At 36.7% G+C, this 144179-nt stretch overlaps 2 protein-coding genes across 2 annotated transcripts; one reads left to right on the forward strand and one right to left on the reverse strand.

Moving 5' to 3' along the window:
* Positions 1-477: 477 nt before the first annotated feature.
* Positions 478-58608, reverse strand: LOC129261138 (uncharacterized). Its single transcript, XM_054899191.2, has 45 exons — positions 58425-58608; positions 56188-56205; positions 55275-55380; positions 53909-54020; positions 53114-53250; positions 51961-52231; positions 51071-51440; positions 47155-47295; positions 44116-44279; positions 42833-42921; positions 41295-41525; positions 40296-40481; positions 39632-39781; positions 37664-37873; positions 36095-36363; positions 35203-35514; positions 34082-34259; positions 32457-32520; positions 28734-28806; positions 28094-28121; positions 27241-27296; positions 25705-25761; positions 24252-24329; positions 22599-22748; positions 21598-21688; positions 20130-20228; positions 19182-19366; positions 18478-18598; positions 18047-18156; positions 17287-17509; positions 16377-16579; positions 15732-15825; positions 14481-14608; positions 13637-13856; positions 13024-13170; positions 12318-12532; positions 11117-11309; positions 9707-9787; positions 9075-9127; positions 8223-8357; positions 5477-5613; positions 4669-4931; positions 3796-3873; positions 2635-2782; positions 478-2218 (listed from the first exon to the last, which is right to left on the reverse strand). The coding sequence occupies exons 1-45, from the start codon at positions 58589-58591 to the stop codon at positions 2085-2087; spliced, it is 6675 nt and encodes a 2224-aa protein (XP_054755166.2). The 5' UTR covers positions 58592-58608; the 3' UTR covers positions 478-2084.
* Positions 58609-89701: 31093 nt separating this feature from the next.
* On the forward strand, positions 89702-102224 carry LOC129260129 (uncharacterized). Its single transcript, XM_054898171.2, has 2 exons — positions 89702-91246; positions 98005-102224. The coding sequence occupies exons 1-2, from the start codon at positions 90245-90247 to the stop codon at positions 98083-98085; spliced, it is 1083 nt and encodes a 360-aa protein (XP_054754146.2). The 5' UTR covers positions 89702-90244; the 3' UTR covers positions 98086-102224.
* The last annotated feature ends 41955 nt before the right edge of the window (positions 102225-144179 follow it).

Consider the following 144179-nt stretch of genomic DNA (forward strand, 5'->3'; position numbering starts at 1 on the left):
GGCATGTGTTGGTCCTGAAAAGGTCCACCCAAACTTGACGTTTCAACAAGTGTGTTCTTGTTGTCTTCGACAATTATGATTGTTATACTGCTGCTCGACTTACTCTGTCAAAATTAAACATCAGTGATTTGAGTGTCACTTTCTTCAAGAAGACCTTATTATACACAGAACAATTTATTCCAGGGGCCCATGTGACAAAGAGTTGTGATTGATCCAATCTATGAAAAGCCAGAAACGGCAACATGTAAAATGCATGTTGCTTCAAAATGTTTTCTAGATATGAATGTATATTCATACATTCATCATTTTGGCAATTCATTATGCTCCTCTGTTTCCAAAAAGTCATTGCGCAATTTTCATGCGGGAAGAATTATGACATAGATGGATTTCCATATAGTTGAGGTTGATCGCATCAATTACAACTCTTTGTAAGACGGGACCCAGATCACAATATCAATATAAAGAGACACACAAGTGTAGTTTTTATAGTTTTAATTGTATCATAAATAAAATTGATAGTATACACTGTACAATATATTATTTTTTTAATGCATTTTGATATTGTATTGTGAAGTGAAATCAATGGAATGTATATTTGTGCTTTTTAAATATTGTGATGACATGCATTTCACTTTGTCAACTGCAATATGTGAAGAATTCAATAAATACCATTTATCTTTATACCTAATGGGGCATTGCAAGAAACTAGCGACAATTGCCTCTTGAAACAAGGAGTGTAATCTGTTTTGCTGGCGTTAAAATTGACACCAATTGTAAAATTGCAGCAGAATATTTGCAATTGATTGGAAATATTTTCTTGCAACACCTCCTTCATGCATCTATGACTTGCGACTCTCTTACCGCTGAACTAGTGAAACTCCTGGTAAAGGAAATTACATGTAATGACTCACGGGCATTACGACTTGGGTCCTGTAACACAAAGGTTAGCGATTAATCGTACGCTTGATTTTCACGATTGATTGTAAATTGTGTTCTCTGCAATCAATTGTAGAAATATGTCTTACGATCATTGTTAAGCTTTGTGTTACGGGCTCTAGCAGTCCTTATGACTAGCGGGTGTACCTGCACATGGCATGGCAGTGACATTGTTTCACTTGACATGTATTTTGATTTCCTCAGACTTCAATGTTTATCCACTTCTGATTCTAAGAGAGGATCTTAAACGGCAAGTCCACCCCTCCCCCTAAGAAAAAGCAAGAATCCATGGGGGGCAATGTCATTACAAGGTGGACAATATGCTTGTCCATGGATTTTCAAAAGGGAACCTAAATAAAAGTATTCTTGCTTTGATCTCCGAGTACCCTAAACACATTTTCCCCACCATAAATAATGTATAGAATATTCTTTTTCTATGATAGGGTGAATTTATATATTTTTCTGCTCTAGGAAAATGGTTTTAGTATGAAGAATAGGGACTATACTGCAGGTCTTGAATTTTGCACAGGATATGAAAATATTGAAAATCAGGAATTAGCCTTATAGTTTTTGGCAATTGCACTTATAATGGTATTACCCATTGACCTAAAGAATATAAAGGCAAAATGGTCTGGATATTCTGTATTGGTGTCATATGAATGTTGATGAGTTACTCATGCACATAAGTTCCTCCCATAATAATATCATTTTGTCTTTATTTGTCAGCCATTACAAGTAGTGGAGGGTCCATCACCCATTAGGAGGTCTAGGGTCCACCAGGCCAAGTGTTACGGACGTTTGTCAAAATATACATATAAACATTTTCTGTATAGCCTGATCTTGAATGTAAACTGAAATATACAATCTAGAAAACAAAGTACGGTAGTCATTTTTAGAAACCGGAAGCAAGGTTTATAAGGCTAAGCAGAAAACAATTTTGACGAAGATCAAATGAATGTAATCCTCAGCTTTGTGAACCCTATGCCTTTTGGAGAAACCCAATTTCCCAGCCATTTCAAAGGTGTATAGCTTTTGTCGAGGCACACAGTATTTGGGTGAGTGATTTTGGAGAAACCCAATTTCCCTGCCATTCCCAAAGTGTATAGTTTTTGTCGAGGCACGCAGTATTTGGTTGAGTTATATCACTATCATAAATGCTTCTTGCTCTGTATTTCGATAGCTCTCTTGTAATCATGAATCGCCTCTTTCCTCCTTCCAAGTCGACCTCTGACCTCGGCTCTTCGCTTGTGAACCAGCGGGTCATCAGGTTGTAGCTTCAGAGCTGAACAAAACAGAAAATTAGTTCAAAAGTTGTTTAAATTTTATTTCATTTCATTTCCAGGAAAACAATCCTGTTATAATGCCCATGTATATCTAGCTATGACACTCATTCTACCACAATATATTTCACTTTGTTTCTATCTAAGAAAAAAAGTATAAATTTCATTAATTAGATCTACTGAAATTCAATATAAACATTTTCTAAAATTAATGAAGAAAAATTTATGAATATAAGAAAAAGTCAAATTCAATTTATCTGTTTGGACATCTTATCTTTAAAATCTTCTCACCATTTTGTAAATTTTCCCTTATAAATTGGAATCGATACTTAAAATGCCTACAACATGTTCATTTATCGGGGGGGGGGGGGGGGGGGGGGGGGGTCTAGTGCTGTCAAACGACACACATAAATCATACCTTCACTGTAATCTTTCTCAGCCAGTTTATATCGTTTGAGTGAGGTGTACAGGTTACCTCTGTTGAAGTAGAGGTGAGCAGAGAGTGGACTGAGTTTGACAGCCTTGAAGAAATCTTCCAGAGCTCCTTTGCTATCTCTCATCAAAACCTACAAAGGCAAAGATAGTGTGATACATTCAGAGTGAGCATTTGGAAAAAATGTTAATTTTCATACTTTTGCAATATAATTTAGCAAACAGAAGTGAGTACACCCCATGCAGATATTTGAATATTTCATTCTAAACCTGTTTGAATTATATTATATTTTAATATCACCATTGATTTATTAACTTTTGCATGGGATGTACTCTTTTACATGTATGTTGGTTCCTGAGTATATCATATTCTAAACTTTGTAATCATGAACACGCAAGTATCTTGCCGTGACAAAATACAATTGTTGAATGTCAACTTGGCAAGATACATGTAATGTGTCCAGCCATGACGACAAGCAATATTTTGTAAGTCGACATGGCAAAATAATGGGAGCATTTCATGAAAGCACTTGGTGGAAGTTTTATCAGACAAGTCCCGTTTTATCTGACAGTTACTATAGTAACAGTACTTCTCAAACAATCATAATCAAGGAAAGTTGTCAGATCAGACAACTCGTCAGACAAAAGTGTTGATGAAACACTTCCAAATCTCCCCATGTTGACATTGTAAGGATTCATGTAATTAGTTGACTTGGCAAGATAACATGTCTCGTCATCTCATCAAGTCAGTGGCACTTTAAAGCTTCTAGAGATAACATCCAGGAGTGAGGGAGAAATGTTGGAAGTTGAAGAAAGGCTGGGAAAGAAAAAATAGGGAGTTTTTGCTCTGCTTTGCAGAGCGCTCTATAGAACACAGAAACGCCCTTTATGACGAAGGGCAACTAAGAAGTCTTTGTCAAAAACTGGTGAATCACTTTCCTCCTTGACTCTGGACAAACGGGATGCTTACAAATTTTCGCCAGCTCTGAAGCTTGGAACAAAATGCTGTTCCGGTTCACCAATTTTCGACAAACACCTCTCAGCTGTTTATTGTTTTTTCACCAGCATTTTCAATACATTTTCTAAGTTCATAAAAGTGATCTGCATGGGGGTGTGAAAACTTAGTAATATCATTGAATAGTGATACCTTAGTGATGGCTCTGTTCAGGAGAGCAGACTCGTCTGTTTCATTCAGTTCCAGGGTCTTGTCATAAAACTGTAATGCCTGTAAAAAAATAAATAAGGGTCAAATAATGATCAATTGAATATCACGCCAAATGACTGTACCAAAAGCCTACATCCCAGAAGAAAGTGGATTTAGAATATCAGAATTAGCATAAATACTTCAAATTGTCAACAACAAAAAAATCTTATGATATAGAATATGAATTTAGTACTGTTTTCTAGTGTTTAATTAAAATTGGTAATTTTTATTTAATCGTGAAAAGCTCCAGAAAATTGATTCCCCCCCCCACCATATTACGACCCTGTGACCTCTTGTCTAATTTCTTTTAAATTAAGGTACCAAAACCCCATTTGGAGTAAATAAAGACACATCTGCACGAATTGAAACCCCTGAGACCACATTAAACTATTTACTGAACTAAAGCAAAACATTATACATGTAAATACACCATTAAACTAGTAAAACCATTCTGTGTAACTGCTCTCATTTAAGAGTGTATCACAGCATAGGGTGGTTGCAAATTTTGTTGGGGGGGGGGGGGGTCAGGGACGCCCTCTTATGCCCGTTCAAGGTGTTAGGTAGCAAAGAGATACAAAATGTCATTGAATGACAAAGACTAAAAGATATACATGTAGATTCACTGGGCATTGTGGCATGCACCTGTAATCCAAGCTATGTGGGGGAAGTTACAAATTGATGTAGGGGTTTGAGGTTCTAGCCCTGGTCACGTTTTCGGATGGTGACGTTAAAGGTCGGTCCCAGACGTAAATAATCATATCTGATTGATACATGTATGACAAAAACTCAATTACACACACTCCAATGGCTCCTCACCTGCATAAACTGCCTGTTGCTGAAGTAGAGATTAGCTGCATTGAAGTATGCCAAGGCGTATCTCTTATCCTTCTTGATGGCTGCTCGGTAATCAGTCATCGCACTCTCGTAATCCTGCAGAAACTGGTTGACCACGCCCCTGTTGACGAAGAGTTCTGCAGACTTGCCGATGCGCAAGGCACTGTTCATGTCGAGGAGGGCAGCGTAGGGGTCATTCATCTGCAGGGATACGATGGCACGCCCCTCGAGGGCGGGGCGGTAGTCTGTGTATGGAGAAACGAGAGGGTTCAAGTTTTAAAGACTTATAAAGGGTTCCAAGATGATGATAGCATATGGTGGTGCGTGGCTGGGAAGAGGAATGTCAGCATTTGTTTATCTAATTGAATACATAAACAAGAGTAAAAGAGAGACATTCTATTCAGCTCGGCTATGTCACAATGATGACATGTATGTAGAGAATCCTTTTTACACCATTTCTTGTACCATCAAACTCATCTCATACCTATTTGCTATTCGGATATTTCCGCTTAACAGGGGGAAGATTTGAAAACTATCAAATATTCCTGTTTCAATAATTTCATGCAATGGGGTATACAGCATAAATTTTCTCAATAAACCTCTAGGTACATGTACTTCTTCCATAATTGTAGCATGCAAATTATTTTGCCATGACTACAAATAATTCTACATACATCTTCAGCAAGTCATTACCATTGTGATTTGTCAAACAAAATTGGATGTTGTATGGGACACACGTACAGAAAAATTCCTCCATCATTTCTGTAACTACAAGAGAAAGAGTACTCACTTGGATTTAGTTTGAGGCACGCAGTGAATAGGTTCCAGGCTACCTTGTAGAAGCCACTGATCTGCATGTTATATGCCAGGTTCACCCGGGCTACCAGACTACCAGGCTCGAGGTGGATAGCGCGCTCGTAATCTCGCCTGAAATGAAAAATAATAATGAAAATAATAACAATAATAATAATGATAATAATAAAAGGCATTTATATAGCGCCATCTATCTAGAAATATTATATTTCGAGGCGCGTTGTTATTATTATTACCCCGGCTTTAGCTCGAGCTGCCTTTCAGCACTCATGCATTCAAGGAATTAATCCTACCGGGTATCCATTCACCTCACCTGGATTGAGTGCAGCACAATGTGGACAAATTTCTTGCTGAAGGAAATTACGCCATGGCTGGGCTCAAAACAATAACAACAACAACAATAATATAGTGCGTTCATTTTGTGCACATATCGACCTTGTAAGGTTTTCAAGGCGCTTATTTATTACCCCCTGCTAGCCACCGATCGACAATAAAGGATACCGATATAAGATTTATAGAATCGTTGCATTGTCTGGCTCTGAAGGTGGAACTGGGAGGGGTTCAAATTGGTTGAAGGACAAAAAGTGCCCCCTCTCTTCCACTGCCTGTGCATCGTATTCCACTGTCTTTCAATCATCTGTTTGCAAATATGTTACAATACTCAAAACTTGATTCTTAATCATTTATGTCTTGCTACTGTCATTTCTTCTGTTTCATTTGTGTTGCCATGCATGCAATGCATTAGTTCATGACCTGGGCCCGTAACACAAAGCTTAGCAATGATCGTAGAACATTTTTCTACAATCGATTCCATTGACTACAATGTACAATCAATCGTGAAAATCAAGTGTACGAATAATTGGTAACCTGTGTGTTACGGGACCCTGGTGGGTGTTTCATGAAGATGTTCGGAAGTTACGATCCACTTCATGAATGACTGGTGACCCTTTCTTACGAACTGATACTAAACAAATGAAAGTCATTTGTATATTGTTTCAAAAAGAAAAGAAAAGAAAATGTGACTATAAGAAAATCTTTCTGAAATAGAACCCTGGATTGAATTTGATTGGAAAGTAAACTCTGTGAGAGGTCTTGGACTACGGAGCTATTAGACCAAATGTTTATCAGACAAAAAGCAATCAGGCAAAGAGATGGCAGGAGACTAATAAGAGAGACAAAATTAGATTCAAGAATGATCATCCAATATTCTGGATCATCCTGGTGGGTGTTTCATAAAGCTGTTCGTAAGTTAAGGGAGACTTTAAGAACGACTGGTGAACCTTTCTTACTCGCTAAACCATCGCCAATGAACATTTTGGCGTATACCATTTACCACGAAAAAAGGATCACCAGTCGTTCTTAAAGTCGCTCTTAACTTACGAACAACTTTATGAAACAGCCATCCGAAATGATTCATCAACGCTTCCTGCTTCACATGAAAAGATGTAATGCTCTAAAATCATCATGGCTCATGCAGTTCATAAAGTGAAGTAAAAACTGAGATAATTGGGGGTCAGGCAAACAAAAGAGTTTTTATTTTATGGCATCGCCACAGTGGCATTCTGCAACTATCCCACATATAAAGGACTGATAATCGCTAAGCTAGTTTTTCCAAAATCAAAATGAAATAGAAAAAAACGTTGGAGGTATGTATGCATTAAAGGGGTGGTCCAGGCCAGGTTTAATTTATATCCACTAGATAGACAAAAACCTTCTCTTTCCTATACTATATTTTTTTTAAGAAATAAGAGGCACAGTTATTTTTTATTGAATTTTCAATTTTGCCAAAATCATATTCTGGCACGAGTCTGTACGATCCCAGAATGCAATGCGCAGCTTTTTCTGTGACGTAGCATCTCCACTTTGGCTTCGCTGGCTGCTGCTACGAGCGCGAGCGAGTAGCTAGCTAGCTAGCTATCGCTCGCACGTATGCGTATAGATCATCAGCGCCGGCCGCATACGTACGGTATTAGCTACATGTAGTTTTCGACTTGCATTGATTGCGGCCACCGTCGACCCTGTAATTCACAATTTGTTTGTTTCTCGCCGTTTATTTCATAATTTGAACAATTAATATGTCGGGTCCTGCGGGATATGCATTCCAACCAAGGTGGAATGCGGAAGAGTTGGAGAACCGTCGAAGAATAGAAGAAGAAGAGGTGGAGGAAGATCCGATCGTACCGCAGCCAGCGGCCGATCGAGTGGGGAGAAATGATCTGGTGTCGGTGCGGGAACTGCCCGGTGATGCCGACGGCCAGAGAGAGCATTTGGTCCTCGCAAACGACTCTACTCGCGTTATATTTTATATGTTTTTATGTCAAACTTGTCAGTCCCAATATTGTGAAGCCACTGGGCACATCTCTCTCGATCTCGGATCGGATTTGGTATAGAAAACGCACTTTTATGGTTATTTTCTCCCGGCCGAACCGAGCAGCCGTATGCCTGACACATAGCTAGGCATATTGCAGCTGTGAGACGTCGTGCGCTGGATTGTTGCGAAACCAAAGTGGAGATGGTACGTCACAGTCACGTGACCGATCTCGCTACATGTGCGCGAAATTTAATTCTTTTTGCCCCAAATAACCGTTACAAGAAATGCTCTTAAAAATCTCCAAAGTCGAGTAAGGAGATAATACTTTTTGAAATGGCTCCTGTAATTATTTACTACGGGCTAAATATTTTTTGGAGCTGGCCTGGACCACCCCTTTAATAAGATTCCATACCTGGCCAGAAGGACCGTTTGAGGGTGACCATAGTCCATGAAGGCGTTTCCCCTTCCCAGGTAGGCATCAATGAAGTAGGGATTTACTTCCAACGCACTGGTGTAGATGGCTACTGCATCCTCCAATCGGTTCAACCTACATCACACAAAACAAAAACACAAAGCAATTATCAAAGGGGTACTCCAGGCTGAAATAAATTATATCATATTAAATAGAGTAAAATGCACCAAGCAAAACGCTGAAAACTTGTGTTACTGGGCCTATGTGTCAAAAGTTAAATTATTAATCCATTAGTGAAATGAATACATATATGTATAATTTCAGTTGCTTTACTGTTCCAACTAAATATTTATGGTGCTCTAATACAGCGCTTCTCAACCTTTTTTTGCTCGAGGACCACTTTGACTCTCAGATTTTTTCGAGGCCCACCTACCAAAATTTTAAGAAAATTTCAATTTTGATGAAAAAAAAATGTTTCGTAAAAATTTGAACACAAAGCTCTGAATCACATTTGAAACAAACAGTTTGAGAACTAATCTGCATTTGCAAATGTCCGGTAAATGGGCGACAATTGCATTACAACCATCAGCGTACATGTGCATGCTTTGCAACATGCATGATACCTAAGTGTGCTTTAGTTTTGTTTGACCCGCATAGACTGATCGGACATACCATGTTCGGACAGGTCTGTGAATTATACTATAGTTTTTCTCTTATTTTTTTCTCCCCCTGGAGCTTCTCGCGGCCCACCTAAGAGAGCTTCGAGGCCCACCAGTTTGAGAAGCGCTGCTCTAGTACATATGGAGTTCTGTTAATAATTTATGTCACTGAAATGACAATGAAATAACTTACTTGTGACAGCACAATCCTAATGTGTGTCTGATCTTTGGATCTCTTGGACTCACCTGTATATGTACACAAATGAGACAATATAAAAAAATCAATAATTATATTCAACACATTTTTTTGCAACTGTCTTTTTATCATAAACATGAAATCTGTTCATTTCAATCATTAAGACTACACTAATCATACATTTACAAACTTTGAATAGTGAAAAAACTGTTTGCATATGAAATGATGGCTTTATGCCATTAAAAAATAATATATGGATACACAATTACATTTGGATATGAAATACAAATAAAATATTAAAGCAATTTTTGTTCTGTGCAAGCAAGAAAATTTCATTCTATTTGGAAGCACCAGCGTAAATGTCCCAAAACTTGGTATCATAAGACCAACTTTACCCCAAATGAAATTGCCATTTAATGAAATTAATGAAGGATTTGAAAGCTCAATTTTACTTTTGTCTTGCTTTCATTTTTGTATGATTAAAAAAATACTAAATTAATGTACCATTTATCAAACAACAAATGATGTCTTTATGCATTTTATTTTTTCCATGCAAGGAAAAAAATTGTAATTTTTTTGGAAACAATTTTTCCATAATTAAAAAAATATATAATTAATGTATCATTTACCTCTACAGCCTGTGAGAAATCATCCCTTGCATTCTTGTAATCCTTCTGAGCAAAGTACATTAGCCCTCGGTTGATCAAAACCTAAATAAACGAGATAAGAGACAGATATGGTATCATTTCTAGCTTAAGAAACCAAAACAATTTAACTCAATCCAGTTTCTTTTAAACTATCATCTGAATCTGCCCCATAGGTAGAAATGCAGGGGACTGACAGCAATTAATCGTACGCTTGTTTTTTTTTTAAATCGATTGTACATAGTTACTGTCAATGCAATTAATGATAATTTTTGTTCTACTACTAGCAATTGCTAAGTATTGTAATACAAGGTTCTGGGGTTCCGTAACACAAACCTTAGAAATTGGCTATGCTGATTTTCATAATTGATTGTATATCGTATTCAATGCAAATAATCATAGAAATCTGTTATATACATGTAATCGATTGCTAAGCACTGTGTTACAGACTCATGTCTTGGAAGATTCCTCCTTTAGAAAAACCACATCAACCTCATTAGTGGAATTAATCTTTTATTAAACGAAGTCATACCATTATTTTTCCTTTCCTGTAAAGTCTCCTAAAAAACAATTATTTATCCTAAATTCTTGATTTTTATATTTTCATTGGACCCCAAAACACAACTTTGGATGAAGGTCGCAATAATGAACTCATATACAATGCAGACTAAGAAGGTTAAAAAAAACAGAGGCCTCAACCATAAATGTGCAATGTCAACTGGGTTTTGTTATTTATTATTATTATTTGTAAGGCATCATCTGTGCCTGGAAGGCGGACTGAAGCAAACTGAATCACTATGACCGGAGGTCTCTCCTCCCAATGTAAATGATTTGGGGAGTGCAGGTGGACCGCTACACCAGGGTTCCCCCCACTCTTATACAAATAGTGCAGTGGGTTCTTGTGCAAAGGTGGTGACTCTCCTCTACATGGGGCCTCCATTTAACGTCCTATCCGGGGGACGGAGGGTTGTCCACTTTAACATAGCCTGCATCTACATCTATGGAACAGGGGAGGGGCACGTATACACACAATGTAGGTTTCAGTCATCTGCCCAGGTGGACTTGAACACATTACAGGCAGATGATGCTTTACTGACTGAGCTAACTAAGCTCCTTATAATCAATGCACCTGTAATCCAAGCTACATGGGGAGGTTCAATTTCGGGTCCTGGGTTATGTCTTCATTCCCAGGTTGGTTCCAGACACAAATCATATTTGATTGATAAATGTCCATCAAAACTCCGTTTATACACACATACATAGTATTCAGACATCATGGAACACACACAATTCAATAACAATACCCAACATACATGTATATAGTTTTCATGCTCAAAAACCTCAATTTCAAGGAGAATTTGACACCTCTAAACAAATTAAAAGAAGCTTTGTTACCTTGAGTGAGTTCTCATCACCCAGCATGAGGACAATGCCGTAGTCCCTCTGAGCCTTCTGGTAATCTCCTATGGTGTGGTAGCAAACAGCCCTGTTGAAATAGGCCAAGGAACAGGTGGTATCCAGTTCTATGGCTTGACATAGATCCTTGACGGCCAGAGTGTGTGCCTTGATGTAGTACTTCAGGGCTCCTCTGCAGAAAAAAAGGGGTAACATAGATAAAAGTGTGATAAACATAGAGGAATCAATATCGAAATGACACAATGGGACAGCAGGAAGTAGGAGACAGCTCGGTAGAAGTAGGCTAAGGAACAGGTGATATCGAGCTCTAAGGCTTTGCATAGGTCCTTGATGGCAAGGGTGTGTGCCTTGACATAGTACTTCAGTGCTCCTCTGTAGAAAGAAATCAATATAAACATGGAAAATAACATAATACAAGAAATAGATGGCAGCCAGGTACAAGTACATGTAGGCTAAGGAACACATGGTATCTAGCTTGATGGTTTGACATACATGTAGATCCTTGACAGCTAGGGTGTGTGCCTTGATGTAGTACTTCAGGGCTCCTATGCAAACAGGAGGAAAAACATAGAGGATTCAATATCAATATTGTACAATTGCAGGACAAGAAGTAGGAGACAGCCCTGCTGAAATAGGTCAAGGAACAGGTAGTATCGAGCTCTATTGCTTGACATACGTCTTTGACAGCTAGGGTATTTGATGTAGTACAGTACTTCAGGGAACCAGAATCAATATCAACATGACAAAATCACATGATACAGGAAGTAGAAGACAGCCCATTGAAGTAGGCTAAGGAAGAGGTAGTATCGAGCTCTATGGTGTTACATACATGTACATGTGACAGGTAGGGTATTTCAGAGCTCCTCTGCATCTGATAACACAATGGAAAACAGATGGTCGTTTTGCGCCCCGCACAGACGAACATGTGGGACTGTAATGAGGATTAACGCAATAGGATGCAATGGATCGGAACTAAATTTTTTTACTTTATTTCGCACCATTCAGATAAACTTGTTTATTTTATTTATCATTCATTCTATCACTTGAAATTGATCAGATTTTATGAAACAGGGTCCTTACATGTACCTCTCAAGGTACAAGAACATGTAAGCTCTGAATCCGTTGGGCAAAGTTATCATTGATTATATCACATACAATTAATAACAAACATGGTCCCCACCTGTAGAGGTAGGCTCTGACACTGTTGGGTTGCAGACGGATCGCCTGGTTACAATTGTAGATTCCTTTGGAATAGCGCCCCCTCTGTCCATAGTAAGCCGCTCGACTCAGATAGGCCTGGAACAGCTTGGGGTCGAGGGCCAGGGCCCGGTTGAAGTCCAAGATCCCCTTGGCTTGGTGTAGTCTGGTCCGAGTAAGACCTCTCTGGTAGTAAGCCTAAATGAAAGGGATAAATGTAGGTCCCATACATTGATTCTTTGTACTGTGATATTTCAAACACCGTGTATAATGTAAGTGTGATAAGATGTATCAGAGAGAATCATAATTAATCATTATTTCTTGTTATACATTCAATTTTCAAAATGGCAGGGCAGCTAAAAGTAATAGGACAACTTAATTTGACATGTTATTTGAATACAAATTTTCATGTATTTATTCAAGTGAAAAACTTTTAACAAATCATGCTACAGAATCTTTACAAGGCAATATGCATACATAATAATCAATAATGCAAAAATACACATTTCTTTAATAGTACATGAACTGACTGCCCCCCAGAAATGTTGGGTGGTTTCATAAAGCAATCAGTGTCCTATTTGTCCAAATCGAAAAGAAAATGAAAGTATGAGCAAACAAATCAATAGTTGATCTAGCAAACAACAAATGAATGAACAGACAAACAAAATCTCAGCAAATGATATATCTACCTCAGGGTATTCTGGATTGATCTTGATTGCACTGTTGAATGCTTCATACGCCTTGAGGATGTTTGGAATCTCCATGTGGCACATGCCTATCAGGTAGTAGACCTCAGCTGCTTCTATGGGCCAGCTCTGTCTCTCCTGCCAAGGTTTCTGAAAGGCATAAGGTATTACTAACTTTAAAGAGACCTTTTTAAAATCACAAGGTTACTATGAGATAAATTATCATAACATTTGTCTTCAATAATGTAAAAAAAATCTAGCTTGCATGGTGTGAATTAGATTGCAAGCTTGATCGGGAAAAAACTAGTACCATCATCATTATCATCATCTTCATCATCATCACCATCACTATCACTATCACCATCATCATCATCATCATCACAATCATCTCATCACCATCATCATCATCATCATCATCATCATCAACATCATCACCATCACTATCACCATTATCATCATCATCATCACCATCATCTCATCATCATCATCATCATCATCATCATCATCAACATCATCACCATCATCTCATCATCATCATCATCATCATCATCATCATCACCATCACCACCACCACCACCATCCCCACCACCATCCTCCTCCTCATCATTGTACTTACCATCAACTCAAGGGCTTTCTCAAGGCTCTCAACGGCTGGTTGATATTTCTTGGCCTTGATTTCAGTCTTTCCCAACAGGATATATAGCGGTGCTGTGGGGTTGACCTTAGCTGAACTGGACAGAACATCAATCGCCTTGCCGTAGTTGTGCAAGAAGCTCTGGACAGCGGCCTGTTGGGTCGGTGAAGAGCCTAAACCATGAGCTAGTTCTGCAGCATGTCTGAAGGAAGACAATTGTGACGCATGTTATTATTGTCAAACCCGGTTTAGAAATCAACAACCCAAGAGGCAAGGATTAAATCAAGGACACAGAATAGCCTTGTGGTGCTCCAAATAATCATGCCCTTTGGCCTACAAACTTCCACTTATGGGCCATTCCATAAACTACATACTTTTGACTCCTTTTTATGGTTGGACGTCCAAAAATATTGATTGTCCCCTGCAATTACCCTTATGTTACTCTGTAGTATTTCTAAAAGTCCAAATAGGTCTGAGAATTACAATGAACCAATGGACCAGGATAGGAAAAATTTTATCATTTTCAGGGGATATCTTATTTTTTTAACAATGGGTGACTGTTGTATTTATGGGGCTATTTGTTTCATTTGAAGGCCTACTTTTGACTATGTGGTAAATACTATCATCATTTTGCCATATGTAGATTACTGATTTTCAAGTTTATTGAATGTTTTATGTGGCAGATCTTGGGGAAACTCTGGAAAAGATGGTCACCCTACAGCATTCCATTTTGGCAAATTTTAGAGACGATTTAGGTTGTGATGAGGGCAAAATCGCTTGTTACCCTCAAATATTTCCTACGGTGTAATGGATATGTCAAACTTACAAGACACAGAAGCTGGCGAGTTCCAAGTTCTTCATCCTGAGCAGTATCTGACCTCTAAGCATGTAGTAATGCTGTTGGTCTGGTCTGAGATGTATGGCACGGGTGAAGTCTTTCAAGGCATTCTTCAACTGAGGATAATAACAGAAAGGAATATCAAATAAAGAGAGGAAAACACCTAATATTAGAATTGTCAGTCATGAAAATTTTATTTTCAACAAGGTTTCAATGACAAACACCAACAGGTACATGTTCATGAAATGGCAATGAAGAATTTTCTTCAAACTTTTCATCCCTATTTTGCTGAGTAAAACAAAACATATTTTCACAAGTCAATAAGGAGGAGGCGTGTGTAGTGGTTCTGACTCTCCCCCAGTAACAGAGGGTCGTGTGTTCGAATCCCACCACGGTCTGGCTTCCTTTTGCAAGGCGTTAATCCACACTTTGCCACTCTCAACCCAGGTGCTAAATGGGTACCCGGTAGGATGTGAAAGTCATTGTAGCTTGTCCAGTACTGTGTGCGCCTCACTAGCGACTGACTGGAATACTCCCCAGGGAGTGGCAGATGAACACACATTGTGTGCAGGAATGACTGATTGAATCCAATGACCGTTGTAACAATATAACTGTACAGCGCTTAGATACGTCATTCCGATGTATTAAGCGCTATATAAAAGTGGATTATTATTATTAATAAAAGTGAAAATATCCTTGAACTGAAATAAATGTCAAACTCCAAATTTCTCTCCTTTCATTTTAAGTAAACAGAGGTTGAAGTGATATGCAGGATAAAATTAGTATTTATAAATACGCAATGTAGAATAACTATATCTGTTGTCTTCATTATACTGAATGATTCTTTCAAGGCAAAAACTGGAAGTTTGAAAATAAAATGCTTCGCTCATCGCTCAACATCCCAAGTCAAGCATTTCTGGGCCCTGTCTTACAAAGACTTGCAATTAATCCAATCAACCACAACTATGGAAAGCCAGCAACATCAACATCTAAAATGCATGTTTGTTTAAAATATTTTCTAGATGTGATGTATATTCATACATTCACTGTTTTCACTGGCAATTCAGTGTTTCTCTTTGTTTTCAAAGGACATTGTGCAAATTTCCTGTAGAAAAAATTATTACAATGATGGATTTCCATACAGAGTTGAGATTGATTGGATCAATTGTAACTCTTTGTAAGACGGGGCCCTGGAAAACATAAACATGGCACCTCCCATGGTACACAGCAATACCATACCTCATGTATCTTATGGTAAGCTTCCCCTCTGCATACAAACGCCCTCACATAGGTTGGGTCCACCTTGACTGCATTGGTGAATTTCTGAATGGCCCTAAAAAGAGTGAAAGAGAACAAAATTATTTTCTCATGTTTAAGGAACATCTAGCATACAATGACAAACTATATGAAGTATTGTTATCCAACTCTTGAGTAATATAAGTTTTTAATCAATTTGAATTACAGGTTCATGTATATATATCTGACAAGATGTAATGGCCCCGTCACATTTTTCTGTGCAAACCAGGGCCCCGTCTGACAAAGAGTAACGATTGATCTGATTGACCATAACTATGGAAGGCCAGCAAAGTCAACATATAAAATGCATGTTTGTTCAAAATATTTTCTGGTAATGAAGTAAATTCATACATTTATCATTCTCTTGAAGATTCAGTGTGATTCTTTTTGTTTACTAGGGACATTGTGCAAACTCTCTGAAGAAAAAATGATGATATTGATTGATTTCCATGTACTTGATCAGATCAATTGTAACTCCTTGTAAGATGGGACCCTGATATGTGACTGGGGGAAACAATTTTTGCTACCTGCAGATTGCCTGCACATGACAGTTCTTTGCAATTTCTCCTTTAATAACTGTTTACATACTTGTGATAGTTCTCTAACTTGGTCATGTAGACGAGACCAAGGTTGACGTGAGCAGCTGCGATGGTCCTGTCCAGTTTGAGAACACTGTCAAAGTCTGTGATAGCGTCTTCATGCCGATCCATGGTCATATAGAGGATCCCTCGATGAAAGAAGGCCATGACGTTACTGAAGCCGTCATCAAGGAGGATGGACACGCTAAGGTCCTGGAAGAGTCAGTGATAAGATTACAATTAGCAGTCTAGAGGGGTGCTGCAAGGAACTTATATTTAGTTCTCCCTATCTCATATAGCTGTCTGAATCTGGCTGCATGTGGCAATGTAATCATTTTACTTTTAATTCTTGGGATGTATTCTTTCTGGTTATGAACGTGCGCTTTATTCACTCATGTTGTGTAACAAAAATAACTTAGTTACAATCTTGCAAATAATAAAAATATTTTTCAATTTAACATTTCATTCGCTAAAACATTTTCTGTGAAGCAGCCCAATGCTGGGCCCGGGCTGGGCCGATGAAACCAAATGCAGTTACTATGGGAAATTTCACTGGATAAGGACCATTACTTGGGTGAATTTCAAGTGGACAAAAGTTTGCATCCCGAAAGCAATCAATTAGATAATGGTATCGCAGGTTGATATTGCTTGATACCGGCTATATGCGATAGGGAGAATGGTAAATGAAGCATAAGTCTCAAAATCAAGTGTAACGAGGAGTAAATTTAAGATCATTGTTAATGTAGTAAAGAGGTGTGAAGTCATGAGTTATCGATAATGGAATCTGTATCACACTTCTGAACCAGGCTCGATGTTGAAGCTTGGTTCAGCAGCATTTATCACGCTCTCAATACCGACACCAAACTTGAAATCCCCTTATGAGGTCATGAAAAGGATAAGCATAGAACAACTTTCCATACCTGCAAGGCCTGCTTTGGATGAGCTTTTCTCAGCAGACACCCTCTATGGTAGAAGGCCACGCTGTTGTTGGGATCAAGGTGTATCGCTGCCGAGAGGTCCGCCACTGCTTCGGGGTACATGCCCTGCTTGGCGAAGGCCCGCCCCCTGTAGGTGTGGCCTAGGGCATTGTTAGGCTCCTGCACCAGCAGTTCTGAGAAATCTTTGATGGCTGCCATCCAATTCCTAAAAAGGAGAGGGGGGGGGGGGGAGTGACAAGTCTAGTGCATAAATGGACATTTTACCAATGAAACAGTAAAAGAATAATACGAAGAAAAATAATATAGGGCATTTATACTGCGCTATTATCCAGAAGGTGCTTGGAGGCATTCCTACATTACCCTGGCTAAATTGATGCCAAGTTTAAATTCTAACATCTAAAAACATCAAATATGAATTTTAATGGCTGAAAAGAACATTCAATGACAGCAACATTTTCAAAATATTGGAATGTTGGATGATACTGGTGTATAATTCACCTTGAGGGTGTGTTTCATTAAGATTTACTGTTATAACAAATAGGCAGTTTCTATAACATATTTATCATCAGCCAATCAAAGGGAATGATTTCAGTAGCTTTAAACTGTTAAAGCAAATGTTACTCTAACAAGTTTCATAAAATGGGCCCAAGATGTAAATCAAGAGACATATTTTACAAGAAATGACACTTGATGTTACTTGCTTCATTTTGACAAAGGAGGGTAGTGTAGAACAATGGCTTACTTGTTTGTATCAAACTGGTAGAGTCCTCTTTTCATGATGGCCTTAGTCATGTTTGGCATGAGACGTGTTGCTTCTCGGTAATCTTCTAATGCTAGCAGCATTTCACCTCTCTGTTAAAGACAAACCAATTTTACAATCACACTTTTCTTCTCGTATCTCATTCTACCTTTATGCATGTCATTCATTTACTATATATGACTTACAGATTCAGCATTTAATTTATTTTATTATTCATTTATTATAATTTCATTACAATTCTTGACCAATAGTAGCCTCTCTCGCAATATGAAGAAAAAAAAATTACATAAGAACTACAAGCAATACATCAAATAAACATGCTCCAGAAAAAATTCTTAATCACCTGTCTGTGAGAAACAGTTTTAAAAAGAAAAGATCTTGATTATTTAACAACTCAAGAACATCTAACTCACCGCTTCATAAAGCTCGGCCCGCTTGAAGAAAGCTTCATGGTCCTGTGGATCCAGTTTGACAGTCTGAGTGAAGTTCATGATTGCCATGGTCAGGTCACCCATAGCTGTGAAAATATCAGCCCTGGAATGAAAAGTGGACGAATGAAACATATTGGAAATCAGGGAGGGGAGTTGTTTCATAACTTTTTTTCATGATTTATGCACCTTAAGGCACAAATAGTGACCTTTTTATATTTTTTTATATCAATCTATCAAATGATAATAAAGCTCCTACATGATCCTTGTTGATCTTGATGATTGTGTTGAGGTCTTCCGGAGCCTTGATTTTTTTTTAAAATCAATCAATCAAATGACCCTACCTTGATTTGTAGGCTCCTACATGGTCTTTGTTAATCTAGAAGATTGTGATGAGGTCTTCCAGAGCCTTGTCGATCTTTGGTTTTTTTTTCTATATCAATCTATCAAACAGCCCTACCTTGATCTGTAGGCTCCTAAATGGTACTTGTTGATCTTGAGGATCGTGTTGAAGTCTTCGAGAGCCTGTTTGATCTTCAGATTTTTTTTATATCAATCTATCAAACTGCCCTACCTTGATCTGTAGGCTCCTACATGGTCCTTGTTGATCTTGAGGATCATGTTGAGGTCTTCGAGAGCCTGTTTGATCTTCAGATTTGTTTTTATATCAATCTATCAAACTGCCCTACCTTGATCTGTAGGCTCCTACATGGTCCTTGTTGATCTTGAGGATCGTGTTGAGGTCTTCCAGGGCCTTGGTTGGCTTTTCCTTGAGAAGATACAGGAGATGGCGATTCCAGTAGGCATCCAAGAGAAGAGGCTCCAAGGCAATGGCCCGGTTGAAGTCGTCCCAGGATTGCTTAAGTTTACCAAGCTGTAAAGATGGAAAGAAATGGAATAAGTTATTTAAGATTTTGATGTAATGTACAATGTAATCTTAAGTTTATTATTCACCTAAAATGACTACATGTATGTACACTGATTTTGCAACCTACAATTGCTTGAGCCTACCAAGCTGTAAAGATGAAAAGCAATGGAAGAGAATTGGTAGAGATTTGATGTAACTACATGGTCTTTACTTTATTTTACAGACCGAACTATTGACATTGATTTTGTGACCTGAATTCATGTCAACTGATCAGCAAGTCTTGATTACCCTTGTGACCATGTTTCATGAAATACGACTTCATACGTAAATCATAACTTTTCCAAAACTTATGCTCCGTTTACATCTGGTTTGGGAGCATCATAACGTATCCAAAGGGTGATCGTACATACCTTGATAATCAATATAACCTCCTTGAAAGTGGAGTGTGATGTATGGATTCACGATTATTGTAGGATCTACAATTTTGTTTAGTGAGGAGTCATACAAATATTTCAAAACCGTAAGTTTGTAGCCCTTAAACACATCACAGGGTTATCGTACAATGTGTGGAGAGAGAGGGATGGATGGATGGGTAGACAGACAGACAGACAGATAGATAGATAGATAAATAGAAGAGAGATGGACAGAAAGAGTGAGAAGAGAGAGAGAGAGAAAGAGAGAAAGAAAAGAATAAGAAGCAAAGAGGGATATAAACTAAATGAAGAAATTAAAAACAGACGTTCTGACTAGATGATTTCTTGATACATACCTTACGGTAAATGATTCCTCGTCGAGTGAGGTCAAATGGCGATGGTTTAGGTTCACTTTCTAACTTTTCTGTCATGTAAAGTGCTTCTGTGTATAGCTCCTGTTGGGTGGAATAAATAATTAAAGTAAAAGTAGTTTCTAAAGTGGCTTCAAAATCAGTCAGTGTCGTATTTACTGGATGAAATATCTATAAATGAATTAAACTTCCCCAGTAAATAATTAGCATTCTAAGAATGACATCATGGATATAGTAGGAAGATTAGCAAAACAGAAATATTTCATGATCCTAAATCATACAATATATTCATGGAGCTCAGCACTCTTACCAAAAGATTCAAAGTGCAGTACACTAATATTAACAGAAAAAGATTACTTATTACAACTATACATGACATTAGACTTAAATCAAAGAGAACAAAAGAGGAAATCCTTTAAAACCCAACAAATCTGAATATGGTGATTGATTAATGAATATAAAAATAGAATGATATATGCAAATCAATCAGAAAAGCTAGCCTTACAATTAATCACTCAGTGATAGGCAAATGGACTTGATCATACAGCTGATTTCTACAAGGATTGCAAACTGTGATCAAAGCAATCAATCATACAAATTATCCTTATGATCAATAACTTACACAAAACTTTGTGCTACTTGGAAATTGATCAAACAGTTGATTTGTTCCACTGAACAAGGCAATCAATGATACAAATTAACCTCACATTCATTCACTCACGTGTTACATGGAATTCATCACAGTAGATTTGTACAATTGATTGCACATAGCGATAAATTCAATCAAATCATAAAAGTCAACAATACAATCAATCACTTGGCTTTGTGTAACATGGAATTGATGACATAGTTGCTTTATACAAATGATTGCATGCAGTAGTAAATGCAATCAATCATAAGTCAACTTTATGATCGATCACTTGGCTCTATGTAACATGGAATTGATCACATAGTTGCTTTATACAAATGATTGCATGCAGTGGTAAATGCAATCAATCATAAAAGTCAACATTATGATCAATCACTTGGCTTTGTGTAACATGGAATTGATCACATACATGTAGTTGCTTTTATTGCATGCAGTGGTAGATGCAATTAATCATAAAAGTCAACTTTATGATCAATCACTTGGTTTGTGTAACATGGAACTGATCACATAGTTGCTTCATGCAAATGAATGCAATTAATCATAAAAGCCAGCATTATGATCAACAGCATAGCTCTGTGTAACATGGTTGCCTTATACAATGGATTGCATGTAGTGATACATGTAAATGAAATGGATAAGAAAAATAGGCTTGCAATCAATTGCTTAGCTTTTTATTCGATGTAACTGATCATGCAACTGATTGCACAGTGATAAAATGCAATCACTCACAAAATATGGCCTTACAATCAATCACTTAGCCTTGTGTTACTTGGTCTAGGTGTTCCAACATAAACATTGTTTTACCTCCATGAGCTGCCCTTCTTCCTCCGTCTCTGCAGTAATGTTCAGGTTTTCAAGATGAACAGACATGGCTGTACTCAACGCAGACATCCCACTGTACATAGAACAATACAAAATTATATTAATAATAGACCAGTTCGGAGTTACCTCATGGGCAAGTTTGTACAATTGACCTTGAATTGCTTCCATTAGGATAGGCAAATTTCAAAGATATTACGCAAGCTAGCCTGACATAGCAGGATGCACAAAAAATGGCATAGACCGAGAGACTAGAATAGCACATCAATGAACACTTTATAAAAGTATTTGTTGCATTTCAACTTTGAATGTTGCTGTTACAATGTACTTTACCAACTGTTAAATACCACTGTTATTGAACGCATTGTTGCTTTCGAATGGAAACACATTTAAAAGGAATACCGGGTATATGAATAATCAAGACATCAGAGTTGGTGCTTATCTCATCAAATATTAAAACACCATTAAGAGTTCAAATAACCTTCTTCTGATCATGTGCAGAATGGAACTCCGAACTTGCTTATAACAATAATATGGGACATTAATATGTAAAACTTTATACAATGTTTCTAGGCACTACACACTACATGTATCATTCCGGCTTTAGCACGAAACTACCCTGATCAGTCACTTGGAACAATCAAGGAATTTCTTCCTACCAATTACCGATTTACTACAAGAATATTTGCCAGGCCTAGTAAATTTAATCTACATACAAACAAAATTGAGAAAACCAATTAAATTCAATAGAGGAAGAAAAGAAAAGATCTTAAATTCTTTACTTTTACAATCCCTCTTTCCATGGCACGATCATGATACATAATACACACAAAAAAATAAAAATACAGAAGAAAATGAAAAGAAAAAAGAGAAATAGAGAATACAGTGTAGGCCTAACGAAAATAAGAATAATGAACACGATCTACATGTAAGACTTTGCTAAATAAAATTCAGTATCAATTGACATGTTTCAAACAGTGGCTTACCCTTTTGCGAGTGTTGCCGCACTGGTGACGGACTGTTGAGCGCCCTCTATCTGACTCCCCGCCTCACTGCCTTCTTCGCTCGGTGGGTAGACCTCATCAAACCATTCGTCCCAGAGGTCTCGTACCCACTCACGGACATTGATTGGTTTCCTGTCATTATTAACAAAATGAAGTTATTGTGAAAGAGTCACCAGTCTACTGACTGCAATTTATTCAGTCATTGCTAGTGACAATTTACTTTATGAAACACTCTCCTATACAGAACTTGAAATCAACTTTAAAATCTATGGATGTTTCTTCCCCCTAAGAATGAGGTATTCCTTTATCCTGTTGGTAACAAAGAATCTACAATACCAGGAATCTTGTTTGCATACATTACTTGTTGCTATGTCTTTCAAGCCTCTAAGCATTCTCATTGTAAAAAAACAACTTTTATTCGAAAAGTATGCATAAAATTTGAATATGTTAGTAAACTGGTCTATTGTCAGGCAAGCCTCTAAAAAGCTTTCTGGTTGCCAAGAGCAGCTTTTGATATTAGAAATCAAAACAAACTTGTTAAAAGGTCTACTAGCATTTGATAAATCCTGATTCACAACAGCTGAATCCAGACAATTATTTCAATAGCTCTTTATCCTTATCATCTAAGCTTATTCTTGCCAGCGCCAGGGTTGGAGGGGGATGGTGCATTATGCCCCCCACCCAAGATCTCTGCTGTGAATCACATAATGGCAATGGAAATTTGCAGAAGATAAAATAGCAAATTTTCCCAAAATTTGTATTTTATTCTATACAAATTATGCTAATTTATGCATAATAATGGCATTTGGCTTCATTAAGCCCTCTTTGTGGGATTCTAATCAAATACACATAAAAACTGGTATCAAAATGAATTCTTATGTATTCATTTGTTGTTGAAAATTTTCTTATGCATTTCTTTGTTTTTACCATTATTTTGTATGGAAATTGCAATAAAAATTAATTGCTTTAAATCAGTAAAAGTAAAAACAATGATAGTTGTTAATCTGGTTAGGAAAAGAATTTAAATCAATTGGATTTGTATATAAAATAACTTTTTGGACTGACAGGCACTTACAAAATGCGGCATAATTTCATGATCATGTACCTTGGCATCGCAACTTTGGTCTCAAAAGTTGCGTGGGATAAGAAAGAAAATGATCATGATACAATATAGCGTGAACCTCTCATGTTATGGATTTATCACAAAAAATATTGAGGGGGCCATTATGCCCCCCCCCCCCTCCCCAGTATTATGGGCATAAACATGAGCTACTCTGCACTTATAATAGCTTCACATGGAAAATCATGACCTGATCAGCAATTAACACGAAGTTTGGCTTTAATCCATTGGTCACAAATATGACATTCGGTTTCACCAAACTTTATCATGGGTGATTATTGTTTGGTTTTGTTTGAACCCACTAGCCCAAGGCCAAGGATAACTTGGGAGGGATGTATGGATGTGTATCATACTAAAGTCAAATGATGGTCAAAGTTTATTCGAAATGAATTTGACATTGACAATTATGGCTGCCCTTACATATTTGGACCTATACTTTGAATTTTGCAACGCTGTGCAAATACAACCAATAAAGTCAACAGTGAGAGGGAGACATGAAAGCAGAGAGAACTGACCTTACAAAGTTTGACCTCAGGAACCCTTCAAAGTCCATGACATCTGGTACACTTTTCCTGCGTGGATGGCGAACTCTCCTAGAAGAAGGTGGATTATAAAAAAGGTATATTTACATGTGTCTAGTGGACTCCATATTTTATTTATCATGCCAATTCCTTTGCACTTGTGCTACATGTAGCTACCAACCTTTAGGTCTCGTCTCAAGATGCACCTTCGTCTGATTGCCTTTAATGAGTCATTATATTCATTTTTTGCAGTTATAATAATTAATATTCATTTTGGTAGGGGTTTTTTTTGGTCTCATCAGCTCATTAGGCAACTGCATTGTAGATACATGTACATGTATTTGCACTCTATAAAGTTTAGGACCGAGTATGATGTATAATAACAAATCATATTGGTAGTCTCATTTGAATATTCTACCTTCCCTTATACCAGGGAAGAGAGAGAGGGAGAGAGGAAATGTAAAGAGATAAATATATATATAGAGAAAGTAATAGACCAGCTTTACCAACAAAACTGATACCAAATCAACTGATGATGTTCCTTCATTGGAAACAATGTAATAGCTTGGGTTGGTCTGGGCCTCGTCTTACAGGGAGTTACAATTGATCCAATCAATTGTAACTCTATGGAAATCCATCAGTGTCATAATTTTTTCTGCAGGTAATTTACACAATGTCCTTGGTAAACAAAGAGAAGCACAGTGAATTTTCAAGAAAACATTGAATGCATGATTATACATCATAGTTAGAAAATATTTTAGAACAAACATGCATAACAGATGTTGACGTTGCAGGCTTTCCATAGTTGGAATTGATCGGATCAATCGCAACTCTTTATAAGACAGGGCCCTAAAGTCAATTTAACTGGTGTGACTGTGACATGAAACTAAGAGACAAAGACAAAGAGAATAAATGATCCTGTCTCATATTAAGTGAGAAAGAAAGAATAAAAGAAAGAAAAGGAGAAACAGAACACAAGAGGGATTAAAAAAAGTTGAAAGGGGAAGGGAATATCAGATGAAAGGGGCAAAACGACAACAGTGTTTCTCAGCAAATCAAAATCAAGGAAAGTTGTCAGATCTGACAATTTGTCGGACAAAAATATTGATGAAACGCTCCCCTGATAAATCAAAGAAGACGTTTTGTCCCAAACAAAGTTAGGTAGAAAGAGAAATCGAACAAACATGGGAGTTACAAAGCTTTGGGAAGAAGGGACAGGAAAGATTAGATGAAAGGGGTTAAGTAACAGTTCACTGTAATTTACAAATATCTGTTGAATCAAAGAAGGTATTCTGTCTCACACAAAGTGAGGTAGAAAGAGAGCAAACATGAAACTATAAAGGCTGGAAATGAAAGGGGAAGAAAAGATTGGATGAAAGGGGTAAAATGACAGTGAAATGTATTATGTCACTTAATAATTTACCTGAGAAATAAAATGTAAACTCACTTTGAAACTCTGACAAGTGTATCAACTGGCATTGTTATCTTTGGCAAACTCAAGGACCTGCAAAAAAATGTATGAAAGTAAGACCCACATTACTATACTTTATTTTAAGCTGCTCTTACAAAGTAACATAAGCTTGATTTCATAATTCTCAACACACAGTTTTCAAGTATGAATGAATATACATAATGCCTATATTGAATCAAATGAATTTGAAATCAGAACAGCAAACATATTTTCTACTATGTTACATAAAACTTTGAATAATGAGCTCTTTATAATATGTGGTTTTTTTTCTTTGTGTAATTGGTAAAATAATGGTCACTGCATGTTATATGTTTATTTTCTTTGTTATGTGTTTTTTATTGTAAACTCAAATTGTTAGTCTTTGGACTTTTTGATGAGTATTTTTTAATGAAACCGAATTGAATTTGAATTTGAATAAATGCTGATGATATCCGATTGTATTTAGTATCGATAGCTTTGTACATATATTATACAACACAGAACAAGCTATCAAACATTACAAAGAGAAGTATTTCACACCTATTTTCACAAAATAAATCACAGGCCCTGGGTAAAGAAGGAAAACAAAAGCCCTCAGTAATATTGCAAATAGACTGTAGATTACATGTACCAGATAGTACTTAATTTAAGTAGAATGAAACCCAGGGGAAATGTCTATTTGAATGAAAAGAGAAAATAGAGAGAAGATATTTTTTAAGAAAAAAAAAAAATCAAAATTAAAAACATACGTTTTTTATGAAAGTTTGAAAATATGATTGACTTTCTCCAATGAACCTATAATTAGCAGTTGCTTCAAAATGGAAGGTTCGGATGTGGAACTCTCAGTATTTTTTGTACAAATTTGATTTAATTTTTCCCCATTATTTCTCAAGATGTCGCATGCCTTTTTATGAACTTAACATGTTTGTTGTGTCAGATACACTTTACCCAAACATATCTTGAGCTAAGGAGACAAGCTGCACCTTCAGAGATAACACTGGGAAAAATAAGAAGTTTTGTGTAAAAAAACCCACAATAAGTTGTACTTCTAAACCTGTCTCTTTAGAGCAACATTGCCAATTTGAGGATCACCATAAAAAGTACCCAGTTCCCAATACAAGCAGTTGGACCACTTATGATATCTAATCTGAGTGTAATAACACATGGAGTAAACCCCTTTGGGCTACTCTCAATATGGTCTAATTGCTGTGCTTGGTCTTCAACCAACTAGGTCCAATACACAATTAGTCTAATTCTTATTTATTCTAACATCCAGTTAGTCTAATTTGAACTTATTTACTTTTGGTTACTTATTTACAAAAATTTGGTTCATAAGTACACTGTACATGCAGTTAATTTAACTATATTGCCCAACTGGAAATTAGACAAAATGGAAAATGGGCTCAATGGCAAGACTACATGTAAATGGTTAGTAGAAGAACTGGTTGTTGATGGAGAAGGAATATAGCATGTGGGATTAGACCAAATGGAAAGTGGACCAAGTGGGTGTAGACCAAAGGGCAATTTAATTACCTTGGAATAACGTTGGGTTCTTGTCTCAGGAAGTTATCGATCTGTTTCAAGCGTCTCTAAAACATAAAAGATAGAAGGGAACAAATAATCTTAAAAAGAGGGCAAATACATTACATGTTTGAACAGAATATATATTTCAATGTTTGTCCTATGATGTGATGAATATTTGGGATGAAAATAAACAAGAAATGCCATTACTTATAACCATCTTTAAACACTCAATTTTCATTCAAACATTAAAGATTTAATCAAAAGCAAGTGTTGAATGAATATAATGTAAACATATATTGAGTACAGAAAGAAACCTGGGGTTTTTTTAAGGATCATTTAGGAGAGAAAAAAAAGTTCAGGGTTCCCAGCTTTTCAAGAAAACAAAATTCCCTGATGAAGTTTTAAAATTCCCTGATAATTATTTAAACCCATTCCCAGTTTCACATGTACTCTAAGCTGTTGCAGTGAATTATTACATGTATTTTCAGTATAAAAACAATGATGTAAAACTAATTAGTACCACCATAACCAGTCATTCAATGGATGTTGTTTTGATATGCAAAAAAATATAACAGAGTCTGATTGACTACCGTGCTTTCGACTTTTGGGCTGATCAAAATTCCCTTATTTTTCCCTCAATTGAGGCATTTTTCCCTGATTTTAGGTATTTTTTATCAAATTCCCTGATTTTTCCCTGACCGGAAAAAAGTAAAACAATTTTCCCTGATTTCCCTGATGGACTGGGAACCCTGAAGTTAAATATAAAAGTTCAAAAGCACTTTCTCCTTTCATCTGTTTTTCATTTGATATTGAAAGAATTTCACAGTACATAACTTTATGTTTAAAATAGTGAAATACTTACGGGATCCCAATGCTTTTTCTTCTTTTTCCTGTACAGTAGAAAGATATGTCAAAATATAAGTATCCAAGGTGACATGTCCATAAGGATAGCAGATGACAGAATGCATCAATAGAAATCTTACCCAATACTAATGGTTACTAACACATTAGAATTGTATGCATACCAGTTGTGCAAATAAATTTCTTAAAGTGATTGGTTAACATTGGTTTGACTTTTAGAAAATCTGAGCTAGAAGGTCACACTTGTCACCTGTGTCTGTGATATGTTACAAAAATGAAGCCCAGAAAAAATTGCGTTCGAAAATAATTATTTAGTGCTTCAAAAATTGAAATATAAAGTGACCGAAAACACCATCTTAATTTCATCCCATACACTTATGTGTACTATTTAGGCGTCTATAAGACGCCTATTTACAAAATTGGGGTTTGCCTTGTAGTTTTAGCTTTTCATTCTCAATAATGGTTGTTTTCAGGGTTTATTAGTTCTAATACATGCACTTGTACACATGTTTCATCTTGGTTTGAGAATTTTTTAAATCGGCTGCTCACAAAGTTAAACAATACCTTTAACAACTGATGTGTTTACACTGAACTACAAAACATAACTTGATGTTCTCTTGAAAAATGTGAACGTCACTCACCCCTTGCGAGTGGGGTAGATGACATATTTCATGCCGGCATCTCTGGCTAACTGTGCAACAGATGGTCCCTCGCCTGATGGAGATAATAGACAAAATAAAAAACACGGAAATAATTACAGAGCTATTGTGAAAATTAAAGGGGACAGAGTATATTAAAGTTATATGATCATTACATGTCTGAAAAGTTACAAGTTATCTGAATTAATCCTTGGCACATTACTGTCGCAATTTTACACAATCAAACAATTAAACAACAATCAAAATAATTAGTTTTGTCCTTTACCTTTACCCTGGAGAATCTAGTAAATGACTAAAGTTCTTGGGTAATATCTATACAATATGGTAAAATATGGAAATCACAGGGGCCCGTTGCAGAAAGAGTTGCAATCAATCGCAACTCTAAAAATCATGCACAACTTGATTTTCAACAGACGTACTCGCCCATTTGTATTTTTATTTAATCCTTCCTCATATCGACTACTGTTCAACTGTTCGGGGATCATTAAAAGTGAAAGATTTGCAGCGACTACAGAAGTGTCAAAACAAATATTGTTGTTTGGTATTAGATGCAGACTACTATACCCCAGTCCAGAATATGTTGCACTCTCTGAAGTTACAATCTGTTAAGAAAAGAGTGGATTATGATTACCAAATACTTATGTATAAAACTTTAAATGGTCTTACTCCTGGTTATTTATTGCAAACAATGCCTCTGAGACCTAATCACTATCCTACGAGATCAATCTCATCACAACAATTGTATCTCGCAAAACCAAGAACCGAGTATAAAAAACAGTCAGTCTCCTATATAGCAGCAAAACTAGTTAACTCATTACCAGTACCCATTATGTGCTCTGCTTCACTTCCTATCTTTAAACGAAACGTCCGTAAATTCCAAGCAAGCTAATTAATTATTTCTACTGTTTCTGTCATAGTACGTATAGGCCTTACCCCCCTCCCCTCATTGTTATTTGCTTATTATGTATATATTATTTTTGTATTGTGTATAATTGTGTATGTTATAATTGTGATTGTATAATGTTCCAATTGTGATTGATAGCAGGGCTCCCTTGTAAAGCAGGCCTCTGGCTTGAATGGGACTACCCTGCTTTTTATAAAGAAAACATGAATAAATAAATAAATAAATAAACAGCGCACATTTGGGACTTCCGATTGATTTTCTGCAACGGACCCCTGGATTCATATTTTTTTTTGTATTATTTTTTTATTTCCCTCCTATAGGGCATACATTTGCATAAACATTTTAATAATGAAATAAATGACATAATACAATGCATATCATACACACATAGTATAATTTTGAACAAAGTAGGCCTACAGGGCGTTTCAAACAAAAGGAAACCATCCCTAGAGTGGCCATGCCCACCTGCTCACATGCAACAGCAAAAACAAATGAGCTCCGAAAACGGCCCCTCCAACAATAATTGATCACCTCTCATACGAAACACACTGTATATACATCATGAAAATATGTTTACATTAAACAAAAATACATATCAAGGTCCGGAAATCTTATTACAAAATGACAAGTATTCTTTCGAAATTTACCCATTTTCTATCAAATTTATGTGTTTTGTTTTCCATAATACTAATTTGCCTCTCATTTTTGTAACATTTTCTTATTTATTGTTTAATTTTCTCAAAAGTAGGTATGATCTTTTTCACACGAGCAGAGTATACTTGTTGTTTCGTCCAAATTATCAAACAATTTAAAGCATCGTTTCTTTTTTCTATGAAACCAAACAAAACATGTAAATATACAACAGAAAGTTTTATTCTAAAGCTTGTTAAATTGTATAACCAGTCTGTAAATCATTCCCAGATAAGATTTATCACATGACATTGATAGAAAAAATGTACAGTGCTTTCTTCTTCCCTTCCACAAAAAGAGCATTTTGCATCTACAGTTATTTTCATCTTTACAAGATCCTTATCCAAATATAATATCTTATTTAGTAGTCGGTACTGAAAGTACCTCATTGTAGTATAAGTTGTACATCGAAACATCATTTTAAAATAATTGCTCATATCTCTGGTGTCCATTGAAATGCCATTGACAAGGGATCTATTGCACAATTTAATCAAGTTATCATCATTTTCTTTTAACATGATATGATATACATGTCTACATCCTTTTTTGTCCTTCAGCAAATTATGTGAGATATAAGCAGGGCATAATGGTTCATTAGATTTCTTATTGCACTATTCAAATGAGCTTTATACTTACATTTAATGATCTGACATAGGGCATAATAACGAAGAAACTGAATTTTCATTGAAAATCTTTTTTCACTCTTCTCTTTCCAAAAGTTTTCCATTCTCATCTAATAAATCGTTAATAAATCTAATGCCTTTGTCCCACCATTCCTTTAAGAATATACCTTTTCCACCAATTTTTACATAAGAATTGTACCATAAAGGAATAGCCGGCCAAAAAAGAGAAGTACACTGAACATTTCAAATAAAGGAGGAAACTATAATAAAGATTTCCTTCCAAAAACTGTTTTGGACCATGAGTGATAGTTTAGTGAAATATATATCCCCTTTACCCCATTCTAATGTTACTAACGGTTTTAAAAATGCATACATTAAATGAGAAACTTCTTCACATGAATTTGACAGTATTCTTCTTATCCAAGACAGCTTCAAAGCTCTAGAAAAATGTCCAACATCAATCATTTTAAGTCCACCATTTTCATAGTTACAAACATCTGTTTCCTGCTTATTTTGTTGGGTTTCCCCGGCCTTCCATATAAATTTATAGAAAGACACATTTACTGATTTAAGAAGATGTTCAGACGGATTAGGAATAGACATAAATAAATGATTGAATTGTGAAACAAGCAATGATTTGACAAGGATTACACGACCAAATACAGAAATATTACGCTTTGACCAAGATATTTGTCTTTTTAGTTTATCAAATGCTCTATCATAATTGAAATCAGGGAGATTTTCAGATCAATACAGAAGTCGATTCCTAAATATCTAATTAATTTCATGTTAATCAACATTATATCGGTCCCAGGCAAGTCAATCTGAATAGTTTTTTTCAGAGACCCAATACACAATGTTTGCGTTTTAGTTGTGTTAACCTTTAAACCAGAATATTTCGAGAACATGTCTATAAGGTCTAGTGCATTTTGCAAACTTTCCTTACTATCGAGGAACAAAATGGTGTCATCTGCATATTGCAATAGTTTGTATTCTTTTTTTTTATCAATAACTATGCCTTTAATTCATTGAGATTTTCTTACTAACATTCCTAAGATCTCTGCACACAGCAGAAACAAATAGGGAGAATTCTGGATTCAAATAAAATGTCTTTATCATCACCCATAATTTTTTTCAGCATTAAAAGAGATATTTAAAAAAAAGGTATGAACAGAAATTTAAGACAGAGAGTGCCCCCAAATAGAATTATCAAGAATATAAAAGTTTGTAAAACAAGACTGGAGGAGAGAGAAATAGAGAGAAGAATGGGGAGGGGAGAAGCAAGAAAGGAGGAAAGATAAAGAGAAGGATGAGTGGGGAAAGAGAACGACAGACAGAGGGAGAGAAAATAAGAAGAAGGAGTAAGAATAAGAGAAATAGGGAGAAAGAGAAAGTTGGAAGAGAGAAAGAGCGAGTCTTGATGAATACTAAATATTGAGAGTTCTTTCAACTGTTTAACACTGAATTAATCCTTATCAAGATACTTACTGAGTTTCTTTTCTTCTTCCTTCGGCTGTGTTGATGTTTGATCAGGTCCAGTAAACATCTCAAGCTGTAAGATTTAAAATAAAACAACACTTAATGACCTAAATGTATCATTCACTCCATGAAAAACAAATAAACACATGCATGATTCCAGTATTGCCTAATGTTATACAATGAGTCTGATTGCAACAATGGTAGGTTTAGTTTCAATATGTTGTATACAGATTCAAAAGCGCATTGACATTTTACTTTTGAAATGCTTTCAACAGCAGGCAACTTGCATAAACACTTTCAAGAAGATCAATCTTTTCACTTCAGTGACCTTGAATTACAGTAAAAGTTACACTTTAACTGACTTTTGTATTACATGTATGACCAACAGGCAACCCAGGGACAAAATTATTGTCTTTTTTTCAGAGGCTACTTGTCATAACCTACATGTACTGTGTCAATCTGCAACATTGGATAAATTACAGTGAAAAAGGTATTTTCCAGGGCTCTTTTGAGCACTTCGGGGGCCAAATTGCCAAGAGCCCCCGTGTAATTATTTCCCTGAACAGGCCATAAAAATGATAACAAAGATGGCAGAGTAATAAGACCAAATGGTTCTACTGCAAACTTCTTGTAGCTGAATGGACTTAGACAACATGAAAAAAGACACACAAGCATGGTTCAAATAAGGGAACATTTGATTCAATAATTCCAAGAGAAGTATTTTAAAACCCTGGCTTGAACACAGCTACTCTGACCGGGCACTTGAGCATTCAAGGGATTCCTCCCTTCCTGGTATCCATTTACTACACCTGGGTGGAGAGTATGACCAACAGGCCCAAGGACAATTTTTTTTTTCAGAGGCTACTTTGGACTTTGAACCAGGGACCTTGTGGTTCAAAGTCTGAAGACCTATCCATTGAGCCACAAAACCTCTATAACAAGCATTTACCTCGCTAAATGTTGCAATTTTGCACATTTGTACAATTAAATTAACAATCGTAATCATTATTTTTCTTCCTTTAATTTCATACTGGAGAAGCTAGTTCTTTGGTGACACTATACAGTGATAACCTGCAGTAATGGTGCAATATGGAAAACTTACTTCAAAGAAAATATCATAAAGACACTCTCAGAATTATTCCCCCAAGGCACTGTCTTACAAAGAAATATGACTGATCCAATCAACCTCAACTATATGGAAATTCATCACTGTCATAATTTTTCCCAACAGAAATTTGCACAATGTACTTTGTCAACAAAGAGAAGCACACTGAATTGTTGAGCAAACATTGAAACGTATGAATATACTGCATATTTGGAAAATATTTTGAACAAAAATGCACTTGTGATGTTGACAATGCTGGCTTTCCATAGTTGTGTTTGAATGGATCCAACGCAGCTCTTTCTAAGACGGGGCCCAGAATTAACAAAGCGGGCAAAGAGTTAACCAAATTCTTGAGAAAACAATGAATGTATGAATATACAGCATATTTGGAAAATATTTTGAACAAACATGCATTTATGATGTTGACATTGCTGGCTTTCCATAGTTGTGTTTGAATGGATCCAACGCAACTCTTTTAAGACGGGGCCCAGAATTAACAAAGCGGGCAAAAGTTAACCAAAATCTTTACCTCTTCTTTGGTCACTTCCTCCTCCATGATCTCGTTCTCGTCGTCGAACTCCTTGGCGTCTCTCAGGTCAGCCAGATACTGCTTATGTTTCTTCACATCCTCCATCACTGAATGGAAGTCAGACGGTACCAGGAATGGGAAGTCATCACCCTCAAGTTCAGGGGCAGAGTTGGTCCTCCTGAAACAGGTCAAAGATTTAATTATAGGGCTAATTCAATCACATGACGCTCTTCAAATTGGCATTGTAATTGTAACAAAGTTGAAATGCAGTTCCTGGTGCAAGAAAGTCAGTTGGTAACAAGAATGGAAAGTCATTGCCCTTAAAGGAGAAAGAAACCCTTGAAACCAGCTGAATCCATATCAAAGAGAAAAATCAAAGAAACATATTGTTGAAAGTTTGAAAAAGATTGAATGAATAATAAGAAATTTATGAGCATTTGAATATTGAGATCACTAATGCCATGTAGTTCCTCCCATCGGCAATGCGACCAAGATCTGTGATGTCACACACGTACAACTCCCTCATTACTTTAGTACTTATTTCACTTATATTCTCACTTTTATAGAGTCTATCACAAGGTGAGGTGTTCTCTTTATGAGAGGACAAGTACAGAGGTTTCACAACATTATATCATTGATGAATCGTTTGTCATATGATTAGAATGAGCAAAAAGAGATGTTTTGGGGTATATTTTCAGTGTCCAAAAGGGGAGGGTTGTTCATCTGTGACATCATAGATCTTGGTCGCATTGCCAATGGGAGGATCTCCATAGCATTAGTAATCTCGACATTCAAATGCTCTTAACTCTTCTATTGCTAGTCCTATTTTACTCAAACTTTTGTTGATCTTATTCTTTGATTTTTCTGCTTTCACAAAAGCTAACTTGCTCCAAGAGTTTCATTCTCCTTTAAGGTCTGGGGTAGAATTGGTATTCGTATACGGGGAAATGATTTCAAAGCTAAATTTATTCTTCATCTATTTATTATTCAAGCACTGTTGCAAGTACATTTGTTCAAAAGTCTGGCCAGTGACCAATTAGAATCATTGTGTCAAATTTGCAGTTGTTCACAAATCTTTGTGTAACAGTGCCCTGTTACTTCCTGGTCTATCATTCAAGTACCTGAGTTTATGCTGAGGTGGCGGGAGGATGTCCGAGAGCTTAGAACCTGCTCTGCTGCTCTGGTCCGAAAACTTGGCTTCACTGGCAGCTGAGGGTACCCGAACACTGACCAACAGTTCCTGCCTCACTGCAAGGGGTAACCCATCACTGTCTGGGGTGGCCATGCCCGGTAGACCTTCACCGGGCAGCGGTATCCCACCTGCTGAGGAAGGGCGCAGAAAGCGTGGTGGTTTCCCATTCAGTTTCCTGTTGTACTTGGCCCTGCCGAGCTCTGTCAGGTCTTCACTAGAATTGAAGTTGCGTCCGAGAATCCTAGAAATTTAAGAAATCAGCAAACCCGTAAATTAGGCATGCAATACACATACATGTATACATCTGATGCATGAGCAGGATTTCATTATACGTTCTATCCAAACTCGAGATGAGGTGCTGTTCAAACTATAGTGTACTGTATGGAGCCGTTAGTGCAATTTCAGAGGGGCCATTAACATCCCCTTTACATTTCCCAAAATGGTAGGAACCAAAGAGGAGCTCAACTCATAATAACATTAGACAAAGCAGAGATTCAAGCAGAGCCCATCGTTGTGATTGGCCAATTATTGTAATTTCATGCCCCAGTACATGCATTTACATATTATCCAGCTGATGAGGCTCACTGGACAACTTGCGAATGTGTAGTAACCTTTATAGACCTTATGCAATGACGCTATTGTGCCGCCATCTTTAGAGGCTGAAGCAACTGCCTTGCATGCCTACATGAAGTTTATCTGCAGCTGGCGCACCTCTGACAACACCATTTATGCGTATTCCTATATCCTCTGAGGGAGAGTGCTATGAGTTTGTGACATCATATGCATAAGTTCTATTGTTATAAGGCTACTGCTCAGTTTACCTATCTTGCAAGAGTCTTTCTTCATAATCTGCCTCATCCCAGGCAGACATGGCCTCGAGGTCACCGTCATCACCTTCCGTGTCGGGTATCGAGGTCAGTCTTTCGATGTCCTGGCTTATTCCCATACCTTCAAACTGAGGGTAGAGGACGTCCTTGATCTGAGTGGGTTCAAAGTTCATCTTGGGCGGGGCCGGCGTCCAGTAGAGGCGGGAGATGTCCTGCTGGATGGGAGCTGGCTGGCCGACGATGGTCAGGGCTTCTTCATCAAACTAGATAGGGAGAAAACAACATTCTGGTCATTAGAATAGGTGTCAATGTCCTCATCATTGTCGTTATTACTGTCATCAGCTTAATCATCATAATCATCATTATCCTTGTTATCATACTGATCTAAATCATCCTAATTGTCACCACTATAACTGTCATCACCATCATCACCATCATCACCATCATCACCATCATCATCATCATCATCATCATAATCATCATCATCGTTGTCATCGTCATTGTCATCATCCTAATATTCTTTTTTATAATTATCATTATCATCATCATTACTATAATTACAATTATGAAAAACATTAAGGCCACTGCTAACCCTTCAATGTATCACTATTACATTAAATGAACCAGAATTTGACTCAGGATTTGACCTGCCTCAGCATTGACCAGCTTCATAGCAAATATGAGCCTACTAATATAAATAAACAAGGCAAAAGCGATTCCGTGTCTCGCCCACTTATGAAAATAACCAGAAATATTGTGATTTGCGAGGGCACACAACAGAATTGTATCGATACTTAATTGTGAAATGACTGGGAAGGAATAACACTTGTCATAAGAGCCTTGCACGTATAAAACTTTATTGTTGACCTGAAAATGACCTTTGACCTTACCATGTGACCTCCAACTGCAGCATAACATGCAGGTCACCTAAGTAAATCTACCATCCAAGTTTTGTTGAAAAGTGACTTACGGTTGCGGAGTTAGGTGTCATAAGAAAGTCTTGCATGTAAACTTTCCATCTACCATCCAAGTTTGGTTGAAAAGTGACTTACGGTTGCAGAGTTAGGTGTCATAAGAGAGTCTTGCATGTAAACTTTCCATCTACCATCCAAGTTTGGTTAAAAAGTGACTTACGGTTGCGGAGTTAGGTGTCATAAGAGAGTCTTGCATGTAAACTTTAACGTTGACTTGAAAATGACCTTTGACCTTACCATGTGACCTCCGACTGCAGCATAACATGCAGGTCCCCCAAGTCCATCTACCATCCAAGTTTAGTGGAAAAGTGACTTGCGGTTGCGGAGTTAGGTGTCATAAGAGAGTCTTGCATGTAAACTTAAACGTTGACCTGAAAATGACCTTTGACCTTACCATGTGACCTCCCACTGCAGCATAAGATGCAGGTCCCCTAAGTCCATCTACCATCCAAGTTTGGTTGAAAAGCGACTTACGGTTGTGGAGTTATGTGTCATTAGGTTTGTGATGGACGGACGACATTTGGATCCCTAAGTCTCGCCTTCACCTCTTGTGGGTGAGACAAAAATAAAAAGGAGTAGAAAATCTTACTAGTTGCATGGCTCTCTTCTCCCAAGTCTCCAAGCTATTCACGTCGTCATTCTTCTTTCCACCTTTGTCGCTTCCTGTCGATTGCGACCCACCAGTCTCTGCTGTTACCATGGTTTCAGCCTCTCGAAGGATGCGTCTTGCTGCAGCCGACATCAGCTTCTGCCTTTCCTCCAGGGTGGGGGTGTTGGGATGACTGGCTAGGTCGGTGGCCTGCAAACACAATGGCTAAACTCACTGGCCCGTATTCTGAACTTGGGTTTAAATTAAACCCTGGTTTAAAGTTGTGGTTTAACTATGGAAAGCCAATTGTGGCACAAATTCCTAACAGTACACATCCAATTTATTAACTCATATGACACCCAAATTGTTGGGAATGATGACTGAAGTATATTGGTGTATTTTTCTTCATTACGAAAACAAAAGGAAACAAAATAGTAAACATACTGTAAGAAATATACAATATAAACAGAATGTTAAAAGTTTTGTCTTTCCATAATTTTAGCACAGACTTAGACCATGGTCTAAGTTAAACATGACTTCAGAATACAGGCCACTTGGTCTAATACTTACTAGACTGTATTCTGAACTCTGGTTGAATTCAAACTCTGGTCTAAAGTTTTAGTTTAACTATGGATAGCCAATTGTGACAAAATCTCTAACAGTATAAATGTAGGCTCGATTAATCAGCTTAACCATCACTCATATCATTCATACATTCTAGCATAATGATAGAGCACAGTGAACATAAGAAACATTAAATGTTTACATTTTTGGGCCTTTTTTTTGCTTCCCATAATATTAGCACAGTGTTAGACCACGGCCTAAATTAAACAAGATTTCAGAGTACTGGCTAATGGGTCTACATTGTACTTGCAGATGACCTAATTCTCGGACCCCCTTACACCACCATGACTAAACCCACTTGGTCTACTATAAATTTGGTCTAATTAACATTTTGATCAAAACATCAATTGGTCTAATTGTCATTAGTCAAAGGGCCTCCGAACACTGGTCCACAATCCTATTTTGAAACAAATCACGTTTTGCCTATTTTCTGAAAATGTGAATAAAAAGAATCTTTTTATATGAGGCTCAAAATAAACGGCAATACTAATTTTACAGTTTTAGATAAATGCGAGACTTTATTTTTTAGTAAATGCCCAAATGGTTTAAAATCACAGCCAATCGTATGATTGCATCACAACTCGATATTCAATTCGCTTTTGGATGCTAGGATGCTAGAATAGTAACAGATTTGAACATAAGTATTTGTATGATGATTTAGAACTTTTCCTAGTAAGATGTTCCATGTCTCAATATTCGCATTCTATTTTTTAAAGTTTTATTCCAAAATCGGGTCACAGATCACTATTAAGGTGTGCGATGACCTTTATATTCAGATGGCTTAAAATTGATAGAAAAGTGTTTAAATCATTAACAATTGGCCCTTCTGTTAAAAAGCAAAAGTATTTTCTATGGTCCAAAAAATGTTGCAAAAATTGTACAAAAGCCAACCCTAAATGACACATACAACTCAGAATTAAAATCACAACTTATGCATTTCATAACATATGTGCCTTCAACATTCATCATCCTGAGAGGCTTATGGGTTGACCAATTGCTCTCTAAAGACATACAAGGTAGTAGGGGCCATGATTGAGAATTGGAAAATTAAAGAAATTTTAACTGAAATACCTGTAACAGAGACATCTTTGGGGGAAAGCAAATTGGTGTACCGCTGAGAAATTCTTCAAGGCCTGGGGCTATTGTCAGGCGAGGGAAAGTGAGATAATGACTTTACCATAAAGCATTATCTAGTGACATTATGTAACATCGACTAGTCATATATCTTGATCTACCATGCTTCATGGTTCAACCATGTGTGATTTATACCCAAATGGCATCAAATTCCCCTTGAAAACAGATGACAATCCCTTTTTTAAGAGAGAACAAGAGGAGATAACTTACAGCCAACGGCTGGGTGGCTTTGTACTTGCTGGGTGCATGATGGGAGCGGCTGAGCAGCTGAAGGTTACGCGTCAAGGTCATGTCCGAAGGAATGTTGCAGAAGTGATGGATGCTCTGTCGTAGCTTGCCATTGGTGGGCTCTGATCTTTCCTGTAATGCAACAACACAGGATTTGTTGAGCAACTTTTCGAAACTGACATATTTCAAGGCTTTATTGATGCTCTTCTAGTCTTCAAACTAGCAATCAAATGCATCAGTGTCATGTCTAATGGTAAGATGCAGAAGTGGAGGACAAATCATTTGATCATTTTTTGTTCTTAAGGTTGATAACAAACGTGTCAAGGCCATGTCTGAAAGAATGTTACGGAAATGAAGGATGCTCTGTTGCAGCTGGCTATCTGTAGGCTTTGATCTTTCTTGTATAAAAACAATACAACATTGATTTAATCGAAGGCTTTTTTGATCATCTTTTATTTTCTACATTGGCAACCAAATTGTTGCATGGTTGCATTTTTCTTTCAAAGTTTATTTTCATGAGAGGGATCCCACACAAAGCTACAGAGAAGTGTCTCAGACTTCTGTTAATACAGCTAAAACACAAACACAATCACTAAAACATCTTCCCACCTCTGACTTCCAACATTCGCACAAAGATATTACTTACGTCCTTTTGCCTCTCTTCTTGAGGAGCCCACATAGACAAGAAGGACACTGATGATCCAACAACAGGCTTTGTGGGAGTACCACCCCTGTTGGAGACGTCAAAGACTCCTCTCTCCTGAATTTCAATCTTCTCTCCCTCTACGTTGACGACATCAGCATGGGTGATGTCTAAAGGTGCGATCAGCTCCTACAGAAGAGACAGGGGTAAAGATCAAATTGATTTGTCTAGATCTGGACCCTGTTTCATAAAATTTGTTAAAATAACAAATTTGCAATAACAGTGAAAAGCTATCTGATTGGCTGATGGTGACTTTTTTAATAGAAATTGTGCACTTGTTACTATAACATATCTTTATGAAATATTACCCTGTATTCTGGTTCATGTGAAAGATTTTAATGTTCTCAAACTATCATAGCTTGAGAAGCTCATGAAATATAGTAGGAAAGGTTTGAAAATGGGGGCTGGATGGGCAAAATGGTTTATTATTCAATGGAATTGCAGAGCATTTATATTTATGACTCATCAATTCAAATGGTGAAGGAAAAATTTGATAATTGAGTTAATTACTCAAATAAATTAAAAATCATTTCAAAGCACATCTTGAATAAATGATTTCTAATTCTTTTGAAGAGAAAATTATAATTTCCATCTTCCCCAACACTTATGAACCATGTCGACATGAAGCATGGACCCCAATTTCTTTCAGTGGAATCAGTTATACATTGAAACACAAAAGATATCCAACAAAAGACCAGGTTCAATCTCTAAAGCTGATGCAGATTTTAAAAAGAGAAGCAGCAACATTGCCGTATTCTCATCTACAATTCTACCACAATTTAAGTACTAGCAATTGGATAAAATTCAGTGTGCATACCAAAAAAAAAAAAAAATTCAGAGGGATTAAGGCAGATCACATCTGAGAATTCAGGATATCAAGTTATGGTTTCGAATGGTAAGGATTACACTTGATGTCAAAGGAAGAAGTGAATGAGCACCAACCTGCCAAGCCTTCTCCAGGTCAATCTCATCCTGCTCCTGATAATCGTCTAGGATCACCTCCTGGAACCATACTGACGGTTTCTCTTCTACATCCATGCCCTCCTCCGACACTCCATCTGTGACCTCGACCTTACTTGGGTGTTGACTCCCAGCACCCTTCGCTGACAGTCTGCGCCCTTTCTTTCCGTTGCTGTTATCGAAACTTGGTCTTCTGCTGGTTTTTGCGTTACCCTGTGTGTTATCAAAGGTCATCAAGTATAGTTTCAACAGATTTTATCAGGTTATATTCGTATATAAGACACAATTTCCACTGACGCTTGTTTCTAGATAACCAAATATGAAACCAAATACCATCTAAGTTGGTTTAAACTATGAATATTAAAACATATGCTCCCCAGGAATATGAAAAAAAAAAATCAATTTTCTGCCATTAATTACAATGTTCATACCACAACATTTTGTCTGGGAACAAATGAATTATCGGATGCTCCAAAGCATTCCCATTCTCAAAAATCACATGGCAATCTAAATCTTTTTTACTCAAAATGAATATATTTGAGATTGTTTCATAAAAAGGTGTATATATCGAGACTATCAACATACCACTTGGGCCTAGGCAAGGAAACCAACTTTGCAATCGTAAATCATGAAGGAATTTCTCCCTCAAAAAAATGTCACCTTGGTACAACTATAGGTAAGCCATGAATTTAGTATTGATTACAGATGCTTCAATTTTATGGAGGTTTGATCTCAGTCAATCACAAACAATGATTTCAGTAATTTATAACGGTAGCTTATGACGTGTTGTCGATTACAAGATTAATGAAACAGGGGAGTTTGACCTCAGCCAATCAAAAAATGATACCAGTACCTTATGGCCTGTTGTTGATTACAGGTCAATGAAATGGGGCAAAGCGCTAATAACACAGAACTGGGCCCCCATAACACAAGAGCTTAGCGTTTGATCATAGGGCTAAATTTTTACGACTGATTAGACTACTCATTACATGCAATAAATCAAGTTTACAAATCAACTTAATAGTCAGTCACCAGAGATGTAGTCAAGGCTGGCCTCGAGGCCAAATTGACCGGCCTTGGCATCAGAGCCGAGTCACGTGTACAAAGTCTATGGGTGAAAGGTTTATCCAGTGGTCTCGTGACTCGGAACTCCCGCACCCGACTCCATCCCTGTCAGTCACTAAGATATGGGCCCCGTCTTACCAAGAGTTACGATTGATCCAATCAACCATAAATCTATGGAAATCCGTCAGTGTCATAATTTTTTCGACAGGAAATTTGCAAAATGTTCTTTGTAAACAAAGGAGAACACACCAAATTGTCAAGAAATCAATGAATTTATGGATATACATTCATATCTAGAAACATTTTTGAGCAAACATGCATTTTATACTTTGACTTTGCTGGCTTTCCATAGTTGCGATTGATCGGATCAATTGCAACTCTTTGTAAGACGGGCCCTGGTCTAATGGCAGTTGTTCTAAAATAAATCCTTCACCGCTCTGCATCTTTCACCTTACCTGAAGCATGTCGGTGTCCTGGGTTCTATCTGTGTCCACGGAATCCTGGGCCACCTCACTTGATTCTTCTATGTTCAGCTCTGGCACATCTTGTGTTGAAAGATCAAGAATGGAGAGGGATAAATCAAAGGGCTACTGACTATCTACAAAGCAGGGTGTTGTGTACAGTCAAATGAAGAACCAAATATAATTCTTCATTTGCTGTTCCATGTGATACCACGTATTGGCACAATTTTGAAATCATCAAATCACCTGTGTCTATTTCCTGTTTGGCCTCATCCCACATGGTCTATACCTAGTTTGGCTACACCTGACATGTGGGGGCGTCATGGTCTAGTGGTAAAGACTGTCGTCTTTCAATCTGAAGGACTTCGGTTCGATTCCCAGCCATGGCGTGTTTTCCTTCAGCAAGAAATTTACCCACATTGTGCTGCACTCAACCCAGGTGAGGTAAATGGGTACTGGCAGGAAGTAATTCCTCAATGTATGCACCGGAACCGGTAGACTAGCTCAGCCAGGGTAATATAGGAGCGCCTTGAGCACCTAGCAAGGTGGATACCTGCGCTATACAAATCCTACTTGTATATTATTTATTACAGCTAGTTCATCTCCTAACCATTTGGCCTAAATGACATTTAGCACATTTACCATCAAGTCTAATTTCTAGTAAGGCAATACCCATTTTCTATAATATCCACTTGGTCTGAAGCTACTTGGTCTATACATGTATGGTTAGATACACTGTTTATGAACCAAATATTTATTAGACAAATTATAAAAAAATGATATGCAGTTTAAGTGGAAATTAGAACTAGGCAATAGACTAAAAAGAGATCTAGAGTAGGTGGATATTAGACTAAGGCCCGTATTCTGAAGTTGGGTTTAACTTAAACTCAGGTTTAAGTATGGATAGCCAATTGTTACATAAATCACTTACAGTAGAGATGTCATATTTCAGCTCATTTGGTTCTTAAATCATTCATAATTGTCTAGGAAGCATAAATAGATGATTGTCTTCACCATTGAAGAATCAGGAAAGAGCACAGTAAATATAAGAAACATACAACTTAATAAAAAAATTTGACACTTTTGGCTTCCCATAATTTTAGCACAGAGTTAGACCATGGTCTAAGTTAAACCTAACTTCAGAATAGGGGCCTAAGTGTCTGCTAGACCAAATGGACAGGAGACCTAGGCAAGCAGGTTGAGCCTATGTGGTATAAGGCTATCTGAAAGGAAAACTAGCAGACCAAGAGAATATAAATCCTTTATCTAGCCCTTACCTTGATCTTGGCCTGCAATCTCCTCTTCTTCTTCCTCCTCTTCCAAGTCTGGTTTCCTATCTTCTGTCACTCCATCGTTCTTTGACCCCAGGACCTCCGCCGTCCTGGACATCACCCTGTTCATGATCTCCTGAATCTTGATGTCTGCTTCGGACTTGACTGATCTGTGGAACAGGAAAAAGGAAGGTTTAGCAATAATATTCAACTTTTATTGGAATAACACCTCGAAAGTCACAACTTTACATATTTAGCTGCTTTTGGCTGTGTGGGGGGGGGGGGGGGGAGGCAGCAAGACGCAGCCTGATGCAGCTCAATGCGCACATAAATATTTGGTAGCTATCGCACTGCTACATAGCAGATCATAAAGAATTGCAAGCTGAAGAACAAGGTGATGCCAGCTAAAGCAAGATAGGTCGAAATAAAAGTAACACTCTGTTTTTCTGTGTTAGCTGTTCGCCGTTGTTCAACCATACACCTCTTCTACGCAGAGGTGAGAGTGGCCACAAATGAAAATAGCTGATATTGCAAAAGCTCCTATATTTTTGTACAAAGTACACAAAAAATTAACAAGTGGAACGCCTCTGGCAGTCTCGCCTGCATTACGCAATTTAATACAGCAGCAGTGCTAACTTTGAAAACTACTATAAAATAATCATTCACAAAAACATCATTCATATAATGACATAATACCACGTTCATTGACCATAAATGACATTTGAACGGAGACTTAAGACTGTCAACTACACCCATGTCCACATTTCATTCACTCTATCCATAAACTTTCAAAGTTATGATGGCACTTCAACAATTACCCCAACATGGCCTAAGTTTATTGACCTTAACTGACCTTTGACTTGGTTTTGTGACCTGAAACTCACAGGGGATGTTCAGTGATACTTGATTACTCTTATGTCCAAGTTTTATGAACTAGATCCATAAACTTTCACAGTTAGGATGGTAATTCAACAAATACCCCCAACACGGCCAAAGTTCATTGACCTTTAATGACCTTTGACCATGGTCATGTGACCTGAAACTCGTACAGGATGTTCAGTGATACTTGATTACTCTTATGTCCAAGTTTTATGAACTAGATCCATAAACTTTCAGAGCTAGGATGGTAATTTAACATATACCCCCAACAAGGCCAAAGTTCATTGACCTTAAATGACCATTGACCATGGTCATGTGACCTGAAACTCGCACAGGATATTCAGTGGTACTTGATTAACCTAATGTCCAAGTTTCATGAACTAAATCCATAAATTTTCAAAGTTATGATGGTAATTCAACAAATACCCCCAACTTGGCCAAAGTTCATTGACCCTAAATGACCTTTGACCTTGGTCATGTGATCTGAAACTCGACCAGGATTTCCACTAATACTTGATTAACCTTATGTCTAAGTTTCATGGACTAGATCCATAAATTTTCAAAGTTATGATAGTAATTCAACAAATACCCCCAACTTGACCAAAGTTCATTAACTTTGAAAACTACTATAAAATAATCATTCACAAAAACATCATTCATATAATGACATAATACCACGTTCATTGACCATAAATGACATTTGAACGGAGACTTAAGACTGTCAACTACACCCATGTCCACATTTCATTCACTCTATCCATAAACTTTCAAAGTTATGATGGCACTTCAACAATTACCCCAACATGGCCTAAGTTTATTGACCTTAACTGACCTTTGACTTGGTTTTGTGACCTGAAACTCACAGGGGATGTTCAGTGATGCTTGATTACTCTTATATCCCAAGTTTTATGAACTAGATCCATAAACTTTCACAGTTAGGATGGTAATTCAACAAATACCCCCAACACGGCCAAAGTTCATTGACCTTTAATGACCTTTGACCATGGTCATGTGACCTGAAACTCGTACAGGATGTTCAGTGATACTTGATTACTCTTATGTCCAAGTTTTATGAACTAGATCCATAAACTTTCAGAGCTAGGATGGTAATTTAACATATACCCCCAACACGGCCAAAGTTCATTGACCTTAAATGACCATTGACCATGGTCATGTGACCTGAAACTCGCACAGGATATTCAGTGGTACTTGATTAACCTAATGTCCAAGTTTCATGAACTAAATCCATAAATTTTCAAAGTTATGATGGTAATTCAACAAATACCCCCAACTTGGCCAAAGTTCATTGACCCTAAATGACCTTTGACCTTGGTCATGTGATCTGAAACTCGACCAGGATGTTCACTAATACTTGATTAACCTTATGTCCAAGTTTCATGGACTAGATCCATAAATTTTCAAAGTTATGATAGTAATTCAACAAATACCCCCAACTTGACCAAAGTTCATTGACCCTAAATGACCTTTGACCTTGGCCACGTGACCTGAAACTCGAGCAGGATGTTTACTAATACTTGATTAACCTTATGCCCAAGTTTCATGAACTAGGTCCATATACTTTCTAAGTTATGTCATTTCAAAAACTTAACCTTCTGTTAAGATTTTGAAAATAATTTTCCCAACATGGTCTAAGTTCATTGACCCTAAATGACCTTTGACCTTGGTCATGTGACCTGAAACTCAAGCAGAATGTTCAGTAATACTTGATCAACCTTATGTCCAAGTTTCATGAACTAGGTCCATATAATTTCTAAGTTATGATGTCATTTCAAAAAGTTAACCTTAGGTTAAGATTTGATGTTGACGCCGCCGCCGTCGGAAAAGCGGCGCCTATACATGTAGTCTCGCTCTGCTATGCAGGCGAGACAAAAATGGCTGAAAATGATATTATAATAAAAAGCTGAAATCAGCAAAAATGTTGAACTCTCACATCCTGATAGTCTGCAGGCACAGACCTTTGGTTTTCGCAATTCGCAAAGTATGTAATGCAGAGTCTGAACTAGTGAGACTAGATTCACTAAGTAGGGTGGCTGTTTGACACAGAGAGTGTGCCATCTAGTCTTCAATCTAGACATGGTATAATTGGTTAAAGTGTCAAATATGAGTTTGTGCTTGCAGACTATACCCCTGTCTATGATAACCTACCCTTGTTCTCGCTGGGCCTTGAGTGAAGCTATGATGTCATCAACAGATCTCTCTTGTGGAGGTTCATCCTCTGCCTTCTCGACATGAATCGAGGTAGCAACACTCCCTTGGCTTCGGGTTGATTTACTCTGCCGCCTCCGCCTGTGCCAGATTTAAAAAAAAGGGGGAAATATTATTTACCCAATCTCAATCAAGGCTATAAAAAAATGTGCCCACTTTTATTCTTTCATTCAAATTCAATCCCTCCCCAAAGACAAATTTGTGGACAGACCCTAAATTGTTTACCAAAGCCCAACCAACTCTTAAGTAAAATGTGCCTACTTATATTTTTTTATTCAAATATGATCCCCCTCCCTCCAAATAAAAACAATTGCAGACTGACCCTAATTTTAACAAGAGTGTTGCTAAGGCGAGCACATAATACGCCTGTCTGTAACGCGGAAAATGGAGCTATTGGTCAAGCAAGAAAAGTGGAAGATGGTGACTTCACCTTTGACCTTCTGACCTCAAAATCAATAGAATTGCTAGGATCTATGCTAGTATCATACACACCAAATTATATGAGCCTAGGTAAGTTCAACTAAAGTTATCGCGTTAACAAGGACTTCAGAAGGGTAAGATGAAAACATGTCACTGTGATCTTGATCTTTGACCTTTTGACCTCAAAATCAGGCTTCCTGGGATCCATGCTAGTATCACACACACCAAATATATGACCCTAGGTTACGTTACTAAACTAAAGTCATCATGTTTACAAGGACTTCAGAAGGGTAAGATGAAAACATGTCAGTGTGACCTTGACCTTTGACCTCAAAATCAATAGGCTTTCTGGGATCCATGCTAGTATCATACACACCAAATTATATGAGCCTAGGTTAAGTTAACCCTAAATCTCCCGGGTATTTTGATTCTTGTCATTCCGGGGGGAGGGGCCATTATGGCCCCCCCTTAAGATCTCAGCCGCGGATTGCGCGATCACAACAAAAATTTGCATGATGGTAGAGAATGACGTAATCTACGCAGTTGCATTGGTAAATTTCACTGAATTCATATATTTTTTTTTTATATGAATTAATTATGCTAATTTATTCATGAAATCATACTTTTTGCTCTGATTCACTAAATAAAGCTCCTAGAATGCTATTTTTTGGTGAAAATATTCTTTATAGCATTCCTAACAATTGTGAATGAAAAAAATTATGGTACCAAGACCGATTTCTTATGTATTTTATTGTTTTTTTTAATTTCTTATGTATTTCTCTGTTTTTTCACTTTTTGTTTTTTTATTGTTTTTTCGATGGAAATTGTTCCAGACTTAATTCTGATCATCAACAAGGCAAAATTAATTACGTTTAATCAGTAAAAGTAGAAATAATGATACATTTATGAATTTTGGCTAAATACACAACTTGCATTGGATTTGTACAAGAAATCACGTTTATGAGCAATTTTGGGTCTGACATGCACTTATATAATGTTGCGTAATGTCGTAACTGCGTACCCAGGCGTCACAAATTTGGTCTCAAAATTTGCGCGAGACTTGAAAGTAAAAAGTCTGTGAGCGGCGAGGTCAAAATATTTTGCGCAGCAGATATATCGCGAAAATTGTCAAGGGTGGCCCCCCTCCCGGGAGAATTAGGGTTAAACTGAAGTTAAGACGTTTACAAGGACTGCATAAGGGTAAGATGAAAATATGTCACTGTGACCTTGAACTTTGACCTTTTGACCTCAAAATCAATAGATTGCTAGGATCTATGCTAGTATCATACACACCAAATTATATGAGCCTAGGTTAATTTAAACTGAAGTTAACGCGTTTACAAGGACTGCAGAAGGGTAAGATGAAAATATGTCACTGTGACCTTGACCTTTTAATCAATAGGCTTCCTGGGATTCATGTTGGTATCATACACATTAAATTATATGAGCCTAGGTTAAGTTAAACTGAAGTTAACGCGTTTACAAGGACTGCGAAGGGTAAGATGAAAATATTTCACTGTGACCTTGAACTTCGACCTTTTGACCTCAAAATCAATAGAATTGCTAGAATCATACACACCAAATTATGTGAGCCTAGGTTAAGTTAAACTAAAGTTATCACGTTAACAAGGACTTCAGAAGGGTAAGATGAAAACATGTCACTGTGATCTTGACCTTTGACCTCAAAATCAATAGGCTTTCTGGGATCCATGCTAGTATCATACAAACCAAATTATATGAGCCTAGGTTACATTACTAAACTAAAGTTATCGCGTTTACAAGGACTTCAGAAGGGTAAGATGAAAACATATCAGTGTGACCTAGACCTTTGACCTTTTAATCAATAGGTTTCCTGGGATCCATGCTAGTATCATACACACCTAATTATATGAGCCTAGTTTAATTTAAACTGAAGTTAATGCGTTTACAAGGACTGCAGAATGGTAAGATGAAAATATGTCACTGTGACCTTGAATTTTGACATTTTGACCTCAAAATCACTAGGCTTCCTGGGATACATGCTAGTTACATATACACCACATTATATGAGTCTAAATTAAGTAAAACTGAAGTTATCTCGTTTACAAGGACTGCAGAAGGGTAAGATGAAAATATGTCACTGTGATCTTGACCTTTGACCTCAAAATCAATAGGCTTTCTGGGATCCATGCTAGTATCATACAAACCAAATTATATGAGCCTAGGTTACATTACTAAACTAAAGTTATCGCGTTTACAAGGACTTCAGAAGGGTAAGATGAAAACATATCAGTGTGACCTAGACCTTTGACCTTTTAATCAATAGGTTTCCTGGGATCCATGCTAGTATCATACACACCTAATTATATGAGCCTAGTTTAATTTAAACTGAAGTTAATGCGTTTACAAGGACTGCAGAATGGTAAGATGAAAATATGTCACTGTGACCTTGAATTTTGACATTTTGACCTCAAAATCACTAGGCTTCCTGGGATACATGCTAGTTACATATACACCACATTATATGAGTCTAAATTAAGTAAAACTGAAGTTATCTCGTTTACAAGGACTGCAGAAGGGTAAGATGAAAATATGTCACTGTGACCTTGACCTTTGACCTCAAAATCAATAGACTTCCAAGGATCCATGCTAGTATCATACACACCAAATTATATGAGCCTAGGTTAAATCAAACTGAAGTTATCGCGTTTAGAAAGAAAAGTTAACGGACGGACACTGAGCGTGATACCATACTACGTCCCATCTAGGACGCGCGTATAAAAACTGGTGAATGGCACAGGAGAACATTATCCATATCATGTACAGGGTATGCTTGTGTCTGACCATTGCTAAATCTCCATTTATGTGTCTCATTCTCATGCGTGTCTCTATGATACACAAGAAGTATCTGCCACATGGACAAGAAAAAATAGATTCAAGAACTTTCATAGAATACCAAAATATATTAACTTTTTTTTTTAAAGCTGAGAGACCAATATTTTATCCATCTGTTATGGGGGCCTTACTAAACTTTGAACAGTCCATAGAGATATACATCAACTATCCTAGATGATTCAATTCAGCTTTCAGGTTCAAGTTTATTCAAAAGACACAACAAAGTGATTTTCATTTATGATATCATTGTGAGAAATTCTGAATTTTACAGTGAGCAAGATTTATGAACTAGGTATGACTGCAAGCTTTTGGTAATACTATTGAACTGATTCAATATTCCGCCACAGGTCGAAATCAGTCCCTGAACAGAGAGGGGGTGGGGCATTTCACAAACAATTTTCAATGATTGTCACTGACTAATTTGCTATCAGGGAATCAGCTGCAAGGATTTGCAGTAGCTCAAAAACATCTGACAGTGAAATTCAATGACAAACTTCATGAAACAATCCCATCTCTCTGATAAAACCCAATTATGCCGCACTAAAATGAGTGCCATGCTTACTTTTGTCCCAAGAGATTGTCCATACTGGCGATCTCTTGGGCTTCCTGCAGGAGCTCACTGGATGACTTCTGCGAGCCTGTCGAGGCTGCGGAGGTTGTCCTGGACTTCCCACTGGTGTAAGAAGTACCCGTCTGGCGGGATGTCCCAGTCTGACGGGAAAGTCCGGTGTTTCGCGAAGGACCGTCCACGGAGCTGTCGTCACTGCTGCACTGGCTCTCATCGTCAGAGTCCCGCTGTCGGGAGGAGCGCACAGAATGAAAGGACACCATGCTAGCCTTGCCGCTGGCTTGGTAAGGTGCGTGACTGCTCTTCTCGCTCTTTAAGGATCTGCTGGACTTGGCAGATTTGGGGATTGATAAGGAATCTTTGTCTGGAAGTGAAAGAATGATAAAAAGACACAGAAACATGTAGAACAATAACCCATTATTTTACAATACAGATGTCAAACAAGAATATGAGTGCATCCTACATCTTTCATAAATTGGAAAAGTGAGAAAAGAAAAGTCATTTGTAAGTTGAAATACCTCTATTATAGTTACAGGTGCAAAACTATATCTTCCATCATAAACCCTTTCAAATGTACAAAAGTTTATAAAAGTTGTCGCTATAGTGATGATCATAACAATATTGTTGTCAAAAGAAAAAGGGCAATTCCATGAAATAATCTACAATTTGGTTTATCTGAACCCCATTTTTACTTCACTTCTTAAACTTCTCAAGCTATGATGGTGCGAGAGCATTTCACCTTTTCAAATAGAGCACAAAGCAGAGAAAAAAAAAATCACACAGGGGACGGGATGTTCATAATTCGTGGAAATGCCCAAAAGTGAACACTAGATTCTAAAGACTAATTACCACATGACATGCACAACTACATGAAGATAACTCACCCTGTTTCTTAGCCCTGCGTTTCTTCAGCGGAACGGGGCTTGGTGGGTTTTCAACCCTTGGTTTTGGGGTAGGTTTGACTCTCTCCTTGTACGGTACCGGAGCAATGGCCCCCGTAGAGCTCAGGATTGCTGGTTTCTTGGGAGGGGTCTTCGGTTTGAGGGGTAAGTCACCAGCCACAAACTGGGAATCACCGTCGGGTGTCTTTCTGTGGGGACTCGCTCGGGACTGAGCTCGGGATGCGGCTGGCGTGGTAGTTAAAAATGCATTTTCCTGGGTATAGAAAAGATGTGTCAAATGTATTTCAAGCTATAAACTTAACTTGTTAATGGAATAGTAGAACTTTATATATTAATGAAAAAGGAGAGCAATAATTAGAGCTGTCAACCTGAACAAGATCTTTACAGTATTACAAGAGCTGAAAAATCCGTATTTTCAAAGAAATACCATTGGACAAACATAAAACTGAAACTTTAGAAATCAGTATTTAGCACCAAACCATCAGTATTCTCATTTTCCATTACTGATTACTGAAAATCAGTACTAGTTAGCAGCTCTGTAATAATATGACTTAATAGCCTAATGTTATTTTCTGGTCAGCATTTTGATTGAATGTGTGCATGCTACAATATTAATATTTGAAGGTCAATTCCATTTCACGAATCATCAAAAACATACAAAGCTTGCTGTAAAGCATTTCTCAGCAAGAAACATTCTAACACCCCAGCTCTCTTCCTTCCAACTAAAACTTTTTTGCAAGGTGCTTTAGGGTTCTGATGGCAAGTGTTCTGATTAAAGGTTTGAGATTGGGCTTTCAGTTTGGCTTCCCTGTCTATAGTAGCAATGTAATCCTTGGACATAACATTGGCTGCCCACTGGCTGTATGGTTTAGTGGTTAGAGCATTGGACTCAAAATTGTGAGGTTGGGAGTTCGAATCCCAGATCAGCCATTATCTCCACTTTAACCAAAAAAAGCAAGGAGTATGTTTTGTTGCCTATAAGGTCAGCCACTATGACTGATTAACTTAGATGTAAAAACGCTTCCTTTGTAATTGGTTGCAAACCAGCTTGGCGATTGTGCAGCAGAATGCTGCTTTGCCGAGTTCCTACGAGAGTTACTTTCATAGAAATAGAAAAAGAAACAGAACACATTACCTCTTGTATAGCTGCAATTTCTGTGTCTTGAATGGAGAGTACAGGTCTGCCCTGCATCATGACATTCAAGGTAGCCACATCTCCTGTACTCCTTACAGGCAACACACCTACGGTCTGAATATGAGGCTTCCTCATCTCTGCAAGTAAAGGAAAGGAAGATACAAGGAAAATAAAATGCAGAAAGGTTATTGCTATTAACGTGATTGATCAAATTCAACGATGTGGGTATTTTAGAACAGAAATTATACATTGAATCTGTGACTATGGCTGTGAATCAGCCTACTTATTACTGGTGGGAGCGAGGGCTGCCAACTTTAATATTCACCTTTTATTCATCTCATTGGTAAACTTACTTCTTGCTTCACGTTCTACTCCTTAAACCAGTGGTGGGTATGGCCACAACACAACACCATTTTAGGAGCCAAATAGTTCTTGCACAATAGTCGGCCTCTCAAAATAATTGTATCTAATCCAGTTAGATCCACACTTGCCTTGGCTACAAATATTTGATAAACTCCTGGGGAGCGTTTCATGAAAGCACTTGTCGGAATATTTTACCCGACAAGTCCTATTTTATCTGACAGTTACCATAGTAACTGTACATCTCAGCCAATCAAAATCAAGGTAAGTTGTCAGATCTGACAACTTGTCAGATATAAATGTTAATGAAACGCTCCCCTTTTCTGATAAAAATTGAACATATTTGATATGGATTAAACAAGGGTGATATTTTTGCATTATCTGAGTAGATCTCCCTTCTTTTACAAAGACAAAGTCAAAGAGTTGAAAACCCACCTTCTACAGTGATCGTCTCTTCTTTGCTGTATGGGTATCGTTTAGTCTGACTCTTTGTAGGTGGAACGGTGCCCTTGTTCAGTGGGTTGTAATTTGGTACAGTGCCTGGATCCTGATGGAACACAAAAATTGAAAGGTAAGTAATAAATATTATACACATATGTTGAATAATAAAAAATCTCTACCACACTGATATTACAAATGGACTTGTTTTATGCTGCTGTTTTCTTAATATGATACTGTTGGCTTAAGGACGTTCCCCAGTTATGTTTGTGTGCATCCCTATCTGCGCATACTTTATGCCATGGGCGTTGACGTCACAATAAGTGAACAGGTGAGTAATCAGCTAATTTTATTTTCCAGTCATCAGCACTCTATCAGCAAATCTTGATGTAATATTTAACGAAGTTTTTCGCTGAAAATAATCTATGAACCAATTTTTTTAAACCTCTACCTCTTCAGAATACTTTACTCTGCAGTGCTGCAAAGTATGACGAATATGACCTCGAGATTGATTAAATGAGATAATGGTATAGAATTTTCCTTTCATTTTGACACTTTTTTTTGCTTTTTAAAAGCATATTTGCTCCAACAAAAGTGCTGATAGTTTGAAAATAATATTCGAACCTCTTCAGTATACCTTTCTCTACAACCATGCAAAATTTGTTGAGAATGACAGGGGTTTTGAATAAAGTCCAGCATTTCTTGTACTTCTTAAATTTGTTATATAAATTACGAAAATATACATATATATGTTTTTGTGGTCTTTCACACCTTATTTTCAAAATTGAAGGTGCTGCTACTCTTTAAGGGGCAAATGAATAGTAATATGAGTGGATTCTTTATCTTCAGTATATAGTTCTAAACTATAAAGCAAAATTTGATGAAATTTTGATGGATTTTGGCTGAGTAATATAGGTATTATCTCAACTTTCTGATCTTGTGGGGTCTAAAAATGCAAAAATATTTTTTATTCCTCGAGACCTTTCAAATGGGTAAACTTCAAAGCTCAACAGCAAAAAATCAAGCACAATGAACCCATGTTAATTTTTGCATATTTGGAATATTTAGGTGCTAAAGTAACTCTGTGCAAAATTTTGTGAAAATTACATGGATTTCATTTTAACTGTGGCACGTCCTTAAAGGGGTATTCCAGAAAAAAATTAATCATAACTTCAACAAGCAGAATGCTGAATATTTCAAAATCATACTCGGCAGGATTCACTCCTTGAATGCACAGCGCTGGAAACAGCAGCTCAATTTAGAGCCGGAGTAACAACGATAGCCCCCCTCGGAAATTATCAGTTCTAGGTATATGGCGCTATACAAATGTCAATTATCAATATATTATTATCTTTATACTCACTTGTTTTTGAGGTTGAACAGGCTTAGATAAGAATTCTTCATCAAAATGAGGTTCAGATTTCCTGTTGTAAGGCATTCCTTTCTTTCCAAAGTCATCTCCAAGCTCACTACAAAAAATAATAAAGGGGAAATTGCAAAAGTTGATTGCTAACCTTAAATAATAATATAATATTTATGAAAAAATCCCAACTATTTTCTTCGTTTAATACTCAATATATCTATAACCTAAATCTCTCGAGATAAACAAAGAAGTCAATATTGGATAAAAAATTTAATTCTATTTTACATAACTTTATATTCTTGAGTGTATCATTCAGCTTTAAAACAATGCATTTGCAAGTCATAAGATTTTATAAATGGTAATAATTCAAATTAGTGCAAACAACCAGTTTGTTAAAAAACAAATATTTAAAATTATTTAACTAGAATAAATCAGGAAACATACATGCTGATTAAATTGATAGTAAACACCTGAAATGATTTGATATGAGAGTAAAATTAACTGTGGAAAAGGTTGATATATTTTCAAATGAATTGAGCAATGATGTAACATCTCATTTCATTACACAAAATTTCAACCCAATTATTCTCCCCAATAAATCAATAAATGTGCAGAAAAATTCTTATCTTGATACATGACAAGAAGTTTTTCATATGGAAATTCAGAAAAAAGAAGAAATGTTTAAGATTTTCAGGTACTTTAATCAAATGGGGCTTAAGACATCAACTCACCATTTACATAAAAAACATCACAAAATGATGGACAACTCAAGACTTCTCTTCATTTTGCATTAAATTTCAGAGAATTTTTACCATTTTCTTGCCCAATTTAACTTCATTTTATTCATAACATAGTCTCTCTGGGTGGACTACTCCTTTAATATGATTTTGAATTGGATTGATAAGATACATACACATTTTGAACCTTTGTTCTGCAGCAGTCCATATCAAGCACAGGAGCACCACAGCAAAGCATGGAATGGAACAAAGCAAACATCAATCATTAGTTGCAAATACACATGTATCAACAACAAAAAAACTAATCAAAAAGACATTAGTAGCTAATTACGCACCATTTATATTATATTAATCATTATATCCCTCTTATGAATATTCATGAGTATTCGAGATAAACGATTGGTCAATTCGTGATCATGTGACAAAGTATAATTGCAATAGGAAAGCACATCGCTGCAAATAGCTCCATTTTCTTCTAGCTCCGTATATTTTTTCGATATACTTTCATGGGCAGAACTGCGCATGCTCATACTCGATATTTCCTCTCAACGTTGAACTGCGCATGCTCCCTGTTCGTGAACTTGTGTAAAATTTGATCCCGCAGAAGACAAGCGTGAGACCCGTCCTTTATACATACATAGGGTGCTCATTCACTTACCGCCCGCAGTATAGGCGCAATCAACCGGTTGTTCGCGCTGCGCTGTAGCACGTACATGTACAACCCAGGCCCGGTATTGGTTTGGATATTGTGTCGGATATGAAAACAGACATGGCAGCCTCCACAGCATTCGTTTTGACCTCTTACAAGGGGCAGATATTGACGATTTCATAGCTTCAACTGACAGTGCGAATACCAGGAAAGTGATCAAGTTTGGTTTGGATGTTTTTCATGAATTCTGCAGAGTGGTGAACGTTTCTTTTGAAGAACTTTCGAATGAAGAGTTAGGTGTTTTGGCAAGATTTTACATTGCTGCCCAACGAGGCAATGATTACTCTGGGAAAAGTATGACATCGATCAGATTTGGACTACTACGGCACTTCATTTCAACAAGGAACATGCGTGCTTTTAAAGCAAAAATTGCAAAGCTCAAATCAGTTGGCAAAGCGGAGGTGAACGTCATCCACCAATTAATGATGATTCGAATAGAATCAATGCAAATTTGGACTTATCAGAGCCCAGAGGTCTTCAGCGCAGAGCTTTCGTCTCTTGTATGTTGCAGTTTGCAAATTGTGGTATGGAGAATTTGCAGAACATGAGAAAAACTGACCTCATACTTTATAATGAAAACTCTGATTCTTAATATTTCACACTTCTTGACAAAGCCACCAAGAATCATGCATCAGATTCCCTAAGAGCCAGGGTGGAGAAATGCATGCCCGAGGCGATGGTGATGGCTTGTGTCCAGTCAAAATTTGGAAGGAGTACAAGGCTAAACTCCAACCTGATTGCCCGTTCCTGTGGCAACGTCCGAAGCAGAAACCCAAGCCTGGGAAGTGGTACGACAATCCACCAAACGCTACACACACGTTAGAGGTTATGATGAAAATAATCAGCAAAGAAGCAAAACTTAGTCAGATCTACACCAACCACTCCCTACGTGCCATGAGTGTCACTCGTCTCGATCATGCTGGGTTTGCTTCCAGAGACATTATGGCTGTCTACGGCCACAAGTCAGGAAATCAAGCACTACTCGCGAACCAGTGACGAGAACAAGATTGCCATGTCAAAGGTGATTTCAGCAAGAGCACCAACACAAACGCCATCATCTACAGGAGTCAATGCCAGAGATATCCCATCAACTTTGCATGGATCTAAAGTTCCAGTACAAGTTCCTGAGCAATCCACATCCAAGAGTGTTAGTGGCATGTCAGGAGAAATGGTTGGTGAGTCTATGATGTTGTCGATGAAGGCCTCTCAGATAGCCACCTAGAGAGAGTGATGTCCTCCATTCCGAGTTCAGTGCCTCTTCAGAACATAACAAACCAGAACCTAACCTTTGTCCAGAGCAGCAAATGACCACAATTCCACTTACATTCTGAATGTGTGGTCAATATTCATAACAATTAGGCCCTTTTAAACTGACCAGGGAATATGTTGGTAAATATGTTCCGAGTTGTGGTTTTACTGTTCAAGCATTATTAATTGGAGTTCAGTATCAAGCTGCATTGTGTCATAATTGCATTCTTCTGTGTTGTTCTTCCCCATGCATTTTAGGATCAGCAGTTATGCACAGGATGAATGTTGTAGTGGATCGTTATATTAGCAGCAACAAAAGCAGATGGGTACAAGTTGGGTAACAAATGAAATTGGCAAGGATTACTGGTGAAAGCTTTGGTAACTGTGGAAGGGAGGCTTAGAAAGAAAATCAAAGTGCATACTAATAGCACTATTAAATGCAAAATAATATCCTACCCAATAAATAGTTCCTTATCTTTTCTCTTCCTTTCGCTGGTCTCTAGATCACTGCGTAGATCCCGTCCACCAAGCTGAGACTTTTTCTTGATGTCCTCAATCTGTCGTTTGATCCGCAGCATTTCTGCCCGGGTGGGGCCACTCCGGAAAGTGCCCCTATCCTCCATGGTGACCTACTACACAGACCTGCATGATATGAAAGCAAACATGTTTACCAATAATGGGATCATTTGAACAAAAGACCCTTGATTATATGAATAAATTAAGACCTCGAAAAGAATAAACATCATAAGGGCAATTCCATAGGTTGGTGGACATGAGTTTAAAAATTCAAATTCAATATTTTCTTGAATTTTTAAATACTTTAAGTCCTTCATACATGATCGTTTCAGGAACAAAAAATAAAGTTTATTTTCATATGTATACTTTGGAAAAAAATGGTCAAAAGTTGTGTCTTCCATTCTGTACCAAAATACAAGAAAAATAGTGAAAAATGAAATATGCCTTATTACCATTTTGTTATTATACCACTTTATATATTTCTGAAGTTTAGAAGAGTAAAATTACTAAAAATACACAACAGCTTTTCAAGTAAATTTGTAGTACTCATTAAAAAATAAATATTGCAACCTGCTCAGGTGATGTAACGTAAGTAACCAAAAAAATGACTTTGTTTTCTGAAAGAAAAATTCTTCACAGTTTGGTGGGATTTTAAATTCTCTTCCTTCAAACAATCTTTGACACGGTGATGACTATCAAAATCATTAAAAAAATACAAATTTTTATAAAAATGATGAAGAAAAACTGTAACGTGAGTAACCATCATGTAACGTAAGGAACCAGTAGATATTATGAAGTTAGGTAACATTTTCTGTGGGATGTCAAGTTTTAAGTCTCATGGTGAGTTGTGAAGTTATTTTTTATTAATTAAAAGCCAAATGAGGGTACACCTCTTTGATGTGACTCTTTTTTCATCAAAATATCAGTGGTCATACATGTACAATCACACAAAAAATTGAATACTAGTAGTTCTAAGTATTCACAATGCGAGAGTGCATTAGTAAGACTCCAAGTTTAGATTAACTAAACTTTAAAGAGTGTTCGAACAATACATTGAATGCCGGGGTAGTTTGGGAGTTCATATGGCCCCCCTTGAGATCTTGGCCATTGGCCGCGCAATCGCGCCGAAAATTGGCACGCAGTTTGTCTTGGACATAATCTACAAAACTGTACAGTAATTTATTTCATGCAAATTGGTATTAAGCGATTATGCTAATTTATGCGTAATTAGTAAGCGAAATCATACTTTTCCCTCTTACTCCCTAAATAAAGCTCCAATTTTTAAAATTGGAGCTTTATAGGAGTCGTCAGTGTAATACTAGTCAAACATATACTCTCCGAAATGGGGTAGAATGGGGTTGGAATAACACTTCAAATAAAAGGGGAAAAAATAAATTATGCAATTACCTCGATTATATGGATGAAGCCTATCGTGACACAGCTATCCTGACATCGAGGCACAAACTGGACCCTCAAAAAAAAGGAAAAGTTCTGTCTCGTTCGTTTTCCTTCTGTCAAAATTAAAAACAAAATGGCCAATCGATACCAAAACGAACGTGACATAGATGTCTAACTTTTCCTTTTTTTGAGGGTCCAGCTTGTGCCTCGATGTCCGGATAGCTGTGTTACGATAGACCTTCATCCATATAATCGAGGTAAGTGCATAATTCATTTTTTCCCCTTATATTTGAAGGTTCAAGGTTCAAGATTTATTCACATCAACATTTCACATTTTCAACAAAATCAACAACTCAATACAAACAATAATATCATACAATACAAATTATCATAGATAAGCATAAATAAATATCGTAAAATATGAATTGTATACCTAATATAACAATAAAAAAAAATACTATAATGTATTCTTGTAGTTGGTTCTAAAATAATGACAAAGAAAGGAAATGAGAGATGTAGATATGAGGGAGCCAAAAGTAAAAGCAGAGCTTGTTGGTTGAAGGCTCCAGAGAATATGCAGTGAGAGTCCCATAAAAATATTAATACGACAAGAAAAATAGAGGGAAAAAGAGTAAACGAAAAAGTAAACAAAAACGGGGGAGACACAAATACATGTAATAAGTGTAAAAGCAACAAATTGAATTAGAGCCTGAAGGAGCATGGAAATAATATTATTGCTATGAGTGGCAAAAAAAAATAGTAATATGATAATGGAACTCAATGATCAATGGCATCAGGGAGCAATGAGCAGAAGGGAAGTGCTATTCCGACCCCATTCTACCCCATTTTGAAGAGTATATGTTTGACTAGTATTACACGGACGACTCCTGGGCTCCGGCCCGCGAAGCGGGCTGGAGCTCCCTGGGTTAGCAAGGGATAAGTCAAAAGACTAGACCAAAAGCTTCAATCTCTGAATTTTTGTTGTTCCACTGAACTGTGTTGGCTCACTCACCAACACATAGACTGAAGAGCTTGGAGGCCCGTACGTACAGACAACGTATTAGCAGTAACGTTAGATCTAACATTCGGCGGAAACCCGATTTTCCGATTATTTTTTTGTACATAAAATGTCACATTATAAAAAAATAATTACATCAAATTTACGAAAAAATATATAAAATTCAGAAATATCGTACCTTAGACCGCAGTTACCGCTAATTCCTTTCAAATGATGATCAAAACAGTTATCTTCGATCCTTTCGTCGGTCAATGTAAGTTGCCATCTTGGATGACGTCGCCATCCTTACAGACGTATTTACCAGTCACTATATATCGCGATTTGTGCCGCTGCTTTGCGCTTGTAGATGTACGTGCGTTCGGAACTTGTCGCTTGCATTGATTGGCCAGGATATCGAAAATTTAATCAGAAAGCCTTGATAAAAGCACAACTCCTTGAACGTAGAGGGCAGCAACACACATTAGTATAATACTACTAATTATTTATAATCACATATTAAATGTTAGTATTTGTGAAATAATAATTTTTATCTATAAATTGTTCTTCAAAACGGCATCGCTAACCGGATGTACGTCATACATAAGCGGTTCAAGGGTCGACCCGATTGTATTTGCGTTGTGTACATGTGGATCGAGGGATCTACACGAGATCGGTCTGGTAAGAAACCTTCTTTTTCTTACATTTTTATTGACCATTTTTTAAACCTTCCTAAGCATTACGCGTAGGAAGGTGTAGAAATCAATAAAATCAACACAATTTACGTTAATTTTATATTAAAAGATGGATTTCCTAGGGAAATCCATCTTTGTTTTGGTCAGTCTCTTATACATATATGACCGGGGGTTCAAGACTCCATGATGAAGAAGTATATGTCTAAATATTAATCATGGAGTCCTCAAGACTAGTTCGCACTAACACACTACCGTCGGTGAATGGGGATGATAGTAAAATGTCAGAAATTGTTAAATAAATCCCCAGAAACGACGGTTGTTCCTGTCTATCAAAAGACAAGCTTGTATAATTTAGAATTTAGAATGGTCCTGGTGACTGGTCATGGTCAAGATTGGTTAGAGTAAGACCTACAACGAAATCCGTGGGATTGCATCCCATTTCAAGAATAAAACAAGTGGAACGCCTCTGGCAGTCTCGCCTGCATTACGCAATTTGATATAGCAGCAGTGCTTCCTTTGAAAAACAGCTATTAATGAATAATTATTTACAGAAGAAAACATTACTAAGTTATGATGCCAATTCAACACATACTCTCAACATGGCCAGAGTTCATTGACCTTTAAATGACCTTTGACCTTGGCCATATTCCTGAAACACACACACAGGGTATTCAGGGATACATTGCTGCTCTTATGTCCAAGTTTCATGAACTAAATCCATAGACTTTTAAAGTTATGATGACAATTCCCAAAATACCCCCAACATTACCAAAGTTTGTTGACCCTAAATGACCTTTGACCTTGGTCATGTGACCTGAATCTAAGGCAGGATGTTCAGTAATACTTGATTACCCTTGTGTCCAAGTTTCATGAACTAGGTTCATGTACTTTCTAAGACTAAGTTATGATGACATTTCAAAAACTTAACCTTGGTTAAGATTTCAATAAAATCAATGTTGACCACGCCGCCGTCGGAAAAGCGGCGCCTATAGTCTCGCTATGCAGGCGAGACAAAAATCTAATAATACTGAATAAATTGGCCTGCCTATCACTCAGACACGGCCGAACAATGAGCTAGCCCAGCTCAGCCAGCGCCAGGCTCAGCTCACTCACACAACATGCGAGGTTAGTATGGTATACTAACCTCGCACAACGCATGTCATTTCATAATGAATTTTGACGTTTTCATTCATCACACGAATGTGAGAATATGAAACACGCCTAAATTTTCACAATATACTAAATTTAGTCATCTTAATCTTATAATGTAATCTAATTTCAAAAATCAGCACGAACGTATCTATAAAAATGGATTTTAAACGCTTACCTCCAAATCTCCGCCAGTTACTCCGTCCGATCCTTAATACTGCGGTGGAAATTACGCAAACAACAATCGAAATGCGAATTTTTCCTATCGAACAGTCTAGATTCAAGTCGCCGGCGCATAATAGGAAATTGTACCAAAAAAATCAACAGGTTGGATGTCACGTATAATCGCTGATGGCGCTACATCATAAAATAACGGTGAACAGCGAAAAAAATGCGGAGCGCCTAGAACGCAACCAGCAGTACAGCTGATCTGACGTCAACAACGCAAAACAAGCAAGTTTATTAAATAATATCACGCGCCCTCTCTGTGCGTATAGAGAGAACCAGCGAATCGGCCCCATGCCTGCTTCGACATCAAGAAAAATCATCGATATAATATTAATAAAGTACCAGAAAGACAGAGAGGAATTGAAATTGGCTTCATATCGTTTGGTAAGTTTCATATCCAAAGCTTATCTCACATTAAATAGGTAGGTCTATCTATTTCTAATTTTTACAATAGTCAATAGACGAATAAACGAATCAGGGACAACTCGGACCACGGGACAACTCGGACCGCGGGCCGAGTTGTCCCACCCATTACGAGATTTTTTTTTCACAAATTTGCGTCTATTTTTCCGTCATTTCGAAATTTCTTGTAAAGATTTTCTAGAGATATGGTCTGATGGTAATGTTCTTCACTTTCTATTGCTTTTTTTTTCGCTGAAATAAAAAAAAAGTGTAATTTTAGGCGTTTTTCGACAGCTCGCGATTCCCATAGGCGCGCGTGTATTAACTGTGTCGGTGCTCGGCTCGGCCCCGCTCAACAACTGACTTGATTTTGTGATAATTTCTCGTCAAGTTACCACTTTTATCACAGAAGATGGACTTTCTTGTATTTCATTATCTCCATTTTCTCATCACAAGGATAAAATTTGGTGCATTTGCACGATTTTGTTAAAGTTTTTCACCTTTTCCCTCTGGTCGCAAGAAGCGAACAACCGATGAACGGTCCGCTGCTCTTCATCGCAATTCTACGTAGCTCGGCCGCCTAAACTGGCGGGGTGGGATTCAGCCCGAATCCCCAATGGAAGTGGGCGTGCACAGTCAAAGAGCTGAGCTTGACTGAGTGAGAGAGTGAACTAGAGCTTGAAGCGTGACAGTGTCGTATAGGCTCTGCTTTTTTTTGTAAATATTTATATATATATTTTTATTTTTTCTATTTTTATTTTCCCTGGTGTAGAGCTTTAAGATTGTAATAATTTAATATACTTCAATTTCTTTGACTGAGTGTGACTGTGGTGTGGATGTTTGAGTCGCACAAAAAATACTTTTACGTGGGTGGGGGCTCGGGGCGATTCACTCCTGCCCCCGAAATGTGAAAAAATATTCGCAGTGTAGATGTGTGGGCATGCCGGGCTGAGGGTAGCCATCAATAATAAATGTTTATTTGGGGGCTTAATTTTTAACTTCAAATTGAGTATTTTTAGGCCTTTTTTTTTTTTTACATTTTTTTTTTAGATTGAGTTTCCCTGGTGTAGAGAGCTGAGTTTAAAGTTGCAATAATTAATATGCTTCAATTTCTTTGACTTTGAGTGTGACTGTGGTGTGGATGTTTGAGTCGCAAAAAAAACACTTTTACGTGGGTGCATGGGGCTCGGGGCGATTTCACTCCTGCCCCCGAAATGTGAAAAAATAAATATTTGGGGTGTAGCTGTGTGGGCATGCCGGGCTGAGGGTAGCCATCAATAAAACTTGTTTTATTTGGGGGCTTAATTTGAAATTAAATTAATTATTATTTTTAATTTTTTACAGGATTTAAAACAAAATGATGTAATTTATTGTGCCCCTTTCCATTCCTCGTTTTTCCCTGATTTACTTTCTTTAATTTCATTTCTTGGTCTTAAGGGTGGATGTCAGGCTGCCGGGGTGGAATTCAGCCGGAATTGCCAATGGAAGTGGACGTACCTGCACAGTCGTGAGCTTGGAGACTGAAGCCTTGCCCTATACAGTTGTGAACATTTTTTTCAATCAAGTTTTAGGGCCACTCAGTGTTATTCCCATTTGAAATATAATCAGGGGCGGATCCAACATTTCCCTACAGGGCCAGGGGGGGCATTTTGTATAGGAATTTTTTGACAAAAGGTCTTCACTGCCAAATCATAGTAATTTGTTTCCCCCATGAAAAATTTGACAAGCAAAGAAAAAAAAAAGGTTCTCAGTTGCCTTTTGAGTACCTCTCAAGGGGGAGGGGCCGAATGTGCAACCCCCCCCCCCCCCTGATTCGCCACTGGAACTAATGTCCATTTCATTTAGTTTGTAATTTTTTACAGGAGGAAAGAATGGAGTAAGAAGTTTTGTGTTTTGTATTTTTACCAATTATTGTTTATTCAAAGTAAAATGTATTTAAGTTAGTATTGTTCCAAAATGCATCACTAATCTTAATTAACTTGTTTAAATTTAAAATGTAAGCCTGAATAATAATGAATTGTGAACTTTGAATAAATAGAAATATACATGTATATGTTATATTCTGTAAATTGTAATATTTTCAAATCATATTTTATCTCCATTCTTATCTAATCATTGTCTCCCTTTCTCATTATGTTCATCACTCTTCAATTAAATTCATATGCTATTACTGGGATAAAAAAAGCCAACAATACTAAAAACTGATACATCGATCAATAGAAAAAACAAAGAAAAAGAGGGAAAATACAAAGAAAATAATGACAGGTACATGGATGGCCCAGGCCGGGGGTAACAACAAATCATGCTTGTCTGGGTTTTAAAAACAGGAGAAGGGTGGTCAATACAATATTGCAAATAGAAACTATGAAGTGGGTTTTGTTTTTATCAAATAATATTTTCAGTTCCTTTGGAGTGATGTTTTTGTTTTTCTTTAATAGAATATCACCCATTCTAGAAAACTGAACTTTGTATCTATATACACTAAGTTTCCCTAGTGTTGTTTTCCAATCTACATTTTCTAGTTCCTGGTATCATGATTATGGATGTAATCATTTAAGGTGTACCAGTTAGAAAATTTTTGACTTTTGGTATATATTTACATAAATTATGCAAGTTGCAGGTCACGTAGTTGATAAATTGTTGACACATTAAGCATTAGCTCTATGATCACCTTCTCAATGACTCTTAAGACAAGCTTCTGTAACAATAAAATTATTGTATTTACTAGATAATTTGAACAACTTGAACAAATTGTGGCAATATTATTTAATAAGTTATATATCAGTGATAATGGGGTACTCCAGGCTGAAAATGATATGATTTGAACAAAGAAAACATTAAAAATTTGATCAAAATCGGATAAGGAATAACAAAATTTTCGCTGCATTTTAAAGAATGATTTGCATTATTCTGGTGAAACAGGTCTGGCGTGTCTTCATGGACATTCAATAAGCAAGCTTATGATGTCACATCCTCACTTTTATTATATGAAATTAGATTGATTAATTTTTAAACGTTAAATTCAATAACCCCGTTATTTGATGTCAGATTTTTATGAAATAAGCACTTTGATATGTGAAATGTTACTATATCTATTTATATATAAATATTTTCATCCCGGAGCATCCCTTTAAATGATTTATTTATTATTTCTGTTTTCTCAAGAAAGATCTGGTCTCTTTAATAAAAAAAACTGAGTTAAGTAGAGAGCCCTGTAATGATACAACAAGTGGAACGTCACTGGCAGTCTCACCTGACACCGGGCCTGCATTACACGATTCAATATAGCAGCAGTGCCCGGGAGCAGTGCCGACTTTGAAAACTACTATAAAATAGTTATTCAAAATTAGTTATTCAACGAATACCCCCACATGGCCAAAGTTCATTGACATTGAATGACCTTTGACCTTGATCATGTGACCTGAAACTCGCTGCAGGATGTTCAGTGATACTTGATTAATCTTATGTCCAAGTTTCATGAACTATGTCCAAATACTTTCTAAGTTATGCTGTCATTTCAGAAACTTATTCGGTTAAGATTTGATGTTGACGCTGCTGTCGGAAAAACGGCGCCTATAGTCTCACTCTGCTATCCAGATGAGACAAAAATCATGATACAGTGATGAAAAATAAAGTAAAATAAATTTAATAAAAAAGAAAAATCACATGCTATATAAAAGAAATGAAATTCAAAATCATAAATTCGTCATTTTTATTGAATGAAGAATTTAATTTATTGATAATTGGAAAAAATATTACCCCTATTTTCTTTCAATATAACCAAAATACTCGTAGGGCCTAGTATGATTTTCATCACATAACATGATTTAGAACAAAAATCAAGCCATATTTTTGGGTTATCATGTGGGACGGAATCTTCATGACTGCATTCGTCGGACGGAATTTTCTTCTTAAATCCATCTCTGCCGGCTTTTCACCTTCCCTCCCCATCATCCTCATCCCTATCATCATCCTCGTCCCTATCATCATCCCCATGGGCGGAAATCTGTCCCCAGGGGGGACCTGGGGCTGGACAATTTGACAAGCATTAAAAAAAGGTTATCGCCCAAAATGTAGGGTCATTTTATAACCCCAAAATAATTGACAAGAAAAAAAAGGGGGTTTTCAAAAGTATAAGGTCATTAATTTAGTCCTAAATACATGTATTATTTCGATTGTGAATGATGTATTATTTTGTTCTCCATCATACAAGAAAAAAAATAGTAGGGTGGACATTTGATATTGTGTCCCCCTACTATTTTTGGTAGGGGGGCACGTCCCCCCTGGGATTTCCTCCCATAATCATCCCCATCCCTCACATCCTCGCCCCTCTCACCATCTCCAAAACTCGGCTCTCTACACCAGGGAAACTCAATATAAAAAATAAAAATGAAATTGGCATGCCCACACAGATACACCTAGAACATTTTCACATTTCGGGGGCAGGAGTGAAGAGGCTCCGAGCCCCCATCCACGTATAAGTATTTTTTGAGCGACTCAAACATCCAAACCACAGTCGCACTCAAAGTCAAAGAAATTGAAGCATATTGATTATTGCAACTTAAAACTCAGCTCTCTACACCAGGGACACTCAATATAAAAAATAAAAAAATAAAAAATAGGCCTAAAAATAATCAATTTGAAGTTAAAAATTAAGCCCCCAAATAAACATTTATTATTGATGGCTACCCTCAGCCCGGCATGCCAATACATCTACACTGCAAATATTTTTCACATTTCGGGGGCAGGAGTGAAATCGCCCCGAGCCCCCACCCACGTAAAAGTATTTTTTGTGCGACTCAAACATCCACACCACAGTCGCACTCAAAGTCAAAGAAATTGAAGCATATTGATTATTGCAACTTAAAACCCAGCTCTCTACACCAGGGACACTCAATAAAAAAAAAAAAAAAAAAAAAAAAAAAAAAATAGGCCTAAAAATAATCAATTTGAAGTTAAAAATTAAGCCCCCAAATAAACATTTATTATTGATGGCTAACCTCAGCCCGGCATGCCCACACATCTACACTGCGAATATTTTTTCACATTTCGGGGGCAGGAGTGAATCGCCCCGAGCCCCCACCCACGTAAAAGTATTTTTTGTGCGACTCAAACATCCACACCACAGTCACACTCAGTCAAAGAAATAGAAGTATATTAAATTATTACAATCTTAAAGCTCTACACCAGGGAAAATAAAAATAGAAAAAATAAAAATATATATATAAATATTTACAAAAAAAAAGCAGAGCCTATACGACACTGCCACGCTTCAAGCTCTAGTTCACTCTCTCACTCAGTCAAGCTCAGCTCTTTGACTGTGCACGCCCACTTCCATTGGGGATTCGGGCTGAATCCCACCCCGCCAGTTTAGGCGGCCGAGCTACGTAGAATTGCGATGAAGAGCAGCGGACCGTTCATCGGTTGTTCGCTTCTTGCGACCAGAGGGAAAAGGTGAAAAACTTTAACAAAATCGTGCAAATGCACCAAATTTTATCCTTGTGATGAGAAAATGGAGATAATGAAATACAAGAAAGTCCATCTTCTGTGATAAAAGTGGTAACTTGACGAGAAATTATCACAAAATCAAGTCAGTAGTTGAGCGGGGCCGAGCCGAGCACCGACACAGTTAATACACGCGCGCCTATGGGAATCGCGAGCTGTCGAAAAACGCCTAAAATTACACTTTTTTTTAATTTCAGCGAAAAAAAAAGCAATAGAAAGTGAAGAACATTACCATCAGACCATATCTCTAGAAAATCTTTACAAGAAATTTCGAAATGACGGAAAAATAGACGCAGATTTGTGAAAAAAAGATCTCGTAATGGGTGGGACAACTCGGCCCGCGGTCCGAGATGTCCCGTGGTCCGAGTTGACCCGACCCCGAATAAACGTATTGCAAGTGCCGTGCCAGTGGTTATCCTGTGCACGGCGGTGGTAATGTACCCGTGGGCGTGGGTGGGCTCAGCTCAGCCGGGCTCACACAGGCATAGACAGGAATAACCGTCGTTTCTGGGGATTTATTCAACAATTTCTGACATTTTACTGTAATCCCCATTTACCGACGGTAGGGTGTACGTGTGGGCTCGCATGTGTTCTCATTCCCTCCCTTTTGTCAATTCACAGTCCAAAGTTTGATGTAATTTTACACATCGAATTTACAATCTAAGGATGTATAAACAACAAACTTTTAAAACTTCATGTTTTAACATTTAAATACTTTAAACGATATAGATGAAAAAGGCATGAAAAATATACTTTACCGATGTTTAATTGGGTTGAACACGATAAAAATGGTCAAAATGGCAGCCAAACTATAAAATATTTACAAACGAACGTCAACAATCACGAATGTGATATCGATATTGCTTTCGATATTATACGATCTGCTCCATATGCGAACGAAACCGAAGATAAACAATACTAGTTATACTGTACTACTACTAGTTATAATCGCGATATATCGATTCGAGACATTAAGTTAATACGATAATGACGTCATTCAAGATGGCAACTTGCAAGAAAAACCGTCAGGTCAGGTGAAAATGTCTTAGATGACAGATTTCTCAATCATCCAGAGGATTTTTTTCAATAACTCCGGCCCAAGGTATGCAATTACTTAAGTTATTTATATTTACCTGATAATGGAAACCATGAAACTTTCAATTTTGCTTAAAAAACAGTTTTAAATCGCGATCTATAAAACGCTAGTTCACTATACGTTGGCTGTAGGTACGGGGCCCCATCCCCTTCAGTCTATGTATGGTGAGTGGAGCCAACGTAGTTCAGCGGAACAACCAAAATACAGAGACTGAAGCTTTTGGTCTAACACAGGCACAGCTCAGCCATAATAAAGCGTAGACTGTCGAAAGCTTCATTTACGCAGCCAGAGCTCCGGCTGGAATCGCAAGCAGTGCACCGCTGACAAGTTGAGAAGTGACCGCCGGCGCGGTGCAGAAGAAAATTCGCTGCGAGTAAGAAAATTGTATAGATCTATACATTGTATCAAATACCACATTAGTGTCTATATATCATGTTGTTGTTTTGCAACTTACTACTCTAAGTATCCGTGGTTTAGAAGACTATTGGAGTCATTTAACTTGATTAATTTTCTTAGCTCTCTCGTGCCACTATATGACTGTTGATACGGTAGTCTAGTTACCATTTGCAGAGTGAGTCAGAACTGTTTTCATTGGCTTATTCCCTGGCCTTCGGCGTGTCCTGACCAATGGCATGACGTCTCTCACTTCGCTCTTGTATTGAATACTAGCTGTATTCTGGTAATTCCGAATTACAATTTGATCAAGAAATATCAATTTTGTCTGCTACTATTACTACTGATCATGTAGGAAACACTAACTTTAACACTGCCAAAAAATGTATGCCCTATTATTCTGGACAATCTACTAGAAGAATAAATTTTCTCCCTCTTAGTCTCAGCTATTCTTTGTTTAATGATTGTTTGATTGATTAATTGATTTATAGTTGCAAAATCACCAAAATATAATACAGCAATGAATTTTATACATCAAACAGTTCAATCAGTAGGCTTGAACAAGCAGGATATTCTCGAAAACTTATTTCTAGTGAAATACTAGCAATAATAAGCCAAAGGAAAGTTGTGGGATCCTTTGGCATCGAGCACTCAAAAAAAAAAAATGACAAGCAAGCAAAAAACGAAATGAAACAAAATATGATCGATAATCTTAAAATGGTAATAGTTAATTTCAAGCAAGATCCCATTTTTTCACTAGAAACATCGATGGCAGATCGTTTTTATTTAGCAATTAAAGATGAGAGACATTTTATCAAGTCTTTGTAAACTTATCGAGAGTAGTAAGATAGGACGATTGCCGCCAGGGGCGGAAATCTCTCACAAACGGTAGGGGGGGGGGGGGACAAGGGCCTGGAAAAATTGACAAGCAAAAAAAAAAAAAAAGGTTATCACCCCAAATGTAAGGTAATTTCGACCAAAATAAATTTGACAAGCCCCCCCCCCCAAAAAAAAAAGGTGATCACCCCAAATGTAAGGTCATCTCCTCTAAAATTTCTTTTCATCACAAAAGACCAAAAATAGTAGGGGGGACATTTGATATTGTGTCCCCCCTACGTACTATTTCGAGTAGGGGAGACGCGTCCCCCTGTCCCCCCTGGGATATCCGCCCATGATTGCAGCATGCATCATGAAACTACAAATATTCAAATCCCAGCCATGATGGCGTAATTCATTCAGCAAAAAATATATTCACCAGTTGTGCTGCACTCGATCCAGGTGATGAAAATGGTTACCTGCGAGGTATTAATTACTTGAAATGCGTGTGCCGTTATTAGGAGGAGGAGGAGGATCGAGGATGAGAAAAAGAAGGAGAAGAAAGAAGAGGAGGAGAAGAAGACCAAAGATCGAAAGAAGGGGAGAGGAAGAAGAGGGATTAGGAAAGAAAAGAAGAGAATTAATGGGTTGGCTGAAACCGGTTTTTTTTATTGAAAATCACTTTGCACAATCCCAGAGTATCAGACGCGATGTCACATGATTGAGGTATACCTGCAACATCTCCGACGAGTGGCAGAGTGAACAGGTGTGACGTCACTTTGACAAGAACCAATCACACTCTCCAAAAGAGGCAAATTTTTGAGCAATGTCACTTGGATTGCCGGGTTCTAACATGGAATGATTGCCTGTGGCAAGATGGCATCTATATATACTAGCAATAAACAGATCTCTAATAAATTTAAGGAGATACAGAATACAAACAAAATAAAGTTTGTGTGTGAAATATTATCAAATGCACTTATTTCGATTATTTTTTGAAGCATTTGCTTAATCCATACTGGACAGGGGAGGACGGATTTTTTTGTTAATATTGATAATAATAATAATAATAATAATTAAAATAATAATAATAATAACAATAATTATAATAATTATAATGATGATAATAATAATAATAATGATAATAGGAATAATAATAATAATATTAATAATATTAATGATAATAATGATAATAACTCTTAATTACCCAGGTTAGCCAATCTCAGCTGTAAGCTGAGAGTGACGTATCATAGTACAATCTATAATGACAGTGACCCCTTTATTAAACGGGTACTTATATAATTCCTATTACATGTATTTTTTGTATTTTAACGAAGCTTTTATTATATTGTGATAGGATTTCGATATGAAGGCCTCATTGAGAATGTAACAATACAAATTTCACCAAGAATCAACGAAAGAAAATGATCAGTCCTTTAAACGTGAGATGATAAAATTCACATGTAGCCAAGCTCACATGTGACCAGCCAGGTCACAATTAATTCAGGGTTTTTAAAATCATCATCATGATTAATGTCTTTTTTCCCAAAATTTTCCAGAGTTATATACCCACAAGTGGGAGGGGGTAGGTGGGCTGATCATCATCAAAATCATCATCATCATCATCATCATCATCACCACCACCACCACCACCATCATCATCATCATCACCTACACCACCATCATCATCATCACCACCTACACCATCATCATCATCATCGTCATCACCATCATCATAGTCATCAGTAGCAGCATCATCATCATTAATATACATGTACATGTGAACAGTGGGATGAGGGATGCCCCAGACCCGGTCGGTTCCACAATACTCTGCTTTACACCATGTACCATTTCCAGTTTGAGTGAAGTTATCAGATCAGCGGTTCAAGACGTGTAAAATGAGATGGATGCTCTTGCTTCAAGCATTTTGAAAAATAAATTTGACGTATATATTCCAATGCATTTAATTTTTGAGTTAGTAATTAGTTTTAATTCGAAGTGGTTAGGATAAAGACTTGTGTTTTCAGGAAATTGTACTTAGGAAAATCGAGGAAAAATTATCAAGTGACTAACTACCTATTACAGTGATAAAAATAGCAACCGTTGCTTCAAAAGAGAGTGGTTATTATAATCAATTAAACAAAAACAAATAGTGATTACTTAATTGTCCTGAAGTGTACTCGTATTACATTTATGAATGGAAAACGTCTGTTATCACAGAGGTGTGCCCAAGCCTAGCCCATTGATGTACCCGGAATCCGGTTTACATGGACAATATCCGCCATTCGACACCGACAAAGGTGCTTGAATTAGTCGTCTGTCGTTTCTCCTACTAGAATGAGCTTTGAAAGATGACTTGTTATATTTATTACCAACATGGCAGAATTCATTAACGTCAGACAATGTATATGAAAAGTTATTCGTAACATAATTAGTCTGTACTGATTGAAAAAATAAACTATACAGGCCTAAAATAATGTACACCTTCTCGTCAGTCATGTACTCTTGTTAGTTTGGTTATCACTATAACTCAGATATTCACTACACTCTAAAAAAAAATATTGGGTAAATTGCTCCATGAGGGTATTATGTGTCCAACCAAAATTTTGTATTTTTATTCCAGTGTGATGAAAATGTTGCCCATTCTAAAGTAATTGCTGCTTATTTTAATTTTATCCTCACTGGACAATGTGCTTCCCGCATTGGGTAAAATATTGCCCCAAATTGGTTGGACACATAATTACCCTCGTGGTGGTAAAAATTTTGCCCAATATTTTTTTACAGCGTGGAGGGGAACAATCCCATCCCACATCTCGAACTGATACACTCCCCATCTTGCACCCCCCCCCCATTGACAAGGTTAGGCCTCGCCAATACAAAGATATCTACCATTCCAATTTACAGTATCAAAAAGACAATCCCGCTAACAGGCATCATACTTTTTTAGAGTATGATATGAGGAGCGACCGAATTAGATTTTTTCACCAAAATGTACCCTACAGCATTATAAAACCCTCTAAGACCATGAAGACAATTGGTCATTTTGACCAGTACCCAACGAGCAAGATTTTTTCCCCATTTGCTATTATAATGAATATTGACATTTTAACCTACACAGCGATAGGTATAGAGAGATGCAGGGGTGATTCACACCATTAGCATGGTTAACTTCTTTGAATATCAGAATTAATGGAAAAAATAATATCGCTCCGATGGTCGGATTTAAAGGCTATACAGGAATGATAAACTCTTCTTCTCTATTATTGATTCTTGAAAGAGAAATAAAAATAGAAATGTTGCTCAATAATAGAGTACAATGACCCGTTAATTAATGTCCTTCATGTATGATATCACTGTTGGATTGTAAGAAACAGACCTTAAAATCCAAGACAAAAACCATTGACAAGGAAATGCCTGTCAATTCCTGTACTTTATAGTCTATCTGACCTAGATGTATGAGTCACTTTTTTATTCATCATCCTCTTCTTCTTTTTGGAATTCATTTTTGGCATATTCCGCATTTTTATTTTATTTTTGGTAATACAATACAATATCTTATTGTATTTTAGGAGAATACAACTTTATATTATATTTCTTTTGCTTTTATGTATGAAAGGCCGATGTGGACCTGTGCGTCAAATAAAAGTAGCCAATATTAAAGATGACACACAGGTCTATCTATCTTTAACACCAGACTTGCTTGCTCAGCAGCAAAGCATTTCTCTTCTAGAAGATTGTGTTGATTACATACGTGAATGGATGCTGCATAACAAACTTATGCTAAATGACAGTATAACAGAATTGCTAGTTATCGGTACATCTAAACAAATGAATAAGCTAGATTTTGACGGGATATCAGTTGGCAGTTCAGTCATAGAACCAAATTCTAATGTAAGAAATCTTGGAGTATTTTTTGACTCGCAATAGAATATGGAAGCACATATCACCAATGTGTGTAAATCTTCATTTCATATGATATACAACCTCAGACGTATATACGAAAATACTTTGACGATGAAAGCATGAAAACAATTGTCCATGCATGCATTATTTAGTAAGGTAGATTATTGTAACAGTTTGCTGTATGGGCTCCCCTTGTCTCAAATCGGGCGTCTTCAGCGAGTACAGAACGCAATAATGTGCACGGCTGATTTGTAGTAAATCTAGATTTTCAAGGATCACCCCTGTCTTAAATGATCTGCACTGGCTTCCAGTTCACCAACGAATATCTTTTAAGATTTTGTTAATCGTAAACAAGGCACTTAGTGGCCAAACCCCCATTTATATTTCTAGGCTTTTACAAAGAAAAGTTCACAGACACTCTCACAACCTGCGTAGTTCTCAGATAATTGCTCCTTCACATCCCCACTCATAATACAAAGATACCTTTGGGAGATCGTGCTTTTGCCTGTGCAGCCCCAAAATTATAGAATGGTTTGCCGTATGTAATAAGATCCTGTCCATCAGTAGAAACGTTCAAACTTAAACTAAAAACCTATCTGTTTAAATAATTCCCATACATTTTTCACCCCCTTTCTAATGAATTAGTCCCCTCAATAACATATTTAATAAATAAATCTATTGTAGAAGGAAAAGTACCAGGTAAATGGAAAGTTGCCAAGATAATACCTTTACACAAAAAGGGGGACAAATCGAATCCTGATAATTTTAGACCAATTTCATTACTCCCATGTGTTTCTAAGTTACTTGAAATGGTCATTCAAAAACAGCTATTGCATTATCTGAATAAAAACCAAATCCTCATTTCTTAACAATCAGGATTTAGACCTAAACACTCAACTACGACAGCACTATCAAAGGTTACTGATGAATGGCTTCTTGCCATGGATAATGGGGATTATACGGGAGCCGTCTTTTTAGACTTACAAAAAGCCTTTGACCTAGTCAATCACCAAATACTTTTATCTAAACTCTCTCTTCTTGGAGTTACTGGTAAATCACTCGATTGGTTCTTAAAGGAGAATGAAACTCTTGGAGCAAGTTAGCTTTTGTGAAAGCAGAAAAATCAAAGAATAAGATCAACAAAAGTTTGAGTAAAATAGGACTAGCAATAGAAGAGTTATGAGCATTTGAATGTCGAGATCACTAATGCTATGGAGATCCTCCCATTGGCAACGCAACCAAGATCTATGATATCACAGATGAACAACTCTCCCCTTTTGGACACTGAAAATATACCCCAAAACATCTCTTTTTGCTCATTCTAATCATATGACAAACGATTCATCAATGATATAATGTTGTGAAACCTCTGTACTTGTCCTCTCATAAAGAGAACACCTCACCTTGTGATAGATTCTATAAAAGTGAGAATATAAGTGAAATAAGTACTAAAGCAATGAGGGAGTTGTACGTGTGTGACATCACAGATCTTGATCGCATTGCCAATGGGAGGATCTACATGGCATTAGTGATCTCAATATTCAAATGCTCATAACTTTCTTATAATTCATTCAATCTTCCTCAAACTTTCAACAATATGTTTCTTTGATTTTTCTCTTTGATATGGATTCAGCTGGTTTCAAGGGTTTCATTCTCCTTTAAGCTATCTTTCCGATCGCAAAATTAAAACTTGTTTGAATAATGTCTTTTCTTATGAATATGTAATTTCAAATGGTGTACCCCAGGGGTCTATATTGGGTCCGCTTCTTTTTGTCATATTCATAAATGATTTGTCATGCTCTCTTCATAAATGTTCTTTTCATTTATATGCCGATGACTCTGTTTTATATTTCTCGGACAAAAATCCACTTGTAGTTGAAAGAACACTTAATAATGAACTGAAAAATGTTGCAAATTGGATGAGCAAAAATCGATTAAAACTTAACTGTAATAAAACCGTAAGTATGTTTTTAGGTACTCGGCATATGTTGGCAAAACATAAAAATCTTCACTTACGCATTCGCGAAACAGATATTCAAATGGTAGAAAGTGTTAAATATCTTGGAGTTTTTATAGATAGGGAACTTAAATGGAATGTTCATTTTGATCACATGTGTTCAAAAATCGGTAAAATGATTGGTTTCCTTGGCAGACTTAGGCGATTTGTTAATGAATCTAGTTTAAATTTAATATATTCTTCGGTTATCCTTCCACACTTTGATTATGCTGATATTGTTTGGCAATCTGCATCGAAAAAGTATTTGGATTTATTGCAAAAGCTACAAAATCGTGCAGGAAGAATTATTCTAAAAATCGATCCATATTTGCATACTTCATCCTCATACATCCATGATATCTTGAAATGGAAGACTTTAAATACCCGGCAAAAGGAACATATGTACGTAATGATGTTTAAAGTTTTGAATAATTTTGCACCTGATTATATGAAAACACAATTTTCTCGTAAAACATACCCTTACTCTCTGCGTACTGAAAATCATCTCAGTCTCCCAAAACCAAATTCAAACAGCTGTAAACGGACATTTTTGTATAGGGGGGCTACACTTTATAACAAATTACCAATTAATTTATCGTCTAGTTCAACGATTCAGTCCTTTAAATCAAATCTTCAATTGTATCTCGGTTTTCCATAATCATTTTGCCTGTTGTTGCTTTCTTTGTAGTGAAGTTTCTTTCTTTTCATGCATTAAATTAAGTTTTGAAGTTTTGTGTATATTTTTGTATATTTGCTTTATATGCATGTATTTATGTTTTAAAGGACCCCATGGAAGAACAGCGGTATTTTATTAATACCGCTGAAATGGGCCATCCTCCATATGATCTGTATGTTATGTTAAATTGAGCATGTATATATTTTATCTTTTTATGGAAATAAATACAAACAAACAAACACTATAGCTCTTTATTGCAGCGCAGTAGAATATATGCACATATAGTTTCTGCGCTATATAAATCAGTGTATATTATATTATTATTATTCTTATTATTCTTTTTATCAATATTGTTATTTTTATGATTATGATTATTATTACTTCCTAAAAAGATTAGAATGATAAACTTGACGATAAAATTACGAAAGAAACACACCATTAATGAATAAAAGTGAACACAGCTCGTTTTTAGTCTGAAAACTTACAATGACTCTCCATATATTTTTTTGGTATTTATATGTTTTATTGGGTAAACACAGACCAAGTATAAACAAAAATAACAAATTAAACATAAATATCATTAAACTACTGTATTTGCAAGGAATCACAACACCATTAAAAACATATATTTATAATGATTTTAAAAAAGCGGAAAGTTTTATGCTATGGCACAGACGTGATATTTTACACAACTTTAATGGAAAGTATTCTTATGCTCATATACAATAAACAGGATAGACCATCCATACAATTTTCACTGTAGATGTGGTTAGCCCACTTTGAATCATTTTACGTTTTATCAAACTTTAATGTTTCCTTCATTTTTTTATTTTTTTATACATTATTCCCCGACCCCAAGAATAGATTAATATCGGAGTCGCCGATGCGGAGGGGGGGGGGGGGGGGTGATTGCCCCAATGAACATACGGTAGGGGCAATTTTAGAAAACTTGATAAAATATACAATGCAATTATATATTTTGAAAAGCATTGTATAGCATTATAAAAACACCGAACACACACACAAAAGCGGCGCAGTTAGCGAGTCAATATTCTCCACACTTGTCAATTTCGCGCGCTTAGCCGCTTAGCGAGCCAGAATTTTGGACACACGGTTTTATGAAAACTCCCCACAGATATCTGCATGTTTTAAATACAAACCATCTAGGCCATTAGCTATGCACAAAGTATCTTTAGAACAGCTCTAACACACCCGAGGATTCGACGAGGACGTTTGAACTGTTTCAGAGGAAACAAAATGTATGTAATTATTCTAATGTCTGGTTAAAACGACGTGTCTTATATGCCATCCTTTTTTTATTTGATTATTCTCATCATAACCGGACAATAGAACTATTATAGCACCAGTTATTCCGAAATTCTCCCATTAGCTCAAATAAATGGTCGGTCACGTGATAGATTTCCGCCAATCATTCGATCGGAATTCATATCACCGTCTTATAACAGGGTTTATTATCCGCAATGATTGTCCAAGGTATATCTGGAGGCTATACGAACATGGTGTAATCGATCTGAAACAACTTAAAAACGATATATGTATATATAATTATGTAATTGTCTCCTCAGAAGTGTACAAGGTCTACAAAAATAGTGGGATTGCAAATAATTATCAGGACAGGAAAAAGTCATCAAGATTATGTTACCGATTCTTGTATCTGGATTATATCGAAGATAATGAAATAATTCATTCAGCTGTGCTCAGTGAATCACTTATAATGAAAACCGTATGTATTCCTAACTCAAATGAGACAGAAGTTTGAAGAATAAGGAAACATTAGTTTCAACATAATAAAAAATTGAACTCCGTTTAGAAAAATTGACAATTCCCATGAAAAAATATTAGGAATAAGTTCATGGTTGGTAAATGGCAAAGAAACGGGCAAAGAATATACATATGAAGACAAAAAACCTAACATCGTTATTTTAACAAATTGCAACAAAATCATCATGGAAATGCTCTGGCTTTTAAACAATTCACTTTCGTAAAAGATCCAATAAACGAAGATTTAATATTTTTATTAGAATTATAGAACCATCTTGCAAAAGGTTGGCGTAAAAACGGACGAAGAAAAAAGATATGCGAAATTTTTGAAAACCTACATCGTTTATTTAAAAAAAAATCGAAAATGCTAGAACTTTTTCGAGAGGTAATTTATCTTAAGAAAACAAATAAATCTCTGTATTTGTGCAGAGAAAAGTGATTTTATGTGCTTTGAAATTAAAATATGTTAAGAAGATTGCACGATTAAAATTAAATAAGAAATGCTTAAGAAGGACTGGAGAGTGCTTTGTGAAAGGAATTGTGGAATGATTTATCGGTCAAAGTATGATTTATCAGACGGTTACCATAGTAACAGTCAGACACCTGTGTTTCTTAATTAGCCAATTGATATCAAGTAAAGTAGTCAGACCACAAATGTTGACGAAACACTCTCCAGAGCAATAATCGGAAAACAGAACATTTTCATATAGCATCGCATTTAGCATGTTAAACAATGTTAAAGGAGAAAGAACACGTAAAATTTCAGACCTCAATACGATTAGGTAATTAAAAAAAAATGGATTTTAAAAGTCACTACTTTTTGTCAAATTTTAACTTAGACGTTTTTTATAAGCATGCTAAGATTCTCGCTTGTACTTTGCTACTTCATTCTGCCCGTACAGTTTATGAAAATAACAAAATGCTCGAAAGCATCCAGTTCAAAAGATATACAGTTATGCGAAGTGAAGGCAACAAGAGACGTTGCCCCAATTTTGTTTAGCAAAATATCCTTTTGGTTTGGAAATTCTCACAAAATATCATCCGGAAAATACGATAAATTCTCATATTTCAACATATTCACAAACATTGTAAAATCATCCTAGTGATCAACTCGGTTTCTTCGCTCTCTCGCTGAACATCTGACATTTTCAGCACCCTCAAGAAATTCCTCCTTTTCTCCCACTTTCCTGGCCCTCTTTTCTCTTACCCTCGTCACTCGCTCCCTAAACATTCTAAAGAGGTCATGGTTGGTGTAAAAATGTCTCTAATTGCCATGGTGATGGAAATATGGTTTCCGCGACTTCCACCTTTCTACTTCCCAGCCTCCCGGGGACATTTTGAATCATTTCTGGTTTTTCTCGACGGGCCTTTGAAATCCAAGACATCATTAATTACGTTCAAAACATGGCAAAGATCTTTTAAAAGATCTTTTAATAGAAAGATCTGGTCACGATAATGATAATAACGATGATAATAATGAGAATAACAATGAAAATTATCTAACTGAATGTAATAATCGTGCATGGAATAGATTGGTATATTGTATTTGCAATGAAAAATGTCCGTTTCTATGCAAAAAATGGGCATTTACCCTTAACAGGTACATTTTGTTTATTTCTAAATCTAAAACTTTGTACGTAGCACATAGCATTTCCATGTATTTGAAAGCAGGGTAAAAGAACAATGTAGATTAAATGCCTTGCTTACGGGCTTATAGTGCAGCGGTTGGGGATCAAACCCCAGTCTTTCTATGTCTAGCCAGGCGCCTTAGATCACTCGGCCACGGCGCATCCACACCCACACACACTCGTTTTGCGTATAACTCCTAAACGAAACCCTTGCCTTAAAGGACAAGTCCACCCCAACAAAAAGTTGATTTGAATTAAAAGAGAAAAATCAAACAAGCATAACACTGAAAATTTAATCAAAATCGGATGTAAAATAAGAAAGTTATGACATTTTTAAGTTTGCTTTATTTCACAAAACAGTTATATGCACATCCTGGTCGGTATGCAAATGAGGGGACTGATGACATCACCCACTCACTATTTCTTTTGTATTTTATTATATGAAATATTTAAATTTTCTCCTTATTGTCATGAGAAACAAGAATTCATTTCTCCATGAACATGTGGAATTACCATTGTTTGAACATATCGTGGTCCAACCAAGAGGGACCTTATTGTCAAATTTGTAAAAATTGAAATATTGTATAATTCAAACAATAAAAAACAAAAGAAATAGTGAGTGAGTGACATCATCAACTCTCTCATTTGCATATCACTGTTTTGTGAAAAATAAGCAAAACTTAAAAATTTCATAACATTCTTATTTTACATCCGATTTTGATGAAATTTTCAGTGTTATGCTTGTTTAATTTCTCTCTATTTATTCAAATCAACATTTTTCTGGGGTGGACTTGCCCTTTAATAACTGAAGTTTTAGTCCTCGTCGTTTTCCATTCTGACACTGGGGAACTCTATGACAGATGTGATGATGTCTGCCTCCTCCCCCGATCAGCCCTTCCCCATGCCCAATGAAGCCTCTCCTAGACTGACCCCCCTTGCATTATAAATATTGTATAATTTCCATCCCCTCCTGCCCCATCCTTCTCCCTCCTCCCTCATTCGCACTCCTTCTAGACCTTTCCGGTCCTGCTCTCCTCATTCAGCCACCTAATAGTTCCCACTTTCACGACTGAAACGGTGATCTTAATCATGTAATAAGTGATCACATCAGATCAGTCGTTATCAATCGTTCTGATCGCAGAGAAAAAAATTGAATAGTTACGAAATTCTAACGATCAGTTACGGAAGGCAAGCGTTCGCAACGGATCGAACGACACGTGGAACTAGGTCTGTTTTGCCCCCTTCTCCCCCTCTGTAAAAGTATCATTTCTCTCCTAAGCTTCCTGTCCTCATAGGACTACAAGTGGCCGTATTTTTTTTAGGGGGGGGGGGTGGGGGGCCGGGGCAAGAGGACCAAATGGTGACGGGTTTTCTGTTATCAATAAAAATAATTGGGCATTGTTAAGGTTCACGACAGAGTCCACTTTCTTTAACTTTCCTCTCCTTTTTATTTGTTTGTCACTTCAAATCAAGAGTGGCATCCGCCCCTATATAGCTGCCCCCAGATGGCAACCGCCGCCCTTGAGTGTAACTGTATCAAGCCCCTCTTGTGCTAAATTGGTATGTATTTCTCCTTCATTACCGCTGTTTGCTGACAGTCTCTCCCGTCTCAGCTCCTCCAGTGATGTATCTAAATATGACAGGTGAATGGATCGAAACTAACCCTATCATAACAAAAAATACTGGAATCTTCAGCCTCGTAAACTCAAGGACGTTCATCTTTTCCTTCAGCTCACGGTCAATGTTAGAAGGGGCTAACTTGGTGGTCCTCTAGCTGATGGCGACCGTTTTTTCCATATTTTCCCTCTTTGTTCAAACTTTAAACGTCTTTATAAGTGGATTAAGCATTTCTTACAAATCCTTTTAATATCTTGAATATTTAGACGTTATTATTGACAATGTATAGGGTGAGGGGGGGGGGGTTGAGAGCGCAAACGTGGTAATCCAATAGTCATGTGATGTGTGTGGCACGGCATGAGTGAACTATTACTGGTTTCACGTTTCAGTAAAGCTATACACTGTAAAAAGGCACTGTATTATTTTTTTGTATACAACACTGTTTACTATATTAACCTTATAATAGTTGTTTAAACAGTTTAAAATTCTAAACAACGAAGTTTAATTTTTATATTCAATTTTCAATAAGTTAAGCATGGTTGTTTAAACTATTTAACAACTACTTTAAGGTTCATTATAGTAAGCAGAGTTGTATATAAAATTTTAAAAAGCGTTTTACTGTTAATGATATAAATTTGTAATGAAAAAAAAAAACACCCGGCACCAATTCCATGAATAATGATTATTAAATAATGAAAAAAGTTTAATGTCAAACTGATCTCTTTAGACAACATTTAAAGAAATGTATACTGTAGCAAGGAGAAAGCCGCTGTATGAGGGTGAAAAATAAGCACCCCCTTTCCAGTCGGTAAAGATTTTGGAGCAGAACGGGACTGTACATGTGGGGCAAATTTGTGCTGGTCTAACTTTCCGGAGACATATTTATTTTATGTTTTTCGACTTGTGAAATGTCGCATTCTCGACCTACAAGAGATCATAATGTTCGACAAACAAGAACTAAGACAGAGGATTATCAAAATCGAAATACATGTGCACAATCGTAAATAATCAAAGCAATAAAAAATATATATATACCGGAATAAAACTGGGTAAAGAGAGGGAAAAGGAATAAAAATTCTTTCGGTGAATCATGCATCAAAAATTCAATGAGAATGAGTGAAGGTTAGATTTACTGATGAACAAATGAAATGGTTTATTACAATCGTATAAAGTGTGCATAAATAATGAATTTGGATGCATAAACTGGGTATAATTGCTACCGAAACTGCCGCATATATAGCCACACCTGCCCGACCCACTCTGACCCTTGCGTCTGCCAAGCAGCGCGGCCCTCCTCTCGCACATAACCTTGGCCGCAAAACAATAACATTGAGTCAAAACGATCCCCTTAATTGCACATCTTAGGGTAAACCGAGCACTTAAAAAGCATAAATCTTCGGAAAGTAGATTGGTGGTGGCGGTGCGATTGGATGAGGGGGGGGGGTATATAAAATGGAAGGAAGAAGACAAATTCAAGTGATGATGGTAATTAAGAATAATGTTGTTTTGAAGAAGTGACGAGTACAGACGAATAGAAGGGTGGGCAATTAGAATACGAAAACACGAAATGACGAAAGAGTGACAAACCGATCGGAGAAATCCAGAAGGGCGTAGGCTGGGCCGCTGGGGGGGGGGGGGGGGTGCACTGGGTGCATGTCATCCTCCCACTGAGGCAGAGGAGTTCCGACACTGGCAAGCAAAACAAAAAGCATACCCCTTCTGCTTTCAACAGCTGATTTTCCAAACTTTTCCACCTCACGAAGATGTGCACCCCCATACCACTTTAGTTCCACCTCCCCAGGATTTGTACCTCCCCATGCTCAAACCAGTCTACGCCCTTGATCCACACGTTGATTCATCCAATAAGAAGAAAACGAGATAAATATAAGCCTAAGTAAATGTGAGAAAGGCGACCCCAAAGTGATAGGGGCCTGCCAATTAAAAGTATAAAAAAAAATAATGTGATGAAGTACGAGAAAGGGTGACGGACGATATTGATAACTGAGACTGCGAATAAACAGGCTTTGAACATGGCCCTGGGAAGCAGGGGTGTTGGGGGTGCTTCAGCTCCCCAAACATTTCCTTGTGGTGCTGCGTGTATTATTCTCCATAGGCAGCACCCCCAGGTATTATGGTAAATGTGTCCAAAATGAACCCCCTCGTTAAAAAAATCGTTCCCAGGGCCCTGGCTTTGAATTCGGATGGGCTGACGTAAAGAGGCGAACAGTCATGGTGGTAGTAGCTGAAATTTTTGAAAAAAATAAAAATACAAAGAAATTGGGAAGAGCAAACATAACAATCAGACAGAGAAGGGCATTGAAGGGAAGAGTGGAAAGGTGAACCAGTAATTTAGTATAGTTTAGTTTACTCCAGATGATGACGAACGGGGAAAGGTGACGAATATTGAGGTTATCCCATCTACGGCGAGTCAGCGCTTGTCTCAAGAAGCCTGCAGAACGAGTAGGCGAAAGCTCACAAGGTAAAAACAAAATTGATTGTGGAAATATGAAAAATTTGTTAGTTTTGAGTTCTACCAATCAGATGAATCTCTTTATACGGATTGAGGTTACCGATTGTTACACAGATCAAGAGTGAGAATGGAGTTCTGTATGGGGTCGGGGTCTGTGACAAAATGAATGTGAAGATGGAGTGGATGGAAAGCCGATGAAGAGTTAAAGGACAAGTCCACCCCACAAAAAATGATTTGGTTAAAAAGAGAAAAATCCAACAAGCATAACACTGAAAATTTCATTAAAATCGGATGTAAAATAAGAAAGTTATGACATTTTAAAGTTTCGCTTAATTTCACAAAACAATTATATGCACATCCTGGTTGGTATGCAAATGAGGAGACTGATGACGTCACCCACTCACTATTTCTTTTGTATTTTATTGTATGAAATATGAAATATTCTAATTTTCTCCTCATTGTCAAGTGAAACGGTGATCAATTCCTCCCTGAACATGTGGAATTAGCATTGTTTAATACTATATGATTCAGTCAAGTCGGTCCCTATGGTCAAATCTGTAATAAATGAAATATTTTATAATTCAAACAATAAAAAACAAAAGAAATAGTGATGGACATCATCGACTGACTCATTTGCATGTCACATAATTGTGCATATCACTGTTTTGTGAAAAATAAGCGAAACTTTAAAATGCCATAACTTTTATTTTACATCCGATTTTGATGAAATTTTCAGTGTTATGCTAGTTTGATTTTTCTCTATTTATTCAAATCAATATTTTACTGGGGTGGACTTGACCTTTAAGAACGAGAAAGCATGCAGGGGAGGAAACCATATCGAGAACATAAATCGGAGTGACGGGGACGGGATTGACCGAAAAATAGAAGGAATATAGGAGGGGGAATAGAAGGACGACGACGAGGAGGGAATCAAGGTGGAGGAGGCGGGGGAGAGGAGGAGGAGGAGCCCGGAGGAGGAGGGGGGGGGGAGAGGGAGAAGAGGAGGGGTGGAAGAGGAGGAGGAGATGGTAGATGAGTAGCAGGAGCTGTAGAAGGAGTATATAGGTGAAGGAAGAGGTGACAGGAAGGAACAGAAGTAATTTTATGATCAGGGTTATGAAAAGGAGGAGCGGCAATTGAAGCCTTTGAAGGAATAGCCGATTGGAGGACACTTTCTACCCACCCACATTCTCCCTCGATCCTTTCTATTTTTACCGAGGAGAGCGAGAATGGCGGTGCCGAGACGTCTAGCCCGTCGGGACTCGGCGGGACCGCTGTAAATCTCCCAACCCCCTACGACACGCAATCGTCAATGAATTACTTAGCAGCTCTTCCCGCAAAACTTGGCATCCAGAAGATACTGTAAACATTTTAACAGGGTGGCGATCATGCATTTCGACAAGCATCTTCTTGTTTCAGTTTGTGTTCTCCTTGACTTGCCCCAAGTACCATTCATCATAATTGAAAATCGATTCTTGCACGTCACACACGCTCTTCACCGTAACGGCGTCCTAACCAACATAAAATGGAATGGACGTGCTCAGCCTATCAATATAGTTGTCATAATCTATAATGTATTCTTAAAATGGCGCCACTCGAAATTTTACATATTTTTTAACGTTTTAAATGACAGCGTTTGGGCATAATTTTTTTAACAACGCAACTTTTTAATATACTTCTCTATGACTCTATGATCTATCACGAATTTTGTATTGAATCGAAATAAGAGATAGAGACAGGTTAGAGATCGAAAGCTGAATGACGATTGCCAATCAACATCGACGTTACATGCTCGAACTGTTCAAGACAGTAACTAGGAGCCAATCAAAAGTGTCCTTCCATTATTTGCTATCCGTCGGGCCTTGAATAGTTTCTTATCATCTCGGGTAAGGACAGACATGCTGCATCCAATCGTATCACATGACACTTACCACGTGATACCAACATTTGATGAATGTTGTGTGAATTTGATATGTCACCGATATTGGATTTTCAGATAGCAGCGGTTTTTCTGTAAAGTGCGCTGCTCCTCCACAAGAAGTTTGAAACTATACTAATGATGCGTTGACAGAATAGAAAGTGGGAATGATAAATAAAAGGTGTGTTTGTGGACAATTCCATAGCTAAGGGCAACAAGGGTCATTCCCCCTCCCTGTTTTAGAGGCGATGAGAAAAGAAATGAAAGATGAAATAAATATACTTAATGTGGGTTAAAAATGAAGTTTCAAGAGTGAAAACATACCAACGGTCTTTAAGTATAAGACTATGAGCCACAAATGTCAGTAGTGAATATGCGTAAACATTTTGTTTGTTTGTCTGTTTCTTTTTTTTTTGATTGGGGAAAACATAAACTTTTCCCTTTTGGGTCGCTACGCCCCCTCGCATACAATCTTCCCTACGTATTGTACATCGTGTTTTATGTTCAGGATATTATTTTTCCCTGGTGAAAATAACAAATTTTCTTGCTCCCTAGCTATGCCCCCTCGCATAAAAAACACAAAATTCACTGACATGTTTTATTATAGGCCTATATACCGAGTTTTTTTTCACAAAGACTCATTTTTACTATTGAGAACATATATACAAACGGCCGTTCACTTGGGTGTCCTATTTTACTGTCATACGGATTTTTTGTTTGTTCGGCCAACACATTCTCTCGCAAACGTATGCATTCAATCATTCACTGCAAATGTCATATTGTGTGCAAAAATAAAAAATTGTCAAGCACAACTGGGTAAAATTTGTCACTACAACGGAATAGTGTATATCCCCCACTGATCATCTGTTGCTTCGCTCTCTCGCTCAAATAGCTCCCTTTGTTGATAATTCCTGGCTATGCTGGTCTGGATTTTTTTTATTGGTGTAACTGTAAGTATAGACCTCTCCTACAAAACTTAAACTATTACTCATGGTCGTATCGATAACTATTTTATTACAATTCGTCGTTAGAAATTCGTAAACATTAATCATTAATGGATTTATTTATTTATTTATCTCTCTATATATTTCTATTTATTTACATTTATTTATTCATTTAATTATTTTTTTTTTTATGTATATATTATATTGGGGTGGCATTTTTATTGTTTTTTTAGATTCCTATAGATATCAATAAAGAAAGCATCAGGAAGTTTGGAAGATATTGTAAAATATCAAGGGGGCAGAGTATCGCCCGTCGCTTAACCTCCTAAGGCTTAACGGGGGGGGGGGGGCAAACTTCATACTGCCTAGAATAGCCTAGTCTGTCCCCGTTTAAAAAATCATTATTGAAGACACATCTGAGTAGAGAAGATCACTCTATTTTTGTAGTATAAACAACACGAATATCGAAGCGCATTAGAATGTATTCATAGTGCATGGCTGCGCTCTTCAAATCAATCTTATTGTCATTTAGTTGGCAGGATGATGCTCCAACTTCTTGAAAAAAATAACAGCAAAATCTACAACAAAGTAACTGTTATTCTAAAATAGAAAGAAAGAGCCGCACACATAAAAACGAAGAAAACTACGAACCCCACTGGAAGACAGGAAGAAAAAGTGTATCTCGAGTAATTTACTTCACAATACCGTGCAGACACTTATTCCCGCCCCTGCTTGCTAATTTGGCTCGATTATAGATCATTTCACTTTTTACACAATGATTGCCGAAGTCTGAATTGTCAGTGTGCCTATTGAAAGAGTATGTCTTAAAGTGGCCACCGGGATTGCTGAAGGTATAGGAGTACCGGAAGTCTTTTTATATGAATGAGTTCCTTGATATTATAAGGACAACAAATTATAATGAACATAATTCTGGTTTAACTAAAGATGCGAAGGTTATCGCAAAATGGAGGCGTTCGCGTTCGCGTGCCTCCTTTAACAAAGACATGAAAGAACTTATCAACAAATCTTTTCATGAAAAGTGGACATGGTAGATAAGGTTTCGTTTTCTACCTCTTATGTATTTTCTGGATATTGAGACTCTTTACTTTATGGGGGAGGGGTGGGGGGGGGGGGGTGGAGTCTGGGCGGTCGACCAAAATTTAGATGGAAAGAGATATAGGTCTAGTAGTGGTTGAAGAACGCTGAAAGATCAAGAAAAAAAACTTTCGTGAGAAAGGAACCCCCTCTCCGAAAAAATAGTAAAGAATAATAACATGAAAATAGTTTTAGCGTGGAGATCGAAATGAGAGAGGGAGAGAAAGAGAGTGATAAGGGGAGAGGAGGGAGGGTATATGGGAGGGGATATTCTGGGGGAAGATGATATGCTGGGGGCGATAATTAACCGAAAGACAACGGACGTTTAAAAATGGGACAATGGTTGCCTATCATAGCATCACTTCCTCTTAACTTCATCATCATAATGAATGGAAGAAGGAGATGATGACGTCACCGACGCCATCTTCCTGATATGTCCCAATCGAGATGCATCACGCTTGGGACTGACAGGGGTCGGATCGGTACCGAGCTAGCTCCCAGGACGCTGCGCCAGATCAGCTGTGAAGAGAACCAGAACATAACCTTATTCACCGGAAAGGGACAACAGAGGAGGTGGCTTAAGATAATTATCTCTTGCCGTACTCGTGTCACTTTCTTGGAGTAGGCTACATTCATGATTACGAGAGAGGGTCATTCGTGTATTCATTCGATGTCATGACTGTGACGAAATAAAACAGAACATTTTTTTCATCATTTTGTAATTTCTGTTTACTTGGAGTTGGACTCCCCGCGAGGAATGACACCGATGTGTTGTGTTTATTTCTGGACAGCTAGCTAGCAGGAAGAACATACTCTGTTTGTCTTCATCATGTTCATGGAGTTTGTGAACTTTTGACTTTCTTCAACGAATGAAGAGCTATTCTCTGTCTTCTCTTAGATCTTGAAACATAGAACGAGATATTTCAGATGACATTGGGACATAGTCTGAAAGCTGTCATTTGTCAGAGTTCTATTTTGCTATTGCCTTATAAAATCAGAACAAGGTTGTACGCTAATTTTGTTTTTAAAAACGAAAAATTTTGGAATTGAATACGATGAGTATTCAGAGCGAGTCGGTAGTTTTGCCGCCAGAATTACATACATGCGGGGATCATAGAGGATATTATGGTAGCTGCAGATGTGATGTAAACACTACAGTTATCTCATCTGACCATCCTTTTGAATATCTCTCGCTTACATCAAGGTCAAGGGCGAATGACCAAGGAATCGACAGTAAATTCGAGAGTGGAACGTTTGCTGAACATTTCGGCAGCGTTTCGATAACATCTATGCCACATCATCAAGGTGATCGTCTTCATCATCGTCCACCTCGTCAAGTGTATTCTGACTGGAAGTTTAACAACGAGTCGAGATCGTCTGGGGCTAGACAAGAAAGCCCGAATGACGTGTTCGAATGCAGTGCGATGATGGATAGCGAGTCGTCCAGCAGCCCGGCATCGTCAACCAGTCCAGGGTCCCTCGCGCCGCATCGGAACAGTCCTTTCGGCGCGCACACCCTTTCCCATCTCGAAGTCCTATCATCAAGCCACCACCACCCTCGGCAACAACCACAACAGAAACAACAACAGCAACAACAAATCTGTGTCATGAATACCCAACAAGCCGTTAACCACCTCCACCATAATAACAACCACCATCAACATCAACCTCATTTTCAACGGGGCCCGAAACGCCGAGCCGTCGACAACCAACCGGTGGACGACGCCGGCGTTGGCAACCGTAAGGAACGGCGACGAACGCAGAGCATCAACACCGCGTTTGCCGAACTTCGAGATTGCATCCCGAATGTTCCCGCCGACACCAAACTCTCTAAAATCAAAACCCTGCGTTTAGCGACCAGTTACATCGCTTATCTGACTGACATGGTTTCTAAAGATGATAATATGAATGGTGATATGGAGTCAACTACCACCATTAGTGGAATGATGCTCGATAACATCGGAGACGTGGCGTCCGCTATGCCGATGATCCGGCAGGACTTCTCACTGACCTGCCGCTCAATCATAAAGGATGCCGTTAAAAGTGAGAGTGCTGTGGTAAGCAAATTCTCTATAATCTTAACAGATTATAATTGATTCCCTCATGACATACACCAGTAATAGTTTTCTGAAGACATTTAGATTTTACAATGTTACAGTTTTTAGTAAAACATTGTATTTCGGGTAACCAAAGCTGATCTCCCAGGGATTCGAACATTAGAAGTATTAAAAGCAAAAACTAATGAACTAAAACAAAAACCCAATTTTATGTTTACTTATGACTTCCGCGGAGTCTCGAAACATGGACCTGCTAAGTGCTATTAAGAAACACACTCAAACCACCAAACTTTCATTTCTGCAAACAGGAAATAAACTTACTGACTTTCCGATTTAAAAAAATAAAGGCAAAATAAGATACCACTTATAGAGTTACACAACTCTAATATATTGAAAAAATAGCAAAACGAGATAATATTCAATCGATCAATGCATATCCGACAGACCTTTATAAACTAAACCGTTAAGATTTTTTGATATATATTTGCCCCCATATATTTATAAATCATTGTTTCAAAGTAGGCCTATAATTGGCCTAATGAATATGTAGCAGAGACAACATTCTTTTCAAAATTTCCTCAAAAACTGCCTTATTTAACCAACCTTGATCACAGGTAAAACCCAATAAATAAAAGGAAGAAAACAAGGGGAATAGAATAGTGCATAAAGTATTTTTACTATTCTCAGTCAAATAAGTAAAAAAAAATTGTAAGAAATAACATTTGCAACAGTATTACATTTTTATTACAACGAATATGGAACAATAATGTCTGTCATTTGCTTCTATAACAAAGAACGATTAATATCAATAGAATGGTAGTGACCTAATCATGATTATAAAATAAACAATACAAATAACTGGTTTGCATAACGTACTCGCATTGCCTCCTTTGTGTTTGATTTTAATGACCTAATGTTTCATATATGCAAGTCATGTCTAAAAGACGTTATACATTTCAATATTGCCACGTAGAAATCCCCTTTCATCATTTTTTGTGGAGAAGTAGATACCATAGTAGATATCCAACAAAATTCAATCGAATTGAATCATGGACTTCCAACGCAAAAATCCATGATCGAATAAAAGGGAAAGTGGTAACCTGTTAGCATGAATAGCACTGTGGTGTGCAAGTACCCTGGGGAGCATAATTTATATGTTTGATCGGTCACATTGTATACACATTAATGACAAAATGAGAGAAAAAAATTATTGTGAATTGTCAAAGTTATAAATCTGACCATCCAACATTCGGTGGTCAGATAAATTTCATCACATAAGCGTTTCGTCACCCTGTATCGAGTAATCATCCTTAAAGTTGGGCTTTAACTAAACATGTTCAAAATCTCGATTAGTCGAATGATTTACAATTTCTGAGGGGCAATAGAGAATAGGGTAGCCGTATCTGATTATTGTATAATTTATAGCAATCGCCCTGCAAATTTCTTAAACCCCTTTGACCACTCGCCTCTCGTCACCCTTCGCAGAAACCGTAAGCGGCATTCGTATGACGCTGCGTCGCAGGCTGCGAGGGCCATTTGCTGCTGTGTGGTCGCGCCGTAAGTGCCGGGTGAAACATGGGTCGAGGTCTTACTGACGAGGTGACTGGCTAGCTGGCTGGCTGGCTGCCTGACTGGTTCGAGGCCTAAACTATAACTCATTGATCATGGCTAGGCGATTAAGGACAACTGCCTTTTACAATGAATGTAATAGAATAAAAATCATATTTGAAATAAAATCAACAGCACAGAATTAGTGGCAGAATAAGGTGAGTTCCGAACTGTGTCCATTTTATGATTTAATCTTGCCTTTCCAAGTAATGACATGTTTTTTTAAACATCTAGTATCTTAAGCACATTTTTTCCAGACAATTTTGTCATTAATTTGTGCACTTTAAGCCTATTTTTATTGAGCTGGATTACGTTTAAACACAATTAATTTTTTGTTGTGTGTGTGTTGTCATTTCGTTCTCGTGGCCGTATAAGCCCATAATTAAACTTAATTTCCAATTAATATCCTCATTGTGATTGGCAAAATTATTCACTATTGGCAATTTCTTTCTCATGATAACAAACTAAACATTTAAGGTAAGCTCACAGCTTTTGAATAACATTTCTTCGGCTTTTCAACAAACTACTTACTATAGAAAAAAGATAAGAAAATAAAATACATTACTATTTGATATAAACAGATTGATTGAAAAGTAATTTGTTTCCCTCCTCCAAAATAATGTGGTAATATTAAAGTGATAAATGTTTCCTTAAAAAAGAATAAGATAAATAAATGATAAGAAAGGGCCCTTTATTCAACGAATAAACATACTTTTTGAGTACAAATTATGAAAAAATCCAACTTTCATCCGCTATCAAACATTACAGATATAAAGAATTACTTATGATGGCTACTATTCTTTGCATTAGGTGACTTAATTCATGAAGACGACAAGAACATACTTGCCGAAACCGCCGGGATTGGTGACGTTATTAAGGGTACCTTTCATAAAGATTTGTTATGATATATTTTTCTACGACAAATATACTATTAACCAATCAGATTGAAAGATTTCAGTAGCTTTTTATCGTTATTGCAAATTTGTTATTAGCCTTAGTTTTATCAAACGGGACCATTGTCAACTATACGTTCCCACAAAAGAAAACCTGGGACCTGATGCATAAAATAAAAACTCTGGCAATTTTTTTGCCAGAGTTTTTTAATGTGTAAGTTTCAATGGCATAATTTTGTTTGCCAGAGTTTTTTTAATGGCAAAAGTTTTATTTGATCTGCCATGTATAGCCTCTACGTTGATTCATTACTTTTCATGGATTCATTTGGAAGTTACTCTTATTTGATTAATTGATAAAGGATTTATTTCATTTCAAGTAAGGCGATGTATGATACAACATAATGAAATGAAATGCGTAGCCTCCTTATATAATACACTCTAAAAAATATTGGGTAAAAGTGCTCCATGAGGGTAATTATGTGTCCAACCATGTAATAGGTCCATGGTCCAACCAACATTTGGGCATTTCTTTTGGGCATTTTTATTTATCCAGTGTGATGAAAATTTTGCCCATTCTAAAGTAATTGCTGCTTATTTTTTAACCTTACTGGACAATGTGCTTCCCGCATTGGGTGAAATACTGCCCCAAATTGGTTGGCCACATAATATGATAATGACCCTCGTGGTGGAAAAAAAATTACCCAATATTTTTTACAGAGTAGGCCTACTTAAAAATATGTAACAGGAGTCGCGGAACCGGCGGGGGGGGGGGGGGGGGGCTGGTGTCTTCTGCCTCCACTTTTTTCCGAAACAGTGTACAAACACGTAAATTTTGCCATCTGATTGTGTTTTTTTGCATGATCAGCCCCCCTACTTCCAGCTCAGCCCCCACATGTTCAAAACCGTTCCGAATTCCCTGTACCATGTGTATATGGCTATATCATCAGTACCCCTCCACTGTTCAAACTTTATTGAAAGATGTTTGGATTAATGAATGAAATGTATGCTGTGTGTTTTAAACCATGGACCTACTACAAAAGAAATGCGGTACGGTAGTGATATGTAAATTAAATTTGCAATGTCCATGTTTAAACCGACCTGTGAATGCACACGTAGATTGGCAATCGAAGTGTCGGTAGGCTGATTTCACCGGAGTTCAGTAACAAAGCTGCTAATGACCACGAAGTTATATCAGCACGTAATTATCCATGACACCCAAAGCTCCCGGCTATATAAGATAATTGGTATAAATTAATACATAGCTTAATGATTATTGCCAATAAGACAAGAGGAAATAAAATGACTAATGACCCGTCAATTATAAAGAAGTGAGTCTACTCCGCCCATATGCTTACGGTAATACTAAAGTAAATTGTACTTCGTAAAACGTATCGCGTTATATAGGCCTAAACTATATCAATCGCAAATGAATGATGATTGACTTATGATTCCAGAAATAATGTTATTACTAAGAAGCGATAATCACAGTAACCACATATACAATTTTTAATATAAACTTTCGAGGATAGAAGAAAACAATTGTGGTCGTATTAAACTCACTAATCATGTAAAGATATATTTTTTTATATTATATTTGGTCTACTTTAAATTGCAAAAATATATGAATAAATAAAGATAGAAAATACATTGATATGGCCGGGGGGGGGGGGTGGGGGAGAAAACAATTTTTTTTTTCTAGCACAAGATGTTGTCCCTCAATAACCCATTATATGATATCATTAAATAAAACAAAAGCAATAACAGAATTAAGAAAATGTAAGATAATTAGACTTTGTTAGGACATTTTATTATGAACTGCTTATTTATTACCTGACAAAGGCACTAACACAAAAGCAAAATAAAATCATGTAAGTGAGATGATAAGATGGTTTTGATTGGCTCATACGATTCTTTATTAAATGAGAGCGCCGCTAAAAATCAAACAACAGCACAGTTAGAGTCAGTTAGTAGTAAATATGATACGGGATACCTTCATACTTAATATTTCTGATGGGGGAAGGTAAGTTGTAAAAACTTATTGAAGAGTCGAATATGGAATGTGTACTGTACACATTACATTCTACTCTAAATGAATATATTTTTAGAAACGCCTCTTCAGGCTACATACGGAGGGCGTGGTCGTGGAATAAAAAAGTAGGATATAAGTATATTAAATGGCAAATATATTCTATGAAGTGAAATAATTGTTATTGAAAGGGCAGGAAATTCATATCCTAGATGTTATGTAACATTCAATATTCGTTGAGCGGAAGTTTAAATCTAGTTCTTTACGCTGAAAGGGTTAGACTGGGCGTACAAATCGTCCAAACTTACAGCTTTGGAAGGCATGGGTGATTATGATGATATACATCCATGTAAAAGGAAAACCATGTCGACTGCACTGTTTACATGACTCAAACCCCATGTTTTGTCACACTATACAGGAATGCATTTTGCAATGCAACATGTTTTAACTGCTTAGGTATATCTCAAAAATAATTCGAACTCCTTTCATTCAAATCCAATTTATAACCTACAGTACAATTTTCAGCGTCCGTATATCATGTATACTAGTGCAATTATTGTTATTTTTGTCTTGCTAGTTACATAATTTAAATCGTATCACTTATCCTAATTTTCTTCATTATTCGCATGTCAGCTGGTCCATGAACAACACCAGACAGTTAAAATGCTTTGAATAAATAAGATGGTACCTCAAAAACTAAGAGTCAAATGATGTGGTATAAATAATTTGGTGAATTGTTGTTATTTTTATCGCCTTTTTGTCTTCCTCCACTTTCGTTGGTACAACATGTGTCTGACCATGAATGTCATTGAACATGGACCCTCTTTCATGCAACTTTTTAGTAAAAAGCTACTAAAAGCGTGACATTTGATTGGTTAATAAAAACCAAGTCAACTCAAGTTTGCGTTTGGAAAGTTTTATGAAACTGGTCCATGCCCCGGCAGAAGACGATTGACACTTACTGAACCGGAGAACAATCTTGACACCTTTAGACTATAAACCACCATAAACTGTTTGGATTATTGACGAAAATCCTTCCGTTGGGGGTCGATATAATAGGTACCGATCTTTATTCACACCTGTCCTGATAGTAAATCAAGGAAGGCCGCCTTCTTTTTCTTTCCTCGCGAGACTTCACTTTATGTGCACGATTGTGATAAGTGGTTTGAGCGGTTGTTTATATTTTACCTCTCAGGCCTATATACGATGAAATAAAACTGCATTTTATTTTCTATAAAACGTTTCACTCACTTTTATAATAAAAACACGCCCCTCCCCTGCTAGTATATATGCCGATCAATTTAGTAGGTCACAAGTTAGCATCAGATAAAAGGAAATTATCATGAAGGCAAATTGAGGTTAAAAAACACATTTTATAATAAAATCGATCTCGAAAACTAACATGATCAAAGTGACTTGAAATTAAAACCGGCAAAACGCAACACGAACTCTATCAGTATGGCCAGAACGAAAACATATTGAACAAGCGTCCATTTCTCATGTGTGTTTATTATTTTCATTATTCCTCCCTGGCTTTGAAATACCCAAATCTTCTTACCATGTTTACGCGACCAACTTATTATTTCTTTAAGTCGTTTTTTCAAGTATCCTATACCATCTCTGGCCATCAAAATAGTACCTAATGCTAGAAAAATGAATTCATATCGAATTCATGGTCACTGCAAAGGGAATTGGTGAATCCAACTTGTCCAAGATTGATCGTAACAGAATGAATGAAATGAAGCAGAAATGCGGTACCTAAGGCATGATTCTGTTAAATGTTGTGATGGTAGTCAGTGACTGTCAAATAACTTTTTAACCAATATGTCGAAAACCAAAAATTGTACACTCTTGAAAAAATAGAAAAAGTTTGAAAAGGCCAAGGAATGACAACGTTTTCCTCCCTTATTAAAAACGCTGTCGCTCCTCAGTCCCTATAAAGGGTGATTCATCCTTTTCAACTCTTTTTTGTGTGTTTGTATTCGTGTATCCGTAGTGGAATTTCAGCTCTTTATTTGGTAACCAAGATGCAATAACAAATATGAAAAAGAATGATTAGGGAAAAGAAGATAAAAAGTGAATTCTACATTTGTATTTTTTCCCATACCATTTCAGTATGCTTATGCTGTCGTCCCCACCATTGCCCTCCAAGTTTATATCATAAAGAATGTCCACAAATTGATGATTTCATATACCTTACATTGTATTTCTTCATGTATTATATTTTGCAGAGAAATGACTGCGAGGCTAAAAGGAAGCGAAATCGAACAGGCTGGCCCGAGCATGTTTGGGCTCTGGAACTTCAACATTGATCGAAACCAAACCCGCAAGGTCCATTTATGGCAACATTCTACACGGTTTCACCATGATTTGTGATTACCTGTGTGTTAAATGACTTTCATCATGGGCGACAGTATCTTCATCATTACACGCAGATATAACTAAATATAATTTAAAAAATGAATAAAGAAGGAGAAAGAAGGCAAAGAATGTGCATAACGCTGGCCCGGAACGCTGGAGATCAGGCCTGAAACGTTATGAGACACTGCGTGGCAGCTGTGATTTCGAATGCCCTTCCCTTAACTTTCCACATTAAGATAATTGTAAACTCCCATGATTGTTGCAAGGTCACGGGAAGACAACGCGACGACGGGAAGACAAAATGACAACTGGAAGACAAAAGGGCAACAGGAACACAAGACATGATATCAAATGCTTTCGAGTAATGCTTGCCCCCAGAGAATCGGCGGACGACGGATATCGTCATGATCGGAGGCTCGCCACTTTCGCCGCGGACGCTTTGATCAAGTAGTTGCTTTGATCATGGACTCTACTACCATGCTTTGATGTTGAAGTGATTGGGTATCCTCATAACATTGTGAAAAATAGTTCGCGTCATTTTTCTTGTATACAATTAACATCGATAATACCGCAACGTGGAACATTGGCTCAAAGAAGAGTCGAAAATAAATAAACGTTGTTTGCGGTTGCTACAAAAGAAGATGTTATGATTTCCTTAGATGATCATGATGATGACGCATGGATCTATTCTCGACCATCACATGCAGCCCTTCGTGGTATTTTGCTAGCGCCATTTACCAGCTTCAGAAGAAAAGGGGTGTGGTCAGTTGACTTTCTACTTTTATCACGATTTTCTCGTTATTGCTACCACATCTTTGTAACAGTTAGGCAAGAGATCTATCTGAACATTATACATTTTGTTTGTCTGTTATTTTTTGTTTGTTAATGTTTGTTTTGAAGCGTTTTGTTTTTATCTCAAGAAGTAACCGATCCTATTTTTGTATACAAAAAGTCAATCATTATTAATATTCAGATTGCGATAATAATATAAAACAATGTATTTTTGTTTGAAATTTAAGTCTCAGATTCAGACAATGGTCAAAAAATCAAAATGACACTTAAACGTGTGAAAAGGATGATACATATTGTGCCCGTTTCAAAAAGACTCTTGTTTAAACTAAAAAAAATCACGCTTTTGATTGGTCGAAAATCAAGTTGTGATCGATTTTTTTGGAGTTGCGTTTGATAGAAACTTTTTCTGGAACGGCCATATAGCCAGCGTTTGCCGATGTACATATGGCAAGCCCTTCTATCATTAAATCCAGTTTCTTGATGCCAATGATTACTCTGTTAAATTAAGAATTCTATTTCCGGATACCTATAATTTATTTGTTTATGTCAATAATTCGATTCCCTAATACCAAGAGTGAAGTTCTTAATTCTCAAGAAATTGAATCTTTGAATCCCATTTCTTAAAAACGATAAAACAGCTCGTCATGTTGACGTTACGTCGCTAGGCCTATAGGTGTCCCAGGTGTAATTACCACAAAATTCCATCCCAAAAATATTCATTTGTCCCAAGATTTTTAATTTGATATAGCCGTTTGACAAAGGGGCAATTCCATAAAATTATTATGTACGTTCGACCCCCTATATATCTGTATGTGGGACCTTCGTGAAATGTTCTGTCTCTGATTTTTTTTTTCTTTTGACAATCTCTAATGCTCTCAATTCTCAAATGACCATGACTTGGTCAGTTTATGAAGTGAAGTAAGACTTGAGAAAAATGGTGCTCGGACGAACAAAAAGGTTGATTATTTTATGGAATTGCCCAAAGGCATATACCTATGAATATGATTCGCAATATTGGCCGGTCGTGGAACTTTTTTTTTCATACGCCAGTGATGCTGATAGGGCCATTACAAACAAATCTAGTTCATCCTTGTTTTAGAATATTTTCCTGGCAAAAAAAAATTTATCATTTCTCAAAATGTTTCCTTAGGATAACAGAATAAAGGTTTCCTGGAAAAAATAAATTAAAATTGGAAAAAGATATGTGTTTACCATGTTTACATAAGAAAACAATGCAGCCGCTGTATCAGAAATCATCTTAAGGGATTTTAATCATTATAATATTTATGAAAGATATATTGTGCGTGTTACTTTCAGCATTAAACCGCATTAAAAATGGAAAAATGAATCGCCATTATCAGTGCTTGCTTACCTCATGCAAATTTATAAAAAATACCATAATTTTTTAAGAAAATTTTAACTATTACTTTCAACTAAAATTCTAAAAAATTAACAGTTTCGACGTTAACATACAATGTTATACCTATTCGACACAGAACGAATGTTTTGTTTATTTGTGTGGGTTTTATATTTTAGATACAAATTAATTGTTCTTTATTTAAAGGACAAGTCCACCCCAACAAAGAGTTATTTGAATAAAAAAGAAAAATCCAACAAGCATAACACTGAAAATTTCATCAAAATCGGATGTAAAATAAGAAAGTTACGACATTTTAAAGTTTCGCTTAATTTCACAAAACAGTTATATGCACATCCTGGCTGGTATGCAAATGAAGAGACTATGACGTCATCCACTCACTATTTTTTTTGTATTTTATTATGTAAAAAATGAAATATTCTGATTTTCTCCTCAATGGCAAGTGATACAACGATAAATTCCTCCCTGAACATGTGGCATTATCATTGTTTAATACTATATGTTTCAGTCATGTTGCTCCTTATTGTCAAATCTATAAAAAATGAAATATTGTAAAATTCAAACAATAAAAAACAAAAGAAAGAGTGAGTGATGGACATCATCGACTGACTCACCTAATTGGTGCATATTACAGTTTTGTGAAAAATAAGCGAAACTTTAAAATGTCATAACTTTCTTATTTTACATCAGAGTTTGATGAAATTTTTAGCACTATGCTAGTTTGATTTTTCTCTATTTTATTCAAGTCAGCATTTTCCCATGTTTCCTGGGGTGGACTTGACCTTTAAGGTACACTGTTAAAACTGACGCCAGTTGGCATGGTTGGAGTCCCAAGAAGACCGCGTCCTGAAGTGTTAAAATTGACACCAAAGATGTGTGCTATAGTAACAACCAGGGGTGTTGAACATATTGAACTAACACTTTAAATTTTACACCAGATTAAAATGACTGGCGAGGTCGCCTATATATGTACATCGGTTAACACCAAAGTTTTGCTGTGTATAGGTATAATTATCGAGCATCTTCTCAATCAGTTCAATTTTGAATGGAGGATATTAAATCGTCTCCAAGGAAGCTTTGAGATTAAAATGCCCCCAATGAAGAAAAGGAAAATAATGTAACGTTGGATTAAAAACATATTATTTGCAACGTTGAATCAAGGATGAAATGTCTTAAAGGTCAAGTCCACTCCAATAAAATGTGGATTTGAGTAGAAAAAGAAACATCAACCAAGCACAATGCTGAAATTTTCATTCAAATCGGATGTAAAATAAGAAAATTATAGGCCTATAAAATATCAAAAAATGTTACTTATATTTTCACAAAAAAAGTTATTTACACGACATAATGATATCCAAACGAGAGAGCCCATGTCATACTCATTATTTTCTTTTATGAAACATGAAATACAAGCAATTTGTGCGGAGTTTACAAACAGGAACAATCTTTTTGAAACTGCTTGCATATGCAACAATGGCAATCGCATATTTTCAAGGAGGAAGTAAACCTTGTTTAACATTATAACGAAGGGAAAATTAATATATGTAATATTATGAATACAAAAGAAATGGTGTATTGGCGACGTCATCTGTCCCCTCATTCGCATACCAACAAAGATGTGCATACAATATACATGTTCGCGAACTCAAGCGAAATTTTCAATTTTTGTCTTACTTTATATCCGTTTTTGTGTTCTTGTTTGATTTTTCTCTCAGTTTTTATTAAACTCAACTTTTCGCTGGTGGGGCGGATTTTGTCTTTAGGGATGTAAAGGAACTTTTTTTCTCGATTTGATTATTTTATTCATACAACTTTTGATGCATGTAGTCGGTTAAAAAGATTTGTTTTGTCCATTTCGTAATATTTTCTTCATCGTAAGTCATTTGATGGAAAATACTGTAAATAAACGAAGGAAGCTGCAAAGAGAATTAATGGTAATGTGTCATTGATTTCATATTGTCTAATGTTATCAGTTTATGGTGAACTATATTCTATATTTTTGTCTGGGGGCGGGCAAGATGCATACAAATTTTCAAAGTTGGTCAAAATCGAGGGAGCGAAGCAATTGAGCTTGTCATGTGGTCTTGAAGTTTTCATTTTCTAAAGTGAAATAAAAGGATTTCGTGCGCACATTTGGTGAATTTTGTGAAAATATTTAATAAAAAGTATAAGTATTCCATTTTTTTTTTTTTTTTTTTTTTTTTTTTTTTTTGGGGGGGGGGGGGGCAAGTGAAATAGGACAGTGTCTGTGCATGGAATGATGCAACCTGATACACGATGTCAATGTGCATGTGCAGCGTTGGAACACGAAAGATGAGCGCGTTAACGATCGAGGAAATAAATTTATATGAAGACTCGGGCGAGACTTCGGGCGGGGCGCCCCGCTCCTTCCCCGCTTATGATGGTTGAACTTACCAGTGTTATCAATAAAGTTAACGGTCTTAATTACGCTTCTATACTTCTATATTACATAATGCGAACGATTCCTTCACTCCCCAGGGAGTGGAGAAAGTGCATACATTGTTAGTGGGTAAGCCATGATCCTAAGTCCGGGACAATTCTTCTGTAACGTCACGATTGATTTCAGTTTGCTAAAAATGTTGAAATATCGTACCAGATTTTTTTTTTTTTGAAGAAGTTTTCGTACCACGTTAAGAGCAAAACGGACATTTTCGACCATGACTACATCCTATTCTGGAATCTTTCTTAATCAAATTTTAAGTTAGATATTACATGATCAGTATATACAAAGAAAACGAGATAATAATATTGTTACATTTGTCCCTTTTCGAATTATTGATCGTACATCGTACACAGAGTTCCCCCAGAGCTATAAGGCAAAGATTATATGATTTCATGAATTCAGTTTACGAAAAAAAAATATTTATTTTCACCACGCTCGTCGTTAACGTCGTTAATCATTCACATATTCCTTTCTGAACAAAGGATTTAAGCAAAAGCTAGATAAAGGGTTTGAATGTTCTGTTCATTATAGAGATTCAATTCAAACACATGCAGACGTCCTTAATAAACAATAACCAGACAACGACATCAGAAAGAAACCGTCAAAATCTGAGGATATCTATAATTGTTACGTCACTCACTGTCGCCATTCAGAAGACCGTGTCTGCTTTTTTTTGTATTTCCGTCATGCATAAAGATAGAATTAACAAGTATGTCCATTGTTAACACAAGTCATGGTACGATATGTCAGTAGCGGATGCAGCTTTTGCCTGAGATGGGAGTTTGACCAGTAAGTTTGTCCATGGACCTATTGTAATATATATGAGCTGAGACGTACTGCAACCCCCACCATCCCCACCCGTAGATCCGCCATACTGTTCTGTTGCGCGAGTTTGGTCCGCCTATATACCTCTCATATTTTCATTCATTTTTTTATACTAAAAAAAAATAAGTAGCCCAGGGGGGGGGGGGTAAACTCCTAAACCCCTAGATCCGACACTGGCTACAAAAATATTTTCTTACTTCCATTTTTACAAACTATATTTCAACATAAAATTAGTTATGCAGAATCATTTGTCATGAAATAATGTAAGTAAATGACGGATTTCTTATCAGAAGGAGGCATAATTGTTTAAAAGAAAAATAGCTTGTGGTGGGATACGACTGAGACACACAATACACACAATACGAAAAAGGAGAAATACTGGAATATGGACGAGTAATGAAAGAGAAGAAGGCAAGAGATATCCGTGGAAATACATTTTTGTTATAAAACAAAATTAAATGACGAGAATCTGAGCCAATATTTGATTTTTTTTCTTTTTGTAACCTAGGCAACGCGCACCAATCCATTTCTTGTCAGATTCAGGGCGTTGATTACATCATCATCCATACACTTATTTCATCTTGAATTCGATTGATGAATTGATTATACGAACATGATGATCCCTCAAAGGATTTCCAATGATGAAACTACGTACCCCACGCATCCCCCAAATGTGTTTGAATTCAAATATTCAAATATTACTTTATTTGAATACGGAATTGTTATTTTTCTAGAAAAAAACATAAAAACAAAACAAACTACACATAGAATGATTAAAAAACAACCTGTCGCCGTGAAGTCTTGAGGCGGTATTCAACAAAGACATGTATTCGGAAGTTATCAACTAATTTAAGGCGGATCATTGGAGCCAACCCCAGACGGAACTGGTGAAAAAGAACACAGCTACAACATAAAATTGGAAACATTCAATTATTGAAATGACGGATATATCATCAGAGAAAAGCCAATTTTGTCTACCATGCCTAGTTTTTCCTTTGCTCTGTCTTCCTGTAATGGTGAAAGTAGACTGTTTTTTCAAAAGAAGATAATATTTTACGATTGAATCGACTCAATGTCCATGCTCTTGTTGCTGATTCATGAAATATCTTAAAACATAAAATATTAAAAACATTTTTTGTGTGCTCAAACACTGGCGTTGCCACCAAAATATATGGATTGAAGAAGAAACAAAATCAACTCCGCTCTGATTATTAATTGCTCTATCTGTAAAAGCCCTTCCTAAGAACAAATTATCACTATACACCATCATTATTCATCACAGTAAAAATGAAATTGATGCAAATAGTGAATTATGAATTAAAATACTAATGAACCATGACGTCATGCCATGTCATTCACCAACGATCGCATTCTTTAGAAAAAAGTATAGGTGAACGACATTTTTCATGGTCAAACTGACTAATCCCAATTTGCTAACGTGAGAATATAGAAACGGAAACAAGAAAACTAATAAAAGTCTAGGCCAATCTAATTCTCATTGATCATTTCGAATATAGCTTGGGGTAAAATGTCGGTGTCTTCTATTTTGCGACTTCCCAGAGCGGCCGTTATTCTGAAATTCAAGACAAAGACGAATCATTTAACCAAATGTGACGTTTTATTCGTCCTTTTTCTTCTTCTTCATTTAAGATATTATTTTTTTGTTTCTATATATAATCCACCTTTTTCAGGTCATGAGCATTTATCATCGAGATTTCATGAGGGTGACGTTTTGCGGGGGTCGTTATGAACTTTCTGTAAAATAGAAAAAAAACCCAGTCTTATTCTCCTCACCCTTTCCCCTTAATCAATCCGCCCCTCCGATCCCCCGTCTCACCACCCCTCCCTCTATTCGATTCGACCTATCCGCCACCTTTTACACTCTTCTTATTTGATTCAAACTCATATTTAATTTTTCAGATTCAAAGTTTCTGAACTATCATATTCCATACTAATAGAACGATCTATTGCCGATCATCTTCCTTCGATTTGCGGGTGTATAACCCCTCATCCAAGGCAGTATGCGTTTATATTCCTAGCCGTATAGGGGAGGGACAGGTAAAAAAAAAATATATATACATCAATATTACATAACCCGGAAGCAGTGCGAGAAAGCGGTAGACTAGGTACATGTCTTTAAACCTTTTTTTTCTAATTGAAAATAAAGCATCCGGTGAACAAACATAAGTGAATTCGATGAAAATAAAAAAGAAGGCTGAATGATAATTTGGGGGAAGGGACATCCGTCCCCTTTCCCGGCGCCCATATCTTGCTCCACTTCCCCCTCCCTCTCTTCGAATCAATCCGGGTCACAGGTTACGATGACGCACCGCGCCTCTGGAACTCCGAGTTCAATAAATCTTTCTCTGGCATGGGTCTACCGTGGGGGATAGTTTCAAGTTCATGGTCCCATTATCTTGATATTACGACGTGGATAAAGGACAGTGAAACCTTCAATTTCTGTCTAAAGGTACAGTTAAACCAACGAAACGATCTCCATGCAGACCAAATCAATAACGTTATCACCGAATGACATACCATTGGTTGGTATGGAGTGTGTTTCGTTGGTCTGACTGTAGCATCAAGGACACCGGGTATCAGGTGTCCTGGGATATGACCCTGGAATAACAACACATGGTGTTAAAACCGGTGTATATAGAGGAGCACACTATCACTTTACTCCGGTGTTAAATTCGAAGTATTAGTTAAACACCCATGGGTGATATTACAACACATTTGGTTGCTAATTTTGCACTCTTCTGTGTTATGTTCTTTGTCTTTGGTGTTACGTTCAATCTCTAGGGTGTAATACGAACATCTCAGGGTGTGGTCCTCTAGTAATTGGTGTCAGTTTTAACACCCGAGTTTTACAGAGAAGATCTGATCAAGGAAGGAAAAGAACAGATAAAGGGCGTGGATGTTGGGTGTGGGGGAAGGACTGGGCAAGTGCGTTTGTATATATCTGTTGCTTATTTATTTATTTATTCATTTATTCATTCATTCATTCATTTATTTATTTATATATTTTTTTAATTTATGTATGTATGTATTTCTCTATTTATTTATCCATTTATTTATTTATTTATCTATTTATTTATTTATTTATTAGTTTTGAAGCGCTTGTGTTAACTTTGAGACAAGACTTAAACAAGTCAAAGAATTGCAGCCTGAAAGACTAAAAAAGGGTGATCTGTGGCACGATCATGATGGTTGAAAGAGTAAAAAATATACACTTTGATTAGTAAAGTGTCGAGTTTGGCCTATAGGGGCGCAAGTAGTGATTTTTCAAGCCGTAAAAAAAAAGGAAGAACAAAAAAGTGGAAGAAATTAAGAAGTAATAAAACTAGCATAAAAAGAAAATTTTGTGCATTCTTAAACTACATGTACAATGTTCCTACCAATTACTGGATACATTGGAAGGTTACTCATCCAAGTTGCTTAATTTACTCGTTTTCGAAATCTTTAAGCATCCACTTTTTGCCAACATAACATTTTAAATACGAGGGAACGGAGCGAGCGAACAAAAATAAACACCCCTTCTTGCTCGTATGTCATCACGGATGACTATCAAGATTAAAAGAGAGAGAGAGAGAGAGGTAAAAAAATGTTTTCGGATATTTTTAGTGACAGTTAAATTACAAAAGAAATAAAGACAGAATTAATAAATTTTCGATTTTTTTTTTACGGGTGGTGGGGGTGATTCGGATGAAGCCCTCCCATCTGAGGGATTAAGCCCCTCCCAACATCAGACGCCCATGATGTACCCCTCAGCTCCGCCACACTGATCTGCTAATGGATTCGGTCAAAACACCTCCTCCAGTGCCACTCTTAACATGACTCCTCGATCAAAGTATCGTAATGACCGCCTATTATAGCCCAAGGTCCCTGGTTGTCTTGACATAGAACATGCCTTCTGACATCAGAGTTTCTGCCGCAGTATTTGACAAAATAAAGGGGATACCTCTCTTTCAATGTTTTGCAAAAGGACATTGAATACAAAAATAACACCATTTTCAATTGTATATAGTTTTTATAGAAAAGAAATGCTTATTCATTCCGCATGGGGAGGGAAAGAAAAGAATTTCGAGTTCCTTCTTATTGAGATAAGATAAGATTGATTTTATTTATACACTGTTAAAAAGCCCAAACAGTTCAAAGACTGATTTCCATTGGGACCACGTGGAACATTACATACAATTGACATAATAAACATTAAAACCAGTGTTTAACGAACAATATGAAATACAAATTTATAAACGTGATCAGAAACATAAATAAAATATTACAGGGATCAAAAGAAGGTGAAGAGTAGGGGAGGAGAGGAAGAAGAAGAAGAAGCGTATCTATCGAGTAATGCTGTTAGACTAGACCTACTGCAGTGAAAAATCAATTTGATTTATTAAATTCAATTTCGTCTTTACTCTCATAAAAGGTGTACATACAGATATATAAGAAACGTCTTTTTACAGTTTACAAAACAAACATGCCATGAAAAGAAACACCAGCATATTCAATAATCAATGTATAAACAAAAACTTTCAAAGGATTACGAATAAAAGTTGAGTGAAACACATCCAACACTTAAACAACCTGAATTGATATGAAAGAAATATCAAAGAAACAGACCAACGGAAGTCCTTTTGAAGATGGAGTGGACAACAAGAACTCTATCATATACCGAGAAATTCTCAAGATAAACAAAAAATCACAAGATATGAATAAAAAATTCATTTATCGAATAAATATCCATAAGGGATGATTAAAGGATATCGAAGAGGCGACACGATGTGTCCCTGAGCCCGTGGGCGTCGGTAACAAAGCTTGCCCGCGCTCTCCCGACGAAACCGTTCTTTACATGGAGAAAACCACATGACTAAGTCCTTTTTTTAAGTTGTAAGGGTACTTGACTTTGAAGAGGGGCTTGTATTGCAAGCTATTTGATTTTTATCAATGTCACTTTTTGATGCGCTGCAATGTGTTTTTTTTTCTTATGAAGATTTAAATCACGAACGAAGTTACATGTACGAACAGGCTTTTTATCTTATACCCAAAACGATAACTTGAGTCCCCTCGAAGATGAGATTATGAATTCAATTTAATTCAAAACTCGACCTTTTTGTAAATATCTTTATCCGGTCATCCAAACCAAGGACATATATCCAAGGTAATATTAAAAAGAGGCTCTAGATGTTTGACAAGCAGAGAAAGTGGTTCCCTCTCTTATAAAAATGCTCCTCGCCAGAAAAAATGTTCATATTAACGAAAAAGATGTGATAAATTCTCATAAAGAAAAAAAAAAAGTGTTCTCATTAAAAAAAAAAAAAAAAGGGGGGGGGGGGGGGGTCTTGCACAAAAATGGCTTCTCATTAAAATGTTTTCTCACTAAAAAGAGGGGTGTCATTACAAAGGGTTTTCAAAAAATGGGTTGTCACTATAAACAGATCCAATCCATCCTTCATCATCTCCTTGATTTCATCCTTTGAAAAAAAATCATAGCGGGCGGTCACCACACTGCCCCTTTACATGACGCCGCCCCAGACGATGTCATTTCATCCGTTTGATAAGACGGTATAGGAAGGCTTGTTAATTGATAATCAACTAGATAATCAACGACTGTATGGTCCTATCGGAAGGGCATACATGAGGTAAATGAGGATTATTGTCTTACCAATAGAGCATGTGATATCTCTTTGCAGCAAAACATGTTGGATTTCGAGATCCATTTTCTATAGGGTCCTCGATGACGTCAAGTCAATCTGCAAATGAATGATTTATGCCTGTGGCGTAATGAGCTAAAAACTTTGAGGGGGCCGGACATGGCGTATCGGGGAAAAAATGCAAAAAAAATGCAACCGTGTTAGCGAGCAAACAAAAAAATTGACATTTTTAAAAACAAAAACCTGATTTTGTGATAGATTTTGTTTTGACATAATATTCAGAAAACATGTAAAATTTCACCCTTCTCCCTTTCCTTTTCTTTCCGTTTGATATTTTGATTCTTGGTCGTGGAAAATCTACACTCTTAAAAATGTTGGGCAACTATACTGTTCACACAACAAAAACCACTAATGTGTGCCTTGGGTGAAAATTACACATTATTGGTTGAAAACTACCCGAAGTAGATAATTTTTAACTAATTGTTGTGTGGACAGTGTGTTGCCCAACATTTTAAGAGTGTATGGAGAGCTGAGTTTTCTCCTTATCTGCACTAACTTCAGATCTGATGTGTTATTTTATGAAGCTAATAGACTAGAATTATTCCATGGACCATTTATTTTTATTCCTCTACAATTTCAAAATAGTTTCTCTGTAGTGCTGCAAAGTATGATGAATATGACCCCGAGTTTGAATAAATGGAAAAGTGGTTCGGAATTTTTCCTCACATAGATACAAAGCTTTTGGCGCGTTTTCGGGTGTTTGAAGAAGCATATTTGCTCTAATAAGAGTGCTGATAGTTTGAAAACAAGCACATGAACCCATATTTTTTTTATGTTTGCACCTCTTTGGTATACCTTCCTCTACAACTTCACAAAGTTTGGTGAAAATCACATGGGTTTTGATTAAAATGCAGCATTTCTTTTACTTCTCAAGTTTGTTATTGTGGAGCGTTGTGGCCCAGTGGATTAGTCTTCGGACTTTGAAACAGAGGGTCGTGGGTTCGAATCCCAGCCATGGCGTAATTTCCTTCAGCAAGAACTGATCCACAGTGTGCTGCACTCAACCCAGGTGAGGTAAATGGGTACCGGTAGGAAGTAATTCCTTAAAAAGCTGTGTGCGCTATGAACGCCTAGCTTAGCCGGGTAATATAGGAGCGCCTTGAGCACCTAACAAGGTGGATATGTGCGCAATATAAATAACCTATATTATTATTGAAATTTGAAATGTTTGACGTTGAGTATCTTTCCCGTAATTTCTGAGAACTAAGAGTGTTGTTAGACTTTAATGAGCAAACAATTGACAGCAATATAAATAAATTATCCATCTTACGGATACAATTGTTAATCATATTACAAAATTTGATGAAATCTTCATGGATTTTGACTGAGTAATATAGCTTTAAACTCATTGTTGTGATCTCGTGAGGTCTAAATATGCCAAATACTTTTGGATGCACAATTCTTAAGAACATCCATTTTGGGTTAACTTTGAAGCTCTATAGCAAAAAATCAAGCACATGGACCCATGTTAATTTTTGTATATTTGGAATATTCAGGTGCTAAAGTATCTTTGTGCGAAGTATGATGAAAATGACATGGATTTTCAATGTTTGGGAGCAAGACTGCGGAACTACTCGCATTTTAGACGGTATATCAACAGACTTTTGCTTGTTTTCAACGCATTTTGGGCTGTTTCAAGCCAACTCGCAATATTTTGGACACTGATAATTTGAAAACGAGCACATGGACCCCATAATTTAAATGTCTTAACTTCTTCAGAATATAATCTTCTACAAATCTAGAGAGTATGATGAAAATGACATGGATTTTGAATGTTTGGGAGCAGAACTACGGAACCATTCGTATTTTAGACATTTTGGACGGTATTATCAGACTTTTACTTGTTTCGGCGCATTTTGGGCTGCTTCAAGCCAACTCGCAACAGTTTAGACACTAATAGCTTAAAAACGAGCACATGGACCCCATGTTTTTAATATTTTAACGTCATCAGAATATATTCTTCTGTAAATCTAGAGAGTATGATGAAAATGACATGGATTTCTAATGTTTGGGAGCAAAACTACGGAACTATTTGCATTTTAGACGGTACTATTATTAGACTTTTGCACGTTTTCGGCGCATTTTAGGTGGATTTCAATATTTTCAAGCCAACTCGCAACACTTTGGACACTGATAGTTTAAAAACGAGCACATGGACCCTATATTTTTTTTATATTTTAACGGCTTTAGAATATATTCCTCTACAAATTCAGAGAGTATGATGAAAATGACATGGATTTTGAATGTTTGGGAGCAAAATACGGGAACCATTCGCATTTTAGACGGTATTATTAGGCACGTTTTCGGCGCATTTAGGCGATTTTCAAGCCAACTCGCAACAGTTTGGACACTGATAACTAAAAAACGAGCACATGGACCCTATATTTCTTATATTTTAATGGCTTTAGAATATATTCCTATACAAATTTAGAGAGAATGATGAAAATGACATGGATTTTGAATGTTTGGGAGCGAAATACGGGACCATTCGCATTTTAGACGGTACTAGACTTTTGCACGTTTTCGGCGAATTCGGCGCACTTTAGGCGATTTTCAAGCCAACTCGCCACAGTTTGGACCCTGATAATTAAAAAACGAGCACATGGACTCTATATTTTAAATATTTTAACGGCTTTAGAATATATTCCTCTACAAATTTAGAGAGTATGATGAAAATGACATGGATTTTGAATGTTTGGGAGCGAACTACGGAACCATTCGCATTTTAGACGGTATTATTAGACTTTTGCACGTTTTCGGCGCATTTTTGGCGATTTTCAAGCCAACTCGCATCACTTTGGACACTCATAGTTAAAAAACGAGCACATGGACCCCATATTTTTAACTTCCCTACACCTTCGATATGCATTCCTCTACAATTTAGCAGAATTTGATGAAAATGACATGGATTTTGAAAAAAGTGCAGCTTACAAAATACTTTTTTAAATTTTTGAATAGATTCACGTCTTTGAAGATTTGTTTTTTCCGAGTTTTTGCAGCATTTTTGCCAATTGAGGGCGCTGCTGACTCCAAGTAGATATAGTTTTACCAATTAAAAGACTTTTTCTTACTTTGGTATCTACTAAGTTACATATTCTGAAAGTTTGATGAAGTTTGATGCGTTATCCACTGAGTAAAGATGACTTAAACTCATTTGGTGAATTCGTGAGGTCTAAGAGAGGCATAATTCTCTTGATTGCGCAACATTTCATATCATTCAAATACGGCGACTTTGAAGACCCGTAGAAAAAAAATAAGCACATGAACCTATATTATTTTTTGCATTTTCATAATTTATAGATACCAAAGTAACTCTCTGCAAAATTTGGTGAAAATGACATGGACTTCATTTTAACTGTGGAACGTCCTTAAATTGATGTCACTTCAATGTCGTCTTACCCCGCCCACTATATCAGTATATAAAATACCTTGGCACCCCTCCCCAGTCTTCACTGAATGTCGTTCTCACACCGTGAATAAACTTGGTCGAGAGGGCGCTATTTCATATATCCCTTGTGCAGAAGTTGAACCACTGGTCTCCTTGAAAGAGAGGTGGGGCAGAAGCCAGAAAATTATATGAGAAACCAGTTCTTTACCCTAGGGAAGAACAGCACTGTTATTATTAACGAAGCTGAGTGGGTTTATCCAGCGATTTCGATGTAATTTTGGATTGATTATGTCAGCATTCAATTACCTTGTACTGTTTCAACATTGTGATATGGAATATAAATACCAATACCAATAAAAAGAAGATCGGCATATTCCTATCCGAAAATATGACAAACAAAATAAGCCCCCTACCTCCTCGAAGGTCTTTCACGGGAGGGCTCTTCTTCTAAATACAGGGTGTCCATCCCACCTCCTATCCACCATTGCTCTCACCCCTTTCATCTTGCCTGAAATTGATCAGAGTAAGGATAAGCGGGACCCCAAACCAAATAAATAAACAAAACAAACACAATATAGATTTGAACACTGTCTCACACCCCACACTGAAACGATTTCGGATTATGCCCTTGTCTATAACATATCATTAAAATTTATGGCTTGCTTTATAATATAGTTCAAATATTTCTTTCCACTCAGGGTTCCCTTGCTCTTTTCTCCATCTTTTGCATACATGGATTCACAATTCGATGATTCAACTTGAAAGTTGGCTTCCGTTGTCACAGCGCCAACTATAGACGATACCGGGTGAGGTTATGACTGTTCATATTAATAAGACAAGTGTTTAAAAAAAAGGGTGGGGGAGAAAAACGAAAGAAACCGTCAGTTGCAGACCGAGACCGATATGTCACTTGTCAGTCACCACATCATACGTTTTGCCATCCCTTGGAACCTGCATGATCTGATTGCAAAACGAATAAAAGCTAAAACAAAACCTAAACAAAAACAACTGATAACAACAATAACAATGAAGCAAGCAGTGTTTGAAATAAACTCTCTTGATTGGTCCTCCTATATGCATTTCTAATTCATCTCTAGTAACCCGCCCCCGGAAATTTTGAAGTTGGTATATAACACCCAATGGAATAGAGCCGTTACACACCCCAACCAGCTGTGACAAAATCTAATCGCCGCGCCTCTTCCCGTATTGGTTTCAGTTTCATTTTTTATCTATAATCGTACGAACATGATTGTGGTATTTCTACTTCATTTAAAAAGGAGATAAAAGTCGTTTAAATACAAATGATGTTGGCTACAAAATAATAGATAATAGCGAATTTTTGCAATCGCAACGGGAAAGGATTCCTCAACAAAGAAAATGTTTTATTGAAAATGCCGTCAAATACAAATGAACAACTTAGAGGCTTTTGTCGAAAATTGTTGAACCAGGACAGCAGATCGTCTTATAAGATTCTGAGGTGAAGAAATATTCCAAATATGTCGTTTGTCCAGAGTCCAAGATGACACTGCTGTTTTGATTCACCAATTTTCGACAAAGACTGCTTTGCCATAAAGGGTTTTTGACAATAGATTCTCAGCGTTCCAGAAAGTGTCTGCGTAGTGTTGCGAAAACCTCCGAGAGTCAAAATACACGAGACATGTTTGAAGGGGAAGCTCATCCTGATGAAAAGTCTATTGTAAAAATAACACAAAAATGATAAAAAAAATTTGCTGAAGGTTTGAAAAAAATCCGTTTAAAATCAAGAAAATAATTATATATTTTTTTTAATTTGTGACGTCATTAACGAGCAGCTGTCACATAGTTAAATGTATTGTACGTAGGACAGATATAAAATGCATAAATTTAATTTTTGAATTGTTCGTGATGACTTATTATTATTTTTTTTTTTTTTAGGAGCGGGTGTGAAATGATTTGTGTATTAATTTACTGAAGGTACAATAAAACCATTTTCAATTGACTGAGAAAATGACATGTCATTGTTATTTTTACCACACGATAATAATTAGAATTCTAATAATTCATATTTCATTATTTGATGGATTTTCCTCAACCTTCATTTTCATTAGTTTAATTAATTTTTACTGCTAGTTTTACAATAAACTTTTTGTAAGGATGAGCTCCCACTGTAGCATTTGGATGTAAAGTTTTATGTTACTCAGTGGTTGGCATCCCGATATTTTGATGGGGTTGACATAACTTTGATTTTTTTTATAAGGTTATACACAAACCATCCCACCTATTCTCTTCTTTTGGCTTTGTTCATATTTTCCCTCCTTTTCTTAATCATTATGTATAATCACGTAAACATTGTGGAGGTGGTCATTCCCTGCGTCCCACCCCACTGACGCCCCTGTTTGTAATAATTATGTCTGACATGTGAAACAGTAAATATTATAGGAAATCATGTTCAGATTTTTTGTTATAGAAAAGCTGCAAAACAATGATATACATAATAATACTTATTTAACCCCCCCCCCAAACAAAAAAAGAAGTAATTTTTCCCTTTTTGGGATGCCTCATCAGTACGCCAGTGCTGGTAAATTACGTGTTATCAATTTTAAAACCTTGCATTCAACAGCGCCAGTAATAGTAAATAATGTGTATGTCAGAACATGGTCCACGGTCATATGCCAAGGGCAAAACAAGCAAACGGACATTGCAAGACACCTGAAAATACAAAATTGAATTTCCCTTTATGGCATACGCAATTAGGGCAAATCGATAAGCTGAGAGATTCTATTAGTGAATTATCTAGGTTTTGACATTCTAATGTTCTTTTTTGAGGACTGGTGATGGCAGAAAGGAAAGGAGGGGTCCGAGGGTGGTAGCAGGGCATTTGATGAAGGGGAGGGATACTGTGATTCTTATGCTGCGATACGGATATATTATGTAGGGGGGGGGGGGGTGGTGGATAATTCATTTAAATTCCTATTTCCATTTCTTTTTCTATTTTGATTTTCAATATGGATTTGAAGTTAATTAGGCCTAGATTTTTTTTTTCAAATTCCAATTTAACTTTGATTTTGGTTTTAATTTTTATTTCAATCTAAATTTGTATTTCAATTTCAATACTTTATTTTGATTTATTTTTTGTAATTCTAATTTAATTCCAGTTCAAATTTAAATTTCACATTTAAATTTCCATTCAAAATTTCATTTAATTTTTTCATGAACATGGAACAAAAAAACCAAAGGAGTTGAAACGTAAAAAGAAAAGAAATATAATGACGTTTTCGATGACAGAAACTTAACACATGAAAAAAGGGATTTCAAAATCCATTAGTACAGAAAACACATATATCACGTACATCAATTCAGAATTCCTGAAGATATGGACAGACAACCTACTCGAAACGTCGTGTCTTCTCTCCAAATACTCAAACCTCTTAACCTTTGTGGTTAATAGTCCTTTGAACGACTAGACTGATTTCCAAAAAAGAATACTCTTCTTTCCGCCAACCTTCCACTTTCTCGCTTCCCCAATTCATGCCAATCCACTTTTTTTAAAGTTCTTTTATAGACTCATCACACGGTGTACTAAAAACCACTTCCACGATTGTCCATGCCACCGGGCGAACCTTCAAGAGCCATCTAATTAAAGATTTGAAGAGTGAAAATATCATTCAACATCAACAGAGCATGGGAGAGTCTTATTACATGTATATACCAAATTACAAAGATCTTTAAGACATGCTTTGAAGCTATGTTTATTTCGCGCCGCGTCAATATTATACACATGCAATTTTAGGTGTCTCCTTCGTACACAAATGGGCATTTTGTAGAATTTGGTTTTGGGTTTGGGTTTCATCGTAAAAGTCCCCAATTCCGTGTTGTATCACACCCCAATCTTCACTGATCTTTATATATACTTTTATAACCAGGGACTAATTTGTTTGTGAACGTCATGAAGGCATTACTTCTTTCTTGTCAAGTATCCCATCTATGTTTTCTTATGTTCTCATCGCCAGACAAATTTAATGGGATACTATTTTTAATACCAGCTGACCAATTTTGAATCTTTTGGAGATAACTTTTTGAACATCTCCCGCTGTTTTCACAGACTAAATGAGATAAAATTGATGACTATATGACTGTATCTATTTCAACATGGATTCGTGGTTCCACCAAGTTTAATATCAATGGATTTATCTCTCTTACTATGTTTAAGATATCTAATTCTTAGAATAATGTATCCGTTTTTATCTACAATTAACTTACTGAGATCAAGCCAATTTCTACAGATTTAAAAGTTTTTGTCAAATTGATTTTTGAATAGTATTTGCTAGCAATAACATACAATCGTGTCATCAACAATATATGTACTGTGCAGTTTTTGAGAACGGATCGCATGATGCAAAATAAAGAGAAGTGGACCAAGGATGGATCCTTGGGGGAATGCAGACTGAACAAATATTGCATGCAGCTCCTTTACAAACAAATAATATCCCAATGCATAATATCGTATTATTTTTTTAGGTCAATTCCCATGTTCAATTAACAAAATGGGCACTGAGGTCACAGTCAAAGTCCATTATAAGAGCACGACCTCCGGATATTAGAGTGAAACAAAGAAAGTAAGTAGCTAGTAGAATAGTGGATTTAAATCTAATCAACACCCTAACGGCAAGAGCTTTTCCATATACCTCTGCTCCCATAGAAAGAGGTGAAAACGTCACAAATCACGCACATGGGAGGGCGGGGTATATAGAATTAGACAATGTGGGCAAATGAAGTATAAAGTGCATGGGAAACTGGTCCCCGTGCATGGGATGTATGTAATTGCAACCGTTTCGACAACTGACCCTAGTTATTTGTTTCTGCTTGTTTACTGCTTAAATTTACGCCTGAAACAATTGCCAATAATAATAGCCCTGATATACACTATTGAAGCCGAATCTTAAAGGTCAAGTCCACCCCAGAAAAGTGTTGATCGGAAGAAATAGAGAAAAATGAAACTTGTATTGCGCTGAAAATTTCATCGAAATCGGACGTAAAATAAGAAAGATATGACATTTTTTAATTTCGCTTATTATTATTATTTTTTTTTTTTACAAAACAGTGATATGCACCACTCAGTGACATGCAAATGAGACAGATGATGATGCCCCTCACTCACTATCTCTTTTGTGTTTTATTGTTTGAATTATACAATATTTCATTTTTTTAAACAGATTTTACAATGAGGACCAACTTGACTGAACTATATAGTATCAAACTGCTAATTTCACATGTTCAGGGAGAAATTAATCGTTGTTTCACTTGGCAATGAGGAGAAAGTTATAATATTTTGTATTTCATATAATAAAATACAAAAGAAATAGTGAGTGGATGACGTCATCAGTCTCCTCATTTGCATGCCGACCAGGATGTGCATATATCTGTCTTGTGAAATTAAGCGAAACTTAAAAATGTCATAACTTTCTATTTTACATCCGATTTTGATTACATTTTCAGTGTTATGCTTGTTGGAATTTTAATTTTTTTTAAATTCAAATCTACTTTTTGTTTGGGTGGACTTGTCCTTTAAGTGCTACTAGTTGGAAGCGATCAGAGTCAAATCAAAATTCTGGCGACAGAATAAAAGGTGTATAAACCGGGCTTTTGAGAAGGCTTATATGCATCTAGGATTTACACATGTAAAGGGTGAAAAGTGCACAGTTCTTAGAAAGATTGACAATGCAAGGTGTTGGTATATCGATGGTTAGGATTAGGAGCGAGAACGACTTAAAATGCCAAGGGCGCGTAGCCAAGTAGCCCCCGAAATTTCCTGCTAAAGGAGCCTCACTTCTTATACTTTAAAAGTCACGATAAGTTATCAAACTAATAGTATATCAGAAGACATCACCATGCAATCAACTAAATTAAGTGCTCGCACGCATATTCAACTTGATTCTTCCCTCTCTTCATCTCTCTCCGACAGACATACTGATCTCTTCAGTCGGGGGTCTATTTCCAGAAAAGGCATTTCCAAACCTTATTCTGTTAAAATTCCATAAATCTTCGACGGATTTGGTCAGATCTTATGTAATACTTTTTCTTAGTTTGCTGCTTTTTTAAATCCCAACTGACGTCAGAAAGAACTGTTAATATCACTTTAACGTAGTTCAAACGAAATAGAAGCTTTTTAATATCGCCGATTTGTCAACATTAGTGTCAAAATGAAGTTTATTTTTCGTATTATTTTTTGCGCTGTCCTGTCATTCTAATCTGATGTAATACACCCTCAGGGTATTTGTAGCCACCAACACTGCCAGCGCACCAGAGGATATAATCTTATACTTATCTGTCATTCATTTTCTTTCAGTTTTACGGCCGTTGATAGTGGTCATATAATATTTGGATGATTAACTGGATATTTCACATTTCACCATATTTTTTCAAACTAGGGTAGTGGAAGGGGGAAGGGGACAATCGACACGAGACATGGGAAAATCATTTTCATATTCTCCTGAACTGTCGCAATATGTATCGGGCCTTTGGTTTCAAATTCGAATTGAAATGTATACATAAAATCCTAAGGGGCGTCAGGGCTTTTAGATTATTGCAATATAACCTGTTAGTTGCACTCTACACACCGGAGAAGTTTTCACGAGAAGATTATTACTGAAGATAAATCAACTTTTACTTCGTAATGTCTAATTTCCTTAAAGTCTTCTTGTTCCTCGTCTATACTAGGTGATTGAGGGCGGCTTCGTGGTATATTGATTGTCGGTGTGTGTGTGTGTTGGGGAAGGGGGGGGGGGTGTAAGGTGGGGGTGGAACTTAGATTGAAAGGTGAGGCATCATCTATTTTATCAAATACATGCATGACAATACTCCTCTTCTTTTTATTTGACCTCTCTTTTCCCTCATTCCCAGTGACATAATGAGCAAAAAAATTTAAGAGGGCTCGATATGGCGTATTACGTAATATTAATAAGTTGCGAGCGAGCGAGCAAAAATTTCGATATTTTCATTACAAAAATCCAAGTTTGTGATATATATATATACATATTTTTTTTTTTTTGGGGGGGGGGGTTGGGCAAGAGCCCCCAAGCCCACCATTTGTACGCCCATGCTCATTCTCTCTTCCAAATATTTGACTTCACATAATTAAAAATAAATTAATCAACTTTGTTATTCATTGACGTATTTCCGCTTTTCTGCTCTTTTAGTTTCTTTCTTTTAAAAAACTAAAGATATAGATCGTGCACACCTTTTAAAAGAATCATACATCAAAAAGACAAAAACCTTGGAGCTAATCACGAACACGATTTTCAACTGTCAATAACTCAATTGAAGAACCAAATTGAGATTTATACCTTGGTCACATTTGTTCTACGGCGGCCGTACGGCGAGTCGAAAACAGCCGTTTTATCAATTTTAATTCAAACCACCTGGATATGTAGTTGGACAAAAAATGTTAAAACGGCTGTTTTCGACTCGCCGTACGGCCGCCGTAGAGCAAATGTGACCAAGGTATAACTGACCGCATTGGGATTGATACCGTAACTAAATGGACGTCATAATTTCTTTTCAAGTACCTGGTAATTGGGCGTGGGACTACAGTTGAGGTCTTTTATGACTATGGGCCCGTTGCAGAAAGAGTTGCAATCAATCGCAACTCTAAAAATCTTGCGCAACTTGATTTTCAACCAATCATGAGCGCGCATTTGGGGCTTGCGATTGATTTTTTGGATTGCATTTAAACGCAACTCTTTCTGCAAAGGACCCCTGTGAAGTCATCGATAGTAATAACGAAATAAAGAGGAAGGGAAAAAATAGTTACCATTATCATGATTATGGAGCATGCATGGGGGAATTCTAAAAAAGCTTCGTGAGGCCTATCATTCATTTGGAACAACATCTTGAAGGGTATATTGTCGAAAGAGACAACTCGATATGTCATTTTCCGTATCCACTTTAACATGTTTAACTTCAGGGCCCTGTCTTACAAAGAGTTGCGATCGATCCGATCAATCTCAACTATATGGAAATTCATCACTGTCAATTTTTTTTATACAGGAAATTTGCAAAATGTCTTTGATAGCCAAAAGGAAACACACCAAATATTGAGCAAACATGCATTTTAGATGTTGGCGTTGCTGGCTTTCCATAGTTGTGGTTGATCGAATCAATCGTAACTCTTTGTTAGAATTGTTAGAAGGGGCCCTGGGCCCCGTCTTACAAAGAGTTGCGATTGATCCAGCAACGTAAACATATAAAATGCTTGTGTGTTCAAAATTTGTTCTACATATGAATGTATATCCATAAATTCATTGATTTCTTGACAATTTGGTGTGTTCTCCTTTGTTTACAAAGGACATTTTACAAATTTCCTGTAGAAAAAATTATGACACTGATGGATTTCCATAGAGTTACGATTAATTGGATCAATCGTAACTCTTTGTAAGACGGGGCCCAGATCTCCCCCTTCATTAAAAGAGTGTTATATCAAACAAAGAGAACCATGATACTAATAACAGATATGCCAAGATTAAAAATTCCATTGAAGAACCAAACAGAGATTACACGATGGTATATCGACCAAATTAAGTTTTTTTTTTCAATTACCTTGGAATTGGGTATGGACGTACAATCGAGGTATTTTACGAATACTTTAAGAAGTCATCGATATAAATAATGAAGCAAAGAGAAAGTTGGAAAATAAGAATGGACAGTGGAAAGGCTTCCTTACGCCTATCATTGGTATTATTATCTTGAAGGGAGAATATTGTCCAAAGAGACAATTCAGTCCTTTTTCGCATCCACCTTACGTCAGATGCCCTCTTTATGTTAATCAAAAGAGTTTTATATCAAACAAAAATAACCGTGGAGCTTATAAGAACTATGGCAAGTGTAAATAACTCCATTGAAAAAAAATAAAGTGAGATTATATTGACCAAAATGGACGTCATAACTTCTTTTCAAATGTAAATTACTGAAGAACCATAAATTTCAAGTCCCCCTCTTGGGGTACACAATGACCATAGTGGACGCCATGGCTTATTTTCAAGTACTCCAGGGAATGGAATTTTGACCTACAATCGAGGACTATCATGACGAAATAAAAGATAATTTGATAAAAATAGTTATCATGCATGTGGATAGTAAGTATGGACGAATATTTACATCTATATAGTCTTAAATCATGTAAATGTTAAACTGTGAAAGAACAACTATCTATCCACAATGACTTTAGATCTACCATTTTAATGATCACAATTTTTAACACTGCAAAAATACCGTTGTTAAATGAATGTAAAATGATTTTGATTATTTTTCCTAACATGACGTCAGGGTGGACATTCCAATTAAGTGAGCTGATGATGTCATGTACCCACAATGATCATGGACTAATCATGGTTTTCTTTTACATTTTCTGACGGAAAATTCCAGTTGTAAATTTCATATAACAAAATTCAAAGACAAAGTGTAAAAGTGACAGCTCGCTTATTGCAAAGAGGTGTTTCACTGAGCAAAACTGAAAATATTCTTATCCAAATTTGCCCATATCGTTTCCAGTGTTTTAATGATGGAACAGATAAGGTTTATTCAAAATCATTATGGGGGTGGGGCGATTCTTACAAAACATTGGTATGTAGGCCGATATGAAACAGAATCCTCTGGAATTCCCATGGGTAGTTTCTTTTTCAAGCACCCTTGTATAGTAACTAGTAACTGTTGTCGACTCTTTAGAAGTGTGATCCGAAACTGAATTCGTCTTCCGATAGACGGCTTGGAATCTTCAGAGCTTCCGCGTCCGTTGGGTATGCCCTATTAAAGATGTATTCTACAAATCTTTCATTAAAGCTACGCACACCATTACGAACGACTGTTATACAATAAACCAAAGAACGTGCAACTAAATGATTTATAATCAGATAATCGCATTATTATCCACGTTGAAATTTGAAATTTTGTTTAAATGCAATTCCAGAGTACAGTTGCTCTCTTGGATCAATTTAAATGAATTAACAAGGAGATCGCCTCTGGCAGTCTCGCCTGCATAACGCGAATCAACATAGCAACAGTGCTTGATTATTAAAACAAGAACAAAAGGCAAATGAAGTTTTTAAAAGAAAAAAATGACACGAAAATCCGAAGTTCGTGTACCGCAAAAGCAAGTCAAAATTTTCATAATTGAACAATTATTTTTACTTTAACTGATTAAATCTAACTGATTTCATATTGTTTACGATCGCAAAAGTATTGCCGATAATCTCCATCGACAAAAATAAAAACTAAAGGTACAAAAACTAAGAAATACATTAGACATTTCGAAAAGCGATAATAATGCATTGAATTGTGATACCGATTTTTTTAATGCACATTTGATCAGAATCCCACAGAGAGTCTCTATATAAACAAACGGAAAATAGCATTTCGGGTGCTTTATTTAGAGATTTTCATCAAAGTACTTTAATTTCCATGTTACATTATATAAATGAAATTCGTACAATTCAGCTATAGGCAACCCCAAAGTTGGTTTTTGTTTGGTTGTTGCTTTCACGCGATCCGCCCAAGGTCTTGCGCGGGATTGGGGTGGTATGGTGTGTGTGTGTGTGTGTGTGTATGTGGGGGGGGGGGGGGTGTTACTGACAAGACAAAAATACCCCAAGAATGAATATTTGGGTTAATGTAATTCCATTAGCGCCACTTTAATCAATTCGTACACCATAAATCAGGTTTGGGTTCATGCGAGTCCTAAACTTATGAGTATGAGATTACATGGACTCAGTAACTTTCAATCTTACTTAGATTTATCGTATACGTTCAATAACTGCACCCTATCCATATGGCGATTTCGTAAGATTTTTATCATAAACCTAACAGTGAAATCGTGAAATCTAAGCCGAGAAACCCCGAACACGATGAACACTGCTGAAGATCGCCAAAAATATAATCACAATCTGGGATAGCGTTTTATTATTGCTTGGGAAAAGACCATACACCACCTGGGGCCCCGTTTCATAAAGACGTACAATTATCGTAACTTCAACTACCTTGGAAACCTTGATTACAATTGGCTGCAGCATCATGTTACCAGAATAGCTACCAAACATGCCTAAGGGCTACCAATTTTATTGTAAATCTCTGTACGAAACGGGCCTCTGGTTCGAATGCCATGCTAATTTTGCTGATTTGTCAGCAATTACACATTCTCTGCCACACTCATTTGACACATTGTTACAAACACTTGGGAGGAAATTTTGTTGGATTCTCTTCAACCCATTTCTAGATTGATTGGGCAACACAACTGGCATTTACGTCAAGCCCATGACTACTCATAAGACTATATTCTTACCATCATTGTTAATAAGTATTGTTATAAGAAAAATTGTTCGTCATGTAATATAACGTCTAGTCATGTACACTAATACACATTATCGAGGGCAATGGTAAGAATTATCCGTCGTTGGATATATACGTTCTAAAACGGCAGAGTGTTTTTGGACTGATTCAAACGTAACAAGTGGTTGCAATTATTCAAATGTCCGAACTAAATAATGTGTATTACATGTTTTATAAGACAGTGGATCCTTGTTATCCATGTTATTTGATAAATCATCTTCATCCCAGAACGGTCAACAGTCATTAGTACCTGTTATCAGCATTTGTATTCCTGTTCCAGCTAAAATAACTGTCTGGTCACATGACAGATTTCAGCCAATCATTTGATTAGGATCCATGTCTCCATTATATTTGAAAACGATACATGATTTGATTAATCCAGTTTCTTTATAATTATTAAAAGGAGTAACGTGCGCGCAAAGAGAGAGTGAGAGAGAGAGGGGGGGGGGTGGAAATCCGAGGAGCGTTTCATCAACATTTTTGTCCGACAAGTTGTCACATTTGACATCTTTCCTTGATTTTCATTGGCTGAGAAGCACTGTTACTATGGTAGCTGTCGGATGAAACGTCTGATAAGACCTTTCATGAAATGCTCTCCAGGATGGCGAAACGATTAAAAAAAAACAGAGAAGGAAGGAATATCACAATCAGGGAGGTTTTAATACATATCAGAGACTCTCAAATTGGCAATTTGCTAGGTCAATTTGGATAAAATGGTATAAAGCTCTCCAAATTATTGTGTAATTGAACATGTGGTTTTCTCCTATAAGCACCTTTCCCCTCCGGATATGAATCGATAGTATATAGGCATAGATATAACGCTTTTGGTTCTATTCGAGAGTAAAAATGATTTGAAAACAAAGCCATTTTCTACGTTTTTGGAAATTTGTTTCCTTAACAATTTTATACGACCCACAACACAATCCATATGGCATTTTGTATTTGCCTAAATAATTGGAAATTTCGATTTCCAATGATTCCTACATTAACTCATCAACTTTCATATTTGTTGTCTAGCTGTGCTAAAACTTGTGGCAATTTATTTGTGGTAAAGATGGTCATTAGGTAAGCTTTCCCTGAAGACTTCGGAAAATTGTGTTCATTAGATATCAGTGCTCGAATGGACACGCAATGTTTTTTTTGTTGCTTGATATCCCTCTGTTGGCCTCGGGTGGGACAGCGATCTCCCCGACACGAACGTCAGGCGTCCGTCGCTAAGCAACAGCAGATCGATTTCTCGTAAATTGACCAGTGTAATAACTCAAGCTGAAATCCGAGCAGGACTCTGTATCGTATAACCAAATTCCGACAATGTATTGGATGAACGTTTAAAGGACAAGTCCACCCCAAAAAAAAGGTGATTTGAATTAAAAAAAAAAATCTAACGAGCATATCAATGAAAATTTCATCGAAATCGGTTGTAAAATAAAAAAGTTATGACATTTTAAACTTATCCTTAATTTCACAAAAGAGTTATATGCACATCCTGGTCGGTATGCAAATGAGGTAACTGATGACGTCATCCACTCACTATTTCTTATATATTTTATTATATGAAATATGAAATATTCTAATTTTCTCCTCATTGTCAGGTGAAATGATGAAAAATTCATTCCACAGAACATGTGGAATTAGCATTACTTTAATACTATATGGTTCAGCCAAGTTGGCCTTTGTTGTCATATCTTATCTGTAAAAAACGAAATATTGTATAATTCAAACAATAAAAAACTTTAAAAATAGTGAGTGAGGGACATCATCGACTGTCTCATTTGCATGTCACTCAGTTGTGCATATAACTGTTTTGTGAAAAATAAGCGAAACTTTGAAATGTCATAATTTTCTTATTTTACATCCGATTTTGATGAAATTTTCAGCATTATGCTAGTTTAATATATTTTCTGGGGTGGGGAGGATGATGGCTACAAACGTTTCATGGCTATTACTGTTCATATTAGCTCAAATAAACATATGGAAGTGTAAAGATGGTGGGGGGCCTTAGTTGTGGAGGTATTTTAAAAATTAATTTTGTTTTGGGTTGTTTGATGGCTTTTATTGTCAAATGACAAACTGGAAAAGTAACATAAAAATGTGGTCCTCTTTGACACAATTTTTCCTTTGTCTGCTTGTTAAAAATTTAGGAATGAATAGTCGAAAATGCGGTGACCTTTGCTTTTAACCTTGCAAAAAATAAATGAATGTACTAACTTCGTATCTCACTTAGATATCGTTGCAACCAATACAATGTAACACCTGTGGTGTAAAATCTGACACCAGCTGGTGTTTCTAAATAACCACATCATAATTACACCCTATACATTGAACATAACACCAAGAGTGTTACAGAAATATCCAAAGGTGTTGTAATACAATATATTGGTGTTGAACCAATCCTAAGGTGTAGTAATTACACCCTAGAAATTGTACATAACACCAAGAGTGTAACAGAAAAACCAAAGGTGTTGTAATAACATATATTGGTGTTAAACCAATCCTAAGGTGTAGTAATTACATCCTAGAAATTGAACATAACACCAAGAGTGTTACAGAAACAACAAAAGGTGTTGCAATAACATGTATTGGTGTTGAACCGACACTGTAGTAGTAGTAGTAGTAGTAGTAGTAGTAGTAGTAGTAGTAGAAGAAGAAGAAGAAGAAGAAATAAAATATCATTTAAATCAACAAAATTACTTAAAACCAGGAAAATCCAATTGTCACTCTCGGCCATTTCGGGAACATTGGACATACAAACCCTACACAATCAGATCAGTTTTAATTGACATGTATAATTATTTCATAAGTCAGTAAACTGAAGATGAATATTTGTAATCTCATCAGTCGCAGGCATGTCTATCACATAAATAAAGTGAAAATTAATATAGATAGCAGAACTGCGACTGGATATTTGAAATTTCATTTGATAAAGATTGTCCGGAATGTTGCCTACGATGTATTCTCAGCAAAATACAAAAATAAAGCAGTAGAAAGCAATGAGCATGTGTTGGGGGAAGGAATGCCCTTTTGGAAAGTAGGACAAGAAACGGGGATGTTATAAAAAGGCTACCCACGTTGCCTCCCTGACCGTGAATAATGGCGCCACTGTTATAGCTATAAAATGGCTACAATTTCACTATTTCACCCCAAAAGAGATATCACAAGCCCTTTGGTGTAACATGAAGTAATCTCAAGAGACCAATCCAACATTGGCGATGGATACACTGTTTTGAATTCAGAGAAAGGGGTAAATGAGAATAGACAGTTTGAGAGGAAATAAGAGAGAGAGAGAGAGAGAGAGAGAGAGAGAGAGAGAGAGAGAGAGGGGAGAGAGCATGATAAATTTATGGATGGACTTTTGACATTAGATAACATATTTATCTTTCTCAAGATGTCAATTGAAATCGATCAAAATCAATGAGTTAACAATTTAATAAATAATAACCTATTTGCGGTTTTCTATTATATTTGTTCTTCTCTCCTATTGGCATACATATCATTATTTGAAAAAGTATAGTGGAGAATCATTTACCTGATGCTGGAATGGCAATTATTATGTTATTAATAGTAATTGCAAAATGGTTTATATAGTGGCGGGGGGCAAGAGGCATAAATGATTTTGAAAAAAAAATCAAAGCGAGAGAGCAAAGCGTCCGGCTTGTGTTGGGTAGTCTGCAAGCATAGACTAATATTTGACACTTAAACGAAACGATGCCTAGTGTTAAGACTAGACACAAAACTCTCTGACTGTGTCAGCCGCAGTACATGGTGAATATAGTCTCACTACTTCAGACTCTGCATTATGCACTACATGCGAATTGCAACTGCCCCTGTTTCCTTTATTACGCATGGTCATGAAGGCATTACAGATCTATTGTTTTCAAACATCATTCACATCATACAAGATTTGGTAAAACTGTCAATCCTACAGACGAATACTTTAATGAATATCACACAACAACTTAAAAGAGAAGTCCACTCCAACAAACAGTTGATTCGGATACAAAGAGGACAATCAAACCTTCGCAATGCTGAAAATGTCATCAAAATATAAAATAAGAAAGTTATGTTATTACGTTTCAAAGTTACGCTCGTTTTCACAAACCCTGGTGCACAACACGACGATTTACAAACGGAGAGCCGAAGATAGGGACACCTCTCTTTATAATTCCTTCATGCTTTTTGCAGTATCAATTTTCATGACGTCATGGCACCCTGGATTTCCAGACCAGGGAACAGTTTCACAAAACATGTTATACTAACAAATTTGCAATAATAGTTAAAAGCTCCTGAAATTATCCTATCTGATTGGATGATAGTTTATTTGTTATAGAAATTGTACCATGACAAGTCATTATGAAACGGGACCCAGTCGCCTGCATGCATGGACATCATTATTTCGGATTTGGTGTGTTGGTATATTTTGCAATCGTCATGGGTTGGTTACTTAAACATCCAACACGTCCAAGGGAGCTTTGGACCGTACTCACATTTCACCAAAGAGAGTTGACGAGATTATTTCTCCAAAATAAACTTTTGATGAATGGATATTTCTTCCCTTGTTAACACTCCTCGAACAAACTAGGAAAGCGAGCATGAAACGAATACCTTCTTATATCCGCTAGGGGCTTGACGCCTGTGAAAGTACGGTAAACAAATACGATTTCTTTTTTTATGCAAGGGGGATACAGAACCTTTGGGAAATGAATTATTTTCATTTTCTGTTTCCAATCCTTTTCACTTTTTTTTCATTCCGCTCTGTTTCAATTATTTCGTATTTTGTTACGCTTAATTTATCCCCCTGTCGACATTGTTTATCCACCCACCCCTCAGGCATCACGTGACACTCCTCTAGCCCTTTCAGCTTTAGATTTCCCTTCTTTCTCGCCATACTTGTTGTTTTTCCATGGAGAATCTTTTGCATTCATGAAGATGAAAGTGTTACTTCGGTTATGAATTGTGTTTATTTAGTCAAGAAAACTTTTGGACCACCGCACCAGTCTCTAAGTATGGTTCTGAATTCGTGTTCTGTACCAGTCTCTATATGCACTGATCTGTGTCTCTATACCAGTCGCTGTTAGTACGCCCTCTTTTGACTGTGGCGGAAACACTGAAAAAAAAGTTTTGTGGCCCGCGTGCTAAATATATTTAATATGGATTAACGTACGTTTACTCTCGGCCACACGAATACTCCCTGTCAATAACACCATAGAGTAATTTATATTCATTTATTTATTTCATGTATTTATTTTTCTTATTTTATTTATTAATACATTTAATAAATGTTTTATTTATTCATTTATTTATCTATCCATTCATTCATTAATTCATTCAATTATCATTCATTAATTTATTTTTCTATTTTATCTTAACTATTTATTTATTTGTTCATTTATTTGTTTATTTAATTGTTCATTTATTTGTTCATTTATTTATTTATATTTATTTATTTATTATTTTGGGGGCGGGGTTAATAATGAGACTAGATTTACACAAGTCAAAGAATTGTAGCATGAAAAAATTCAAAAAGGTTATCGGTGGTACGAACATGATGGATGAAAGAGTCGGAGGAAAAACAAGTTGAGGGCTTGCGATTTCCGAGGTTTTTATCTCCACCGTGTTTGCCTGATATCTCAATCATTCATCCGCATAGCATGACGCTTATTACACAATGCCAAGAAATGTTTTTTTTATTTCGATTACAAGAATTGATCTATTCCTTTGAGCGAGAAATTTTCTGATTATGGGAATTATCAATCAACGCAGAGGGGCTTACTCCTCCTTTAATCAAGGAAACTGGACGTAATCTTGAACATAATGCATCACTTCTCATGGACATTTACCGATGGTTTGCAAATTGTATCCATTCTTTATTATTCCGACCTTGCTTTTTTTTCTATACTAAAACTAAGTTTAGGAGTTTGCCGCTCGTGTAATCCTTGTCATAGGCGGCGGTAGCGGGGGGGGGGGGGGGGGGGGGGTCCTATCCCCCTAAATTTGAGGTGGGGGGACGGTCCCCCCTGAATTTTTTGTTGATAACCTTTTTTTTATGCTTGTCAAAAAATGTTGGTGGTCCCCCTAAAATTATGGTTGATAAGCTTTTTTTTTTTTTTTTTTTGCTTGTCAAATTTTTTTACCTGTGTCCATCCCAAAAGTTCAGGTGGACCCCCTTAAAATTTTTGGCTTCCGCCGCCAATGATCCTCGTCCACTTTTCCGGCAAGCACCTCCGTTTTACTTACAAAAAAAAATCAACTGAGGTCATTTTTTTGCATCATGTTCTATGAATCTTTGTTTAGTTATTGTAGGGATTGATTTTGTACTTTTATTTATTTCCACTCTTATTCAGGAATTATCCCCTTTTTCTAATAGAACATCCCTCATTTATATTCACTCTTTTCATCCTAACTTCCTATTCTTTATGTACAGCTCTCTCTTATACACTAACTGCTGTACACTCCTCACACAAGGTTCTTTTGTATTAAATCACTCCATCATCATTCATACAGCTTTCTTCACTCTCTCTCTCACTCACCCTCTCCTTCCACCTCTCTCCTTCTGATTGGTTATAATGTTAAGTTGATGCACTCAAGCTTAGATAATAATTTGCATATAGTTTGAATATCTTTTGTTTGTATATTTGAATATTCAGTTATACTTTGTTCCATTTATATGAATATTGATATGCCTTAACTAATTTGCATGGAATGTAACCAAGAATGCAACAAGGCTTTGAGTTATTAAAAACTGGGAGTTGGCCAGTAAGTTATCAACCTGACAACATGTCTGCTGGGCTGCCTCTGTGTTAAGAGTACTAGGAATGAGAAATTGACAGAACCCCGTACTACATTATTATACATGATGTTATGTCTCTTGCTTAAATTTATTTGACTTTGTTATGTCATGTTTACCATATTTAAAAAAAAATGGGAAACGAAAATCAATAAAGATTTAAATCTAATTTGACTATCTCTGCGCTGTACGTAGTGCGTAACATACGAACGCCTTCTACGAAATTACACAAAAGTCTGTTTTGGAAATTAATCCCCTTGCATTGAACGATCTGTCACCTTCAAAGCCAGGTTACCTCTCAGTAGTTTCAGCAATTAGAAATATTCGCTGAGAAAAAAAACCCAAAAACGTGTGTTGACGGTAATTGAGCTGATAAATTATTAGACATCCGCGCTGAAAAGTAATCGTTATCATCCCTTCTCTCCAGTATTAAGGTAATTGATTAGTTGTCTGTCTCTTTGCTTGCCCTTGGTTCAAATGAGACAATCATGCATCATTGATCATGCGTTCCGAAACAAGACTGAGCGATTTTGCAATTATTTTATTTCCCTAAATATATTTATTATTGACGGATGTAGTGTTCCGTAAAAACGAAAGTTCGCACAGGGATATACACAATGACAAAGTTGAATGCAATTCATTTTGTTCGAATGAGACATTGTCAATTTTTTTTTCGTGATAGCGTTGCATGGGGCAAAACAGAAATAAAAGGCAAGTTGAATTATCTTATTTTCTTAATTCCCACATTATATCTATTATTGACGGATGCAGTGTTCCGTAAACACGAAAGATCACATATGGATAGATTAAAAAATATAAATAAATAATGTCAAAGTTGAATGCAATTCATTTTGTTCAAATAAAACAATGTAACTTTTTCGTCAAATCGTTGCATGGGGCAAAACGGAAATAAAAGGCAAGTCAAAATAATTTATTTCCATAATCCCCATTGATGAAGGCAGTGTCTTGGAACACGGGTGATCACGTGGGTAGATTGATAAACACGTTAACAAATAAATGTAGTGAATGCAATTGTATATCATTTAAACAATGCAAAGGTGATTTCTCTGTATTATTAGTCATGCTAGTATGCCGTTGCATGGGGTAAACAGACAGGCAAGTTCAATTCGAAAACGTTTTCATATCAATCCCAGGGTCGCGATATTCAAAGCTCGATATGAAAAAAAAATCAAGCACATGAACCCATGTTATAATTTTGCATATTTTGAATATTTAGGTGCTTAAGTAACTTTATGCAAAATTTGATGAAAAATGACGTGGATTTATGTTTAACATTGGAAAGTCCTAAATATAATTGCTAATAGGCGCGATAGCTCAGTCGGTAGAGCGGGGGACTCGTATTCCGGTGACCCGGGTTCGATTCCCACTTGGTGCGCTAGTGCCCTTTGGTAAGGCATTAATCCTCAGTACCAGGTCCTTCGGAGGGGACCTTAAGCCGTCGGTCCTCTGGTTGCTTGCTTACAAGCATTCATGCTTTCTTAGCAATCAGGTAAAAAAATCACCACCAATCAATCAATAATATACTCATTGTGACGCCATATAGTTCGAGCCAAATAATGAACAAATATATGTGCACAGAATATATGACTGACTTGGATTTAAGCAAAATACTAAGCTATATTGCAATTGAATACCAAAGATGGAATAATTTTACTTACGCAAAATAATGAGTAAAATACTTAAAATTCTTGCTTAAGTATCGAATTGAATACCTGTCCTCATATCCTTGTCCCTCTAACCCCCACTCTCTTTCTCTCTCTCTCTCTCTCTCCTTTCTTATCTCTCACTCTCTATTTTGAAAACTGGGACGATTTCTTATCCAATATATAAAAAACGAAAAAAATAAAGAAAACGAGTCAACTTTGACCAATTCAAGTCATTTGTCAGAATTAAACAAGTAATAACTACTATTGATTTCCATTGCCTTGGGGCCAGAACAGGCAAACTTAAGCGCCAAAAGTATTTTATTGTCTTAATCTTCCTATGATTGGTCTCTATTTCATAGCGGTGGTGACAGACTAATCGACAAGGTACAAAGGTAAAGAAAGAAATACTAGTAATCTTCCGAACGATATGAGAAAGTGAGACATTTACGAACCGTAATCAGTGGATTTGCCGAGCTGAGCCACCCCATGATCACGGTCTTAATCAGACATTTTAAGCATGTGTCTGACAATTTTAGTGACTCATAGTCGATTTGACATTTTCAGTACCTAAAAATGCTCGTTCCGATGAAGTTTATTTCATGATTCGTGTTCGCATGGGGTCCTAGAACATATTCAGCTTGGTTGCCCAAAGCGGCAACTTTGCTAATTTGCATAAATCCGAAATGACCACTTTATACCATCTTGAATAATTAAATTTGAGCCCCTTGCCCCAGAATGATGAGTAATAACTCTTTTTAAAGGGTTTTGTGGTGTGTAGAATTCATATGTGTTATCTATTTTGCAATATAAGATCATCTTCAGGTTAAATCCAAGATGGCCGCCAGGTCGACGTCATCTTGAGAAATTAACTTTTGATTTTTTTCCCCAGAATAATGAGCAATGTCCCTTTTTAAAGGGTTTTGGGGTGTGTAGAATCCATTATGTTCTTGATTTTACAATATAGGATCATCTTCAGGTGATCAAGTGTATCAATAAGATATGATTATTTACGTCTGGGACTGACCTTTAACGTCATCATCCGAAAGAAGTGACCAAGGTTCGAACCTCGAACCTCTGAATCAATTGAAACATTCCCATGTAACCTGTAACACAGGCACCAGCCACAATGCCCATAATAGCTATAGATGTCTAATAAATCAGTACATCTTTGTAAGATTGCATGCTACATGGCACTCAAGTATATTTCAAATCGTTGACCCTCGACCAAAGATTAAGATGCACTGTACCACCTTCAAGCTGCTGCTGCAATAGGGAGTTTTCACTCTCCAATGTACGGAGCGCTCAAGAACAGAGACAATATATTGTAAAATGCCTTTCAAAGTACAACCAATGAGTCTTTGTCGAAAATTGTGAATCAAAACAGCAGTTTGGTTCTCGACTCTGCATGGGCAACGACAAATTTGCCATTTTTCGTCAGCTCCGAAACGTAGGACAAAACTGTTGTTCTGGTTCACTAATATTCGACAATGACCTTCCAGCTGGTCTTTGTCATTTGAAGGACATTTTCAATATATTAACTGTGTTTTGAACCCTCCGTACGTCGTGGAGCGGAAACTCTCAATCGTAAGTCAGCATATCGGGTTGGGGAGATATTCGAAATCATCATCAGATAGGTTCGTTTTTTTTTCTTCATTTTCACGCGTGTCCTGGTCATCAGCTGTCATTCACTTAGTCATTGCTAATTTCACACTGGCGATTAGATTTTTACCAAAATCTCATCTGTTAATCCGTTTGCTTCGAGAAGTTACTCTCAGGTGATCCACGAATACAATTTAGAAGACGTAATTACGTGATAAATCACGATTTAGTAGGGGAATCCTCGGTCTCGAAGAGGGATGGGGCGGGGGGAGGGAGCTATATTCCAACTGGCGTAAAAGAGACCGGGAGGGGGATGCTTGGGGAACAATGATGCCACGAACAAGAAAAAGATGAGGGAAAAAGGGAAATATTGAAGTATGATTTATTGAATATTATGTCAAAATTTATCACAAAATTGGATTTTCATTTTTAAAACGTCCATACTTTTCCGCTCACTCGCGACGTCTCATAAAATTGTTTTTCCACATGTGCCGTTTGTTCCCCGCCATACGGGAGTGTGTCCTCGATAATCTTTCAAAAAAGACTCTGTTACAAAATCCCTTAATCCTCTTTGGTTATGAAATGCTATCTTCTTTTAAGGCATATGTCATCATGTAAGTGCACAGACTATATCCATCTTGATAAACTGGCAGATAAGTACAAAAATGACCCTTTAAAAGGGGTTAGATTGGCTGCGTTCTCAATTTACTCCCACCAGATTCGAGCATGAGTATCCCCTAACTTCTGGGTGAGTTTTGACTATAAAGATGTCGTCTAGGTTAACACTACATAAATATTAGATTGATATACAGTGCGTATAAAAAAAAACGGGACAGATTTGAAAAGTCTATAAAATTTTTGTTTCAAATTATGATGTCTATATTTTGGTGTTAATAGGTGCTCTAAGGTCTTATCTTTCAAATGCTATTAAAAAAAATTAGTTTCGTTCATGCTTGAGCGAACACGGAATGTTTTTGTGTGGGTTTAAAAAGGAGGCTTGCGCCAAAATGGCATAAAATCATAAATATGATGATCGGACTTCTTGCTAATTAGCAAACTTCCTCTTAACCTTTGCATTATCTTTGCCATAATTTTCAAATCATGCGGTCAAAATTCATTTTCAGATCTATTTATTTGCTTGAATTGTTCTGTTGTTGTTTCTTTTTAATATACTTTCTATTAGCTTTGAATATTCCTTCTTCAAACTAAAACAATTTTGTTTCAACCGAAGTATGGGAGAGCGTGGATTTTTTTCAAATCCTTTCATTGTGTGCTACAAAGGTTATGGTGCCTTTTGAACAGTGCCACACAGATGGGTGGGGGCTCGGGATGCCCCCCCCCCCTCAATTAAAAAAAATCATGACCAAGAAAAAGTGGACAGGAAATAAAAGGAAAGATAGCAAGTAAAATATGATATTATTTTATTATGTCAAAATCTATCACAAAATTTGATATTGTAATAAAAAAGTGGGAATATTTGCGTGCTCCCCTCGCTCACTCACAACTTTTTAATACATTTTACCCGATCTGCCATATCTAACTCCTTCAAAATTGACTCAATACACCATTGTCATTGAAAGACATGAATCCCTTCCTGTTTGTCCTGTCAAGCATATAATTAAACTTGGTCAAGGAATTAATTACCCCTTGAAAAATAGATTCATGTCTTTTAAAGGTACATAACATAATTTGTTTCACATAATAAAAGGATTTGAATAATCACAAGTTTTCCCAATTAATAATGCAAATCTTTTGCTTGGGTTGACAAAAAACAAAATGATTCAAGTAAATAGATAAAATTGTAAATAAACTTTGACAGCATAATTCGAAAATTGTGGCACAGATAATGAAAAGGTTAAGATGTAGTCTCCTGATTAGAGAGAAGTCTGATCATCACATTACTCATATTCTGCAATTCTGGCGCAAGCCTCTTTTTGAACCCCCCAACAAAAACGTCCCGTGTTCGCTCAAGCATGAACAATTTGTTTTTTAATTGCATTTCAAAGATAAGACTTTAGAGCACCTATTAACACCAAAATATAGACATCATAATTTGAAACAAAAATTTTATAGACTTTTCAAATCTGTCCCGTTTTTTTTTATACGCACTGTAGATACAGTGAAAAATCATCCGATTCGGAGAGAAAAAATATTGAGTTATGACCATTTATTTCAAAACACTGATTTCAGAAACATGCACAACACAATCATTATTTATAATCACAAAATTTAGAATTTCACCTTTTCCATTGATTGCATGCCGAGTCTCTTGAATCAAACACGCAAAAATACAACTACTCCTCTGATTATTGTACCTTTTATTGACTAGATTGAGAGTATTCTAAGACAAATCTACACAAATGAAAACAATTGAATTTCACACAAAAAGCATACGGAATACAGGTTGTAGGCTATAGCGTGTTTCTCCTCCTCATTTAAGCTGCAATTATTTTTGGGGAAAGTTACAAATTGGTGAAGATGCCAAAGTTTCGAGACCTGCATGGTCTCGTCTTTCGGATGGTTACGTTAAAAGTCGGTCCCAGTCTTAATTAAAAACATGTCTGATTGATTCTCGTCTGTAACACATCATGTCTGTTTAAAGGCTATTTCATGAAAAGATGTAAAGTAAATCTTGAAAATTATGAATCCTTCTTGCTGTTACACATCCGTTTCAAAACAATCCCCGAAACGGTTCTATATACAATATATACCAGAATATTGTGGTGTTGATTGGTGAACGTTTAGTGCCATGACATTCATTTGATTCCGGTGTTAAGTTTGTGGTGTCTGTTCAAGACCTTTGGGTGTTACTTTTTATACTCATTGGTGCTATGTTCAAACTTGAGGGTGTAATTTTATAACCTGTGTGTGTGGTTCTCTAGGGCGACAACAGGGCCCCGTAATACAAAGCGTTAAGATTGATCCAATTAATCACATCTATGGAGCAATGTCAACATCTAAAATGTATGTTTGTTCAAATCCTTTATAGATAATAATGCATATTCATAAATTCAGCAATCTCTTGAAGATTCAGTGTGATTTTTTTGTTTACAAAAAAGATTGTGAACATTTTCTGTAGAAAAAAATATGGTATATATGGATTTCCATACAGTTGAGATTGATTGGATTAATCGCAACTCTTTATAAGACGGGGCCCTGGTGTCATTTAACGCAACACCCCAGTTTTATATCAGTCCAAAGTGTTCCAGGGATATAATTATTAGAGATTTTTTCGCTTCCACTGTGCACGACGGATTCAAGAATACAGAAAATGTATTAAAAATGCTGGGAGGTCTTTGTCGAAAATTGGAGTACAGGAACCTTAGTTTCCTCCCAAGTTTCGGAGCTGACGAAAAATCGCAAATATGTCGTCTGTCCAGGGGGGCGTTTCATCAACATTATTGTCCGAAAAGTTGTTAGATCTGATAACTTTCCTTGAATTCGATTGGCTGAGAGGCACTGTCGGATAAAATAGGATTATTCGGATAAAACATCCGACAAGTCCTTCATGAAACGCTCCCTGGATCGAAACTACTGTTTTGATTCACCAGTTATCGACAAAGACTTCTTGGTTATTCCTTGTCACAAAGGTAGTCCTATCGCGTCATGGAAGCGGAAACTCAGAGTTACAGACTATACTTCACAGAGCAAACATCGTTCTAATAAGAAAAGAGTTGGAGAAGCTTACCTGGATCTCTGACATCTTCCTTCCTGGATGATGGCCCGCCTCTGACCTGGGGCCATATGAGAAATGGGTGGAGTTGAAGTTCTGGAATAAAGAAAGGTCAATTGGGAGGAGATACATCACATAAAGAACTAATCTGCAGGTTATTGTGAACGTACAGACGCCTTGGTGTCCCATAGATATTAATGACAGAAGTGAAAATAACACTGATTCGATAAAGTAAAATAATGATAAAGGTGATGATGATGATGAACATGGTGGTGGTGGTAGTTGTGGTAATGACAATCATGATAATGAAGATGATGGAGATGATAATGATTTTCTAGGATCAGGATAACTACGATGATAGTGAAGATGATGATGGTGATGATGATGATGATGATGATGACGATGATGGTGATGATGATGATGATGATGATGATGATGGTGATGATGATGGTGATGATGATGATGATGATGGTGATGATGATGATGATAATGAAGATGATATAGATGATAATGATTTTCTAGGATCAGGATAACAACGATGATAGTGATGATGATCATGATGATGATGATGATGATAATGATGATGATGATGATGATAATGATAATGATGATGATGGCGATGATGGTGACAATGTTGAAGAACAAGATGACAACGACGACGAAGATGATAATTATATAATTAATAAATTGGTGATTTACATTTATTGGATAACGATATAATCTTGAATGAGATCAAAAGATATCAAGATTTTAAAATATGATTGATTTTTTAAAAACATTCATCAATATGCCCAAAATACTGTAGTTGCTACTTTATTGTGTCTCACTGAGTTGGACATTTTGATAAATAAAAAAGGGGTTTCATTGCCCAACTCTTAACAATTGAATTGGAATCACTATGAGTAAAACTACAAAGTAAAACAACTAAACGAGAGATCGTCCACGATGAACGATTATTCCACCATGTGAACATTCACAATGCATTTATTCCATCGTTGTGTCAATCTTTCGAGGAACCAACACGTAAAACATACTTTTTAGGAAAGAAAAGAAAATGTTATTGCACTCTTTCGTTTTGTGGTTAGAATTATAGAAATCCAGAATAGATTTTTTCATCATGTAGCTCCGGATGTGTATAGCTTTGGGCAAATTATATCAAAGCTTTGAAGAATTACGTAGGTACGTAACTTAAAATATTAGCTTCCATTCTATTGCGAGGCACAATGTGCAATATGAAAGGAAAATCATTCGAGAGGTATTAATATTGCCGAAGGAGCCGCATGGCATTGTTCATAAAGTAGTTACACATTACATTAAAAGTGATTTTGGTCGCTCGAAAAGTCTTTCCTTGTTAGCACGACAAATATATAATGAAACACACCACGCAAATGCCGGGCCGCGGAAGCGGGGGGGGGGGGGGTGGGCTTCAGCACCCAATTTTCTCCAAAACCGTGTACAAAAACGTAAAAAATTACCATATAATTGTGTTTTTTGCATGGTCAGCCCCCCCACTTTGAAAACCGTTCCGTTGCCCCTGCATAGTAGTTGTAGTAGTACTACTACTACTACTACTACTACTACTACTACTACTACTACTACTACTACTACTACTACTACTACTACTACTACTACTACTACCACCTCTACTACTACTACTACTGCTACTACTACTATTACCACTACTACTACTACTACTACTACTACTACTACTACTACTACTACTACTACTACTACTACTACTAATACTACTACTACTACTACTACTACTGCTACTGCTACTGTACTACTACTACTACTACTATTACTATTACTTCTAGTTTAGGTAGTTGTAGTAGTAGAAGATGAAGAAGTAATATGCTCATGATTGGCCTACAAATGGTGGGGGAAGCGGTCACCCCCCCAAAAAAGAGAAAAACTTGACGACCAAGATAATAAAAGAAAAAAAAGGAAATGAAAGGGGTTAAATTTAATACTGTTTTCTGAATAAAATTGCATGAGATTTTTCTATTAAGAGGTCAAAATCTTTGCTCCGTCACCTCGCTTTCTCGCATGTGTGTAGAAATTATGCCCCACATGCCATGTGCCAATATATCATTAGTGGTGGAACCTTAGTCCCCGCCCGATGAGAGGGGGTGGGGATGTGGAACTAGTAGATTATTAGCATTAATGGTAAAAGTACAAGTGGTTGCGGTGGGCTTTGCAGCAGCAATATATAGTCTCTTAGTGGTGTAACTACCGGGGGGGGGGGGGCATGGGGGGCACGTGCCCCCCAATCGGCTGCCCCCCAAAAAAAAACGGGGAAAAGGAAAAGAAGAGGGAGAAAGGAAGAGAAACGTACAGCGGGAAAGAAGAAATTATTGTTCATGATGATTTTAATTATAACTATGTTATGTTATATTACATAAGAAACTTTTTTTTCATAACTTTATAAAACATTATTTGCTCAGGACTTATAACATTGTTCCCGGTGCTCGCATTGTCTATTTAACGAGATATGTCATCCTGTTGTACTAAACCCTCCCGTTTTCAAGTCATTATACACCAAATACATTTTCTCGCACTTCGAGTTATTATTGTTTTATGTAGTGACATATGCTTCTTTTTCATGACTACTTAAAGTGATTGCCCCATTTTAAGATCTTAATATAAAACATTTCCTGTCCCTGCTTACGTTTGCATTAGTGGATTGGTGATATATGTATATTCAGATTAGAAAAAGGAACATTTAAGGACTGATTTTAGGAATTCATGAAGACTTCACGAATTCCTAAAATCAGTCCTTAAAATGTCACTTTTTCTAATCTGAATATCAAAATTTTTCAACTCGCGCTTCGCGCTCGCATCATTCGGTTAGTGAAATACGTATGGTCTTCGTGAATTCCTACAAACAAGCCTTAGAATGCCCCTCTTCAGGTCTGAATTTCCTAAATTTTCAGCTCGCGCTACGCGCTCACAATATTTGATTAGTGAGATGCGTATGATAATCATGATTACAATGACTACAAAAAGTGCTTCATGTATTTAGATGTAATTCTAACAAAATCAGCAAGCGCTTGGCACTCGCATTAGATGATTAGATGGTGAGATACAGTATGTATACTCTTAATGGATTCCTAAAATATAGTCCTTAAAATGTCCCTGTTTGGGGTCAATATATACGAAAATTTCAACTCGCGCTTCGCGCTCGCGTTGATTGTTTAGCGAGACAGGTACGTATCATGATTAAAAAGATTGCTTATAATGTCCCTTTTTAGGTCTAAATATCAAAAATTTTCAGCTGGCGCTTCAAGCTCCCATTATTTGATCAGTATGTGTCATACATATCCGTTTAATGGTACTGTCCTTAAATTATCTCTATTAGGTCAGTATACCTAGGAACTGAGCGCGCTTCGCGCGCTAAGTGACTAAATTTTTTTGCTGGTGCCCCCCCAATGCTGTGACCCACGGCACGCCACTGTAGTCTTCTATTTTATATAATAGTTAAATTTTAACGAGTGGTACGAGTGTATGACTAGTTCAGATGCTGGCCCTTCGAGATTTTTTCCCCCTCCACTCTCTGCGCACCATCCACTGCACGTTTCCCTCCACACTGCACTTACCCAGTGATCGCGCGACCCATGAAGAGGGGTAAATTTGGGGGTCGCGCGATCACTGGGTAAGTGTAGTGTGGAGGGAAACGTGCAGTGGATGGTGCGCAGAGAGTGGAGTGGAAAAAAATCTCGAAGGGCCAGCATCTGGACTAGTGTATGACAGAAATAATATGCTAAGAAACAATATGTTACACGGCAAAGCACAACATTTTAATACTCTCCTTTCTCACCCCTTTTCCCATTTTTATCTGAGGGATTTTTTCCCCCTTTGCAGTCTAGCCTAAAGCATCACTTGTTTCAATTTCAGTTCGAAAATACAATCAGAGGACTTATGCCTACAAGGTATGAAGTGTGCGACGGAAAATATGACGAATATGATATTTACTGCGCATCCTGGCAACAGCAAGAAGTACCAATTATTCAGTGACATCCACCTAATTCATTACAAATATTAGATTCGTTACAAATATTAGATTCGTTTGGTATTCAAAACAGACTTGGGTGTACAGTTGAATATGATTGTTTATGGAAAATAAACACGTAGTCATATTATCGCGTATAGAGGACGTTATCAAGCGGCCGGGGCGATGCAGAAGTTGTATACGAGAAGAGGCGCCACGTGGGGAGGGTGTGTGCATGTTTGTGTATGTTAGGGTGTAAACGGGAAACAGAAACATATTCACATATATTTTTGTCTTGCTTAAAGGTCAAACTGATATGGGAAACTTTGATACAGCGATTTGAATTAGATGAAATAAAGGACTTGAAATGGCGGGATATATTTGTTGGTTTGTCAGGCAATACAAATATAATAAAAAGTTGTAATAATATTATATTTATGGTAAAATATATATTATTTATATTTAGAAAGGAGGGGGTATTACCAACCATTGACGATATACATAAACTTATTTTAGAATATAAGGATCAAGAAATAAAATAGCTATTAAAATGGGGAAATTAGGGCGGCACTTGCAAAAATGGGAAACAGTAAAATTGTGATAAGGTTAAGTTGTAAGTTTTTATTTACTTTCTATATATGTAATGCTTCTCCCGTGAGCTTGTTATATTCAAAATTGTTTATCGAATTGTTTTGTACTTTTAAACATGATTTATTTATGATGAGAGTGAGCAGATCTTCTGGACAGTGGTGTGTTGTGTGTGTGTGTATGTGTGTGTGTTTGTGTGTGTGTGTTGGGGCGGGGGGAGGGAGGGGGAGGGGGAAGTTTTGGTCTTTAAGCATTTTTATAATAACTGATTTCATTGTTTTCTTTAAGATATATATGATTCATGATTTTATTAAGTTAGTGAAAAAAAAGTGAAAATATGAAATGTCAAGTATTATATGTGATTTGAAATGTTAATTTGAAATGTTATGTATTTTTTTGTTGTTCATGAAATCAGAATAAAAACATTATTCAAAACAAAAAAAGTAGGGATGGTGTGTGTGGGTGTGGGGTGAATTTTGTGTGGGCACGTGTATGTTGGATTTGGTCATAGACGTGTATGTATCAGATATCGGTTTTTTTACGCCTGGGACCGACTTTTAACCTCAACACTTGCGAAAGTTGTGGAAGAGTAAGGTAGATGAAATGCCTATATTATGCTCATGCAGTGGTAGGCCTATACAAGTGCAGTAGCGGGCTTTGAATCCCGGACTTTCGAGTTTGTGTGTAGTCAGGAGCCGTAAATCTCTCGGCTGAGGCGGTTGTTTCTATGATTCTTAATGTGATTAAAATGAAGCTCCGCCCCCAAATGGGAGTATATTATGAAAGACATACAAAGGAGAAAAAATATATCGCAGTTTAAATATGAATTTGATGCATGCTACAAAGAAATACGGTCTTCAACTAAAAGCTGCCATTTTACGATCAGGATTTCAAAAAACAGCGAAAGGCATCAATAACATGAATAACACTAATAACAGCTAATATTTTTCAATAAAATGCAAAGAAATAGTAAAAAAAAAACCATAGGATCCAGGCTTATTGTTCCTGTCACGTCCCAAACGTAATGGACAAGAATATGATATATTGGGGGGAAAGCGCTGCATACCCAAACACTTAACTTACCACAAGAATAATTATGTATTCATATCACGAATAGTGAAGAACATGAATACCATAACATGTTCAAATAATATCCCTGTCACGTATATCCTTCCAGCAAAATACTGCTATCATGTTCTTAATCTATATAATACCCTATGAAACTTATAAAAAGTGATCAATGAATGAATATCAGTGTTTAGATATGAGCAATTTAATGGCACAATTGATGATTCTCAGCAGTTATACATTGTATTGCACCATAACTCTGTCAAAAACATTCATATGCACAGGCTGATCCAATTATGGTAATTACTCCGGATGGAATAAGTGAGTTTTTAGGGACGATTATCATAAAGTCACATTATTCAACGAATGTAAAGAAAATATAATGTAATTGATTTTAGCATTGCCACATGAGTGTTCTAAAACTTTTAATCAGATGATAAAAGACGACCACACATAATTTGAGCATCGTAATGAAGTAGCAGTGCATGTAAAAGGCATTGAGGGGAATCATTCATAGCAATTAGGGAGACTAAACCACTTTACTAAAAAGTTGTCTAGTATTCGGATGAAACCAACTCGACGCATTTCATTTTAATCAAATTTCAATAGGCCCTCGTATGGGATGTATAATCAATAACTTTCATCTATGATTGAGGTGTAAAAAAAAGAAGCCATCCGATTTACATTGCATGTTTTAAAGGAAAAGTTCAACCTGACGAAAAGTTTGTTGTAAAAATAGCAAAAAAAAAATAATAA

The sequence above is a fragment of the Lytechinus pictus genome, chromosome 5 (genome assembly GCF_037042905.1).
Source record: "Lytechinus pictus isolate F3 Inbred chromosome 5, Lp3.0, whole genome shotgun sequence".
In the NCBI taxonomy this organism is placed as follows: domain Eukaryota; kingdom Metazoa; phylum Echinodermata; class Echinoidea; order Temnopleuroida; family Toxopneustidae; genus Lytechinus; species Lytechinus pictus.

What these genes read in the sequence shown, in the direction of transcription:
- LOC129261138 (XM_054899191.2), bottom strand. Translation starts at nt 58,591, where the DNA reads ATGGAGGATAGGGGCACTTTCCGGAGTGGCCCCACCCGGGCAGAAATG. An exon ending in AGAGACGATCACTGTAGAAG is followed by an intron (nt 53,251 to 53,908) that starts GTGGGTTTTCAA and finishes CTTTACTTGCAG; the next exon opens with AGATGAGGAAGCCTCATATT. An exon ending in TACCAGTTTGATACAAACAA is followed by an intron (nt 17,510 to 18,046) that starts GTAAGCCATTGT and finishes TCTCCTTTTTAG; the next exon opens with GAATTGGATGGCAGCCATCA.
- LOC129260129 (XM_054898171.2), top strand. Translation starts at nt 90,245, where the DNA reads ATGAGTATTCAGAGCGAGTCGGTAGTTTTGCCGCCAGAATTACATACA. An exon ending in TTAAAAGTGAGAGTGCTGTG is followed by an intron (nt 91,247 to 98,004) that starts GTAAGCAAATTC and finishes TATATTTTGCAG; the next exon opens with AGAAATGACTGCGAGGCTAA.